Here is a 116702-nt window from a genome sequence, read left to right as displayed (position 1 = left end):
CCAAATACTCATGTACATTTCAATTAACGGAAAATAGGACACACATATACGCTGAGTGTACAAAACAGAGCACCTTCCTAATATTGAGTTTCACCCTATTTTTTCCCCTTCAGAACAGCCTCAATTTGTTATGCATGGACTCTACAAGGTGTCAAAAGCGTTCCAAAAGGATGTTGGCCCATGTTGACTCCAATGCTTCCCATAGTGCTGTCAAGTTGGCTGGATGTCCTTTGGGTGGTGGACCATTCTTGATACACATGGGAAACTGTTGTGTGAAAAACTCAGCAGCGTTGCAGTTCATGATGACACACTCAAACCAGTGCGCCTGGCACCTACTGCCATACCCCATTCAAAGGCTCTTTTGTCTTTCCCATTCACCCTCTGAATTGCACACGTTCACAATCCATGACTCAATTGTCTCAAATTATTCTTTAACTTGTCTCCTCCCCTTCATCTACACTGATTGAGGTGGATTTACCAGGCAACATCAATAAGGGATCATAGCTTTCAACTGGTCAGTCTATGTCATGGACAGTGTGTCTTGATTAGATAAATATGTAACCCCCCTGAGTCAATACATGTTAGAAACACCTATGGCAGCGATTGCAGCTGTGAGACTTTCTGGGTAAATCTCTTAGACCTTTGCACACCTGGATTGTGCAATATTTTCCCAGTATTCTTTCATACTTCTTCAAGCTCTGTCAAGTTGGTTGTTGATCATTGCTAGACAGCCATTTTCAAGTCTTGCCATTAGCTTTTCAAGCAGGTTTAAGTCATAACTGTAACTGTAACATCAGGAACATCTCCTTGGTAAGTAACTGCAGTGTAGATTTGGCCTTGTGTTTTAGGTTACTGTCCTGCTGAAAGATGAATTTGTCTCCCAGTGTCTGGTGGAAAGAAGACTGAACCAGGTTCTCCTCTAGGATTTTGCCTGTGGTTAGCTCCATTCTGTTTATTTTTATCCTGGAAAAACTCCCTAATCCTTGCCGATGACAAGTATACCCATAACATGATGCAGCCACCACCATGCTTGAAAATAAGGAGCATAGTACTCGGCCATGTGTTGCGTTGAATTTCCCCCAAACATAAAACTTATTCAGGACAAAAAGTTCATTCCTTTGTCACATTTTTTGCAGTATGAATTGTTTAGAGCATTTTCACTCTGTCATTTAGGGTAGTATTGTGGAGTAACTACAATGTTGTTGGTCTAGCTTCAGTTTTCTCCCATCACAGCCTTTAAACTTTGTTATTTTTTTTAAATGGCCTCATGGTGAAATCCCTGAGCAGTTTCCTTCCTCTGCTGGCAACTCCGTTAGGAAGGACACCTGTGTCTTGGGTGTATTGACACACCATCCAAAGCTTAATTAATAACTACCATGCTCAAAGGGATATTCTGTGTCTGCTTTTTACCCATCTACCAATCTGTGTCATTCATTGTGAGTCATTGGAAAAGCCCCATTGTCTTTGTGTTTGAATCTGTGCTTGAAATACACTACTCGACCGAGAGACCTTACACATAATTGTGTGTGTGGGGTAGTGATAAAAATGTACCAACAAATCAGAATTATATCCAGTTCAATCCCACTTTGTTAACTCAACAAAATGTGAAAAAATCCAGGGGGGGGGGGGGGTGAATGCTTATGATATGCACTGTATATACACGGCCATACTGACACTGAGGAAGTGTCTGTATATCTGCACTAAGTATCCATAGTCCTTTCTGTGAAAGGATCTCCCTTCTGGAAAAACATTTTTTGGGGTCAAACCCTGTAGTAGTGAAAATGTTTTGTTAAATATGAAGTCTGGTGCGTGCCACCTTGGTAATAATACCCATAACAATATTCAATAAAAAGGTACATTTATTTGCCAAAATCGAGCTGTCCTGTCCTCTCTGATGTTTGCTCAATCTTGTGGAAGTCATTATTATATAACAGACAGAGAAATAAAAACAGCAGACAGTCAAACACACTGGCCGTGTTTGAAGACTTTAAACATTGACCTTATTTTCTTCCTGAAACCAATTCTGATAGTGGCTATTTCGAAGATGGATCTACTGTCAATGACTATGATTCCCCTACTTAATTAACTTGGTTGAATGCAATGACTGTAAGTTGCTCTGGATAAGAGTGTCTGCTAAATGACTCAAATGTAAACCAACTGTTAGGTTCAGTGAATACTTTAACCCTTCCGTGAAGTATTCACTGATCTAACAGTTGGTTTATCGAAGCAAAGCTATGTAGTAGAGTCACCCGTCCAAATAATGTTAGATCATTAATTACTTTAAGTAGGGTATTTTAAAGGATTCAAACTGAGTCCTCTGCTCTCCGATCGACATTCTGAGAAGACTGGGAAAAGCCAAGATGCTGTATCCATGAAGACATGCTGCCCTCTGCTGCCCACAGAGAAGAGCTTACCTCAGCAGTTGTTCTACCTTGTCATACCCTAGTTAGCCACCAGGTGACAATGTTGGCTGTGTTCCTATAACACCAAGCCAGAGCAGTGCGGTCTGTAGAAGGGTCGAATGGAGATGCGGGATCATGAAGCAACATCATCACACACACACACATTGCACATAGATGTGACATGCCTGTCTCTCTCTAGTCCCTCCCTATGTGCTCTGGCTCCAAGGATATAAGTCATAGTTGTTACTTATATGACTTTAGTATAGCCTATGTGTAAGACGGAATAGTGTGTACATGTGTGAGTGTACGAGAGTGGTTGGCTTTTCTGTACAGTATACTATTTACTTGAGTGTGATAAAAAGTTACATTGGTTTCTTATAACTATAAGCATGTGTATATGAGGGAACTGTGTATAGCACACTTTGTGCGTAAGAGTATATGAGTAAGGGTTCCCAATTGTTGAGTTTTGCTCTACACTACAGTACTTGAGTGGGATGGAGAGTTGTGTTGTGCTTTGGATGAGTGTTTCTCGTGGAGAGAGATGCTGTGTGTGGGTGGATAGGTTAAAGAGAACTTTAATAACATTGTACACAATAGGGACACCCCCCCTCTCTCTCTCTCTCCCTCTATCTCTCCTCTCTCAGTATGATGGTTGGAACATCATAACCCTCCATTCAACATCATCTTCAACCTCATCTCCCAATTGTTTGTATATTCACTATTGTATCCGACAAATTCCGCCGTGAATTGTAATAACTTTCAATTCAAGAAGCCAATCCTTCCATGCAAAAACACGGAGTGGAGAGATCAGATGTGGTTTCAAATCTACAGGAAACATGGACATCTAAGCTCCTCCCCCAGCCTATGACGTCAATAGTGTCCCTCTCTCTCTCTTCACCCCTCCTCATCCTTTGCTCCCCCCTTTCTCCCCCAGCTACACAGCTGTACAGGAAATCAGTCATCCACCATCCACCACTGTCGCCACGGCAACACAGACGGGGAAATCAATTTTTATCAGCCTCTCTCCTTTTCTCTCTTTCGCTCTCTCTCCCCATGTCTCGATTACTTTCTCGCTCTCTTCTTTTCTCTGTCTTTTGTCTCACCAAATAATATGTAATTCTTACTAAAAATGCATATATTTTTTATATGATTACGCGGAGCAGGATGATTCCGAAATTCAGCACAAAGGCTGCTGGCAGATCATTAGAGACGTGTGTGTGTGTGTGTGTGTGTGTGTGTGTGTGTGTGTGTGTGTGTGTGTGTGTGTGTGTGTGTGTGTGTGTGTGTGTGTGTGTGTGTGTGTGTGTGTGTGTGTGTGTGTGTGTGTGTGTGTGCATGTCTGTGTGTTTAGGTGACTGTAGTGTCTCGAGTCCAACCGTGCTGACTGACCTCTCATTAATCCCATGGGGCATCAGGGCAGGACCGTTCTCCCCTGCCGTGTCCTGGACAACCGCTTGCTGCTGGAGCCAGATGGTCACGAAGCAGAATTGAAATCCCCCAACCCCCTCTCTACCCCCTCCCTGATGCCAACCAAACCAACCCCGCCCCATGGCCTGTTGCCCACACACTCACACTCTTCAACAGGAGACCCATTCAAGCATACATCCTCTTACTATCTCTTAGAATTCGGATAGCGTTTTTTCTGTCAAAGCTTCTTCTTATTTTGGTTTTTTATGTTTCAGGAATGTCTGTTTCTGCTACTTGTCTCCCCTCTCCCTCCTCTGCCATAAACACTAGCCTACCACCCCATACCAATGTATAATTGCAGTATCCTAATAACTATGAAAATAAAACAGAAGCCTGTAGTATATCTGGGAAGGAGGAACTGTTTCTGCTCCTCTTCTCCCCTCTCCCTCCTCTGTCACAAACATTAGTCTACCCTCACTATACCAATGTATAATTGTAGTAGCCATATCTGGGAGAGAGTGTCCTCTATCCGAGGGATTAGTAATCCAGTGCTTATTAAACTAGCTCATTAACTAAAACAGCCTCAGTGACACCGAAACAGGGTTCAGAGATGATCCCTTGAGCCGATAATAAGACACGATAATCAGATTACAAATCAACAAATCTCATGCTTTATCTTGTTGTATTCCGTGGAGGTTGTGGCCTATAACTTTGATGTCTCTCTCTGGCGGTTGTGTCCCTTATGACGCCCTATTTCTCTCTGTAGTGTACTACTTTTGGCATTTCTTAAAAAGTAGTGCACTACATAGAGAATAGGCATAGGATGCCATTTGGGACGCACCCTGGCTTTAAACAATCCCTCTTCCAGAGCAACCACTACTGAGTGAATTACACACCACCTCGCCAGGTCTGGGGTCAGTTCCATTTCAATTCAGTTGATTCTGAATCTGATTCCAGTTTCTGTCACTGAAAAGCATTGAGGAAATATTCAGTTTATTGACTGAATCAAAATGGAATCAACTCCAAACCTGCTAGCTAACAAAAAATACTCTCTGGTCTCCCCTAGTACTCCTGTCTTTTCTGTTGCCGAAACAGCAATATTTTAATAATGCATATGCAAATATGTAATAAGAATACACACATTTAGACTAAATAAAAAGGCGTCCGATAAATATATAAAAAGAATGGCCTACACTTTAATAAAAATCTCTCTCTCTTTCTGTGTGTCTCCCCCCCTCTCTCTCAAATCCAATAGGGTTTAATGGCATGAATGACAAGGTCAATGTTGCCAAAGTGAAGTGACACACACAACAACAATTATGAAGATTATGTTGTCGCTGTTGTTTTCATAATTTTATTTGTTATCACTTCACTTTGGCAACATTGACCTTGTCATTCACTCAGTAGTGGTGCCCCCCCCCCCCCCCCCCCCACCTCATTGCTTGCTCTAAACCTGTTAATTCATATGCATTGCGACCGTGATATATAGGCCTAAAGGCCAAGACAATAAGAAGACACAGTGGCAGAATAAATTCAACCACACCTTTTTTTTATCACAAAACCGGATAGCAACCTCTGTCCAGTGAAGTCCACAAAGCATTTTGCATGTACAGTAACAAACAGTTGCATGACCTACATGATGGTCATGCAAGTAAATTTTTCTGACATTTTCGGACCTATGTCTAAACTATTGATTTAGAACCACAGAGAGTTTTTTGTTAAAAAAAATAAATATATATTTTAATTTAACCTTTATTGAACTAGGATAGTCAGTTACAGTAAGAACAGATTCTTATTTACAATGACGGCCTACTCCAGCCAAACCCAGACGGTGCTGGGCCAATTGTGCACCGCCCTATGGGACTCCCAATCACGGCCGGATGTGATACAGCCTGGATCTGAACCAGGGACTGTAGTGACGCCTCTTGCACTGAGATGCAGTGCCTTAGACCACTGCGCCACATGATGTAAAGAAAACAGGAGCTGCCTCCACTATTCCAGCATCATTTCAACTTTAACATCTCAACATCATCAAATCACCTCTGCTTAGTCTAATACAGTGACAACTAAAAGATACCAAAAACGATTTAGTCCAATCAACGTAAGCTAAATATGATGTGGCTGTCCATGGTTCTGATTTCTGTATGCGTGTGTGTGCGTGCGTGCGTGCATGTGTGTGTGTAAGTAGAAAAACATGTTGACTCTCCCTACTTGTAGAGAAACGCCAATGCCATCCTCCTTGACGAAACAGTCTATCACTCTGTCATACAGTACACTCTTATTTTTTTGTTGTCCTAGGCTACCTGGCTAAAATGCTAGCTCGCTAGCCTAATTTCCAATCATGGGCAACGTGAGCTAGTTAACATTAGCCCTCTACATCTAGCTACATATTTAACTTCCATCCTCTCAGGCCAGGGGCACAACAATGTACAAATTAATGATTGGATCAGAATCGCCGTTATAATCATTGGCCTTAATGAAGAATTAAGTAAAACCACAAGTCCAAATCGCTATCTCCATCCATGGCTAATTTAGGAAAGGGCTAATTTTAGCTAGCTATCCAGTGGAGGAAAACAACACAACAAGATGAAACAATTCAAGTGTTTCTGTCAATGACGTATGCTCTCAATGGGATTTGATAGGAGTGACATCAAATCCAAGCTGGCTTCCCTTAACCACGACCATTCACAGTAGAGCTCGCTCAGTTTAGATCAACGCTGATTGGAAAATGTTTTACACTTTTTTTGTCAAGGGAGGCCAGATGCTCGCTGGCTTCCCTTGCCTTCAATGCTACGGGCAGCAACAATGTCATACTCGTTTGGACCAGACAGCATCAGAAAGATGGCCTACACGTAGAGAGACAGATGGGCGCTGTTATGCTCGCTCAGATGTTTTCTCTTGTGAGATACATTCAGCCTCTTGAATTGAAGGAGAATTATGAAACACAGAAGCCTGGCTTCCCTTGGCATCCATGAATACACGCCACTGGATTCACATCATTAAAACAAATGAATTACAGAAATATAACATTTACATAAGTATTCAAACCCCTAAGTCAATACTTTCTAGAAGCACATTTGGCAGCGATTACAGCTGTTTTTCTAGGTAAGTCTCCAAGAGCATTCCACACCTGGATTGTGCAACATTTGCCAATTATTATTTTCAAAATTCTTCAAGCTCTGTCAAATTGGTTGTTGATCATTGCTTGACAACCATTTTCAGGTCTTGCCATGGATTTTCAAGTAGATTTAAGTCAGAACTGTAACTAGGCCACTTATGAGCATTCACTGTCTTCTTGGTAAGCAACTCCAGTGTAGATTTGGCCTTGTGTTTTAGGTTGTTGTCCTGCTGAAAGGTGAATTCATCTCCCAGTGTCTGGTGTAAAGCAGACTGAAACAGGTTTTCCTCTAGGATTTTGCTTGTGCTTAGCTCCATTTAATTTAGTTTTTATCCTAAAAAACTCCCCAGTCCTTAACGATTACAAGCATCCCCATAACATGATGCAGCCACCACTATACTCTAAAAAATGGAGAGTGGTTGCATTGAATTTGCCTAGAACATAACACTTTGTATTCAGGACAAAAGGTTCATTGTTTTGCCACATTTTGTTGTGTTATTATTTTAGTACCTTGTTGCAAACAGGATGCATGTTTTTGATTATTTTTTCTTCTGTACAGGCTTCCTTCTCTTCACTCTATCAATTAGGTTAGGATTGCGGATTAACAAAAATGTTGTTGATCCATTCTCAGTTTTATCCGTTCACAGCCATTAAACTCTGTTTTAATTTGGCCTCAAGGTGAAATCCCTAAGCGGTTTCCTTCCTCTCCGGCGACTGAGTTAGGAAGGACACCTGTATCTTTGTAGTGAGTTACACCATCCAAAGTGTAATTAATGCTCAAAGAGATATTTCATGTCTCCTTTATTTTTACCAATAGGTGCCCTTCTATGGGAGAAATTGGAAAACCTTTCTGGTCTTTGTGGTTGAATCTGTGTTTTAAATGCGCTGCTCGACTGAGGGACCTTACAGATAATTATATGTGTGGGGTACAGAGATGAGGTAATCATTCAAAAAATAATATTAAACACTATTATTGCACACAAAGTCCCTGCAACTTATTATGTGACTTGTTAAGCAACTTTTTAATTGTGAACTTATTTAGATTTGCCATAACAAAAGATTTGTATTGTATTTATTATGGATGCCCATTAGCTGCTGCCAAGGCAGCTACTCTTCCTGGGGTTCAGGCAAAATTAAGGCAGTTATACATTTTACAAACATTACAATACATTCATAACAGATTTCACAACATATTAAGTGTGTACCTTCAGGCCTCTACTCTACTACCACATCTACCTCTGTATTTTGATCTGTTTTTAAATTTAATTTTACTGCTGGCATGAATTACTTGATGTGGAATAGAGTTCCATGTAGTCATGGCTCTATTTAGTACTGTGCGCCTCCCATAGTCTGTTCTGAACTTGGGGACTGTGAAGAGACCTCTGGTGGCATGTCTTGTGGGGTATGCATGGGTGTCTGAGCTGTGTGTCAGTAGTTCAAACAGACAGCTCGGTGCATTCAACATGTCAATACCTCTCACAAATACAAGTAGTGATGTAGTAGTCAATATCTCCTCCAGTTTGAGCCAGGAGAGATTGACATGCATATTATTAATGTTAGCTCTTAGTGTACATCCAAGGGCCAGCCGTGCTGCCCTGTTCTGAGCCAATTGCAATTTTCCTAAGTCCCTCTTTGTGGCACCTGACCACACGACTGAACAGTAGTACAGGTGCGACAAAAATAGGGCCTGTAGGACCTGCCTTGTTGATAGTGCTGTTAAGAATGCAGATCAGCACTTAATTATAGACAGACTACTCCCTATCCTAGCTAATGCTGTAACAATATGTTTTGATCATGACAGTTTACAATCCAGGGTTACTCCAAGTAGTTTAGTCTCCTCAACTTGCTCAATTTCCACATTATTCATTACAAGATTTAGTTGAGGTTAGAGAATGATTGGTCCCAAATAAAATGCTTTTAGTTTTTGAAATATTTAGGACTAACTTATTCCTTGCCACCCATTCTGAAACTAACTGCAGCTCTTTGTTAAGTGTTGCTGTCACTTCAGTCACTGTGGTAGCTGGCGTGTATAGTGCTTTACTCAAGGCCAGTATTGTTTGAAAGATTGGAAAAAGTAAGGGGCCTAGACAGCTGCCCTGGGGAATTCCTGATTCTTTGTTTTAGAGGCTTCCATTAGAGAACACCCTCTGTGTTCTGTTAGACAATTAACTCTTTATCCACAATATAGTAGGAGGTGTAAAGCCATAACACATACATTTTTCCAGCAACAGACGATGATCGATAATGTCAAAAGCCACACTGAAGTCTAACAAAACAGACCCCACAATCTTTTTATCATAAATTTTTCTCAGCTAATCATCAGTCATTTGTGTAAGTGCTGTGCTTGTTGAATGTCCTTCCCTATAGTCCTTCCCTATAAGCGTGCTGAAAGTCTGTTGTCAATTTGTTTATTGCAAAATAGCATTGTATCTGGTCGAACACAGAGGTCGAACACAGAGGTCGAACACAGAGACTATTCACTGGTCGAACACAGAGACTATTCCAAAAGTTTACTAAGGGCTAGAAACAGGTTGATTGGTCGGCTATTTGAGCCAGTAAAGGGGCTTGACTATTCTTAGGTAGGGGAATAACTTTTGCTCCCCTTCAGGCCTGAGGGCACACACTTTCTAGTAGGCTTAAATTGAAGATATGGCAAAAAGGAGTGGCAATATCATCTGCCTTTATCCTCAGTATTTTTCCATCCAAGTTGGGAGACCCCGGTGGCTTGTCATTGTTGATAGACAATAATAATTGTGTTCACCTCTTCCACACTTACTTTACGGAATTCAAAATTACAATGCTTGTCTTTCATAATTTGGTCAGATATACTTAAGTTTGCTAATCTTGCCATTGAAAAAAATCATTAAAGTAGTTGGCAATATCAGTGACTTTTGTGATGAATGACCCATCTGATTCAATGAATGATGGAGTAGAGTTTACCTTTTTACCTAACATTTCATTTTCAATGATTATTGTCATTATTAATGTTTAATAATAATATTTTTTTTTTAAAAGGTACATTTAATAAATTATATATTCAGACTGTAAAACAACAAAATGTGTAAAAAGTCAAGGGGTGTGAATAATTTCTGAAGGCACTGTATATATACAAGTAACTGCCAAAATAATGGAAACACTTGAGTTAATGAGGGATACAAAGAATATTGAAAGCAGGTGCTTCCACACAGGTGTGGTTCCTGAGTTAATTAGGCAATTAACATCCCATCATCCTTAGGGTCATGTACTGTATAAAAATTCTGGGCAGGCCATTATTTTGGACATTATTTTGGCTACCATGCTATGGACCCAGGATGACAATGCCCTCATCCACATGAAAATGATGTAATCCATATGCCATGGTTGTCTCAGTCACCAGATCTCAACCCAATTGGACAGTTATGGGAGATTCTGGAGCAGTGCCTGAGATGGCATGTTCAACTACCATCAAACAAAACACCAAATAATGGAATTTCTTGTGGAAGACTGGTGTCGTATCCCTCCAATAGAGTTCCAGACACTTGTAGAATCTATGTCAAGGTGCATTGAAGCTGTTCTGGCTCGTGGTGGCTCAACGCCCTATAAAGACACTTTATGTTAGTGTTTCCTTTAATTTGGCAGTTACCTTCGCTTTCTATTTCTCCTAGCCCACAGTGAGGACATCCTCACTGGCCAACCATGTTTTTTGATGCCGTCCGGTTTCAATTGCCAGGCTGTGATCCCTAATTCTGCATTTGGTCAAGGTTTTTATTTTTTGGGGATCTTTTAAATGGGTTACGTATTCAGCTAAAGTGAAGTCTCTTTCCAATGTTTGGCAGCATTCCATCATTCTCTGACCTTCAACTTCACGCCGCCAGTAGTTGATGTATGCGTTCATATTGTTCACCTCCAGCTGTACATTTTGTCCTTGGGGTCAGATCACTTGTGTTAATTTTAATCTTGTGTTTTGGGGCTAGTTTTGTTAAGGGGTCACTCTCTGGGCAGTCGCTTGTCCATAAATGCTCTGTGCTTGTATGACCATTCGTCAGATTGGGCTAGGTGCACCCAACATTCCCGTGCCCTTTTTTCAGTGGGCAGTAAAAGAGGAAGTCTTTCTAGTTCTGCTCTGCATGCATGGTTGGTTGAATTTCTGTTTACATGTAGGATGGTTTTGGCCCATGATGTGTAATTTGCAGTTTTTCTGTGGGTGTTTTGCCCCATGATGTGTATTTTGACTGTAATATGCGCCCCATATTTCACTGCCATAAAGTAGGATTGGTGCCTCTCGGGTGGCGCAGTGGTCTAAGCACTGCATCGCAGTGCATCGCACTGTGCCACCAGAGATTCTGGGTTCGAGTCCAGGCTCTGTTGTGACCGGGAGGCCCACGGGCGGCGCACAATTGCCCCAGTGTCGTCTGTGTTAGGGAGGGTTTGGCTGGCAGGGATATCCTTGTCTCATTGTGCGCTAGCGACTCCTGTGGTGGGCTGGGTGCAGTGCATGCTGACCAGGTCACCAGGTGTATGGTGTTTCCTCTGACACATTGGTGTGGCTAGCTTCTGGGTTGGATGGGCATTGTGTCAAGAAGCAGTGTGTCACGATCGTCTTGACAAGAGAGAGAGGACCAAAACGCAGCGTGTGAGAAATACATTCTCTTTTTATTAGAGAAGAGCAACGAACGAAACAAAACAACAAACTGACGACCGTGAAGCTATATAAACAAAATGGTGCTGACACTGACCACTACACACTGACATAGACAATTACCCACAAACAGCTAAAGTCTATGGCTGCCTTAAATATGGCTCCCAATCAGAGACAACAATAACCAGCTGTCTCAGATTGAGAACCAATTCAGGCAACCATAGACTTTCCTAGACACCTACACTGAACACTAACCCATCTACTCTACTTAACCCCCTAAACCATACAACACCCTATACAATACAAAAACACACAAAGACAACCCACCCCAACTCACGCCCTGACCAACTAAATAAATAAAAGAAAAAGGAACAATAGGTCAGGAACGTGACATAACCCCCCCCTTAAGGTGCGAACTCCGGGCGCACCAGCATAAAGTCTAGGGGAGGGTCTGGGTGGGCGTCTGTCCACGGTGGCGGCTCTGGCACTGGTCGTGGTCCCCACCCCACCATAGTCACTACCCGCTTTCGTAGCCTCCTCCAAATGGCCACCCTCCACATTAACCCCACTGGATTAAGGGGCAGCACCGGACTAAGGGGCAGCACCGGACTAAGGGGCAGCACCGGACTAAGGGGCAGCACCGGACTAAGGGGCAGCACCGGACTAAGGGGCAGCACCGGACTAAGGGGCAGCACCGGACTAAGGGGCAGCACCAGGATAAGGGGCAGCACCAGGATAAGGGGCAGCACCAGGATAAGGGGCAGCTCCGGACTGAGGGACGGCAGCTCCGGACTGAGGGACGGATCCTGGCTGGATGGCGGATCCTGGCTGGCTGGCTCTGGCGGATCCTGGCTGGCTGGCTCTGGTGGATCCTGGCTGGATGACGGCTCTGGCGGATCCTGGCTGGATGACGGCTCTGGCGGATCCTGGCTGGACGGCTCATGGCTGGCTGACGGATCTGGCTGCTCATGGCTGGCTGACGGATCTGGCTGCTCATGGCTGGCTGACGGATCTGGCTGCTCATGGCTGGCTGACGGATCTGGCTGCTCATGGCTGGCTGACGGATCTGGCTGGTCAAGGCTCGCTGACTGCTCTGGCTGATCCGGTCTGGCGGAAGGCTCTGGCTGATCCGGTCTGGCGGAAGGCTCTGGCTGATCCAGTCTGGCGGAAGGCTTTGGCTGCTCCTGTCTGGCGGAAGGCTCTAGCGGCTCCTGTCTGGCGGAAGGCTCTAGCGGCTCCTGTCTGGCGGACGGCTCTGTAGGCTCATGGCAGACGGGCGGCTTTGCAGGCTCATGGCAGACGGGCGGCTTTGAAGGCTCAATACAGACGGGCAGTTCATGCGGCGCTTGGCAGACGGATAGTTCAGACAGCGTTGGGCAGACGGGCAGTTCAGGCGCCGTTGGGCAGACGGGCAGTTCAGGCGCCGTTGGGCAGACGGGCAGTTCAGGCGCCGTTGGGCAGACGGGCAGTTCAGGCGCCGTTGGGCAGACGGCCGACTCTGACCTGCTGAGGCGCACAGTAGGCCTGGTGCGTGGTGCCGGAACTGGTGGTACCGGACTGGAGACACGCACCTCAAGGCTAGTGCGGGGAGGAGGAACAGGGCATACTGGACCCTGGAGACGCACATTAGGCCTAGTGCGTGGTGCCGGAACTGGTGGTACCGGGCTGGGGACACGCATCTCAGGGCTAGTGCGGGGAGGAGAAACAAGACGTACTGGACTCTGGAGACGCACAAAAGGCTTGGTGCGTGGTGCCGGAACTGGAGGACTGGTACGAGGGGCTGCCACAGGAGAGTTGGTACGTGGAACTGCTACAGGAGGTGCAGGACTAGGGAGGCGTACAGGAGGCCTGGTTCGTGGGACTGTCATTCCCAGACGGTTAGCACGCACCTCAGGACGAGCATGGAGAGCTGACTCAGGTAACATCACTTCCCGCACACGCTCTGTCGGGTGGATTTTGTGCCTCACGCACCAACACAGCAGCTCCCTCATTTCACTCTCCTCCAACCTCCCCAATAAATCCTTAACAGTCTCTGTATCATTCCCATTGCTCACCTCCAATATCAGCCCGACTGGCTCAGGTTCCTTCTTAGGGTCCTCACGGGTAGCACGGGAAGTTGACGCAGATCTCCTATCTGGACTCGCCACACTCCCCATGAGCCCCTCCCCAAGAAATTTTTGGCGTTTCCTCGAGGGCTTCCTACCGCGCCTTCGTGCTCCTTTCTCCAGCTCCATAATCCTGTAACCCTCCTCGCACTGCTCCAGCGAATCCCAGGCAGGCTCCGGCACTTTCTCTGGATCGCACGCCCACCTGTCTATCTCTTCCCAGGTTGTTCTCCACTCATCCTTTTCCCGGGTCCATTCCTCCACTAAGCGCTGTTCCATCCTTTCACACTGCTTGGTCCTGGTTTGGTGGGTAATTGTGTCACGGTCGTCAGTTTGTTGTTTTGTTTCGTTCGTTGCTCTTCTCAAATAAAAGAAGAATGTATTTCTCACACGCTGCGTTTTGGTCCTCTCTACAAAGTCAAGACGATCGTGACACAGTGTGGCTTGGTTGGGTTGTGTTTTGGAGGATGCATGGCTCTCGCCTCTCCTGAGTCTGTACGGGAGTTGCAGTGATGAGACAATACTAACTACTACCAATTGGATACCATGAAAAAATGGGTAAAAAAATAAATATATTATTTATTTAAAAAAATAAAGGAGGATTGGTTGGATTATGGAGTAAAACATTTGTAGCTATATTTTGATAGGAGGTTACGTATTGTTTTTTTTATTGAGTAGTATGCTCGTGCGGTGGAGTAGATCTTCGTGGGCTATACTCAGCCTTGTCTCAGGGTAGTAAGTTGGTGGTCTGTTGATATCCCTCTAGTGGTGTGGGGGCTGTGCTTTGGAAGAGCGGGTGGGGTTATATCCTGCCTGGTTGGCCCTGTCTGGGGGTATCGTCAGACTCTAGATCTCCTGTATCTATGCTGCAATTGTCTATGTACTGGGGGGTTATATCTGGTGTAATTCTTCTGTCTCTTGTCCTGTATGAATTTAAGCATGCTCCCTCTATTTCTCTCTCCCTCTCTCCCCTCCCGGAGCACCTGATCCCTAGGATCATGCCTCAGAACTACCTGGCCTGATAACTCCGGGCTGTCCCCAGTTCACCTAGTCATGCTGCTGCTACAGTTTCAACTGTTCTGCCTGCGGCTAGGGAACCCTAACCTGCTACACATGTGCATCAATAAGCACGAAAACAACACCGTCCACTTAATTTTGTAATATAAATTAATGGCTCAAATTACCTACAGTGCTTTAAAAATGTATTACAATTTAACAATATTTGAATAATAGATATACAAATATGTAATAGAAATGCACACATCTAGGCTAAATTAAATGAAGCCTATAAACATATAATAAGAATAGCCTACACTTGAATAAAAAAAACTCTCCCTTTCTCTCTCTGTGTCTGCTATGTGCAACTCTCCACACAGGATAACATCAGCATGAATGGAGCTGAGGAAATGGTGATTCACAGAAAATGTGGGATACACAAGGTCTGGGGAATGAAGAATAACTAAGTAAGTAAGCCTTGTCCGAGCCAGAACGGCGCATATTTTATTTAAAAAATGATAACAGTGTGTAAGATAATATCTCTAGGGGTTTGAGCACACACACACACACACACACACACACACACAAAGCATTTGCATAAACTGTGTGTGTATTTGTTTGTTAGTGCATGTGTCTGCTTGTCCACATGTATTTGTTAGGATGATTCTGCTCTGGGATGGTGGCTGGAACTTCTTTTTGCTTTAATCTTCTGTGGATTTAATATTCCAGTTGTCTAAAGATGAAAGCCTTTTGATTACAGGAGCTCAGCCCACACTGGTCTCTGTGTGTGTGTGTGTGTGTGTGTGTGTGTGTGTGTGTGTGTGTGTGTGTGTGTGTGTGTGTGTGTGTGTGTGTGTGTGTGTGTGTGTGTGTGTGTGTGTGTGTGTGTGTGTGTGTGTGTGTGTGTGTGTGTGTGTGTGTCAGACAGGTAACAGCACAGTGTCAGAGTAGGGAAGAAGAAGAAGGAAGATTAATATATTCCATAATACATGAACAATCTACATGCAAAGACGAAAAAGCCATGGGTGTCACTGTCAGCTGCACCTACGGTATGTGTTTGTTTACAGTCCGTGTTTACAAAAGACAGGCAAGCCTTTTCCTGTGGCCTCAGAGAAGCACTGTGTCTGATAGCCGACCAGAGAGAGAAAGAGAGAGGGGGAGGGGGAGGGAGGAGAGCTCCTGGTAGCTTCTTGTAGGCAGTGTGTAGTGTGGGGTTGGTGCTGGCTGAAGGGTGGAGACTGAGCAGCAGCGGGGAGGGCGTATGTCAGCTGGATCAGCAAGAGAGAGCAGCCAGAGCAGAGCAGGAGAGAGGGAGCCACAGCACAGCACAGTGAGGGAGTGTGTGTGTATGAGAGAGGGAGCCACAGCACAGCACAGTGAGAGAGTGTGTGTGTATGAGCGCGCCTGCCTGCCTTCCTGCTAGCCTGCCTGACTGTGTGTGTGTGTGTGTGTGTGAGAGAGGGAGAGTCAGTAAGCGTGTGGATACTACTCCACCAGACTGCATGTCTCTGGCGTCACTAGGGGAGCAGCACACACATTACAGAGGTAAGACACACATTTCCACCATTTTATAACCATTTCTTGTTGTCTTTCCCTTTGTTTGGTTGTAAAGATAATGGCTTATTAGGGAGGGTGTGCTTTAGAGGAGACGTTGGACTGTTTGTGTGCGTGTGTTGATTTACAGTCAGTGGTTGTGTCAGTGCTGTAGGGGAGAGAAAGATGCCTGTGTTCTGTTCCCTGGTCTCTACATCATGGAATCCCCTCCTCTTCCTCCTTCTAGATTAGGGAGGCTGAAGCCTCTATATCTCTTTCTCTCTCTCTGGGGTGTGTTTTTAATTTGCTCTCTTTGGATTTCGGATCTCTGTGTGTATGTGAGAGAGTGAGGGAGTGAGGGAATGAGGGAATGAGGGAATGGAATTCTTTCCTCTTTTCATATTCCTCCTTTTCTTGTCACATTGAAAAGGTCTGTTGTATGCGGGATAGAAATTAGGAGCATCTGGTTAGGGGGAAATTAGCATGAGTGGGGGGTGAGAGACGGGGAGAGAGGAGGTTGGGGGGAAGGGAGAGGACTGGACGAGAGATGCTGCGAGAGAGAGAAAGAGAGAGGGTGGGGGGGATGGCGGCAGCTGAGAATGGGAGAGGAATCCCTCAACCCTCTGGGTTCTCTGGTCATTCCTATTCAGAAGGCAGTGGCCATTCAGTACTATTGGGAAATATCAGCACACACTGATGAGCTACAGATGCAGATACAAACAGACATTCACGCACATTCAGATGTATAGATGCACGCGCACGCGCCCACACACACAAACAAAAAAAACACACACACACACACACAGTGCACGTTCACACTCTCACAGCCCCAGTCAGCCATGTTAAGTGTGCTTGCATTCTAAGGCTCTCACTTAATACATCTGTATCTCTGTATTTGCTAGCCCTGTGTGGTGAGCATTAGCATTTTCCTCCTGTTATTTTGTCAGCCATCAGCCCTGCTTACGTTACAGTGAAATGGCCTCACCGCCACCGCTAAGATAGGTGAGTGTTTTCAGTCCTCGTACTATAGAGGCACACTATACGTCGAGGGCCAGAATTTTGCTACCACTCCGTTCCCGGGGTGCTCAGCTCTTGTTGTGAACCAGGACAGAACCGACATATTGGAGAAGGGACGTGTGCGTGTGTGTGCGTGTGCGTGTGCATGTGTGTGTGGGGAGAGGGGGAGCCGAGCTGGCATGTTTTGCAGTGCTGGACCGGCTGCAAGGCCACATATTGTTTGATACACATTCATGTTGAGACTGAAACAATGGCACAGTAAATGTCAACAGACTCCATAGCTACCCACTATGAGAAAAGACAACAATGGACTGAGTGTGTGTAAGTGTGTATACGCAGAGTGCAAAGTATACAGTGAAGTTCGGGTATTTTTCAGGCGGCCGCCTATAGCCCTAATAGTAAAGACCTGTCATTTAACCTTAATAAAAGTGTGTTACCTTTTCATTTGGCATGAATACAACCAGTCGTGATGTTTTAATCTTCAAAATCACTTCAAAAACAAACAAACAAATCACTTCAAAAAGTAGGCTACCTGATAAATGGAAAGAGACATCGGTTACAAAACACCAGAAAGTGTAATGACATTCGATGATTGTCATTGGGTCTAGACTCTTGTAGCCTGAAGTAATTGATGTGTCTTGCTGACAAAAGGACGTTGTTGTAGAAAGAGAAGTTGGGACACTGGGCTTTCCCAGAATGATAAGTGCAGCCCAATGACTGTGCAGCCACATGGGGAAAAAATGGTTTAAACCATGACACAGAGGTGGGAGTGTTCATTTTATTTGGAATAAGCTTTTATAAACAACAAATTACCATTACTTAGAGACCCCCCAAAGTTGGACTTTGTTGCATTTAGTGGTTCTCATGTCTCATTCAGGGGGTCTGAGACCCACCTGGGCCCCCCGTAATTCACACTCTGTGTGCATGATAGAGAGATAGAGTGAAAGAATACAAATGTAGGGAGACAAAAGGCCTTGACTTCAACAAAAGACTAATCATTTCCCAGTTTGTTACTTTTTCTCTCTTTTCATTAAATACTCATTGTTTCCTTCCATTCCCAGTGGCTCCGTCTAAAAGACTACTGAGTCAGTGGCCTAGTTCTGGTTACAGTAACAAGATGAGATGGTACAGTATAGAGGCCAAGACGGAGTGTCACACTTTATATTACTGCACTCTTATTGTTTTGTCTGTGTCCCATAGGGTTCTTGTGCAGCAGAGGAATTGTCTAGTCTACTAAGTATTGCTCACCTAGATTAAAACTCTGGTGCAAAACACTCTTCAGGAGGAGTGTAAATGATTAACGACTCATGATTAACGACTCACGGTGTAATCATAACAACATACAGGAACTCAAGTCCTTCTGCTCACCCGACCTAGAATTCCTTACAATCAAATGCCGGCCATATTACCTCCCAAGAGAATTATCGTCAGTTATCGTCACAGCTGTGTACATTCCCCCTCAAGCAGACACCACGACGGCCCTCAAGGAACATCACTGTACTCTATGTAAACTGGAAACCATATATCCTGAGGCTGCATTTATTGTAGCTAGGGATTTTAACAAAGCAAATTTGAGAACAAGGCTACCTAAATTCTATCAGCATATTGATTGTAGTACTCGCGGGGGTAATACACTCGATCACTGCTACTCTAACTTCCGCGATGCATACAAAGCCCTCCCCCGCCCTCCCGGCGGCAAATCCGACCATGATGCCATCTTGCTCCTCCCGTCTTATAGGCAGAAACTCTAACAGGATGTACCAGTGACTAGAACCATTCAACGTTGGTCTGACCAATCGGGAATCCACGCTTCAAGATTGTTTTGATCACCCGGACTGGGATATGTTCTGGTCAGCCTCAGAGAACAACATTGATCTATACGCTGACTCGGTGAGTGAGTTTATTAGGAAGTGCATTGGAAATGTTGTACCTACTGTGACTATTAAAAATTACCATAACCAGAAACCGTGGATGGATGGTGGGATTCGCTCAAAACTGAAAGCGCGAACCACCGCATTTAACCATGGAAAGAGGTCTGGGAATATAGCTGAATATAAACCGTATAGTTATTCCCTCCGCAAGGCAATCAGACCAGCGAAATGCCGGTACAGGGACAAAGTGAAATCGCAATTCAACGGCTCAGACACAAGACGTATGTGGCAGGGTCTACAGGAAATCAAAGACTACAAAAAGAAATCCAGCCTTGTCACGGACACCGACTTCACGCTTCCAGACAAACTAAACACCATCTTTGCCCACTTTGAGGATAATACAGTGCCACCGTCGCAGCCCGCTAACAAAGACTGCGCCCCCCCCCCCCCCCCCCCCCCTTTTCCGTGGCTGACGTGAGTAAAACATTTAAACGTGTTAACCCTGCTGGCCCAGACGGCATCCCTAGCCGCGTCCTCAGAGCATGCGCAGACCAGCTGGCTGGTGTGTTTACGGACATATCAATCACTACCTATCCCAGTCTGCTGTCCCCACATGCTTCAAGATGGCCACCATTGAACCTGTACCATAGAAGGCAAAGGTAACTTAACTAAATGACTACCGCCCCGTAGCACTCACTTCTGTCATTATGAAGTGCTTTGAGAGACTAGTCAAGGATCAAATCACCTCAACCTTACCGGCCACCCTAGACCCACTTCAGTTTGCATACCTCCCCAACAGGTCCACAGATGATGCAATTGCCATCACACTGCACACTGCCCTATCCCATCTGGACAAGAGGAATACCTACAGAATGCTGTTCATTGACTACAGCTCAGCATTCAACACCATAGTGTTGGACTTTCTGATGGGCCGCCCCCCAGGTGGTGAAGGTAGGAAACAACATCTCCACTTCGCTGACCCTCAATACTGGGGCCCCACAAGGGTGCGTGCTCAGCCCCTTCCTGTATTCCCTGTTCAACCACAACTGCATAGCCATGCACGCCTCCAACTCAATCATCAAGTTTGCAGATGACACAAAAGTAGGTGGCTTGATTACCAACAACAACGAGACAGTCTACAGGGAGGAGGTGAGTGCACTCGGAGTGTGGTGTCAGGAAAATAACCTCTCACTCAACGTCAACAAAACAATGGAGATGATTGTGGACTTCAGGAAACAGCAGAGGGAGCACCCCCCTATCCACATTGAAGGGACAGCAGTGGAGAAGGTGGAAAGTTTTAAGTTCCTACACATCACAGACAAACTGAAATGATCCACCCACACAGACAGTGTGGTGAAGAAGGCGCAACAGTGCCTCTTCAACCTCAGGAGGCTGAAGAAATGTGGCTTGTCACCCAAAACCCTGCCAAACTTTTACAGATGCACAATTGAGAACATTCTGTCGGGCTGTATCACAGCCTGGTACGGCAACTGCACCGCCCTCAACCGCAAGGCTCTCCAGAGGGTGGTGGGGTCTGCACAAGGCATCACCGGGGGCAAATTACCTGCCCTCCATGACACCTACAGCACCCGATGTCACAGGAAGGCCAAAAAGATCATCAAGGACAACAACCACTCGAGCCACTGCCTGTTCACACCGCTACCATCCAGAAGGTGAGGTCAGTAAAGGTGCATCAAAGCTGGGACCGAGAGACTGAAAAACAGATTCTATCTCAAGGCCATCAGACTGCTAAATAGCAATCACTAACTCAGAGAGGCTGCTGCCTACACTGAGACCCAATCACTGGCCACTTTAATAAATGGTTCACTAGTCACTTTAAATAATGCCACTTTAATAATGTTTACATATCTTACATTACTCATATATGTATATACTGAATTTTATACCATCTATTGCACCTTGGCTATGCCGCTCAGCCATATATTTATATGTACATATTCTCATTCACTCCTTTAGATTTGTGTGTATTAGGTAGTTGTTGGGGAATTGTTAGATTTCTTGTTAGATATTACTGCACTGTCGGAACTAGAAACACAATCATTTCGCTACACTCACAATAACATCTGCTAGCCATGTGTATGTGTCCAATAAAATTTGATTTGATTTGAAATGTTTCCAAAAGGCTGGATTGTGTGGATGATTGTATAATATGTTTTACATTATAAACTGGGTGATTCGAACTCTGAATGCTGATTGGCTGACAGCCATGGTATATTAGACTTTATACCACGGGTATGACAAAACGTGTATTTTGACTGCTCTAATTATGTTGGTAACCAGTTTATAATAGCAATAAGGCACCTCGGGGGTTTGTGGTATATGGCCAATATACCACGGCTAAGGGCTGTATCCAGGGACTCCACGTTGCGTTGTGCGTAAGAACAGCCCTTAGTCATGGTATATTGTCCACACCCGCAGTATTGCCAACTGCAGCCTTCTTGGCCAGGTCTCCCTTGCAAAAGAGACCCTGTGTCTCAATGGGCTTTTCCTGATTAAATAAAGGTAAACAAAAATAATAATAACTGTAGCCACGCACACTGTACCTATGGGTTAGGGTTGGAGGTCTGCAGTCAATCAGACTTCCTGTCCAGGAAGTTAGATACTAATTATTAGTAAAGGATTTTTGCAGCCCCCTAATCTAAAGTGAGCGCTATTTATGCTTTATAAACACTTCATAAATGTTTTGAGTGACCAGTGTAATTTCTCACAAAAGGATGGCCATTCCAACAGTACCTGGTAAAAGAATAATCACACAACACAGTATATTTAAGGAAATAAACATGCATTTGTGAATAACTAGCTCACAAAAATGTACAAAAGTAGGAGTAGTGATAAATAAATGGTGAGCAAACTGTTACCGGGAATGTATACGGACAGCCCTTTTATAACCATTAAAGGACACAATTGACCTCATACTTACCATTGGCACAAGTGAAATTGTACAGTATATTGCACTTTTATAGTTGTATCTTGGTCAAAGACTATGTTTGAAAAGGAAGGCCATGCCAAAACACTTCATTTTTTTATTCTATTGAACATGCCATAACAATGAAGGCATTTCAGTTATATGGAGAGTGCCTTGGTCCTGCTGTTTTTTTTATGACACTTACCAAAGAGCACCTTCTATCTACAAAGATCTATATTGTATCCTAGCAGCGCTTCCCTTCCTTCTTCTTTCTCCAAGTTATCAAACAGCCAAGCCAATGGTATGTATGTGCCTTGCAGTCTTCTTGTCAGGCCTCGTAGTTTTAACAAGCTTTAGTACTAGTTTTATGATTCCCTCTGTGTAGTGCCTCCATATCTATCTAGACAGCATGGTTAGTTTATGTACTGGGACATTAAGAGCATACTCCAGTCCTGCACACTCTAAACAAGCCTGAATGTTTGTAAAATTGCCTGTGTCCCAAATGGAACCCTATTCCCTATTTAGTGCACTACTTTTGACCCGGGCCTATAAGTAGTGTGCTGTATAGGGAATAAGGTGCCATTTGGGACTCAGACATTATTGTTAACAGTCTAGCGGAGTGAGTCAGACAGTGTTATTGTTGGCTGGCTGATTGATGCCAGAGGAAACTATGTTTATTCCTCCTCAACCGGAGCAACGTAACATAGCACTACATTCCACTCACTAGTGTACATATTTTGCCATGAGGCTGAGAGAAAATGTTGCAGTTTTACAGCTAATTTCCTGTACTTCTACACATTGTTGGTTTATGACCCGTTCATATGCTATCTAGCAGGGGGGGTGACTTCCAGGGGGCCAACCAACACCCAAAATGTCTTTAGGCCCCCCAGCACCCAGGCTGCGGTGGTGTGTGATACGCCAGTGGTTATGTGCATTCGATGGCAACATTGGCCATGACAGATTTAAACTACTGAAACAGAGGCTTGCAGGTCATTTTGATGGTAAGAAACTACACATCTGTCTAATGGAAACTAGCTATCAGCAACATGCAGGGCTGGATTCATTTGGATAAAGGAATATGATCCTTATAGAGGAAAGGGGAAAACTACACCGTATTACCAGGCTGTATCATCAAACTTCCAAAAGAGAGCACTGATCCAACACATAGACTACGTCTAAAATGACCCTATTCCCTATATAGTGCACTACTTTCGACCAGAGCCATATGGGTCCTGGTCAAATGTAGTGCACTATGTAGGGAACAGGTGAAATTCTCACTCAAAACTCTCTGAGCCCTGATAATTGTGCAATGTGCATCATCCCCAACACTGCTCCCTGATAGAAGGCACATGGCCCCTGTAGAACCCTGTACCAGGCCTGCGTCCCAAATGGCACTCTAATCCCTACTTAGTGCACTACTTTTGACCAGGGCCCATAGCACCAGTGCCCATAGCAGCCTATTCCCAATAGGACGCTGGTCAAAAAGTAGTGCACTATGTAGGGAACAGGGTAAGCATTAACATAAAAATTTTACCATTCATGTGAAGCCCATCAGTCAGTGCCATCCAGAGACAAAGGAACGCATCTACACACTACACCACATTAATGAATTTAAAAATACTTCAGTCAGTCTATTAGTATAGAATCTATAATAAAGATTAGAATCAAAATGTGCACCTACTCACAGCTATCTGCATCTCTACCCTCCTTGGTCACTCTCACGCTTTCTCTAGCACCTGATCTAGAATTAGTCCTCTGTCTCTCTGTCCCTCCACCCTTACAATCCTATTCGCGAGGCAGGCCCCAGACCAGTTGATAATAATAACCTAAAATAACCACAGTATCTCCATGCCCTGGAGGCAGGGCCCTGCCTGCTGTCTCCTCGGATCCCAGGGAAGGCATCATTTCCTGGGTCACTGCCCTTTCCCCTCCCCCCTAAACCTTGGAGCCCCGGTTCTACCTCCTCCTCCCCTTCAGGCAGGCAGAGCAGAGTCAGGCTGGGCAGAGCAGTGCCTGCTGAGGCCAGGGGAGGGCACAGATGTCTGGGGTAATCTAATGGTGGTGGGGGGTGGTCGTCTGACTTTGATGGAGACACTATAGGACAGGATCTATTTATGCACTAATGTTCAGCTGGAGCGTCATAGAGACTAAAATGGCGTCTCAAATGGAACCCTATTCCCTATGTAGCGCAGTACTTTTGAACAGTGCCCATGGGGTTTTGGCCATGCACTATATAGGGAATAGGGTGTCATTGGAACACACCCATATCAGCATCATCACAACCCTGTTCCATGAGTGTACACGACCGGAGAGAAATCAGAAATGTGATGTCTGGGACTAATACTGGACAGCACAAGCACTACAGACTGTATACGGCACTCGTGGAGGTAGTAGAATTTATCACGTTGTTGTTATTATTGTTCTTAGTGAGCAAGACCACTCTGAATATTCCACATACTTCTCGCTTATAGTAATTATTCTGAAGCAACCACGCTATTTATCTTGTTACTGTTTGTGCATGTCGTCATCGTGGTTGAGTCATGCTCCCAGGCAGAGCAGAGTAGTAGGATCTGGACTGAGAAGGATGTACAAGGGGCATCATGACTAGTGATCCAGTTCCCTCCTCTGCTCCCGTGTGTCCCAGCCTCCTCTCTTCCCCTCCCATCCTTTCTAATGTCCCAGGCCTTCTGCTTCCTCCAACACAGACTGGTGTTTAGGGATGATTCAAAAAGCACCCAGCACGTGTCACCCTGCTTCATCCCTCCTACAGCACTATCTTATCAATCATTCACTCATCTGCCTCTCTCTTCATCTCTTTCCGTTTCCTCTGTAGGATCTAGTCCTGGGGTGTTTAATCACCCTGTAAGTCAGAGACATAATCACAATCAGTGGAGGGCCTGGTCACAAACACACACACACACACAGTTCCTCACCTCTGCCCCATGCTGCGAAGCCCAGGGTGTGAAATCAAGCAGGGGAGCTTCATTGAAACACAGATTTAAAGAGCGACTGCTTTTAAAAAAAGCAACTAATCCCTTTGAAAATGGCATATGTGGCATCGATATAATTCAGAAACAGTAATTCTAGTGTCAACATTTTTCTTAAAACTGCATTGTTGGTTAAGGGCTTGTAAGTAAGCGTTTCACTGTAAGGTATACACCTGTTGTATTCGGCGCTTGTGACAAATACAGTTTGATTTGATCATTGACTACAAAGTGTAAATAGGATCATTTTGGTCATAAAGTGTCGTCTAAAACGAAGTTTGGAACAGCTGTGCGTCTCGAAGGTTGGGCTTTGATTTGACGATGTCCATTTGCCCACTAACATGGGGTGAACAGCTGCGGTGATTGCTCTCTATCCAATAGCGTAGTGAGACAGACCTGCCTTGCAGCTCCGACTTTGTTTATATAAGACAACACATCGCACATTTTTTTAACTTGAGAAATACTGCACCAAACACCTTTATAGATAAAAATTGCACAACAAACACATCCTCAGCAAAAACTTCCAAATTAATTACAGATTTTTTTGGCTTATTCTGGCTCATTCTGGAGATTTTGACTTCTGGGAAGTTAAATAGGCTTCCACATCTACAGTGTCTCATGGGGGACAAACATCATTAACCAAACGCAGAATCGGTTAGGAAACATACCTCCAAGACTGAAATGTCATTTTTCTAACAAGCAACAGAAAAACACACGTGCCAATCGCCATGTTCAGTAGCTCTTCAATAAGTAATTTTATTAGAAGAGACTGGGAGACATGACACATGAGAGGAAAGAAGAGAGTAATTGAGAGAGTAAAGACAAAATAGACAGTGATAGAATTTTTTTTATTTTATTTTTTATTTTACCATTATTTTACCAGGTAAGTTGACTGAGAACACGTTCTCATTTGCAGCAACGACCTGGGGAGTAGTTACAGGGGAGAGGAGGGGGATGAATGAGCCAATTGTAAACTGGGGATTATTAGGTGACCATGATGGTTTGAGGGCCAGATTGGGAATTTAGCCAGGACACCGGGGTTAACACCCCTACTCTTACGATAAGTGCCATGGGATCTTTAATGACCCCAGAGAGTCAGGACACCCGTTTAACGTCCCATCCGAAAGACGGCACCCTACACAGGGCAGTGTCCCCAATCACTGCCCTGGGGCATTGGGATATTTTTTAGACCAGAGGAAGGAGTGCCTCCTACTGGCCCTCCAACACCACTTCCAGCAGCATCTGGTCTCCCATCCAGGGACTGACCAGGACCAACCCTGCTTAGCTTCAGAAGCAAGCCAGCAGTGGTATGCAGGGTGGTATGCTGCTGGCACATGGATGGTGGATGGATGGTGGATGACAGCATCTTCCAGCCCATTTGTTATGAGTGGAGTTTAACCACACTGGAAGGAAGTGACATGGACACATGTTGCTACATTCGGGGAAATACAGACCACATAAGCCTGGTTCTAACATGTGTCCTTTGTCCTGATCTTCTGATTGTGCCCACATTTTTAGACAGGTGTAAACGATTAAAAGACACATTGTGATCTGATTCTGATCAGATCTTTTCTGACCACATCTGGAAGGTAGTCAGGCCCGCATTGTGTCTGGATATCTTACAAGTGGTCACAATGCAGACACAGTGGACGAATATGAGACACACTTTAATACCATGTGTAAACATTTTTGAAAATGTGGGCACAATCAGAATGTGGACAAGATCAGGATAAAGGATGCATGTTAGTGGAAGGTACAAACAAGGTGTAGTTGCTTTAACATTGTGTGAGGAGATGATTTGCGGTGGTGGGATTCCCTTCCGCTGCAGATCTGTTCTTGTAGAGTAATTGGCCCATTTAACAGAGGCAGCAGAAAACCAACTCACAGATGCATGAAGAAGAATGGATCCACTGGGGGGAGAGAGAGAGAGAGAGAGAGAGAGAGAGAGAGAGAGAGAGCGAGAGAGAGAGAGAGAGAGAGAGAGAGAGAGAGAGAGAGAGAGAGAGAGAGAGAGAGAGAGAGCGAGAGAGAGAGAGAGAGAGAGAGAGAGAGAGAGAGAGAGAGAGAGAGAGAGAGAGAGAGAGAGCCCGAGCCCTTCAGTACTGTATATGGTGCAAGAAAGCTGTGACATTCTGACGCACGGTGACCAGACAAGAGAGGCTACACAGGCCTCCTTATAATTTAACTGCAATACAGCAGGCCTCCGATGGAAGGAAGAAGCATGCAGTCAGTGTCTGTACTTTACTATCTCTGTACTTTCTCTATGCTGTGCTGTTCTGAATGGCTGTACTCTGCTCTCTCTCTCACTCTCTCTACAGAGTAGGGCTGAACCAGAGTTCTGACAGAACTGCAGGCCAGGAGGACACCAGGACAGTGTGCGGCGGAGTGAGCAGACAAGGTAAGACGGAGAACACAGAAAAGAGCGGGCTGTATAGCGGGCTGCACATTGAGAAATGGGCGATCCCGGAATATTAGAACGTTCCCGTGAAGAATGAATGTGTCTGTGAGTCTTGTAATGTTACAGTGCGAAACTGAGGGAGATCCCATCTTACACATACTGTACTGAACTAACACTTTGTACTGTGCTTATATTTATTGTGTTCTCAACTTTGAACGTTTTAGAAAGTTGTGCCAATGATACGTACTTGACAGCTGTTCACAAAGTGGTCAGCGGAGAGAGATAAGGTCTGCGTCGCAAATGGTACCCTATTCCCTATATTGTGTACTACTTTTGACCAGGGCCCTTAAGGCAGTAGTGCTGCCCTATCGGGAGCATTATAGGGAATAGGGTGCCATTTGCCATATGGTGCCATTTGGGGCACACCCAAGGTGTAGGAGGGTTTAGTCAAAAATAGTGCACTATACACAATTTGGGACGCGCTTAAGGTCTTTGTCCATTTAGAATGTCCCACGTTATCACTGTATAATAGAATGTCATCGTTATCAGCATGTTGACACCATGTGTAACATTTCAGAGTGGTATTTTGGGCAGCAGATAGGACAGGGTTCAAGAGTGTTAACAGTCTAGACACCGATAGACAAGACTCCATCCATTCATCCTCCATCTAGTCCTATGAAAAGATTAGGTTCAGGGACATATGTATCAAGCTTCTCAGAATAGGAATGCTGATTTGGGATCAGTTTGGCCTTTTAGATCACAATGAATATGATTACATGAACAGGGGGTTCCTGATCCTAGTTTAATACTTCTACTCTAAGACTCTTGATACATACGGCACAAGATCATGAGTCCTCTGGTACAAATGATTACTTCAGAATCTGGCAGTTTTCTATTCAAACAATTCAATACTAAGTCAGCTATACAGCGCATTCAGAAAGTATTCAGCTCCTTGACTTTTTCAAAACTTTTTTCTCAAATTGATTAAATCATTTTTTCCCTCATTAATCTACACACAATACCCCATAATGACAAAGCAAAAATAGTTTTTTAGAAAATGTTGCACATTTATAAAAAAATACAAATCTGAAATACATCCCCTTTACATAAGTATTCAGACCCTTTACTCAGTACTTTGTTGAAGCACCTTTGGAAGCGATTACAGCCTCGAGTCTTCCTGGGTATGACGCTACAAGCTTGGCACACCTGTACTTGGGGAGTTTCTCCTATTCTTCTCTGCAGATCCTCTCAAGCTCTGTCAGCTTCGCTGCACAGCTATTTTCAAATCTCTCCAGAGATGTTCGATTGGGTTCAAGTTGCTGGGCCACTCAAGGACATTCAGAGACTCATCCCGAAGCCACTCCAACGTTGTCTTGGCTGTGTGCTTAGGGTCATTGTCCTGTTGGAAAGTAAACCTTTGATTGGTGGAGTGATGCAGAGATGGTTGTCCTTCTGGAAGATTATCCTATCTCCACAGAGGAACTCTGAAGCTCTGTCAGAGTGAGCATTAGGTTCTTGGTCACCTCCCTGACCAAGGCCCTTCTCCCACGATTGCTCAGTTTGGCTGGGCGGCCAGCTCTAGGAAGGGTTTTGGTGGTTCCAAACTTGATGGAATGATGGAGACCACTGTGTTCTTGGGAACCTTCAATACTGCAGAATTTTTTTAGTACCCTTCCCCAGCTCAGTGCCTCAACACAATCCTGTCTCTGAGTTCTACGGATAATTCCTTCGACCTCGTGGCTTGGTTTTTGCTCTGACATGCACTGTCAACTGTGGGACCTTATATAGACAGGTGTGTGTTTTTCCAAATCATGTCCAATCAATTGAATTTACCACAGGTGGACTCCAATCAAGTTGTAGAAACATCTCAAGTATGATCAATGGAAACAGGATGCACCTGAGCTCAATTTCGATTATCATAGCAAAGGGTCTGAATACTTATGTAAATAAGCTATTTCTGTTTTTATATTTCATAAATCTGCCCAAATTTCTAAAAACGTGTTTTCGCTTTGTCATTATGGGTTATTGTGTGTAGATTGATGAAGATTTTTATTTTATTTAATACATTTTTGAATAAGGCTGTAACGTAACAAAATGTGTAAAAAGTCAAGGGGTCTGAATACTTTCCGAATGCACGGTACACTAAACTATAGTGTAGTGGTCAGCCATTCCTAATTGAATTGTTTCCATAAGACCTACATTCCCTGATATACTGCAGAAACCTTCAACAAGTGACTCGGGTATCTATCAACTGGCGGATGATATTATGGCTTGTTTTGACATCTCCCATGAGCATTGAGCATTATGATATTGTGGTCGCATTATAGCATTATTCGAGAGTTGTTCAGAGTTTTGTCAATGAAGCCCTTGTCATGTAGTTTCTGCCCTATTTCAATGAGTGGGGTAACTTAAATTACATTCTCATGTTCACTTGGAAGACTAAGGCCGGGATTCGATCCAAGGCGAGTTGTAGGGAAGCGCATTGGTCTGTCTTAAATGCACCTTTTAAAGGCATTATTCCCGATGTTCACGAAGATCACATTCATAGTAAACGTTCCAAATGTTGGCTGAGGCATAAATTACCTTTAAAAGTCAAGAGCGACGCGCTTCTCTAAAACAAACCTTGGAGGACTTTATTTAATCTGTATTGCTGAAGCATTACGCGATAGTAGCATTTGTCGACTCAATTGGTAATTTCCAATTGAGCCGACAAATGCAGAGTTTACCATGACTGCCATTACATGACTGCCACCATGACTGCGATTACATTTCCATCATGCTGTAACTCAGAACTTTCACAATACGTGTTGAATAGAGCCCTTAATCAGTAACCTGCTGTTGGTCCAACATATGACGTGGCCCCTGGGGACCTCACCCTCACAGTGCTGGTCTTCCTGACTCCCATCAGGGGCCAACATGGAGAAGGGCAGGCATATGGCCTCCACAGAAGGGACCCAGATGAGAACAGATTATTATTATATAGTGTTCCAGCCAGGTTACAGATTATAACACCCTGCTCACAAATATGAATACATACAATGGACCTTACTCTGTGTTACCTCTCTGAAATAATTAGCATTGTAGTATTCACTAATTCTAGCATTTTAGTATAGTATAGTCCCAGTCGGTATTAGAAAAAACGTTGCAGCCCCGCCTGCCTGTGGGGAAAACAACCTGTGGAGACCTACAGTAGGTCACAGTAAAAGCTTAACCTTTTTCAAATGCAATTTTCTTCTTGTCTGCTTGTTTTCGTCAATTACAAAACTACATTTAAGAAAAGTACAACATGTCCAAAGATTACTTTTCAACATTGCATGCTCCCGAGCATTCTCACTATTTAATATTGTAGGGCTGCCCTCATGCTCCTTTTCATGAAAGTGCTAGCAGCCATGTGAGTGAGTGCTAGCTAGCTACAGTACCAACCGGAACATTAAGCTAGCCAAGACCAGCACATTAAGCTTGCCAAGACCAGCAACACAAACAAACGGACTATACTAAACAAGTTAAATGTCTTACCTGTGATTAAATGTTTTTCACACACGTAGCTACTTGGACACCGGTTCCCCACATTTCCCACTCTCCCACGCCGAGTAGCCTGAAGCCACTGGCCTCTTCTTCCAGGCTCTATTTCCTTATGTGGGAGCATTGCGAACCGTAGGTCGGGATTTTGGACCTGGTTACATGTACATTGAACAACACAGAAGCTTTCCGGCATGTTTGTTGAAGAAGTTGGCTCTTTTACAATGGGGGTCAATGGGAAAGAATGTGTGTTTCCCCCAATTTGTGGGCGTGGTCAAGGGGAATTCCTTCTTATGACGTGAACACGAGTCGGAGTATTAAATAATATCCAATTCTAGTATTCAATTAATATATTCAGTGTTCTAGTTTCAGTATTCTACTATTCACTATTCAATACTGCATTAAAATCAAATCAAATTCTATTTGTCACATGCACCAAATACAACAAGTGTAGACTTTTACCATGAAATGCTTACTTACAAGCCCTTAACCAACAATGCTGATTGCAAGAAAAAAGTAACACAATAAAATAACAATAACGAGGCTATGTACAGGGGGTACCGGTATCGTGTCAATGTGCAGGGGTACAGGTTAGTCGAAGTAATTGAGGTAATACGTACATGTAGGTATGGGTAAAGTGACTATGCATAGATAATAAACAGTGAGTAGCAGCAGCGTAAAAAGGGGGTCAATGCAAATAGTCCGGGTAGCCATTTGATTAACTGTTTAGCAGTCTAATGGCTTGGGAGTAGAAGCTGTTAAGGAGCCTTTTAAACCTACACTTAGAGCTCCAGTACCGCTTGCCGTGCGGTAGCAGAGAGAACAGTCTATGACTTGGGTGGCTGGAGTCTTTGACAATTCTTTGGCACCACCTGGTATAGAGATCCTGGATGGCAGGAATCTTGGCCCCAGTGATGTACTGGGCCATATGCCCTACCCTCTGTAGCGCCTTGCGGTCGGATGGCGAGCAGTTGCTGCAGCTGTATAACTTTTTGAGGATTTGGGGACCCATGCCAAATATTTTCAGTCTCCTGGGGGCGGAATAGGTGTTGTCGTGCCCTCTTCACAACGGGCCTGGTGTGTTTGGACCATGATAGTTTGTTAGTGATGTGGACGCCAAGAAAGCTCACGACCCGCTCCACTACAGATGAGAATGGGGGCGTGCTCAGCCCCCCTTTTCCTGTAGTCCACGATCAGCTCTTTTGTCTTGCTCACATTGAGGGAGAGGTTGTTGTCTTGGCACCACACTGCCAGGTCTCTGACCTCCTCCCTGTAGGCTGTCTCAACGTTGTCGGCGATCAGGCCTACCAACGTCATGTCATCAGAAAATGTAATGATAGTCACGGAGTCAATCAATCAATCAAATGTATTTGTAAAGCCCTTCTTACATCAGCTGATGTCACAAAGTGCTGAAACCCAGCCTAAAACCCCAAACAGCAAGCAATGCAGGTGAAGAAGCACGGTGGCTAGGAAAAACTCCCTCCCCAGTCGTGGGTGAACAGAGAGTACCGGAGGAGACTAAGCGCTCACCCCTGATGGACACCCGTGTTGAGGATCAGCATGGCAGATGTTATGTTACCCACCCTTACCACCTGGGTATAAATTAATATATTCAGTATTCAATCAATCAATATCTTTATTGTCCTAATTGGGAAATGCGTAGTGCAGTCAGGGTTACAACAATAAAAACAACAGTAATTAAAAACAGTGACAACCATCCAAATAATATACACATAAGATAAATAGTGAGATTGGATACAATTCTTAAAATCATAAAATAGGAGCAGTTTAAAGGAGGCAATCAGCAGTTGCTATAGTACATCCATTTTGGACTTATAAATGAATGATATGGACCCATTGATTCTTGAAGAATATAACTTATTGATCTCATGATCTTAGATCAACTGTCGTACCCCATCGGCACCCATACGTTTGTTTTACCCCAATGTTTGTAAACAAAGAAAACGCAAACAAATACTGTATTGCCTCAAAACATGATGTCATGGATGGTCACTCCTTAAATCCATAGATCTGTCTATGAATTTGACAGTGGTTACATTTCTACAGCCCCATCCCTCAGCCTTCTACAGAGACAGTAGCGGGGTGAACGCTTTGTCATTGTTTCAACTGCTGATTGCCGCTTTAAGTATTCTAGTATTCCGTATTCAATATTCCATTGTACTATTCAATTCATATATTTGCTTGTTCTAGTATTGTAGTATTTACTATTGTCATGGAAATTCTCACACAGGGACACACAAAGTCAATCTTAAATGAATCATCCTTTATTTGTCAGCGCGCTGGAGAGGTTCCATCCAACTCAATGCACCATAGTACCCATGTCAATCAGAAGCTCTGCTGGGGCAGTCCCAGCAGTTGTCTTATATACGGCTATACACAGACAAGTTATATTTGCATAAGTAATTCATCATTACCGTTTTGTTTCATTGATGTAACCGACCAACACTGGTTCATAACATGTGACAGACCAATACCTCACGAGGCTTTTTCTCTCTAAGCTGAGACCTTGAAACTGATATATCTTTTTCGTTTCTCAAAACAAGGTCTGGGCGTACTGCCAAATTGCAGCTACTGATAGTGAAGATGTGTTCAGTTAGCCACTTGCATGAACACAGAAATTGGTTTATAGAACAGCACATGAATAGAACACAGAAATTGGTTTATAGAACAGCACATGAATAGAACACAGAAATTAGTTATAAGAAAAACACAAACATTCAAATTTCCATCACACTATTCAAGAGGCACAGTTTCATGGTAGAACGGCCCACCCAACCAATCAATGTGACCCCTGCTGCAGTGGATGTTGCCCCGCCCTCCTTCTGTTGGCACCATTGAGATGTACTGTATCATAGCTTGGCACGCTCTAGTCTACTATATGAGTGGGTTCCATCGCCATTCTGAGTCTCCTTCCTCTCACACTGCTCTGCTGTGTGCGTGCGTGCGTGCGTGCGTGCGTGCGTGCGTGCGTGAGGAGTATGAGAACAACCAGAGCAACCATGGCTGCATCTGAAATGGCACCCTGTTTCCTATGTAATGCACTACTTTTGACCGGGCTCTGGTCAGACGCAGCCATGGTTGCTCTAGGGAACAGGCTGCCATTTCGGACACACTCCATGTCCTGAGAGCCTTACAGGCAGTGAAACACTATAGTATACATTATGCTGTTGATACAACTTAGCCTGTTTACTATAAATCCTCTTCATAATATCTGTTCCTTTGCCTCACTTTCTCCAATGCAGTTTTTTTTTTATTGCTCTACTGTCTATGCGTCACGGAAGCCCAATTCTCCATTCAACCACTGGCGAAATCCCCTCACAATGATCTCAAACTGTGTTTTTTAATACACAATTAAATTAAACACATACTACCGCTTGCTAATCAGGAAACTCTTGGGTATGTTGTGGTGGAATCTCATTACAATTGCTTTATGGGAACCTGGTAAAATGATGTTTGTAGGTAGCCACTGAATGGGTCTGAATTCACTGTCAGTATGCAGTAAAAATCGTATCCTGATGTCGATAGCAGATGGGAGTTGTATTCGTAACATTGTTAACTTAGCTAGCTAACGTACCCTTTGAGAAAATAAGTTCTATTAACAGTCTAACGTAAACTCAGTCACTTTTGTACATCGCCTTGGTCCGTACAATTGACCTTATTTTAGCGCCCCAAAAAACGTAATACTTCCAGATCAACTGTAATGTCAATACCATTGTATAGCACAATTTCTCCCCTTTCCAACAGAATTCATGCCGAGACCTCCACGCTGCCTGTTTCAGCATGATTGAAGAAGGCAATGAGATCCTTCGGGTCTTTTTAAAAATAGCGGGTGGGGAAGCGAAACTAATGCGTAGTAGTGAGAAGGAGAGGAGATGTGTGGTAAAACGCCTTTTTTTCACTCGATCTGTCCAACTTATCACCTTATCGCCTCTAAAATGTAAATAAAACACTATAAAGAGTTTATATAATGTGTCATTACATACCTATTTGAAGGTTTGTGTCGAATTTGAATCGGGTTTTTAGGGCGGTGCTAAAGTGATCTTCAGAAGTAAACAGCGGCTTTGAGAGTGACGATCGCTTACAGTGATGACGCAAAAAATGACTAGGTATCCCCCCCTTACCCCCGTCACTGTCCATATCTTGTTTTTAAACGATGAGAGAAGTGCTACACTTGGTGGAGAGAGATTGTAAGACAGAAATAGTTGCTTTATGCGTGCTGTACGTTACGACATGACACGATGTAACGGAGGGTCCGTTTTTTCAACTTTTCTCCAATACTATAGAGCCATTACCATGTCGATCAACGCTTGAATAGAAACGTAGTTCACACCCCAGATTTTGAAGTCAACACAGTCGCTACAGTCCCATTAGTTTTCTTTGCAGCCTCGTTTGAATGTCGTGGGTGCGCACATTTGTACGGAATGGGGTGAGTTTACGTTAGATAGCTAGCGTTAAAAAAAAAACGTTTGTTGGTCAATGAGACTGATAGAGGTAGTTAGCTAACCAGCTAAGCTAGCTAACAATGTAAAAAAAAAAGTATAATTTTGGATTTGAAAAATACTCCAACAGGAACCACAGTAGTAAGTACTTCTGGTGTTCAATTATTAAGCCCTTTAAACATTCATTTTTTAAAGAAAACGCTTTTTTTTTTTGCCATAGCCTCACTGGCTTCATGGGGTTTAAAAGTTAGCTTGTCAGAGGTGCCGGACTCAACAGTAGTTGATATGCCATGGAGCGCTGCAATTGGTTGCCCAAAATTGTTGGGCGGGGCTTAGCGAAGGGTCAATTCTGACGTCTTTATGCACCTTTGCCATTGACCCTTCGCTCAGCCCCACCCATAATTCTGAGAAACCAATCACAGCGCTCCAATGGATAGCAACTGTTGTCGAGTCCGACACCTCGGACAAGCTCTGTTTCAAACACATGAAAGCCAGTGAGGGCATCTAACTTCCTGCAATTTTACATATTTTGCCATGGGGCAAATAGAAACATTTGCAGTTTTAAAGCTAATTTCCTGCAATTCTACACATTTTGTCATGGGGCAGAGAGGAAAATGTAAATTTTTATAGCAAATTAAAGCTAAAATATAGGTTTGTTGTGTAACGGCTTTCCTCCTCCTCTTCATCCGAAGAGGAGGAGCAGGGATTCGACCAAAACGCAGCGTTGTGAAATGACATGATTTTTAATTAACAAAACAGAAAACACGAACGAACACTTGAATAGTTACAAAACAATAAACGACGTAGACAGACCTGAACGACGAACTCACATGAAACACGAAGAACGCATGAACAGGAAAAACTGACTACATAAAAGAACGAACGTACAAAACCGAAACAGTCCCATGTGGCGTAACATAACACAGACACAGGAGACAACCACCCACAACAAACAATGTGAAACAACCTACCTTAATATGACTCTCAATCAGAGGAAACGCCAAACACCTGCCTCTAATTGAGAGCCATACCAGGCAACCCATTAACCCAACATAGAAAACACATAACATAGACTACCCACCCAAAACTCACGCCCTGACCAATTAAACACATACCAAACAACAGAAAACAGGTCAGGAACGTGACAGAACCCCCCCCCTCAAGGTGCGAACTCCGGGCGCACCCCTACAACTCAAGGGGCGGGTCTGGGTGGGCATCTGTCCGCGGTGGCGGCTCCGGCGGTGGACGAGGACACCACTCCACCACTGTCTTTGTCCCTCTCCTTCGCGTCCTTTGAGTGGCGACCCTCGCCCCCGACCATGGTCCAGGAACCTTCACTAAGGCGCCTCCTACATAGAGGAGACAGCTCAGGACAGAGAGGTAGCTCAGGACAGAGAGGTAGCTCAGGACAGAGAGGTAGCTCAGGACAGAGAGGTAGCTCCGGACAGAGAGGTAGCTTAGGACAGAGGGACAACTCTGTACTAATGGCAGCTCCGGACTGAGTGGCAGCTCCGGACTGGGTGGCAGCTCCGGACTGAGTGGCAGCTCCGGACTGAGTGGCAGCTCCGGACTGAGTGGCAGCTCATGACTGTAGGGCAGCTCATGACTGGAGGGCAGCTCATGACTGGAGGGCAGCTCATGACTGGAGGGCAGCTCATGACTGGAGGGCAGCTCATGACTGGAGGGCAGCTCATGACTGGAGGGCAGCTCATGACTGTAGGGCAGCTCATGACTGTAGGGCAGCTCTGGCAGCTCCTGACTGGCTGGCGGTTCTGGCAGCTCCTGACTGGCTGGCGGATCTGGCAGCTCCTGACTGGCTGGCGGCTCTGGCAGCTCCTGACTGGCTGGCGGCTCTGGCAGCTCCTGACTGGCTGGCGGCTCTGGCAGCTCCTGACTGGCTGGCGGCTCTGGCAGCTCCTGGCTGACGGACGGCTCTAGCGGCTCCTGACTGACGGACGGCTCTAATGGCTCGGGACAGACGGGTGGCTCTAATGGCTCGTGGCAGACGGATGGCTCAGAAGGCGCTGGGCAGACGGATGGCTCAGAAGGCGCTGGGCAGACGGATGGCTCAGAAGGCGCTGGGCAGACGGATGGCTCAGAAGGCGCTGGGCAGACGGATGGCTCAGAAGGCGCTGGGCAGACAGATGGCTCAGAAGGCGCTGGGCAGACAGATGGCTCAGAAGGCGCTGGGCAGACAGATGGCTCAGAAGGCGCTGGGCAGACAGATGGCTCAGACGGCGCTGGGCAGACGGATGGCTCAGACGGCGCTGGGCAGACGGATGGCTCAGACGGAGCTGGGCAGACAGGCAGTGCAGAAGGCGTTGGGCAGACGGCCGACTCTGACCCGCTGAGGCGCACAGTAGGCCTGGTGCGTGGTGCCGGAACTGGTGGTACCGGACTGGAGACACGCACCTCAAGGCTAGTGCGGGGAGCAGGAACAGGGCACACTGGACTCTCGATGCGCACTATAGGCCTGGTGCGTGGTACCGGAACTGGAGGTACCGGGCTGAGGGCACGCACCTCAGGGCGAGTGCGGGGAGAAGGAACAGTGCGTACAGGGCTCTGGAGACGCACAGGAGGCTTGCTGCGTGGTGCCGAAACTGGAGGCACTGAGCTTGAGACACGCACCACAGGAAGAGTGCGTGGAGGAGGAACAGGACTCTGGAGACGCACTGGAAGCCTGGTGCGTGGTGTAGGCACTGGTGGTACTGAGCTGGGGCGGGAAGGTGGCGCCGGATATACCGGACCGTGTAGGCGTACTGGCTCCCTTGAACACTGAACCTGCCCAACCTTACCTGGTTGTATGCTCCCCGTCGCCTGACCAGTGCGGGGAGGTGGAATAACCCGCACCGGGCTATGTAGGCGAACCGGGGACACCATGCGTAAGGCTGGTGCCATGTAAGCCGGCCCGAGGAGACGTACTGGTGGCCAGATATGTAGGGCCGGCTTCATGACATTTGGCTCAATGCCCAATCTAGCCCTACCAGTGCGGGGAGGTGGAATAACCCGCACCGGGCTATGAACACGTACAGGAGACACCGTGCGCTCTACTGCGTAACACGGTGTCTGCCCGTACTCTCGCTCTCCACGGTAAGCCCGGGAAGTTGGCGCAGGTCTCCTACCTGACTTCGCCACACTACCCTTTAGCCCCCCCCCCAAGAAATTTTTGGGTTGTACTTGCGGGCTTCCAGCCTTGCTTCCGTGCTGCCTCCTCATATCGTCGCCTCTCCGCTTTAGATGCCTCCAGCTCCGCCTTGGGACGGCGACACTCCTCTGGCTCTGCCCAGGGTCCTTCTCCGTCCAGAATCTCTTCCCATGTCCAATCCTCCTTGACCCACTGCTGCTGTCGTTGCTGTCCGTTAACCCGCTGCTTGATCTGGGTTTGGTGGGTGGTTCTGTAACGGCATTCCTCCTCCTCTTCATACGAAGAGGAGGAGCAGGGATTCGACCAAAACGCAGCGTTGTGAAATGACATGATTTTTAATTAACAAAACAGAAAACACGAACGAACACTTGAATAGTTACAAAACAATAAACGACGTAGACAGACCTGAACGACGAACTCACATGAAACACGAAGAACGCATGAACAGGAAAAACTGACTACATAAAAGAACGAACGTACAAAACCGAAACAGTCCCATGTGGCGTAACATAACACAGACACAGGAGACAACCACCCACAACAAACAATGTGAAACAACCTACCTTAATATGACTCTCAATCAGAGGAAACGCCAAACACCTGCCTCTAATTGAGAGCCATACCAGGCAACCCATTAACCCAACATAGAAAACACATAACATAGACTACCCACCCAAAACTCACGCCCTGACCAATTAAACACATACCAAACAACAGAAAACAGGTCAGGAACGTGACATGTTGACTGTGATAAGGCCTTGGATTATGAGCTGTCTTGTAAGCTAAATGAACAAATGCAATAGGCAGTGCCGTGGAGCATTTAGCCACAGAAGCACAGTGACATATGCCTCAATACAGTCATATTCATGGATTATTGGGGTTGTGGCTTTCAGTTAGTTATTTTTGGCAACCCATCCCGTGAGAATGAATGTCATTCCAGTTCATCTGTTCTGTGTTATTTCATCACATCTCACTAACCCAGTGCACTGAAATCTATCTGATGATATTTCCATGTTTAGGTAAAAATATAAATAATGCCCCGTTTGGAACACTGACAAGTAAAGAGCATAGAAAAAATGTAATAGTAAAAAAAAAAAGTGTTTTTGCTCAATCTGATTGGGTGGGCCTGGCTACTCAGTGGGCCTGGACCAACCCATGCCTATGCCCCTGCAACATACCCATGAGTTTCATGATTAGCAAGGGTAGTATGTGTTTCATTTCATTGTGTATTAGAAAAACAGTTTGAGATCATTGTGAGGGAATGAATGTTACAGCCCCTGCTAAAACTATAGACTACCTCACATCCAGTACATACAGTATTTCCCTTGATGTGGCAGTAATTGTGAATAAACACCACGCAGCCGTCATACCGCTCAGGAAGGAGACACGTTCTGTCTCCTAGAGATGAATGCATTTTGGTGTGAAAAGTGCAAATCAATCCCAGTGAAGATGCTGGAGGAAACAGGTACAAAAGTATCTATATCCACAGTAAAAACAAGTCCTATATCAACATAACCTGAAAGGCCGCTCAGCAAAGAAGAAGCCACTGCTCCAAAACCGCCATAAAAAAAAGCCAGACTACGGTTTGCAACTGCACATGGGGACAAAGATCGTACTTTTTGGAGAAATGTCCTCTGGTCTGATGAAACAAAAATAGAACTGTTTGGCCGTAATGACCATCGTTTGGAGGAAAAAGGGAAGGCTTGCAAGCTGAAGAACACCATCCCAACTGTGAAGCACGGGGGTGGCAGCATCATGTTGTGGGGGTGCTTTTCTGCAGGAGGGACTGTGCATTTCCCAAAATAGATGGCATCATGAGGAGGAAAATGATGTGGATATATTGAAGGAACATCTCAAGACATCAGTCAGGAAGTTAAAGCTTGGTCGCAAATGGGTCTTCCAAATGGACAATGACCCCAAGCATACTTCCAAAGTTGTGGCAAATTGGCTTAAGGACAACAAAGTCAAGGTATTGGAGTGGCCATCACAAAGCCCTGACCTCAATCCTATAGAAAATTTGTGGGCAGAACTGAAAAAGCGTGTGCAAGCAAGGAGGCCTACAAACCTGACTCAGTTACACCAGCTCTGTCAGGAGGAATGGGCCAAAATTCCCCCAACTTATTGTGGGAAGCTTGCGGAAGGCTATCTGAAACGTTTGACCCAAGTTAAACAATTTAAAGCAATGCTACCAAATACCATTTGAGTGTATGTAAACTTCTGACCGACTGGGAATGTGATGAAAGAAATAAAAGCTGAAATAAATCATTCTCTCTAGTATTATTCTGACATTTCACATTCTTAAAATAAGTGGTAATCCTAACTGACCTTAAACAGGGAACTTTTACTAGGATTAAATGCCAGGAATTGTGAAAAACTGAGCTTAAATGTATTTGGCTAAGGTGTATGTAAACTTCCGACTTCAACTGTATATGTAGCTAACAGAATTGAGGGATATCTGAATTATCTTAACCTGTCAAAAGTGAATCCCTGCTCTGCAGTTTGTCTCCTCAGATTGAGGACAATGTACATTAAAGAGCAACTGCCCCTAAAACTACTTTTCAAACAGCCTATGTGGCCTTGGTATGAGTCAGAAACATTTACTCGACTGTCAAAATTGACTACAAAGTGTACATTTCATAATTTTGGTCATAAAGTCAGTCCTAATTAAAATGAGTTTTGTGAGACTTGTGGTTATGACTGAAGGTTGGGGTTGTTTCAATCATGCCCACCTACCCACTGCTGGCAGCACACAAGTAATCATCAATTCAGAATGCAGCTGTACAGGACCCGATCATAATGCCTATGGTAAATTTGGGTCAACTTTAGATATCCCTATGGGGCTAGTTAGGGACCATCAGTAAATTACACAATGTACATGTGATCATATTTTTGAATTCCAATAGCTCCAAATGTCAAAACGAAGACAAATCAGGAAGTTCAACCGCCCTTTAAAAGGCACAGATAAACCTAAGGTTACTTGCCTAACCCCGGTTCTCTCATATGAGTGAGATGTATCATATGTGGGGGTTCCCTAGACCCGCCTACTCTCAGAAGTACTAATCAAAAGTGTCTGTTGGAGACAGACAGGTAGAGTGGTGAATGAGGTGAGACCCTCACTTCTATAAAAGAAAGTGGATGTTTCAGGGATACGGTATTTTCAACCTACCGTTACCCCTGAAAAGTAGATGTTTGGGCTCCGCTCAGGCGTCTTTTTACGCCTGCTATGTTAGCTTAATAAAATGAGTCACTCTTCTGCCATCTGGTTATTCTCAAGCATGCTTCTCTTCCTCACACTCTTGCGAACAGGTGAATGCAGTGATACATCTCACTCATAATATCAGAGAGCCAGGGTTACGCAAGTTACCTTGAGTTCTCTTTCAAATAATTGTTTTAATGTATCACATGTGGTGATATGGCCAACTCCCATATCACAAGAAACATGCTCTCTGAAGCCAGGGAAGTCCCAACATCAGCAACCCTCAGAGGTCCTGAAACTAAGGGAGTACACACCAAGAAGGTGCAGCAAGCCCATCGGGAAAAACCATAAAACAAAGTGAGGGTAAACCTAATAAATTTCAGTATAATGAGACATGTCACAAAAACATTGCCCAAGAGGTCAACTCCTCTGTAGGAGACGGCCCTTCCCTTGCCATTATTAATCAATATAATGGTCCCAAGGATCAGGCAGGATACAGTCAAAAAAGTCCTCTTCAGAGGGTGGTTGCCCAATGAGCAAAGAGCATGACACGCTTGCCCTAGCTCTCTTACAATTCAAGTAGATGCGAACCGCACGTACTGGACAACAATTAGGCGACAGGCGAAAAGCCATAGGCTCCAAGGTGTGACAATGGATAAAAGTCATCCCTAACCAAAAATGGGGTTAGGTACATTAACCTGAAAACCCCCTGGGCAGACTGTGCGAACAGTGGCTGGTAGAACACAGTCCACCCATATGCTTATGGCAGTAGTAAAGCAAAAAAAGGAGGAATATGACATTTCCAAGCTTTTCAGCGGCTAATAGCTGCTGTGAAAAAGATTGTAAGCACAATAGTCACACCCCAGGACGAGCTAAAAGCTTAGAGACTGGGCGTAAGCGACATGCCCCACTTAGAGACTGCACCACAGTTATGGATAATCTGTATCACTGTCGGGGCATTGGCAGGCTGAACATGGCAAAGGGACCTTAACAAGATTAACCTTCTCTCCGTCCAAAAGGGCACAGGACCGTGGAAAAGTGATTGTAGGGAGGAACAATCTGTATAGTCACACAACATCTCCACGACAAAAATGCACCAACTGTAAAACCAGAGTGTGCAGAAGCAGCTGGCACTCTTTTCCAAGAGTCTCGTGTCTGTCTTTTAAAAAAAATTACGCCTGTGCCCCGAAAGCTAAAGCATCTGGGTGAGGATGGAGAATTGCTTTTTCTCTCTAGGATATAAGCCCTGCATTACAATAGCTGCCAGGACTGGTCGTGGGCAGGGTTGTAACTGCTGACCGGGAAATCACTTGTCATCGAGGGCTCGAAGAGGAGCAAGGAAAGCATGTGGTCACCATGTTATGGGATGGGGTCTCCACTATTGGATCGTCGCTTCTACCAGGCTACAGTAAGTCAATCTGGAAAGATACGGGAAGCAGGCTTTCTCGGGAAAGAGCAACCAGCGCCATGATGTATGACGTCAGGCAATATATCTGAAGGACAGTTACATAACTGGTATATCTTGGCCCTGTTCCATGGAGGAAGGTTGTCATGAGCAAAGATAGTTACTCAGCCACCCGTGTGATGGGGAGGTAGAGCAGGCAGCGGCCCAGTTGCGTGAACCAATCGCTGTAAAAACATGACGGGGAAAAGCCAAAGCTTTGTGGGCTCGGGAGTACCAGATAGCTGTCTGGGGCTCTGAAGCCTGTGAGGGTGCGGTCCACCCGTCTTTTCCCTGAGACCCAGAAACTAAAGTAAGGAATAACTATACTGACTGATTTCTAGGTCAATGGAGAGTGTTCTCCATAACAGAGCTAAGTCGTCTTCGCCAAGTGGAGAAAAGAAAACGCCCCTCAGAATCCCGAAGAGAGAGGGTAGGGCAGAGAGCTGTAGGCCTTGCTGCACTTCATACATCCCATAGGAGGGATAGAGGAGCCGATCCTTGCTCTGGCTGCAGCGTAAGACTGCTTCCCTATAGGTTTGGCCTGGTTCAGTGGCCTGAGTCTTGGCAGACTGCAGCGTCGCCAGGGACCTCAGTCCCCCAAGGCCAGCTTGTTGCCACCTCCCAGCTGTGAGGCTGGGGTGAGCTGCAGAAGCCAATGGGCTGCCACGGTTCCTGAGTCTGCGGGGCAAGCAGAAATTGAAGGCTTCAACTCCTTTTTGCACATGTCACACTTCTGTCACATAGAAGCCACAGTGAGTCTAAACAACTGGGGCATCCAGGAGGTCAATTTTCCCTTTTGTCTGTTAAGCTGGATAACCTCAGCTAAAGTGCCCTTTCTCCCACCACGGCTAGGCTCATGGTACAACCACAGCCATGGATGGCACTACAGGAGGAATGGAGGCTCAGGTCTGTAATCATTCAGATCTCTTCCAAAGCATCTGGGTCTAGGGTCTCCTAGTTCAGTTGCTTCCCCACCTCCTCCAGTAACTCAGTAATAAGCCAACAATAAAGAGGTCACGTTGAGGGCTTTGTACGTTTTCTGAAAAACGGAGGCAGTAAAGTCCTCCGCTTTCCTAGGGAGTGAAGCGCTGGTGTTGTTAGTAGCACAACGAAAGGGGCTGAGGTGTCGAGCCAGTGACAGCTCCACCATGGGAGCGTTGCCTAACCCGGATTCCTTTATATTGTGCATGTCCAGCTCCGGGGTACGCTTAGCAAGAATCCTGCGAGTTAGGGGTTTATTCCACAAGCTCTTATTTTCCCTGAGGCAAGCTGGTACTGCGGGAAGCAGTTTCTTTATCGGGCTGTATGGGACTGGAGTCGCTTCCCATCGTTCAGGTCACTTAAAGACCTGATCCCCTACAGAAGACGGCCACTCGATGTTGAGTCAGGCTGCGATCCACTTGCAGACATGAAGGAGCCCAAACTCCACTGGAGGAGGGGCAGCTCCACTGCTCTCGGGCCATCAGGTGTGTGGGCCTGAGAGGGCGGGAGAATGGGGTCGTCAGCGCAGGAGTTGTGGACTATCTCGAGGAACTCCATGAGATTAATTCCATTGTCATCCTCTTCATCCCCTAGCTTGCCTTCCACTGACACTAGTCAAGTCTATCCATGACCTTGCCCAACTGGGCTCGTTTACTGAGAGCTGAGCCTCAGCTGTCGCTGTTGGCTCGGAGGCAAGAAGGGCTATCGAGACAGATGCACGTTTCAGCTTCCTCTTCTGACCTGGAGCTGTATCCACAAAATGCCTCAGAGTAGAAAATTGGTCATAAGTGCTGAGAATAGAGACATTTTACCTCTACTATTATGGGAAAAAATGAAAGCTATGCATGAAGCCTCTTAAGTCATAAGAGTCCCACCTAGTCCCACCTAGCATATTCTAGCTAGCAGCTGCTTCCCCTTACGAAAAAAGATTGCAGTCAGAGTGCAGTTTAAATGTAGTACAATGCAGTATAAATGCAGTTAAAGTGCAGTCTAACTACAGTTATTCTGCAATTACTGCATCCAAAATACGTCCAAAATAATACATCCAAAATACCAGTCGATTGCAGTTACTGCACTTTTACTGCAGTTTCCAAACGGCAATCTTTTTTTGTGCAATGGTGAAGGTGTTAGCCTTCAGAGTTAGCCTTCAGAAAGAGTGCTCCCGTGACCGACGGTGCCGTGAGGGCAGAGAGTGTTGGTCTAGCTAACACAACGGGTGAACGAGACTAGGGAGCTAGCAAAGCTACTATGTTGCAGGTAAGGTATTCTAGTGAGGCCTCTCTAGCCAAGTTAGCCGTAGCCTTGCAGCATTGGCTAACCGAGTCTCAATAGCTAGCAGTGACACTGGCTACCAACAGAGACTGAGAAGAATAAATTGGAATTTCTACTCAAAAGCAAAAACTATCCGGTTAGTACTCAACTTCTCAACAGGATCTGAAGAATTACGCTCAGCGGCGATATCCTTCAACCCACATGAAAAAATACTACAGTTTACTGTAGAATGCTACAGTATTACTATGCAATTCTGTAGTAAACTGTAGTATACTGTAGAATTCAATACTACACACTTTAGTATCCCTCGATCATGTATAGTACTTACTAATGTTATATTATACTTGATCATACTTTTGTAAATACTACAGTATTATCCGCAAAAAAACACTAGTAAATACTACAGTAATGTCAGCAAAAACACTATAGTCTGTGGTAACTGGTTTGGGCTGGACCCTGTGGTTGAGGCAGATCAGGGACAGTGTGCGGCCATGCTGCGTCAGCAGTGGAAACTGCCCCCCTACAGGGCTGTCCCTTATGCATCCACATGGACAGGTGTGCCACAGTGAGATGGACAGGTGTGGCGCTGTGGTGTGCCACTGTGGGACATCAATATTGATGTTCCAACACCACGCAGAGATCTGAGATAAGTCTTTAACAACACACTGACTCATCTGATCCCACGGTGAGCCCTACCCTGCTGCGTCATGGGGCAGAGTGGTAGGAGACCCTGATGGGATTAAGCACTAGGGAAGGCCAGTCAGTGACACACACACACACACACACCATTACACACACAGCAACATGTAATTGGGGCACTTTTTGAATTTGACCTTCAAAGTATCCAGGATGTAACCTTTGGTGTAATAAGGTCACTGTCAGGGGATCAGCACTGTGTCAACTGATGAGTCGGATGATCATCACTGTGAATATTGTAAATAGAGATGATCAAGCTGTGTCTTTGTCATCAGATTCCTATTGATGTTCAATGGTGGCAATAATGTAGCCTGTTCATGTTTCATAAGTTCAGCTCCAAAACCTGCATGGATGCCTAAAAACTGACGCTGCGTCCCAAATGGCACCCTATTCCCTATATAGCGCATTACTCTTTACCATAGCCATATCGGCTTTGGTCAAAAGTAGTGCGCTATGTAGGTAATAACGTGCCATTGGGACACAGCCTGATAGAGGCAATCAGACTGCTACCTGAAACTACTACAGCAGGGGAGTAGTACTAATTTATTGTGTAGCAATGCTGACTGAGAGGACAACTTGTGTATCCTACACACACCATACACCAGAGACAGACTACTGTACATTGATTTATGATATGACCAACACAGTGAGCAGGGATGGCTGTTACTGAATTCTCTCACATGCACCACCAAGCAGACTGGAGGGTAAACCTGTTTTATGACCCTATGACACACACGCCATCCCTATGGTCAGCACATAATTGCAGTTCTTTGAAGCACATACCAAATAACATTAGTACTGGCTGCAAACCTAACAATGGACAAAGCAATGTCCCCTCGGTCTCTCTTTCTTCACACTATCTTTTTGTCCCACCCCCTCACTGTCATGTGCTGCCTAGCAACTGCCACCATAAATAATATGTCTGTGTGTGTCTGCGGTGTGTGTGTGTGTGTGTGGATGAATCTCTCCTTCAGTATACTATTTTGTATTGTCAGCGTGCCAACTAAGATCTTCTCCCTTGAATAGGATTTTATCTCTAGTGCCTGTATGTATTTGGATTCATTAGGAACCAAAACTCTCTTCTCTCTCCCCACCACGGACAGACAGACAGACTACACAAGGCCTAGCTCAGAAGCCCCATCATGGCGTCCAACAACACAGCAAGCATCGCCCAGGCCAGGAAACTGGTAGAGCAGCTGAAGATGGAGGCCAACATCGACAGGATAAAGGTGAGAAATTAGGCCTACATCACTGGCTAAAAGGATAAAGGACGTAACAGATATAGGAGAAATCTGTAGCATCCCTGCCCAAAAAGATATAGCAACCTTACCGATATAGGAGGCATCAGTTGCCCTTTACATTACAGCATGGAAGACAGTGTAACATTGTGATTGTATGGTAACAACAGGTTATAGTTTCCATTTTATTAGCACTTTAGTCTATGAGTTAATGTAAAAGTACCGACCAATCTATTGTGTGGAATCTAACTCAAACTGTGTGTGTGTGTGTGTGTGTGTGTGTGTGTGTGTGTGTGTGTGTGTGTGTGTGTGTGTGTGTGTGTGTGTGTGTGTGTGTGTGTGTGTGTCCTGCTCTCTTTCATTACAGGTGTCCAAAGCAGCAGCAGACTTAATGTCCTACTGCGAAGCCCATGCCAAAGAGGACCCTCTCCTGTCGCCGGTGCCCGCATCCGAAAACCCTTTTAGGGAGAAGAAGTTCTTCTGTGCCATCCTGTAAACAGGATGTGGTTTATTTGGTCTGCTCATCTTGGGACATGAACGAGGACGTTCAATACGTAGACATCTTCTAACAGGAGGGCTTGGTGAAGTACTAGTGCCCCTTTCTCTACAATGGCACCTAAAGAGTGCAATTAAAAACCACAGAGTAACACGTAACCATTTACAGCGGTTAAGGGGTGTGCAGCATGTTTGATGGGTCCATCTGTGTAGTCAGATTACAACAGAAGATAAGTGTGGTTATCCACCCAAAAACATGATGGACAACCAATCAACCAAGTCTTCAGGTTGTGTTGGTTTTTTTTTTAAATGAAGGAAAAAACAACAAAATATTGTGTGGTTCTTTTGGAACTTGAAATCCAAGTGTTATGTTCAATGGTTTGTGGTGGGTTGGGTAGTGTAGGTGTGCTGGCTAAGTGAGCTGCTTACCACGAGATATTACCACCTGTTTATCTGAATGTTTTTATTTTTGTTGTTTATTTCATGTGGATTTTGATTCTGAGGTTCATTGGTTTGGCTATGTCACTTAGATATCTTTGTATTACTGTACAGTACTAGTCAAAAGTTTGGACACACCTACTCATTCAAGGGTTTTTATTTATTTTTAATATTTTCTACATTGTAGAATAATAGTGAAGACATCAAAACTATGAAATAACACAAATGGAATCATGTAGTAACCAAAAAAAGTGTAAAACAAATCAAAATATATTTTATATTTGAGATTCTTCAAAGTAGCCACCCTTTGCCTTGATGACAGCTTTGCACATGCTTGGCATTCTCTCAACCAGCTTCACCTGGAATGCTTTTCAAACAGTCTTGGAGTTCTCAAATATGCTGAGCACTTGTTGGCTGCTTTTCCTTCCCCTAAGCAAGTCTCTTCTTCTTATTGGTGTTCTTTAGTAGTGGTTTCTTTGCAGCAATTCGACCATGAAGGCCTGATTCACGTAGTCTCCTCTGAACAGTTGATGTTGAGATGTGTCTGTTACTTAAACTCTGTGAAGTATGTATTAGGGCTCCAATTTCTGAGGCTGGTAACTCTAATGAACTTATCCTCTGCAGCAGAGGTAACTAGGTCTTCCTTTCCTGTGGCGGTCCTCATGAGAGCCAGTTTCATCATAGCGCTTGATGGTTTTTGCGACTGCACTTGAAGAAACTTTCAAAGTTCTTAAAATGTCCCGGATTGACTGACCTTCATGTCTTAAAGTAATGATGGACTGTCGTTTCTTTTTGCTTATTTGAGCTGTTCTTGCTATAATATGGACTTGGTCATTTACCAAATAGGGCTATCCCCCTACCTTGTTATAACACAACTGATTGGCCCAAATGCTTTAAGAAGGAAAGAAATTCCACAAATTAACTTTTAACAAGGCACACCTGTCAATCGAAATGCATTCCAGGTGACTACCTCAAGTTGGTTGAGAGAATGCCAAGAGTGTGCAAAGCTGTCATCAAGGCAAAGTGTGGCTACTTTGAAGAATCTCAAATATAAAATATATTTTGATTTGTTTAACCCTTTTATGTTACCACGTGATTCCATATGTGTTATTTCATAGTTTAGATGTCTTCACTATTATTTTACAATGTAGAAAATAGTAAAAATAAAGAAACTGGAATGAGTATGTGTGTCCAAAACTTTTGACTGGTACTGTAAGTGATTACTGAAACGGCTGTTTAAACTTCTTTTCTTTTTTTACATCAGTTGGTGAAAGCTTTTGAATGGAAAGTTTGAACATTCAATTCAGTGATATTCTTTACAGACATGTTTCTTTAAACGTCTGAGAATAGTTTTTTCTTCAGTATCTAAACATATATCTGGCAATGTGATACGGTATTTGTTTCCTTCAGATACAAGCTCTCTTTTTACTATTTGTATAAAAATGCTAGCAAGTAAACTGTGTTGTGCTGTGCATTCTGACTGTTTGTGTTGATATCATTAATAATTGCATGAAATTATCAAACAACAATTTTTTCTTTTGTTTTAATGTAGAGATTGTATGAACAAGGCAGCCTCCGTCTGGTAGTGCCAACTGTATTAAAATTATAATAACGATTCAACATGGACTCCATAAAGACATCTCTGTCATGGGAAAAACTAAAGTGATGTAACTGAGCTGCAAGCCGATGATGAATTTCACAATTGGTTAACATGAAATTAAGGTTAGGGTTAATGTTAGGCTTAGGGGTAAAGTTAGGGTTAGATTACATTTTTGAGTTTAGAATAGGGTCAGTTTTAGGTTTTGACTAGTTGGGCTGTTAATGGGATGTTGGTCAGAAATGTCCCTTAAGTTTAGTATTTTGGGGTTTGGGTCAGGGTTAGTGTTTCGGGTGGTGGATATGTACAGCACTTTGACCATGAAGCTACTAGTTGAAGTATTAGACAGCGATGACCATTTACATTCACCCCCGATCATGAGGGTTATTCATAAAACTATATCAAATGTATCAATCACCCTTTTGAGTTGAAAGGAGGAATCCAGTAGATATCCCAGACTGTTCAGAATCTATAATAGGTGATTGATAATTGCTGTACCATCGTTTTGGTTGAGTACCTGTTCCCTTCATCACAAAACAAGAGGTAGGCCTACACATATTATGAGGTACATTCATATTTATAATCTTGGCAATTGTCCATATGCCTAAATAAATGAATGAAGTTGCACATAAGAAGTGATTCTTTTTTTTTAGATTCACTGCAGTATTGCAGAAACCTGTTGTGTGTTACAAAATACTCAAACTGAGAAAGGCTGAAAAGGAGAATGATGATCGTCTTGGAGTGGAGATGGCTGTCCATGAATTCTAACACAATCGTTCACATTTGTCTAGTTCAACCAGTGTAACTAATCAAATCCAATCAAAATGTATTGGTCACATACACATATTTAGCAGATGTTATTGCGGATGTTATAACTATTGTGTGAAAGAATGGATGTGCATTCTCCAGAGTCACACCAGCAACAAATCAGAGCACACAAACAATTAATTCAAACTGACCAATAGCAAGTCATACACATTTACTACTGTAGTTACTCTAATAAGGTGTGACTGGAAAATGCACCTCTACTCTGTTACACTAGTAGTCCCTCAAAGGCTCTGTTTAGGCTGCGTTCAGACAGGCAGACCAATTATATTTTTTTCACTAATTGTGCAGCCTAAATGGCAGGGGACAAGACAAATGTAGGGAAACTCTTTTCACAGCACTTCGATACCGAAGTTACTGTTTCGTAACAGGTTCGGAGAACTTACGCATAAGGGTCGGAGAAGTAACGTAGCAGGTCAGGAGACTGAGGTTCAGGTTAGCGAAAACGCTCTCCTAACCTGCAACGAAAATCACTTTTTATCGAGGTGCAGTGAAAAGAGTGTCTCGACAAATGTTAGGTACATTTTCTATCTTGAATTATTCAACCATAAAAAACTACTCAGTAGGCAAAGTCTATGTAGACTAGGCATAAGTGCAGAGCAATAGCAATACATTGAAATGGATAGATGTATCTTAAAGCAGTAGTAGGATGAAGTTGCCTCTAGATCAGTTTTGCATGTCCCCCATTGGTGGTTAAAATTAGGATTGGGGGAAGGGAAAGCTGATCCTAGATCTGTACCTAGGTCAATTTCACCCCTAAAATGTGAAAAGTTACCATTTGTTGCACTTTAGTGCCCTCACGTGGATAACAGTTCCAACATAATTTTATACCTAATTATTTAGTATTGCATTTAATGCAAATTTAAAATAACTTACTTGTAGCCAAGGTAATAAACATAGTTCCATTTCTTATCTGAAACTGATTCAGTCACAAAAAAAGACTGTCAGAAGTGGGATTCGAACCCACGCCTCCAGGGGAGACTGCGACCTGAACGCAGCGCCTTAGACCGCTCGGCCATCCTGACACACTATATTAAGCTGTAAATCTTCATATTTAAAGATCAAAAACAAGAACAACCGTTTGATTTTAAATTCATGTGATGTAAACATTATATGCTTTTGTTTCGTTAAACTGGCATGATTTCGAAACGGCTAGATTTTTATCACACCAGGTGCTAACGCTTTTTCACTTTACCCCAATCTCTGCCGCAACGGACCAATTCAAAACCGATAACTTTTGGCAACGAGCAAAAGAAAACGGGAGGAAGCTCCAGCAGCGGTGGCAGAGATAATTAACCCCTTGTTTGTTTATAACTACCTAGCTCATTGTTCTATGTGGCTGTGGCGTAGCTAAGGGGCTCGTTTGAGTGGTAAGGCTAAAGCAACCTACTGTAACGTTAGACGACAGTCGGGGGAGGCGCATCTGCAACAGCCGAAAGTCGGACAGTCGGACTTTTTCAACAGCAAGACTCAGACCCATATGGCTGAGTTGGCATTGTTTATAAAAGTGTTTCTTTATAATGTCGAAATAAACATGTTTCCAACTCCCATACCAGACACACACGAACTGAAATCACATGTGTGTACATTGTAGCCTACAATCAATTGAGAGAGTGAAACACTGAAAGAGACCCTAATATCACATTAATTTGTACATATCCACTGTATACATAATTGCGGCAAAGTTAGTTCCTGTTTTTCAGTCATGTTGTTGGTCACTTCTTCTTCTCTGGTATTATGGCGATCAGCAAAGAAAAGTTAAAGATGCATGCTGCCACCTACTGTACGGGTTGCGGAAAAGGGAGAGAAAAAAACATCATAAGCAATACAAGAATAAAATACATCTAAAAACCCATCCCACTCCTTCAATCATAGTCCAAATCACATCCCGACACTGGCTCAGGCGCCTGTGAAGACATTTGTCGACAGGATTCCTTGTAATGCCTCTGCTGTAAAATCCCTGAGTCCCAAAAAACGTCCAGCCGCACTCAAAACAATGCCTTTTTTCTCAGATTTCCCCTTTGTTTGCGGTGTGCAATGCAATAAACGATACAAAGTCCACCTTTTTAACATGCAACGTGTCAGAATCCTGTTGGCGAGTAACATTTACTGGTCTCTCTAATCCACCTACAATGTTATCTTCAACGTTACTCCCTACTTCCACTCTTCTCATCGCCCCCGGATAGGAGACATGCTGGACAGCCCTCACTCTTGCCATCTCGGTCTCCTTCACCCTAACAAGGAACTTCATGCTTGCCACCACAACTAAAACAGGAAGCACCAGTGACTCGCTCAATACGGAAGTGGTCAGATGACGGGGATGCCAAGCTACAGGACTGTTTTCCTAGCACAGACTGGAATATGTTCCGGGATTCTTCCAATGGCATTGAGGAGTATACCACCTCAGTCACTGGCTTCATCAATAAGTACATTGAGGATGTCGTCCCAACAGTGACCGTACATACATATCCCAACCAGAAGCCATGGATTACAGGTAACATCTGCACCGAGCTAAAGGCTAGAGCTGCCGCTTTCAAGGAGTGGGACACTAATCTGGACGCTTATGAGAAATCCCGCTATGCCTTCAGATAAACCATCAAACACAGGACTAAGATTAAATCCTACTACACCGGCTCTGACGCTCGTTTTTGTTGCAGAGCTTGCAAACTATTACGGACTACAAAGGTAAACCCAGCTGTGAACTGCCCAGTGACGCGAGCCTACCAGACGGGCTAAATGCCTTTTATGCTCGCTTCGAAGCAAGCAACACTGAAGCATGTATGAGAGCACCAGACTGAGTGATCACGCTCTCCATAGCCGATGTGAGTAAGATCTTGAAACAGGTCAACATTCACAAGGCCACATGTGCGGACCAACTGGCAAGTGTCTTCACTGATATTTCAACCTCTCCATGACCAAGTCTGTAATATCTACATGTTTCAAGCAGACCACCATAGTCCCTGTGCCCAAGAATGCCAAGGTAACCTGCCTAAATAACTATCGCCCTGTAGCACTCACGTCTGTAGCCATGAAGTGCTTAAAAAGGCTGGTCATGGCTCACATCAACACCATCATCCCGGAAACCCTAGACCCACTTCGCATACCGCCCCAACATATCCACCTGGACAAAGGAACACCTATGTGAGAATGCTGTTCATTGAGTACAGCTCAGCGTTCAACACCATAGTGCCCACAAAGCTCATCACTAAGCACCCTGGAACTAAAGACCTCCGTCTGCAACTGGATCCTGGACCTCTTGATGGGCCGCTCCCAGGTGGTAAGGGTAGGCAACAACATATCTGCCATGCTGATCCTCAACATGGGGGCCCTTCAGGGGTGCGTGCTTAGTACCCTCCTGTATTCCTTGTTCACCCATGACTGCATGGCCAAGCATGACTCCAACTGCATCATGAAGTTTACTGATGACACAACGGTGGTAGGCCTGATCACCGACAACGATGAGACAGCCTACAGGGAGGAGATCAGAGACCTGGCAGTGTGGCGCCAGGACAACAACCTCTCCCTCAACGTGAGCAAGACAAAGGAGCTGATCGTGGACTACAGGAAAAGGAGGGCCTGTAGTGTAGCGGGTCGAGAGCTTCAAGTTCCTTGGTGTCCACATCACCAAAATACTATCATGGTTCAAACACACCAAGACAGTTGTGAAGAGGGCAGGACACCACCTATTCCCCCTCAGGCGACTGAAAATATATGGCATGGGTCCCCAGATCCTCAAAAAGTTCTACAGCAAGTTCTACAAGAAGTTCTGGCCTGAGATATGCCCTATCTTCATGCCTGCTTTAAACGATACGTTCGAAAGAGACATCATATCAGAGTCCTGGAAAACTGCTTCCATTAGCCTGACACTAAAAAACACCAAAGGCCCATTAAACTGCTCTTTGTTTAGACCTATTAGTTTGATAGGAGTTGATGTTAAAATAGTTGCTTAAACACGTGCCCGCAGGTTGGAGGTCCTACTTCCAGACCTCATTAAACCTGATAAGACTGGCTTTGTCAAATCCAGATTTGGAACGGACAATGTGAGAAGTGCTTTGAATATCATAAACCACCTTGGCAGAATGAAAGACCCTGCACTCATTGTCTCTCTCGATGCCAAAAAGGCATCAAATTCTTGTTTGCTGTATTTGAAAAAGTTAATCTGGGTGATCCTTTTATTAATTTAAAATCACTTTATTCTGACCCATCATGTAACGGCAGCCTTCCCTCTCTTCACTAGAAGAGGGGGTGAAACAGGGATCAGACCAACACGCAGCGTAGCCAGTGCTCAACATGTTTAATACGACAAATAAACAGTGAACACGATACAAAACAAAATAACAAATGTGGCAAACCGATACAGTCCTTTCTGGTGCAGACAAAACACAAAGACAGGAAACAACCACCCACAATCCCCAACACAAAACAAGCCACCTATATATGATTCTCAATCAGGGACAACGATTGACAGCTGTCTCTGATTGAGAACCATATTAGGCTGAACACAGAAACAGACGAACTAGACACACAACATAGAATTCCCACCCAGCTCACGTCCTGACCAACACTAAACAAGCAAAACACATAAGAACTCTGGTCAGGACGTTACAGTACCCCCCTCCTGAGGTGCGGACTCCGAACGCACCCCTAAAACTCAAGAGGAGGGCCTGGGTGGGCATTTGTCCGCGGTGGCGGCTCCGGCGCAGGACGAGGACACCACTCCACCACTGTCTTTGTCCCCCTCCTTAGCGTCCTTTGAGTGGCGACCCTCGCCCACGACCTCGGCCTAAGAATCCTCCCCAAGGCCCCCACATGATTTAGGAGGTAGCTCAGGACAGAGAGGTAGCTCAGGACAGAGAGGTAGCTCAGGACAGAGGGGCAGCTCTGGACTAATGGCAGCTCCGGACTAATGGCAGCTCCGGACTGAATGGCAGCTCCGGACTGAATGGCAGCTCCGGACTGAATGGCAGCTCCGGACTGAATGGCAGCTCCGGACTGAATGGCAGCTCCGGACTGTAGGGCAGCTCATGACTGTAGGGCAGCTCCGGACTGTAGGGCAGCTCATGACTGTAGGGCAGCTCATGACTGTAGGGCAGCTCATGACTGTAGGGCAGCTCATGACTGTAGGGCAGCTCATGACTGTAGCGCAGCTCATGACTGTAGGGCGGCTCATGACTGTAGGGCGGCTCATGACTGGCTGGCGGCTCATGACTGGCTGGCGGCTCATGACTGGCTGGCGGCTCTGGCAGCTCCTGACTGGCTGGCGGCTTTGGCAGCTCCTGACTGGCTGGCGGCTCTGGCAGCTCCTGACTGGCTGGCGGCTCTGGCAGCTCCTGACTGGCTGGCGGCTCTGGCAGCTCCTGACTGGCTGGTGGCTCTGGCGGCTCCTGACTGGCTGGCGGCTCTGGCGGCTCCTGACTGGCTGGCGGCTCTGGCGGCTCCTGACTGGCTGGCGGCTCTGGCGGCTCCTGACTGACGGACGGCTCTAGCGGCTCCTGACTGACGGGCGGCTCTAATGGCTCGGGACAGACGGGCGGCTCTGAAGGCTTGTGGCAGACGGATGGCTCAGATGGCGCTGGGCAGACGGATGGCTCAGATGGCGCTGGGCAGACGGATGGCTCAGACGGCGCTGGGCAGACGGATGGCTCAGACGGCGCTGGGCAGACGGACGGCTCAGATGGTGCTGGGCAGGCAGGCAGCTCAGACGGCGCTGGGCAGACGAGCAGTGCAGGCGGCGTTGGGCAGACGGCCGACTCTGACCTGCTGAGGCGCACAGTAGGCCTGGTGCGTGGTGCCGGAACTGGTGGTACCGGACTGGAGACACGCACCTCAAGGCTAGTGCAGGGAACAGGAACAGTGCGTACAGGGCTCTGGAGACGCACAGGAGGCTTGGTGCGTGGTGCCGGAACTGGAGGTACTGGGCTGGAGACACGCACCATAGGGAGAGTACATGGAGGAGGAACAGGCCTCTGGAGACGCACTGGAAGCCTGGTGCGTGGTGTAGGCACTGGTGGTACTGGGCTGGGGCCACGCACCATAAGGCGAGTGCGGGGTGCTGGAACTGGAGGAAATGGGCTGGGGCGGGAAGGTGGCGCCGGATATACCGGACCGTGCAGGCGTACTGGCTCCCTTGAGCACCGAGCCTGCCCAACCTTACCTGGTTGAATGCTCCCCGTAGCCCGTCCAGTGCGGGGAGGTGGAATAACCCGCACTGGGCTGTGTTGGCGAACCGGGGACACCATGCGTAAGGTTGGTGCCATGTACACCGGCCCGAGGAGACGTACTGGAGGCCAGATATGTAGAGCCGGCTTCATGGCACTTGGCTCAATGCTCAATCTAGCCCGGCCAGTGCGGGGAGGTGGAATAACCTGCACCGGGCTATGCACACGTACCGGAGACACCGTGCGCTCTTCCGCATAACACGGTGTCTGCCCGTACTCCCGCTCTCCACGGTAAGCATGGGAAGTGGGCGCAGGTCTCCTACCTGACTTCGCCACACTACCTTTTAGCCCCCTTCCCCCCCCAATAAATTTTTGGGATTTCTTCTCGGGCTTCCTGGCCAGCCGTGTTCCCTCATAACACCGGTTCCCCTTCTCAGCTACTTTCGCTCTCCTAGCTGCCTCCACCTGTTCCCATGGAAGGTGATCCTTACCAGCCAGGATCTCCTCCCATGTGTAGCAACCCTTTCCGTCCAATACGTCCTCCCAAGTCCATTTCTCCTGGTCCCGCTGCTGCTGCTGCTGCCGCTGCTGCCCGTTGCTACGCTGCTTGGTCCGAGATTGGTGGGTGGTTCTGTAACGGCAGCCTTCCCTCTCTTCACTAGAAGAGGGGGTGAAACAGGGATCAGACCAACACGCAGCGTAGCCAGTGCTCAACATGTTTAATACGACAAATAAACAGTGAACACGATACAAAACAAAATAACAAATGTGGCAAACCGATACAGTCCTTTCTGGTGCAGACAAAACACAAAGACAGGAAACAACCACCCACAATCCCCAACACAAAACAAGCCACCTGTATATGATTCTCAATCAGGGACAACGATTGACAGCTGTCTCTGATTGAGAACCATATTAGGCTGAACACAGAAACAAACGAACTAGACACACAACATAGAATTCCCACCCAGCTCACGTCCTGACCAACACTAAACAAGCAAAACACATAAGAACTCTGGTCAGGACGTTACACATCAGCAGCAGTTAACACAAATGGTAAATTATCAGAAAGATTTCCTATCGGTAGGGGCTGTCGTCAAGGCTGTCTTTTATCTCCCGCTCTGTTCTCGCTAGTCATATAACCACCGGCCGAGGCAATAAGGTCTAGTAATAACACCAGGGGCATATCTATGGGTGAAGAAGAGCATAGAATGTCATTGTTTGCTCATTATTTGCTTTTATGCGTCTAAACCTAAACATCTAGACCTCTATCACTGCAGCAATGGATATCATATCTGAATATGGTAACCTGTCAGGGTACGAAATTAACATGGATAAATCCATTGCTTAACCTTTGAATATAACCCTCTACAATCAACTTAGAAACGATATTGTAACGGCTTTCCTCCTCCTCTTCATCCGAAGAGGAGGAGCAGGGATTGAACCAAAATGCAGCGTTGGAATATGACATACTGATTTATTGAACAAGACGAAAAAACACGAAAACACTTTAACAAACTACAAAACAACAAACGACGTAGACGCACCTGAACATAAGAACTTACATATAACGAAGAACGCATGAAACAGGAACAGACTACATAAACCGAACAAACGAACAAACAAACCGAAAACAGTCCCGTGTGGCGCAACGTACACAGACACAGGAGACAACCACCCACAACAAACAATGTGAAAACCCCTACCTTAATATGACTCTCAATCAGAGGAAATGAAAACCACCTGCCTCTAATTGAGAGCCATATCAGGTCACCCTTAAACAAACATAGAAACACATAACATAGACTACCCACCCAAACTCACGCCCTGACCGTCAAACACATACAAAAACAACAGAAAACAGGTCAGGAACGTGACATAACCCCCCCCTCAAGGTGCGTACTCCGAACGCACCACCAAAAGTCTAGGGGAGGGTCTGGGTGGGCGTCTGACCACGGTGGTGGCTCAGGCTCTGGGCGAGGTCCCCACCCCACCATAGTCAATCCCAGCTTACGTCTCCCCCTCTGAATGACCACCCTCCTATTCCACCCACTTAATTTAAAGGGTACCGTCGATATAAGGGGCAGCACCGGGATAAGGTAGCTCAGGACAGAGAGATAGCTCAGGACAGAGAGGTAGGTCAGGATAGAGAGGTAGCTCAGGATAGAGGTGCAACTCCGGACTGAAGGGCAGCTCCGGACAGAGAGACAGCTCTGGACTGAGAGGCAGTTCTGGATAAATGGCCGCTCTGGGCTGAGGGGCAGATCATGACTGGCTGACGGCTCTGGACGCTCATGGCTAGCTGACGGCTCTGGACGCTCATGGCTAGCTGACGGCTCTGGACGCTCATGGCTGGCTGACGGCTCTGGACGCTCATGGCTGGCTGACGGCTCTGGACGCTCATGGCTGGCTGACGGCTCTGGACGCTCATGGCTGGCTGACGGCTCTGGACGCTCATGGCTGGCTGACGGCTCTGGACACTCATGGCTCGCTGACGGCTCTGGACACTCATGGCTCGCTGACGGCTCTGGCAGATCCTGTCTGGTTGGCGGCTCTGGCAGATCCTGTCTGGTTGGCGGCTCTGGCAGATCCTGTCTGGTTGGCGGCTCTGGCAGATCCTGTCTGGTTGGCGGCTCTGGCAGATCCTGTCTGGTTGGCGGCTCTGGCAGATCCTGTCTGGTTGGCGGCTCTGGCAGATCCTGACTGACGAATGGCTCTAGCGGCTCCTGACTGACTAACGGCTCTGACGGCTCGGGACAGACGGGCGGCTCTAATGGCTCGGGACAGACGGATGGCTCAGACGGCACTGGGGAGACGGATGGCTCAGATGGCGCTGGGGAGACGGATGGCTCAGATGGCGCTGGGGAGACGGATGGCTCAGATGGCGCTGGGGAGACGGATGGCTCAGATGGCACTGGGCAGACGGATGGCTCTGGCCGGATGAGGCGCACTGTAGGCCTGGTGCGTGGTGCCGGAACTGGAGGCACCGGGCTAAGGACACGCACCTTCAGGCTAGTGCGGGGAGCAGGGACAGGGCACACTGACCTCTCGAAGCGCACTATAGGCCTGGTGTGTGGTACCGGAACTGGTGGTACCGGGCTAAGGGCACGCACCTCAGGGCGAGTGCGGGGAGAAGGAACAGTGCGTACAGGGCTCTGGAGACGCACAGGTGGCTTAGTGAGTGGTGCCGGAACTGGAGGCACTGGGCTGGAGACATGCACCATAGGGAGAGTGCGTGGAGGAGGAACAGGGCTCTGGAAACGCACTGGAAGCCTGGTGCGTGGAGTAGGCACTGGTGGTACTGGGCTGGGGCGGGGAGGTGGCGCCGGAAATACCGGACCGTGCAGGCATACTGGCTCCCTTGAGCACTGAGCCTGCCCAACCTTACCTGGTTGTATGCTCCCCGTCGCCCGACCAGTGCGGGGAGGTGGAATAACCCGCACCGGGCTATGTAGGCGAACCGGGGACACCATGCGTAAGGCTGGTGCCATGTAAGCCGGCCCGAGGAGACGTACTGGTGGCCAGATATGTAGAGCCGGCTTCATGGCACTTGGCTCAATGCTCAATCTAGCCCTACCAGTGCGAGGAGGTGGAATAACCCGCACCGGGCTATGCACACGTACAGGAGACACCGTGCGCTCTACTGCGTAACACGGTGTCTGCCCGTACTCCCGCTCTCCACGGTTAGCCTGGGAAGTGGGCGCAGGTCTCCTACCTGCCCTAGACCCACTACCTCTTAGCCCCCCCCCAAGAATTTTTTGGGGTTTCTTCTCGGGCTTCCTTGCTAGCCGCGTACCTTCATATCTGCGGTTTTGAGCTTGATTCTCCGGCTTCCAGCCACGTCTCTTTGCTGCCTCCTCATACCACCGCTCCTGGGCTCTCGCTGCTTCCATCTCCTCACGAGCGCGGCGATATTCCCCAATATGAGCCCAGTGTCCTTTTCCCTCCAATATTTCATCCCATGTCCAGGATTCCTGTGTAGCAGGCCACTGCTCGAATTCACGCCGCTTGGTTCTGGTGTGGTGGGTGGTTCTGTAACGGCTTTCCTCCTCCTCTTCATCCGAAGAGGAGGAGCAGGGATTGAACCAAAATGCAGCGTTGGAATATGACATACTGATTTATTGAACAAGACGAAAAAACACGAAAACACTTTAACAAACTACAAAACAACAAACGACGTAGACGCACCTGAACATAAGAACTTACATATAATGAAGAACGCATGAAACAGGAACAGACTACATAAACCGAACAAACGAACAAACAAACCGAAAACAGTCCCGTGTGGCGCAACGTACACAGACACAGGAGACAACCACCCACAACAAACAATGTGAAAACCCCTACCTTAATATGACTCTCAATCAGAGGAAATGAAAACCACCTGCCTCTAATTGAGAGCCATATCAGGTCACCCTTAAACAAACATAGAAACACATAACATAGACTACCCACCCAAACTCACGCCCTGACCGTCAAACACATACAAAAACAACAGAAAACAGGTCAGGAACGTGACAGATATCTCTATTCCAAATTACTGAAACAGGCTTAAAATACTTCGGCATATATGTTACTCCAAATCTTAAAGACCTGTTCACTTCAAATGATATGCCTTTGCTCACAAAGATTAAACAGGACCTGATTAACTGGTTGTTACGTACATCGTTAAATGAAGACCAAGGTGCAGCGTGGTAGGCGTACATTTTCTTTTAATTTTAAATGTTCCACCAAAAACAATAAACAACTCAACGAACGTAAAGCTAGGAGTGCAACACACAAAGACAAGATCCCACAACAGAAGGTGGGAAAAAAGGCTGCCTAAGTATGATCCCCAATCAGAGACAACAATAGACAGCTGTCTCTGATTGGGAACCATACTCGGCCAACAAAGAAATATAAACATAGATTTCCCACCCTAGTCACACCCTGACCTACCAAATGGAGAATTTAAAGGATCTCTAAGGTCAGGGCGCGACACTGGTCTTCCCTACCAAACTCTCTTTTTGGCAGGATTAATGTCGTCAGGATGAATATCCTTCCTTGACTAAATGATCTATTCCAAAATATCCCCTGCCATCTATCTCAGTCCTTTTTTCAGAAAATAGATGCCAATATATCTAAATATATCTGGAACAATAAGAAACCTAGAACCAAATTGTCCAAACTAATTAAGTCTAAGGATTTAGGAGGGTTCGGATGGAATCAATAGCATGTCATCCAAGAGCATTAGCTTCCTTACCATTTATTAATAGCTTTGAAAAGATCTAGGCCTTATCTGACAATTTGACAGTACATAAAACACTCTTAGCTTGGCAAGATGCAAGGCGGTAATTCCAGACCATATATCACTCTGGTTACCAATTTCCCTTAATACAGATCCCCCCCACCACCCCCCACCCCACCTGACCCTCCAAATAAGGAGTATTGGACTTCTGGACTGGATGACGAAGGGTATTGCTGACCTTACGCCTTTACTTACTGAGGACACTCTTAAATCGTTCCAACAGATAAAAACTGAGTTTGACTTACCCAACAAAGTACCTACAATTTAGACACTTCATAGAAGGTCAGAAGAAAGTTGATAAACTACGTTTTCAAATGACTGAAGTTGAAAAAATATTTATGAATCCTACTGTTCGGATAGGTTTAATCTCCGACATGTATTCTATTTTATTGAACAGAAGTGCCTGATCCTATGATGCATTGAGACCTGTTTGGGAGAGAGACATTGGACATGCATTCGATGTGGAAGAATGGACTTCTATCTGCGAAAGGGTCTACCCCAAATGCACCTCCACAAGAATACAATTCATAGAATCTACTTTACACCTGTCCATCAGAATGTTTTCCAATGCATCACATTTATGTTTCAAATGTAAACAGAATACTTGCACCTTCATGCACGGTTTTTTGGTACTGTAGCAGAATCCAGTCTTATTGGAATTATATTAATTTACACATCCAGAAGATCTTAGGTAGATCATTAGCTTATCACTGAATTTATATTTGCTCTACTTTGACTGTAAAGTTGTGTTTGACCATGACTCTGAACGTCTGTTCAATACCCTTGTTCAAAAATGCTTATTGTTATAATGGTCCACACCTGAAGTACCTACTGCGAGAATGTGGCTTTCTCAAGCTTCTGCTATTCTACCCCTAGAGAAACTTACCTTTGACTTACACCGGTCTGATACATTTAGGAAAATCTGGTCTCAATTGTGGTCCTGTGTAGAAAACCTCACATAACTGCCCTATGTTGTAATTGTGATGTCTGTATATATTTTTTCTTTTATGACTGTCTTTTTGAATAATGTTTTGCTGTATCCTTTTTCCTTTTATTGTACCTAGTCTATGTGGTGCACTTTGTTTGGTTGTCTATGTAAACTCTGTCAAAAGAAAATAACATTTGAATAAAAAGATAATTACCCCCAAAAAGTTATATAGCTGCACCATCGAGAGCATCCTGTCCAGTTTCATCACTGCCTGGTATGGCAACTGTAAGGCATTCGACTGTAAGGCACTACAAGGGTAGTGCGTACAACCCAGTACATCACTGGGGCCAAGCTTCCTGCCACCCAGGACCTCTATACTAGGCGTGTCAGAGGAAGGCCCAAACAATTGCATGGCAAGCGGTACCAGAGTGCCAAGTCTAGGTCCCAAAGGCTCCTTAACAGCTTCTACCCCCCAAGCCATAAGACTGCTGAAGAATTAATCAAATGGCTACCCGGACTATTTGCATTGACCCCTCCCCGTTTTTATACTGCTGCTACTCACTGTTTATTATCTACCGTATGTATAGTCACTTTACCCCTACCTACATGTACATATTACCTCAATTACCTCGACTAACCTGTAGCCCTGCACATTGACTCGGTACCGGTACCCCCTGTATATAGCCTCGTTATTGTTATTTTATTGTCTTACTTTTTAAAATTTGAGTTTATTTAAATTTGAGTTTATTTAACTCTTATTTTCTTAAAACTGCATTGTTGGTTAAGGGCTTGTAAGCAAGCGTTTCGCGGTAACGTCTACACCTGTTGTATTCAGCGCTTGTGACAAATAACATTTGATTTGATTTGCATCATTTCGCCTCAACTGGCATACGATGCTCCTCCCATCTACACACACTTGACACATGTCCAAATAGTTTACATTTATCACACTGGTTTTGGCACAAAGGCTCTTACAGGGTATCTCACATAACCCAAATGTACGTGCGAAGGGAGAGACTCTTCAGAGAACAAATAATCAACCATATGGGTCAGTCGGCGTGCACCAACCACTGCCTTTACTTCTTCAGTTACCTCCCTTGCACTCACTTCTAGCGTCACTTCAGTGAGAACCCTCTTGATAGGCGCATAGCCTCTTAAAACCACACACAACACATTTCAATCCGATATATTTTCCAGGTGCAAAGCACGCTCCTTCTGCTCCTCGGACACACCAAAAACAAAATAAGCCCATTTCTTGTTATCCTCACAAACACAAACTCATCCAACGCATATATGATTTTCATCAAGACGTCAAACAGATCTCCCAGATAACGGTCCAAAACCCTCACTCCAACCCAGAAATTGTCAGAACTAAGTTTGGATTTATTACGACCACTTTAGTTCTCCTATTTCCTTTTTTTGTTTGCCACTGTAATCCATTCCTTCTCACTCGTATCTACTCGATGCACCATACGTTTCAAACAGAACATCTGCTTCCGCCATCTTCCTTCTTGGTACTCGATGATGGCGACCATATTCAGACACACCTGTCTTTGGTCATGCATGGGTCAAACAAAAACACTCAAATGATTGGGTGCGTTTGAGCGGTTCACTTTTGTAAAGTCGTGGGCCATCATTGGTCACCGCCTTTCAAAGTGTGTTACATTCTGGGGCAAAAAAATTGTCAGACTTGCGCCTACATGTTGACTGTATGAACTTTATAAAAAATCATGTGATCATGTTGCCATTGTGTATAATGTTGAAATATACATGTCTAATATACAAGTCTAATATACAAGAGCGGTGGGCCAGTAACCAAAATGTTGCTGGATCGAATCCCCGAGCTGACAAGGTACACGTCTGTCGTTCTGCCCCTGAGCAAGGCAAGAAACTCACTGTTCCCCGCGTGCCGAAGACGTGGATGTCGATTAAGGCAGCCCCCTGCACCTCTCTGATTCAGAGGGGTTGGGTTAAATGCGGAAGACACATTTCAGTTGAATGCATTCAGTTGGACAACTGACTAGGTATCCCCCTTTCCCATATCATATGTGTACATTATACAATCAATTAGTGAGAGAGAGCCTCAGAGAGAGCCTCAGAGAGAGCCTCAGATAACACATTTATGACCTCTGATCACATGATTTATGTAAAGTTCATGCAGTTGACATGTAAGGGCAAGTCTGACCATTTTTATCCCCATAATGCAATATACTTTGAAAAGGTGGTGACGACTTGACAAACATGATGCGCTTGAATGTGCCAAGGGTTTACACTAGATTCCACAGCCACATAGTCCAAATTGTGTCAAAAAAATTGCCTTTTGGTCCTTATTTAAGTTTCGGGTTAGGCATAAAGTCAGCAGTGTGGGTAAGGTTATGATTAAGATTAGGGTTAGCTTTAAATCAGATTTTAAGAAGATACATTTTAGAAATGGGTGGTGTTGAAAAGGGTCAAAAACGCAATGTACTGTATCATGGGTATATTGTGATTGACTGACTGACTGATCTACAAATCATGTTAAGATGTTTATGACGCAACGTGATTTGTAGATCAGATCATTCACCTTGTTTTATTAGGGCTCTAAAACAATACTAGTTGGGCCCCCCCATGGATTTAAAATGACCCCTCAGGCTACTGATGGAAAATCGCCAATCCAAATAAACGTTCTACCACAGTGACCATGTTATTTTTGCGAAGACTATTTGATTCAGATTTCAGATAAGATGCATTCAGTTTTTCAGAACTCAATTCACTTGCACATAAGAAGATTGTGTTAACCGGTGCTGGCACATGCGCAGATGAAATACACCACTGGAACGCCGATTAAGCTGTTTACATGTCCTAATAACTCAAAAGATTGTTCAGAAAACAAGATTTTATAATCAGCGTATGATTACTTAGATTATGACCTTACGCCAGTTAAAATAAGCAGAGTAAGGTGTTTACATGACTAATGCCATACTTAGCCTTCAAGGAGTGCACTCCTAGTATGTTTACATGCACACTAATACTTCTATAATAAACAGATTATGGCAGATTACGCTTCCCAAAAATAATATGGTCGCTATGGTGGAACATTTATGTTGATTAGCGATTTCTGCATTTATTAGAGTACCATCAGGTAGCATGATTTCAGATGTGTCGTTCAACTTGCAAATGTAAATGTCAACTTGCATGTAAACGTTTTAATCACATTATTAAATTAATCTGACTCAATAATCATGTAACTGTACTCAATGACAAAGTGTAAACATGTTTCAGAAAATGTTGCAAATTTATTGAAAATGAAATACAGACTCCCCAGTCCTTGATCATGACAAGCATACCCATAACATGATGCAGCCACCACAATGCTTAAAAATCGGAAGAGTGCTACTCAGTGATGTGTTGTGTTGGATTTTCCCAAACCATAACGCGTTGTATTCAGGATATAAAGTTAATTTCTTTGCCATATTTTTTGCAGTTTTACTTTAGTGCTTTATTGCAAACATGATGCATGTTTTGGAATATTTTTTATTCTGTACAGACTTCCTTCATTTCACTTTGTCATTTAGGTTAGTATTGTGGAGTAACTACAATGTTGTTGATCCATCCTCAGTTTTCTCCTATTACAGCCATTAAACTCTGTAACTGTTTTAAAGTCACCATCGGCCTCATAGTGAAATCCCTGATACTTTCCTTCCTCTCTGGCAACTGAGTTAGGAAGGACGCTGGTATCTTTGTAGTGACTGGGTGAATTGATACACCATCCAAAGTGTAATTAATAACTTCACCATGATCAAAGGGATATTCAATGTCTACCAATAGGTGCCCTTCTTTGCAAGGCATTGGAAAACCGCCCTTGCCTTGGTTGTTGAATCTGTGTTTGAAATTCACTGCTCAACAGAGGGACATTACAGATAATTGTATTTGTGGGGTATTGAGATGAGGAAGTCATTCAAAAATCATGTTAAACACTATTATTGCACACAGAGTGACTTATTATGTGACTTGTTAAGCAGATGTGTACTCCTGAACTTATTTAGGCTTGCCATAACAAAGGGGTTGAATACTTATTGACTTAAGACATTTCAGCTTTTCACTTTTAATGATTTTGTAAACATTTCGAAAAACTGAATTCCTTTGACATTATAGGGTATTCTGGTAGGCCAGTGACACAAAATCTCAATTTAATCCATTTTAAATTCAGGCTGTAACACAACAACATTTGGAAAAAGTCAAGGGGTGTGAATACTTTCTGAAGGCACTATAGCTGTGAATATATAACACTATTGAATGGTAAAACAATATCTACATTTCACACTATTTTCAGATTGACTGTAGTCCACCCCCCAATTTTTCCTGAGTCGAACCTAACAAATTGGCCAGATTGGCACTCCCTCAAATGACTTCCCATTACCTGTACCTACTGGACAATTGCATACGACACCTGGTGTGCTTGTGTGAGAAAAGCTCCTAAACCTCACCCCACCAACTCCAGAGAAAATTCAGAGTGTTCTGTCCATTGTGGAGGAATAAATGCAAAAGGCGATATGAGGATTCAGTTAAAAAGTATTCAGTAACCCATTATTCACTCAATACATCAAATAGGTTCTTATTTCTGACACATGAAGCTAAATTAACATTAACCACTGATTTCAATGTGACAGGTCTGGACAGTGAACACAGGCTAATTATTCTCAAACAATGATGTGTATAAACGTATAGCCTTCTGTATGTTTACTTATGTACTCAACCATATGTGTTTCTCTCTGCTGTAGGAGGTAGCTGTCTACTGTATGCATGGCCATGGCAGGACAGGAACCATGCTGGCAAAGACCAGGACAATCTCAGGCATCGATGTCATCAATGAGATCAGAAGGGCTCAGATTACTGTACACGTGGACCCTTGAGGAGACACCCCTAAAACTAGTGAACTATTAATACAAGTAGGGTGTCCTGAGTTGTAAAGGAGGTGTACGCCACAGGAGGTTGGTGGCACCTCAATTTGGGAGGTGGTAAAGGCTGAAGCTGAATAAGTGGAGCGGTATCAAACACATAAAACACATGGTTTCCATGTGTTTGATGCCATTCCATTCTCTCCATTACAATCACTATTATGAGCCGTTCTCCCCTCAGCAGCCTCATGTGATGCACGGTACATCAGTAATGTACACCATGACTGCTGTTGTACATTTTCCAAAAAGATTAATAAAATCAGAATTTATTTTAAAAATCCATGTATGTAAAAAAGCATCTACCTACCGAAGTTTTCATTTCAAGTAAACATATAACAGAAAACATGAAAATGTGCATTCGACAGTCTAAATGTAAAGATCAATTAGGAGAAAAGAGAAATCACAAAGATAGTCCACATTTTTCTACAGAATATAGATTTATAATATCAATTCTAATATCTTCTGATTGGTTTCTACTGTAGCTTATAAAAGGTTGAGCCTTGATCGATGAGGTGAGGCCATCTTCTCAGGATCCTCATCTCACAAGGCTTTGACTTTGATGGAGGCGTTTGATCCGAGGGAGAAGAGACGTTGGCGCTCCTTAAATGTGAGATTCTCAGGTGTTGCATCACCTTTGTAGTTGTTCTCTTCCTGCCCTCTGCAACCAATCAATAACCCACACATATGGATGTAATTGAGAAGATCAATACCTATAGGTTAACTACACTGTATATCATGGTCTGTTATACATCATGATGCATTACTTTCAGAACAAATTATGTAATTTAACTTTTGGTTTAGCCAGGGACATTGTTGGGGAAAAAACTGTTTTTGTGGGATACAAATGTACATTCAAATGAAGTTGAAACTTACTCTTTCGAGCACTTCTCATCAAAGTTTACGTTGAGTTCATTCGACTCTTGAACATTTTCTCCTGTTGGCGTGTCTCTATCGTCTTCCTCTTCATCATCATCATCATTGTTTCCATTCTGTTGGAACTCCTGGAGTCTCTGTTGAAATTGCCACTCCAGGTTGAGCCTACGGAGCCTGTCGGTCTCCTCAGGTGTGAGCTGGGCATTAGCCTGCAGATCCTGGATCTCCTGTTCCAACAGGTCGACCACCTAGATCAAGGAACAGACGGCAAAAAAATACACATTTCCATGTAAGAACAGCCAGCAACAAGCAAATTTTGATTTTGATGGACAATACGTTACGTTTTTCTCTATTTGCATGGAAGTTCATTTTGTGAGGTCAGCAACACATCAAAAACACAAAATACACAAAATCAATACAATACAGCACTGTACAGTATGATATAGTAGACACACTTCGAATAAAGATGTTAATTATTATTATGTTACCTGTAGTCTCTGCTGCTTCTGCTGCTTCTCCCGTGCATCCCTCTTCCATGGGTCTGGAGACAGACTTTTGTTGCCTTCTGATGACGGCTCTTTAGTCATGCTGAAGTATTGGTCCTGATTTCGACATTCGGCATTAATTGTGTATTTTATACTGGAAGTGTACACTATTTGTTTGTATATTCCTTATTCATACATGCATTTGAGTTTTCACTGTCATGTGTATTAAGACAGTTGAATTTTGACGACAAAATATGTGTATGATATATAAATATAAATATAAATAAATATATAAATATATAAATACACTGCTCAAAAAAATAAAGGGAACACTTAAACAACACAATGTAACTCCAAGTCAATCACACTTCTGTGAAATCAAACTGCCCACTTAGGAAGCAACACTGATTGACAATAAATTTCACATGCTGTTGTGCAAATGGAATAGACAAAAGGTGGAAATTATAGGCAATTAGCAAGACACCCCCAATAAAGGAGTGGTTCTGCAGGTGGTGACCACAGACCACTTCTCAGTTCCTATGCTTCCTGGCTGATGTTTTGGTCACTTTTGAATGCTGGCGGTGCTTTCACTCTAGTGGTAGCATGAGACGGAGTCTACAACCCACACAAGTGGCTCAGGTAGTGCAGCTCATCCAGGATGGCACATCAATGCGAGCTGTGGCAAGAAGGTTTGCTGTGTCTGTCAGCGTAGTGTCCAGAGCATGGAGGCGCTACCAGGAGACATGCCAGTACATCAGGAGACGTGGAGGAGGCCGTAGGAGGGCAACAACCCAGCAGCAGGACCGCTACCTCCGCCTTTGTGCAAGGAGGAGCACTGCCAGAGCCCTGCAAAATGACCTCCAGCAGGCCACAAATGTGCATGTGTCAGCATATGGTCTCACAAGGGGTCTGAGGATCTCATCTCGGTACCTAATGGCAGTCAGGCTACCTCTGGCGAGCACATGGAGGGCTGTGTGGCCCCACAAAGAAATGCCACCCCACACCATGACTGACCCACCGCCAAACCGGTCATGCTGGAGGATGTTGCAGGCAGCAGAACGTTCTCCACGGCATCTCCAGACTCTGTCACATCTGTCACATGTGCTCATGTGCTCAGTGTGAACCTGCTTTCATCTGTGAAGAGCACAGGGCGCCAGTGGCGAATTTGCCAATCTTGGTGTTCTCTGGCAAATGCCAAACGTCCTGCACGGTGTTGGGCTATAAGCACAACCCCCACCTGTGGACGTCGGGCCCTCATACCACCCTCATGGAGTCTGTTTCTGACCGTTTGAGCAGACACATGCACATTTGTGGCCTGCTGGAGGTCATTTTGCAGGGCTCTGGCAGTGCTCCTCCTTGCACAAAGGCGGAAGTAGCGGTCCTGCTGCTGGGTTGTTGCCCTCCTACGGCCTCCTCCACGTCTCCTGATGTACTGGCCTGTCTCCTGGTAGCGCCTCCATGCTCTGGACACTACGCTGACAGACACAGCAAACCTTCTTGCCACAGCTCGCATTGATGTGCCATCCTGGATGAGCTGCACTACCTGAGCCACTTGTGTGGGTTGTAGACTCCGTCTCATGCTACCACTAGAGTGAAAGCACCGCCAGCATTCAAAAGTGACCAAAACATCAGCCAGGAAGCATAGGAACTGAGAAGTGGTCTGTGGTCATCACCTGCAGAACCACTCCTTTATTGGGGGTGTCTTGCTAATTGCCTATAATTTCCACCTTTTGTCTATTCCATTTGCACAACAGCATGTGAAATGTATTGTCAATCAGTGTTGCTTCCTAAGTGGACAGTTTGATTTCACAAAAGTGTGATTGACTTGGAGTTACATTGTGTTGTTTAAGTGTTCCCTTTATTTTTTTGAGCAGTGTATAAATATGATGTACAGTACCTGATGTCCTGGGGTGGTCCCTGGTTGTGGTTTGGCTGGAGGTCTCTGGAGGGATGTGTCTTTTGACTGGGTTGGGAACAGTTGGGACATCGCTGGTTGCACCCTCCTCAAGGCTTGTTGTTGGATATTCTGTGAGGATGAGAGTGAGGGCTGAGGTTGCCTCATGGACACAGAGGATGGAGGAGGACATGTAGCTTGGCGATGCTGGGCTGGCAGTTGATAATGAGACCCCTGTTTTTGATTGCTGAGGAGGGCTTGCCCCTGGCCTTTACCCTCAGGGTTCTGGTTCAACTTCGCGGGCAGTAAAGTCGGAGTTTGTTGGAAGGTAGTCATTGGAGTGCGCGCCTGGGTGTTGGAAAGCCGTGTAGCAGGGATGTCTATGTGTATTGGCTGGATGGCAGACGAAGGGTTGTGTGACGTAGGAGTTCTCCAGTAGCCATACCCTGTGTTGTGGCGGCTCGGTTGGGTCTTAGTGGAGAGGCTGACAGTATGGTTGTAATGTATGTCGTGGGTCGAGATGCTAGGCTTCATAGGAAAAGAGGAGTAGTAGCTTTCCTGCTGGTTCTGGTTCCATGCATTGTGTATATTGTCCACTAGGGGGCGATCATTCTCCATGCACAGGTTCTCCTGTGAAAGGGCCTGCCGCTACGGAAGGAAATATTCAATTATTTTTCATTTGGCATTTAAGTTGATTAAGTGTAAGTGTAACAATTGCATATATGAAATGGTCCATACTTGAAATAATTGGTTTAAGATATTGGGGGTTGTACTGCTTTATAAAGGATAATAGCTGCACATACCATCAAGGTCCTCTTGTTGGAGATCTGTCCATCTAGATTAAACGAGACTCTGGGCCCCTGAGGTGGGAGTTCAAAGGCTACTGTCTTCTTGTCCTGAGACCTAGGGGCTGGTAGAGTCAGGTATTCCCTGTGGTACATCTGATGGGGGAACATTAAGGTGACTGTGTGTTTTTATACCATTACAGATACAATGTAGACAAACCCACTAAGCCATGGATTACAAGTATTGACCCACTGTTTAAGCATCTTTGGGTCCTTGAAAGCGCTATATAAAACCCATGTATTATTATTAAGTTACTTACATCAGAGCACAGCAGGTTGCTGGTGGAGACTGCAGTGATTTTACTGTCTGTTGGTATGACTGGATCAACTGGTTCTGCTTCTTCTTGGCCTAGAACAAGCGAGGAAAGAAAGAAAATGACAGAACTGCCATGAAACATCTCTAAAAAGGGCTTTTCACACTACTCCCAAATGAAAAAATACTATAGCGTATTATGGTATACACACTCTTAAAGTCTGCACAGGCACTGCAGTGAATACCGTAGTATGTATTGTGGTATACTGTAGTATTTACAGTTAACTATAGTATAAAAATGTGGTATATACTATAGTAATTCATTTAGTGTTTTTGCAGACTGTAGTATATTGTAGTATTTACTGTAGTGTTTTTGCGGACATTACTGTAGTATTTACTATACTGTTTTAGTTTTATTATCTTTGACATGGAAGTGGAGTATTTTCCCCTAAGGAAACCTACTGGAGAAATACTAAAATAGCACATTTTCCATAACCTGTAGGTAGGACTGGGTTCTGAACAGAAAGTCCAGAGCTTCTACTATTTTCTTTAACCTTTAGCAAACAAATTATATGATCTATACTTGACATGTAGGTTTCTCACTTATGGATGGCACAAACTGGAATATTAGGGAGGGAAATGGGCAGGGTATATGTAAATTAAATACTTTAGCATTTACTATAGTTTAAAAAACTGTTGTGTTTTGCGGACTGTAGTGTTTCTGTAGACATTACTGCAGTATTTACCACAGTGTTTTTTTGCTGATAATACTGTAGTATTTACTATAGTATTCTACAGTACACTGTAAAAAAAAATATCCTGTAATTGTCACAGTAAATTACTTTTTTACTCAACAGTAACATACTGTATAAACTGAATACAGTAGATGATCGTAAATACATTGCATTGTGGGAAAAAAGTGAACTTACTGTATTTGTGAATATTCAAAATAGAATGCCACATTAAAAGCACAAGGGCAACATAATCAAAGCACATTCCCTAAAGCAAGAGAGAAAATGTTTTAGAAAATTATTCTTAGACATTTCATATTTTATTGGTACCTGTTTTTTATTTTATAATCATTGCGTTGTTTGTGGCCGTGCTGTTTTATATTACAGGAAAAATATATAATCAGAAAGGCATATCATACAACAACAACAAAAAATCCATTGTGAAAAGTAAGCCAAGCACAAACACAGACCCCTTGACTTTTCCCATATTTTGTTACATTACAGCCTTAATCAAAAATGGATTACATTTTTTTTTTTATCTCATCAATACCCCATAATGACAAAGCGAAAACAGGCTTTTAGAAATGTATGCTAAATTATTCAAAATAAATAACAGAAATACCTTATTTACATAAGTATTCAGACCCTTTGCTATGAGACTCAAAATTTAGCTCAGGTGCATCCTGTTCCATTGATCATCCTTGACATGTTTACAACTTGATTAGAGTCCACCTGTGGTAAATTCAATTGATTGGACATGATTTGGAAAGGCACACACCTGTCTATATAAAGGTCCACAGCATGTCAGAGCCAAAAACTAAGCCAAGAGGTCGACGGAATTGTCCGTAGAGCCCCTGATGCACAGATTTGTGGAAGGGTACAAAAAAATGTCTGCAGCATTGAAGGTCCCCAAAAACACAGTGGCCTCCATCATTCTTAAAAGTTTGGAACCACCAAGAGTCTTCCTAGAGCAATCGGGGGCAAAGGGCTTGGGATCACTGATCAGACATGACAGGAAAGGTGAAAGCTGTGGGATGGAACCCTTGCCTGCACCTATCTAGTCTTTAAAGATCAGTGATTACTTCAAGGGTGGAAGGAAGAAAGGATGCAAATAAGTGCCCTGTTTGAATACTTTCAAAATGCATCCTTTCCTTCTCTTCCTTGAAGTAATGAAGTGGATTGGTGGAAGCGGTGTGGTGGAACCCTTATTTTCACCTATCCAATCTAGCCAGATCAGTGATTTTTTGACTGAGCGGAAGGGATGGAGGAAGAGTGCATTTTAGAAGTATTTTAACCTTGAGCCGAAAAGTATTCAAACAAGACTCTGGCCCTGTTTGAATTCTTCAGAAATGCTTCCTCCCGTCTTACTTTCCTCAAAGTAATCACGGATCTGAATTGGTTGGATTGGTGAACTTTGCTTGACCCTATCCACCTATAGATCTGTGCTTACCTCAGAAGGATGCATTTTTCTACAGCACGGCAGATAGCCTAGTGGTCAAAGCGTTGGAATAGTAACCGAAAGGTTGCAAGATCGAATCCCCGAGCTGACAATAATCTGTTGTTCTGCCGCTGAACAAGGCAATTAACCTGCTGTCATTGAAAATAAGAATTTGTTCTTAACTGACTTGCCTAGTTAAATCAAGGTCAAATAAAATGTGGGTTTTCACTCCACCTTGTACTTGATGGATGAATTAAAGTCACTATTTAGTAAGGAACTCCACTCACCTGTTGTCGAGGTCTTAATTGAAAGGAAACTCCAAAAACCCACAGACACTTGGCCCTTTGTGGAATGAGTTTGACAACCCTGCTTTTAATTACTCAAAGGAGGCCCTGTGCTTATAGAGCCAGGCTCAAAGTGTCCTAACACATTTCAGCCACCAGAGGACTGTCTGGAACTCAATTGATCACTGCAGATTCTCATCATTTGTGTGTGTGTGCTATAGCAGGGGTAAATGCCACTGTGCAGGACTGTGGATTATATAATGGCTGCAGTATGTTGAGTTGGATTCCAATATAAATTGCACATCACTTTGCAAGTCAGCATAATGTGACTTGCATCTAGGGTTGCAAAATACTAGCCGAACTGAGCCAAGCCAAATCAAGCTGTACTGAACTGGCTCGGTTATACCTACTATAGTTGCTGGGACTGTGCTGAGAAATACCATGTGAAACGAAAATATCAGAGCCAGCACAGTTTGACTGGCTTGGATCGACGCAATAGTGTGAAAAGGGTGTTAGTCAACTTTTCAAAAATAACACTATTGTTAGACTCACTGATCATGTTGGGGTTGGAGCGGTATAGCTGTCTGTTCTTCAGCAGGGTCTGTTCTCTCTGTCTCCTGTTCCCTCCATAGGAGTTATTACCCCATAGTCCTGAGGGCCCAGGGCTCTGCTCCATGCCATCATACAGGATCAGGGCCTTGCCGTTCGGCTTGGCATGGCTGCTGCTGGTGGGGCCACTACCATCCAAAGCTGGGAGAATCATAGAAAGGTTGGTTAGATCTAGAACATCTAGGTGTAGGTCTACTATTAATTGAGAAAGACTATTCTTACCATTCATTTTGGAAAACAACCACTAACAGGAAGCCATGAAATGAAATGATCTGAATTTGGTTTTGGTCTTAGATCATTAGACCTCTGTTGAGGGACTGTTCAGGGGAAAATGATAACAATGCAGAGAGAATATTGCCTTTGCTCTGCTCGTACCTGTAGTTGATACTGAAGGTGGTTCATCTAGCAGGGCAGCCAGACCATGGCATGTTGCCCCCTGCTTGGCAACCTGTAAAGTCACAACTGGCCCAGTGTGCATCATTATGCCTGCTGCCCTACAATCAAGACAAGACCACATCAATCACTGTCAATTCATCATGTTTTCAAAGCATAATCCTTTATTTGTTTTTCAGCGTATTTGAAATGGCCATTGAACAGATGTAACTATTGCAGATTGTTCCAACAGAAACTGTTTTCAGAATAGTTATCTGTCGGACCTTCATAAATAAAAATGTCATACTAAAAAAAGGACCTGAAAGTTAGCCTTGCTGACACGCGACCCACGTGACTAGACAGCGCGCTGTGACTCACTGGTCTAGTATCTCGGGGTTTTAAAAGGGGAGGTTGGCTCAACATTTGAGGGACTTTTAGCGACTTTTTGATTGGTTCTCCAATGCACGCTTTTTGCATGAGCTTCCTCGTCAATTTGCTACTCGCCCACTAGAGAGGTAAACAAGCCAAGCTAAAGTTAGACTAGCTGGCTAGCTAGCCTAGCTAACTAAAAGTGGGGGGAGAAAAACTCAGTGATGCTTTCTGAAAAGAAGAGAGAGAGACGACACTGCCACATAGTAAAGGCCAATTTAGGAATTGAATTAAAATAGGAGCAACTTGAAGCATTTCGAGTCTTTATGTGAGGGGAGGATGTATTAGCTTTCTTGCCAACATGCTTTGGGGAAAACCTAATTTACCAGCTAGTTAGGTAGTTCTAGTCTTCAGGAAGCAAGGAAAACAGCCTCCAATTCTGACAGTTGTGTCCCTGCTAAGGGCTTTGGTGGACTTTTGTGATTTTGTTTAAAAAAAAAAAATGTTTTTACATATATATTATTTTTTTAATCTGATTTCTCAGGGGGTGCTGCAGCACCCTCATCACCCCTACTTCCCGCAGCTATGCCTAGAACTGTACTTCGATGGTATAGAATGACTGTGACGGATACATGTAACGTCGGAATGGAAATTACAGTGATGGAAAGCTTTGTATTTGTACAAACGTAATGAGTAAGAAGTGTTTGTTTGCATGAAATGTTTGCATGATGATATAGGACATTGAGTAACCTTAATAAAGTGATAGTACAGCATCATAAATGACTGGGTGACAGGCAGCATAAGGGATGAAAGAGGCACTATAAAAAGTACTTTTACTGGATTCAACTATGGCATCTCACACATAACATTTTCTTATGCAAAAACTACTAGCATAGTAATCACATGTGCTTCAATATCTTTATATTGTTAACCGACTGAATAAGGATGGAAATTTAATCACAGTCAGCAGTCCAACAACAGTATCTATCTGTAGGGGTCAGGGCTCAAAATGAAAACCTGCCTTTCGGGAGAGTTTCACCAAGCTTGGAGAACTGCATTCTTTTGTGAAAGAAGATGAGATCACTATATGAGCACATAATGTTCAAAAGTGGTATCAGGCTACGTTATTTGAGTGACAGAGAGAGAATTAAACATGAGGAGCCATGTTGAGAAGGTATCACTTACTAGATTATGGCCCATGTCGACTGTCTGCTTTACTAGGGGCCATCGCCACTCATAGATAGTGTCTTCAAAGTGAAACACAACGTAAAACAAAAAGCTCTAGGTATTTGAATGTGTTCATTTTGCATAATTTCCCAATGCAAACAAATGATACTGCATATGAGAGAGAGAGAGAGAGAGAGAGCAGTGGGAATGTCTATGGAATGGAAACAAGGCGTTCCTCAAGTAGGTGTTCCTCAAGTACTGCAAGTAGCTGAGGTGGTTTAACTTAACAGAAGCCCATGTAGGTGTCTGTGGCGATGCCTGCCCACTTGCCCTTCAGCATAGGCATCACGACCCCTTGCACGGCGTGTAAATTTGAACACCCCTCCCTCTTTTTTCCCCGCTCTCTCTCTTCTCCCCCCTTTCCTGCTGTAGGACGCAGAGAAGATGAAGAAGGTAGTACCTGCAAGAGGGTGTTGTGATGACAACAGAAAAGCTCAGAGACCCAAGCAAGCCGTCCACCACTGGCATACAAGGTTTGCCACAAATGCACTGGCTAGCTAGGCTACCTACAGTAGACCTTTTCATTCCAATTAATCTATCAACATAGTGATGACATATACTGTGTGGAAACGTTTTAATTACAGGTGCACACCTGCTGGAGTTCGACAGGTCATTCACCCTCCTTAGGGTCTCAAGTTGGAAAACTCATAGCACAGAATCAGAACCAGAATCATGCTACTATAAGACTGAACAAGAATTGTTCCACTGCACCAGGATAGAGAGAGGGATGAAATACACCTTCAATTGAGATCTTCACTGAGTCCACACCTTCACATTTCACATAGTCATTCCATGTTTGCTTCATGCATTATATCATCCTGTAAAATAAAGTTAACTTTGTACATGCTTTCGGTTTTCTTTATCTCTACATTAGTTAATATTGCATTAGAGAGACATTTTAGGTTGACTTGATAAAAGATGATAAATCTCTTTTGGTTTTGTTGGTCATACTTGCTGCAATCTGATCTTTTTGGGCCCGACTGTGATCTGTTAATTTTAAGGGTACTTCATGTTCATGCATTGCTAAAATTCGGGGCCAGGGAGGAAGCTTGCCAGAAGTGAACATGGGTAGTACAGCAGTAGTAGAATTCACATAATTGGGGGGGGGGGGGGGGGGTAGCAAGCAACTCAGTTAAGTACAAATTCTTATTTACAATGACAGCCTAGGAACAGTGGGTTAACTGCCTTGTTCAGGGGCAGAACAACAGATGTTTACCTTGTCAGCTCGGGGACTCAAACTAGCAACCTTTCGGTTACTGGCCCAACGCTCTAACCACTAGCTAGGCTACCTTCCGCCCTACTATGTAAACAGAAGACATCCAAGAAGGAAAATAAATCACTAATGTTCAGCCTATAATTAGCCAACTAGTTAATTTATAACTAAAATATGCATTTGATTAGCTAGCTGATTTCGAGTTGATAGCAAGAAAGCTAAAGTTATAAGCTGGCTAGATTGGGCTGAACGATGCTAGCTAACAGTAGCTATGCTAGCTAACGTTAGTTGCTACTTGCTAGCCACAAGATCGTAACATTCAACAGGTTGCAGTTGTCTAATATGTCACTTGTTTTAGTGTAGAAGGGTTGTTATAACGTTTTGAAAATGTGTGTGATGAGGTTTGTGCTAGCTAGTAGTGATGGGTCATTCGCGAACGAGGTGCTCACTCTTGTAGGTGAACGTTGGGAGCCGGCTCGCATATCAGAAGAGCCAAATCTATTTATGAAAAAAAGAAATGTATTCAAATGCACTAATAAGTCATTTTTTTATTTAATTATAAGTAACAGCCTACATGTGCAATTTATAGACTATAATGATTACATTCACCTTTTCATGTTTATTAAAATACTTTTTATTCAAATCCATATGGTTTGGTTTCAATACTTCAAAACCAAATGGTAGGTCCAGTTAGTCACAAAAATAGATGGGTGTTGGTTCAATTGTGATTTTAATGAATGGAGCGAATTTGGAGCAGCAGTTTTTTTTCCTATGAGCAATGAGCAGTTTTAGTGGAAAGGAAATCATGAGCGGGATTTCCAACTGCTTAACTCTGATCTGAACATAGAACGTTAGAATGTTATCTACCTTTCCTGTGAGAGGCCCACGAGACTGTGTCCATCCACACACAGCAACTGGTCCCCAGCAGTTAACCTGCAATCCTGTCCAACACAACAGCATAGAAACACATGTGGAACATAAGATTTTTAATGAGATACCAATGCTGTTCATTCAAATTATTCGAAATGTTATTGCATACTGCATCCAGTCAACAGGCATTATTTGAATTGTACTTTAGTTTTCTAACCATTTCTGCTGGTCCTCCTTTGACGATAGACTTGACGTAAATCCCAAGGTTGTCTTGTCCTGCTCTCTGTAGATGGGGCAAAAGATGGATTATTGTCACTGATTGTTGGGTGAATGAATGAATGGATGGATGGATGGATGGATGGATGGATGGATGGATGGATGGATGGATGGATGGATGGATGGATGGATGGATGGATGGATGGATGGATGGATGGATGGATGGATGGATGGATGGATGGAAAATGGATGAATAAATGGATGGATGAATTTGTACCTTGGCCGCCACGATGCTGACCCCCATTCCACTGTTCATGGGTTTCGTCAGTGTAATAGTCACAACCTCAGGTTCTCTATGCAGTGGCTAAATGAAAGAAACAGAGAAGAGATCGCAATAAGAAAGAGGTATTCGAGAGGTATATGAAAAGAGTATGACTAAAAATATGGATATGTTTAAAAATAAGTGTACCGGGTTTGCGTCCTGTGCAGAGAAATTGTTTGCTCTGTTGAAGAAGATGGTCCAGGTGCCACCAGAGTGGGGGTGAGAGATCAGAGAGCAGAGGCCTATAGGAAGAGAGAGCACAGCCTATTTAGATAACTATTCACAGACACAACACACAACGCATGTTGTACAGTGAGTGCATTGTTTTGTGGCATGTGTATCATGCTTACAATAAAGCCTTTTACCATCCCGGATAATGCCTCTACAAGGCAGATGTTGTATACCAGTTTAGACAAAAGTCCTTCTCTGTTTAATACTGAAACGAATTAGTCAGTTCAGCAAACCTCTTTTTAAAAAGCATGTATCTACAGTACCTTTGCGGCAGATAGGTTCCAGGAACTCTCTGAAGCCCTGCGGGATGCCATTGACTGTGTCACATGAGTAGCCTTCCTCAGGGAGCAGGAAGGGCAGGTGGAGGTCTGGCCCCTCCTCCAGCTGGAGGTCCTGCCCTTCACTGCGCAACAACTCATCAGCACTGGCCTCTGCAGCTGCCACCACCCTGTCAATCACACCCTGAAAGGGCAGAGGAAGAAGACATGAAGGATATTTGAAAAACCTGTGTTTTTGGTTAGACTTTATAAGCCATTATAAATGCTGTATCATTTATTTGATGTTGATTGATTTTATTTGAGAAAAATACATATAAAAAACATCTACATATAAAAAATATATATACCCACAGTATAAATTACAATGCATATAATGTTTATAAATGCCCATAAATGTTTACGAAAAATTAATTACAAATTGAAGGACTTGGCTAGTACTCACAGGGGGAATGCGGGGCTCGTTGGTATCGTAGAGGTAGCTTGTCATCAGTGTTCGAAGCTGCAAGGAGTTTAACTTGAAGCAGGTATTCTGGATGTTCTCTGAATCGTGCATGGAACACTTGTTCATGGTCAACAGCATTGTTACCTAGAAAATATCCATCAATCAAATCACCTCTTTACTACCTTGAACCTGATAAGATACACATTTTTTTTTATTTTTTTTTAAATAATTTTTACCCCCTTTTTCTCCCCAATTTCGTGGTATCCAATTGTTAGTAATTACTATCTTGTCTCATCGCTACGACTCCCGTACGGGCTCGGGAGAGACGAAGGTCGAAAGCCATGCGTCCTCCGAAACACAACCCAACCAAGCCGCACTGCTTCTTAACACAGCGCGCATCCAACCCGGAAGCCAGCCGCACCAATGTGTCGGAGGAAACACTGTGCACCTGGCGACCTTGGTCAGCGCGCACTGCGCCCGGCCCGCCACAGGAGTCGCTGGTGCGCGATGGGACAAGGATATCCCTACCGGCCAAACCCTCCCTAACCCAGACGACGCTAGGCCAGTTGTGCGTCGCCCCACGGACCTCCCGGTCGCGGCCGGCTGCGACAGAGCCTGGGCGCGATCCCAGAGTCTCTGGTGGCACAGCTAGCGCTAAGATACACATTTTTATAAATGGCATGGGTTAAGTGGTTGGGTAAACACAGGTCTTGAAAATGAGATTCTAGAAAAGGTACATTTCCTGAAGAAAATCTGTGTGCTTGCTTCAGCTGTTTCGTTTGTGACGGCACGTCTCTAATGTTGGCTTTATGGTAAATCATACACTGTAGTTGACCGGGGAAACATGGGAAAGTTATGCTGCTTTGAAAGTTGCTAAACTTGTAAACACACAAGTAGGAGAAAATGCCCTTGAAAGATTATAAGGAGATTTTCACACTTGCTAGAGAGCTCTTCTTTGTTTACACCCATTCAGCATTGTTCACATCTCTTTAAGAATTCACAAGTAAGCACATGTGAGTCAGCTTGGCATTGTCCTCCAGAAATTAGTCTTTCTTCTCCCACTGAGCTTTGTCGATAGCACCAGCTGAATTCAGGGCAGCAATGTTGTTGAGAGTTGTAGCAACACTGTAGCAATTTTCCATAGCTATATCTTTCCAAAAATCTGCGGTAGCAAAAAATGTACATTGTACTGACCAGGGAGGCAGGCCCCCATTCTGTTATAGACAGAAGCCTGTGACATGACAGACCAATTAGGACTCATCTTGATATTTGGTATTTATTAGGATTCCCATTATCCGCTGCAAAAGTATAAGATACTTTTCCTGGGGTCCACATGAAACATGACATAATACATAGTACAGGACATTATTAGTCAAGGACTGAAATACATACAGTACATTTAAAAAGTCACACATAGTATACAGGGGCGGCAGGTAGCCTAGTGGTTAGAGCGTTGGACCAGTAACCGAAATGTTGCTGGATTAAATCCCTGAGCTGACAATGTAAAAATCTGTCGCTCTGCCCATGAACAAGGGAGTTAACCCACTGTTCTCTGGTTGTCATTGTAAATAATAATTTGTTCTTAACTGACTTGCCTAGTTAAATAAAGGTTAAATAAATAAATACAAAATATATATATACACATTAGTACATACACACAATATCTAGTACAGTGCAAAAAACAAGACAAGATACAGTTGAAGTTGTAAGTTTACATACACTTTGGCAAATACATTTAAACTCAGTTTTTTACAATTCCTGACATTTAATTCTAGTAAAAATTCCCCTGTCCTAGGTCAGTTAGGATCACCACTTTATTTTAAGAATGTGAAATGTCAGAATGATAGTAGAGAGAAGGATTTATTTCAGCTTGTATTTCTTTCATCACATTCCCAGTGGGTCAGAAGTTAACATACACTCTCATTAGTATTTGGTAGCATTGCCTTTAAATTGTTTAACTTGGGTCAAATGTTTCGGGTAGCTTTCCACAAATTTCCCACAATAAGTTGGGTGAATTTTGTCCCATTCCTCCTGACAGAGCTCTTGTAACTGAGTCAGGTTTGCAGGACTCCTTGCTCGCACACGCTTTTTCAGTTCTGCCCACTAATTTTCTATAGGATTGACGTCAAGGCTTTGTGATGGCCACTCCAATACCTTGACTTTGTTGTCCTTAAGCCATTTTGCCAAAACTTTGGAAGTATGCTTGGGGTCATTGTCCATTTGGAAGACCCATTTGCGACCAAGCTTTAACTTCCTGACTGATGGCTTGAGATGTTGCTTCAACATATTCACATCATTTTCCATCTTCATGATGCCATCTATTTTGTGAAATGCACCAGTCCCTCCTGCAGCAAAGCACCCCCACAACATGATGCTGCTACCCCGTCACGGTTGGGATGGTGTTCTTCGGCTTGCAAGCATCCCCTTTTTTTCGATGGTCATTATGGCCAAACAGTTCTATTTTTGTTTCATCAGACCAGAGGAGATTTCTCCAAAAAGTATGATCTTTGTCCTCATGTGCAGTTGCAAACCGTAGTCTGGCTTTTTATGGCGGTTTTGGAGCAGTGGCTTCTTCCTTGCTGAACGGCCTTTCAGGTTATGTTGATATAGGACTCTTTTTATTGTGGATATAGATACTTTTGTACCTGTTTCCTCCAGCATCTTCACAGGGTATTTTGCTGTTGTTCTGGGATTGATTTGCACTTTTCACACCAAAGTACGTTCATCTCTAGGACACAGAATGCTTTTCCTTCCTGAGCGGTATGACGGCTGCGTGGTCCCATGGTGTTTATACTTGCGTACTATTGTTTGTACAGATGAACGTGGTACCTTCAGGCGTTTGGAAATTGCTCCCAAGGATGAACCAGACTTGTGGAAGTCCAAACAAAAAAAACTGAGGTCTTGGCTGATTTCCTTTGATTTTCCCATGATGTCAAGCAAAGAGGCACTGAGTTTAAAGGTTGGCCTTGAAATACATCCACACTCAAATTATGTCAATTAGCCTATCAGAAGCTTCTAAAGCCATGACATCATTTTCTGGAATTTTCCAAGCTGTTTAAAGGCACAGTCAACTTAATGTATGTAAACTTCTGACCCACTGGAATTGTGATACATTATAAGTGAAATAATCTGTCTGTAAACAATTGTTGCAAAAATTACTTGTATCATGCACAAAGTAGATGTCCTAACCGACTTGCCAAAACTACAGTTTGTTAACAAGAAATTTGTGGAGTGGTTGAAAAATGAGTTTTAATGAGTGTACGTAAACTTCCGTCTTCAAATGTATATAAAATGTCTGTCTCTTCACAGTCCCCTTTGTGTTATCTGTTTTTTTAAACTGGTTTTATTGCTAGCTTGAGTTACCTGGGGTAGCAGAGAGTTCCATGTAGTCATGGCTATATTTAATACTGTGCGTTTCCCATTCTCGGTTCAGGACCTGGGGACTGTGAAGAGACCTCTGGGTGCATGTCTTGTGTTGTACTGATGTGTGTCCGAACTGCTTGCCAACTGCTTGAACAGACAGTTCGGTAACTTCAAAAAGAAAAGGAAAGCTGCACACTCTAGGAGCTCAGATGCAGTAATTTAATAACCAATGTTTCAACAGACAAGCTGCCTTCATCAGAGTTCGGGGTTCGGTAACATTCAACACATCAATACCTCTCCTCAACTTTGAGCCAGGAGAGACTGAAATGCATGTTACTGACACGTTCCCTCTGTGTACATCTAAGTGTGATACGTGCTGCTTTGTTCTGGACCAACTGTCCTTCTTTGCCGCACATGACCACACAGCTGGGCAGTAGTCCAGGTGCGACAAAACTAGAGCCTGTAGGACCTGTCTGGTCAACTAAGATGTCAAGAAGGCAGAGCAACACCCTATCATGGACAGACCTCTTCCCATTTCAGCAAACATTGATTCTATATGTTTTGACCATGAAAGCTCTCTATCTTGGGTTACACCCAGCAGTTTTATCCCTTCAACTTGCTCATTAGCCATATTATTCAATAATAGATCTAAACAAGGTTTAGCATCGAGCGAGTGATATATCTGAAAAATTATGCTTGTAGTTTTTTAAAATATTTAACACCAGCCTAATGCTAGTCACCCATTCTAAAACTGACTGGATCTCTATGTTAAATGTCTCAGTTATTTATTTTACTGTTGCAGCCGACGTGTATACTGTTGAGTCGTCAGTGTACAAAGACACACAGACTTTATTCAAGGTCAGTGAAAGGTCATTTGTAAAAACAGAAAACAATAATGGCCCTAGCCAGCTGCCCTGCGGTACACCACATTCAACTGACTTTGCATGAGAGAGGCTTCCATTAATGAAAACCCTCTGTGTTCTATTAGATACAGTAGGTAATTCGCAATCAATAATAAGGCAGAGGATGCAAATCCATAACACTTAAGATTTTTAGCAATAGGTTATGATCAATGACATCAAAAGCTGTACTGAAGTCTAACAAAACAGCTCCCACAATCTTCTTTCAGCCAATCATCAGTCATTTGTGTCAGTGCCAAGCATGTTGAGTGCCCTTCCCTATAAGCATGCTGAAAGTCTGTTTTCTGTAAAATAACTTTGTCTTAGTTACATTTTTGCTTGAGAAATTGTTCTTTGCTGAGAAGGTATTTTTGTTGCTTTTTGACCATCTTAATTTAAAACTGTCACGCCCTGACCATGGAGAGCCCTTGGTTCTCTATGGTATAGTAGGTCAGGGTGTGACTAGGGGGTGTTCTAGGTTTATTATTTCTATGTTGGTGCTCTTGGTATGGTTCCCAATTAGAAGCAGCTGAGGTTTGTTGTCTCTAATTGGGGATCATACTTAAGGGTTCCCTGTTTCCACCTGCTGTGTGGGATATTGTTTTGAGTTAGTGCATGTAGCACCTCTGATGTTACGGTTCGTTGTTTGTTTATTTTTGTTTGGAAGTTTCGCTTAAATAAATATGTGGAACTTTAATCACGCTGCACCTTGGTCCGTCTCTCCACACAACCGTGACAGAATATGCCACCAACAAAGGACCAAGCAGCGTGAACATGAGGTGAGGAAGTTTTGGACTTGGGAGGACATGAGAGGATGTGAGACCCATCCTTGGCGGCAGACGGAAGGTTATGATGGAGGACGGCGACGACGCCGGGGTTCGCGGCCACAGAAAGCCCAAGGACAACCCCAAGATTTTTTGGGGGGGGCACATGGAGCTGGCGGCTGAGCAGAGGGAAGAGCCAGAGACCACCTGGGAGGAGATAGAGAGGTGGTCGGTCGACCCAAGGAGAGTACCAGTGCCCGCCTGGGATTCGTTGGAACAGTGTGAGGAGGGATACCGGAGAATGGAGTTGGCTAGGAGTAAGCGGCAATGCAGGCGTTTGGAGGAACGTGTCACCAGTCCTGTGCCACCTGTGCCGGCTCCACGCATCAGGCCTCCCATGCACCTCCCCAGTCCGGTACGTCCTGTGCCTGCTCCCCGCACTTGCCCTGAAGTGCGTGTCACCAGTCCGGTGCCACCTGTGCCGGCTCCACGCACCAGGCTTCCAGTGCGCCTCCCCAGTCCGGTACGTCCTGTGCCTGCTCCCCGCACTCGCCCTGAAGTGTGTGTCACCAGTCTGGTGCCACCTGTGCCGGCTCCACGCACCAGGCCTCCAGTGCAACTTCCCAGTCCGGTACGTCCTGTACCTGCTCCACGCATTGGGCCTCCAGTGCGCATTCACAGTCCGTAGCTTCCGGCGACGGTTCACAGTCCGTAGCTTCCGGCGATGGTTCACAGTCCGGAGCTTCCGGCGACGGTTCACAGTCCGGAGCTGTCGGCGACGTTTCACAGTCCGGAGCTTCCGCCGACGTTTCACAGTCCGGAACCTTCTGCGACGGTCCACAGTCCGGAACCTCCTGCGACGGTCCACAGTCCGGAACCTCCTGCGACGGTCCACAGTCCGGAACCTCCTGCGACGGTCCACAGTCCGGAACCTCCAGCGACGGTCAAAGGTCCGGAGAGGCCAGGCACGGCGTCCAGTTCCGCTCCATGGCAGGAGTCTTCCTCTGCGCAGGAGCCCTCCTTGGCGCCGATGCCCAGTCCAGGCACGGCGTTCAGCCCGGCGCCATGGCCGGATCCGGGGTCTGGGCAGGGGCTACGACCTGCACCGGAGCCGCCACCGACACGAATCACCCTCCCCAGTTGGTTTCAGGTTTTGCGGCCAGAGTCCGCACCTTTGGGGGGGGTACTGTCACGCCCTGACCATGGAGAGCCCTTGGTTCTCTATGGTATAGTAGGTCAGGGCGTGACTAAGGGGTGTTCTAGGTTTATTATTTCTATGATGGTGCTCTTGGTATGGATCCCAATTAGAGGCAGCTGAGGTTCGTTGTCTCTAATTGGGGATCATACTTAAGGGTTCCCTGTTTCCACCTGCTGTGTGGGATATTGTTTTGAGTTAGTGCATGTAGCACCTCTGATGTTACGGATCGTTGTTTGTTTATTTTTGTTTGGAAGTTTCGCTTAAATAAATATGTGGAACTTTAATCACGCCTTGGTCCGTCTCTCCACACAACCGTGACAAAAACAAACAGTACTTAATTGTTACCCAGAAATGATTTGATATTGAGATACAAAGGGCTGCATTGGACCTTTAAACAGCCCTACTGTGACGTAGGAACTAGCTTTAAAATGCCCACCATGAGGAATTTAGACACATTTGACTAAGCTGGTCAAATAAACTAAAATAAAGTCACCTACCTGTATGATGCGGCTGAGGTGGCAGTCTGCGGCCAGCTCCAGACCTTGCCTCTCTGCCCAATCCTCCACCAGGCTAAGCCTCTGGCGGAGGGTGGCTCCCCAATAGTGGGACCTAAGGCCCAGGGAGCAGGCCTCTCCCTGGGGGCTGGGGCTCAGCAGCCTGTTGAATCAAATCAAACATTATTTAAAGTGCATTTAAAATGACACACTTTACAGTAAAATCATGAAAAACAAGGAGATTAAAACATGACAAAGCAATAAAGGAGATTAATAAAAGAACATGAAACGCAAAAGATGTGTAAAATAATGGTGATTAAAGGCCAGGCTAAAAGGGTGGGTTTTCAAAACGTGATTTAAAGTCCTCAACTACTGTATGTCGTCCTCTCTCACCTGTTGAAGAGCCAGGCGCTGATGGAGTGGAAGAGTTGGGAGAACAGCTGGATGGTGAGGGCAGCGTTGATTCGACAGCGACGCAGCAGAGACATGGCACCCATCAAGGTTTGCAGTACGCCCTCTGGTGGAGGGAGGATAGAGTGACTAAAAGTTTTAAAACAAACTTTTTTTTAAACATTGAAAATAAGCACACTGGTGTTGATTTTCATGCTAATATGATGGTTCTATGTCTACTGGATCAAAACTAACATATGGAAGCTGCGGGATAAAACAAAGAAAGTTAGAGGTTATAACTAGATTGTGTTGTGGTTAACATTCATGGTGTACCTATTTCTGCAGGTGATTGACTCCCCTCAGGATAAATAAGGAATTCTGGCAAGTGTCTGCTCAGATCAGCCAGCAGACACTGAGTCAAACACCTTGAGGAACAAAAGACAGAAAGACAGACAGACAGGGAGCAGGGGGTTTTATCAATACTGTACAACATCAGGACTGATGAGGGAAGATCCCTTATGTGCTCAGTTTAATGTCTTCACAGTAGAACAGCAGCTACAATCCGTATTTACTGAAGTCAGAGTAAATGACCTAGATTAGAAGAGATAAGAAGTGCTATATGTAATGTCTTACTTGAAAGCTTTGTGCACCAGGTGTGCCAGGTTCTCCTGAGCCTGCAGTGTGATGGGGCTTAGATCTCTGTCCTGCTTCAGGAAGTTCAGGAGCTCTGAGGCATTGGCCATCCAGAAGGCTACAGCACCAGCTATGGACTTCTGCTTCTGGAAGGGAGAGAAAGACCAAGATGGAATAAATATGGACATATTATAAGCCTTATTATGAGATTATAAAGTCTCATGCATGCTTGTAACAAGTTATCAAGCATTATAAACTGGGTGGTTCGAGCCCTGAATGCTGATTAGCTAACAGCCGTGGTATATTTATTTTATTTATTAGGATCCCCATTAGCCGATGACAATAGCGACAGCTAATCCTACTGGGGTCTGACACATAATGAAAAATAATTACAGACAAAAGACTTTACAATTTACATACATTTTTAAAAAATGAACATGTAGTGTGTGTGTGAATCTATCAGTTACACATACGTGTCAGTAAATACACACAACGAGTAGGTCACATGTCAGAGGTGTTGTCCTGCGAGGTGCTGATTTATTTGTTTTTTGAAACCAGGTTTGTTGTTCACTTGCCCTATAAAAGATGGAAGGGAGTTCCATGCACTCATGGCTCTGTTTAATACTGTATGTTTCCTTGAATATGTTCTGGACCTGGGGATTGTGAAAAGACTCCTGGTGGCATATCTGGTGGGGTAGGTGTGTGTGTCAGTGCTGTGTGTGTCACGATCGTCTAATGAAATAACGGACCAAGGCGCAGCGTACGTAGAGTTCCACATTTTTAATCAAATGAAACTCACAAAAACAACAAAGAAGAATAAACGATACGTGAAGCTCAAGCAGTGCTCACAGGCAACTACACAGAAACAAGATCCCACAAAACACAGTGGGGAAATGGCTGCCTAAATATGATCCCCAATCAGAGACAACGATAAACAGCTGCCTCTGATTGGGAACCATACCAGGCCAACATAGAAATAACTGCACTAGATCACTGTCACGCCCTGGCCTTAGTATTCTTTGTTTTCTTTATGTTTTTTAGTTAGGTCAGGGTGTGACATGGGGAATGTATGTGTTTTGTAGTGTATATGGGGTGTTGTATGTGTATGGGGCAGAGTAGAGTATAGTTGTCTAGATATGTCTTTGGCTGCCTAGATTGGTTCTCAATCAGAGACAGCTGTCATTCATTGTCTCTGATTGGGAGCCATATTTAAGGCAGCCATAGGCAGTAGGCTTTTGTGGGTAGTTGTCTATGTTGTACGTTTGTAGCTTGGGTTTGCACTTACGTCTTTAGCTTCACGATCGTTTGTTGTTTTGTTTCGTTTTGTAATTGTGTTCGTTACGTGTTTTTTCCTTCTCTAAAATAAAAGAGATGTATTTTGCACACGCTGCGCCTTGGTCCACTCTCTCTCACGAAGACGATCGTGACAGAACTACCCACCAACCATGGATCAAGCAGCGTGAGAGGAACCAGCAACAGCGGAAAAGAAACCAGGACTCGTGGACATGGGAGGAAATATTGGACGGAAAGGGACCCTGGGCTCAACCAGGAGAATATCGCCGCCCCAAAGCTGAGCTGGAGGCAGCGAAAGCAGAGAGGCGGCATTTCGAGGAGCTAGCTCGGAAGCAGGAGAAGGATCTGGGCTACACTACGTGGGAGGAGATCGACAGGTGGGCGATCAACCCAGGGCGAGTGCCGGAGCCCGCCTGGGATTCTCTGGCGCAGTGCAAGGAGGGATACCGGCGAATGGAGGCAGCACGACGACACGGTAGGAAGCCTGTGAGTAAACCCCAAAAATGTCTTGGGGGGGGGGGGCTAAGAGGGAGAGTGGTGAAGACAGGTAGGAGACCTGCGCCCACTCCCTGTACTTACCGTGGAGAGCGAGAGTACGGGCAGACACCGTGTTACGCAGTAGAGCGCATGGTGTCTCCTGTACGCGTGCATAGCCCGGTTCGGTACATTCCAGCTCCACGTATCGGCTGGGCTAGATTGAGCATTGAGCCGGATGTCATGAAGCCGGCCCAACGCATCTGGCCACCAGTGCGTCTCCTCGGGCCGGCTTACATGGCACCAGCCTTACGCATGGTGTCCCCGGTTCGCCTACATAGCCCGGTGCGGGTTATTCCACCTCCCCGCACTGGTCAGGCGACGGGGAGCATACAACCAGGTAAGGTTGGGCAGGCTCAGTGCTCAAGGGATCCAGTACGCCTGCACGGTCCGGTATTTCCGGCGCCACCTTCCCGCCCCAGCCTAGTACCACCAGTGCCTACACCACGCACCAGGCTTCCAGTGTGTCTCCAGAGCCCTGTTCCTCCTCCACGCACTCGCCCTATGGTGCGTGTCTCCAGTCCAGTGCCTCCAGTTCCGGCACCACGCATCAAGCCTCCTGTGCGTCTCCAGAGCCCTGTACGCACTGTTCCTTCTCCCCGTCCTCGCCCTGATGTGCGTGCCCTCAGCCCGGTACCACCAGTGCCGGTACCACGCACCAGGCCTATAGTACGCCTTGAGAGTCCAGTGTGCCCTGTTGTTGTTCCCCGCACTAGCCTGAAGGTGCGTGTCTTTAGCCCGGTACCTCCAGTTCCGGCACCACGCACCAGGCCTACAGTGCGTCTCAGCCGGCCAGAGTCTGCCGTCTGCCCAGCGACGCCTGAACTGCCCGTCTGCCCAACGGCGCCTGAACTGTCCGTCTGCCCAACGCCGTCTGAACTGTCCGTCTGCCAAGCGCCGCATGAAATGCCCGTCTGTATTGAGCCTTCAAAGCCGCCCGTCGGTACTGAGCCTTCAAAGCCGCCCGTCTGCCATGAGCCTGCAAAGCCGCCCGTCTGCCATGAGCCTACAGAGCCGTCCGCCAGACAGGAGCCGCTAGAGCCTTCCGCCAGACAGGAGCCGCTAGAGCCTTCCGCCAGACAGGAGCCGCTAGAGCCTTCCGCCAGACAGGATCAGCCAGAGCCTTCCGCCAGACAGGATCAGCCAGAGCCTTCCGCCAGACAGGATCAGCCAGAGCCTTCCGCCAGACAGGATCAGCCAGAGCCTTCCGCCAGCCTTGACCAGCCAGAGCCGTCAGCGAGCCATGACCAGCCAGAGCCGTCAGCGAGCCATGACCAGCCAGAGCCGTCAGCGAGCCATGACCAGCCAGAGCCGTCATCCAGCCATGACCAGCCAGAGCCGTCATCCAGCCATGACCAGCCAGAGCCGTCATCCAGCCATGACCAGCCAGAGCCGTCATCCAGCCATGACCAGCCAGCCAGCCGGGATCCGCCAGAGCCAGCCAGCCAGGATCCGCCAGAGCCAGCCAGCCAGGATCCGTCAGAGCCAGCCAGCCAGGATCCGTCAGAGCCAGCCAGCCAGGATCCGTCAGAGCCAGCCAGCCAGGATCCGCCAGAGCCAACCAGCCAGGATCCGCCAGAGCCAGCCAGCCAGGATCCGCCAGAGCCAGCCAGCCAGGATCCGCCAGCCAGTCCGGAGCTGCCCCTCAGTCCGGAGCTGCCCCTCAGTCTGGAGCTGCCCCTCATTCCGGTGCTGCCCCTTAGTCCGGTGCTGCCCCTTAGTCAGGTGGGGTTAATTTGGAGGGTGGCCATTTGGAGGAAGCTACCAAAGCGGGTATTGACAATGGTGGAGTGGGGGCCACGTCCCGCACCCGAGCCGCCGCCATGATGGGGCCCACCCCGGACCCTCCCCTTTCTATTTCAGGTTGTGCGGTCGGAGTCCGCACCTTTGGGGGGGGGGTACTGTCACGCCCTGGCCTTAGTATTCTTTGTTTTCTTTATGTTTTTTAGTTAGGTCAGGGTGTGACATGGGGAATGTATGTGTTTTGTAGTGTATATGGGGTGTTGTATGTGTATGGGGCAGAGTAGAGTATAGTTGTCTAGTTATGTCTATGGCTGCCTAGATTGGTTCTCAATCAGAGACAGCTGTCATTCATTGTCTCTGATTGGGAGCCATATTTAAGGCAGCCATAGGCAGTAGGCTTTTGTGGGTAGTTGTCTATGTTGTACGTTTGTAGCTTGGGTTTGCACTTACGTCTTTAGCTTCACGATCGTTTGTTGTTTTGTTTCGTTTTGTAATTGTGTTCGTTACGTGTTTTTTCCTTCTCTAAAATAAAAGAGATGTATTTTGCACACGCTGCGCCTTGGTCCACTCTCTCTCACGAAGACGATCGTGACAATCACTCACCCTAGTCACACCCCGAACTAACCAAAATAGAGAATAAAAAGGCTCTCTATGGTCAGGGCGTGACAGTGTGTAAGTTGACTAGCAAACAATTTGGAATTTCCAATATAATAATGTTTCTTTGAAAAACAAGAAGTGACGCAACTCTTAGCTAAGAGAGACTGCCATGCATAGTTTTGCTGCATATTGCTGTGGTAGCCATGCTGGTTAAGTGTGCCTTGAATTCTAAATAAATAGCAGACAGTGTCACCAGTGTGGTTTACGTGTGGTCCACGGTGTGGTTCACGCATGTGTGGTTCACGGTGGGAACCACACATGCAGAGATCATCCTATTCTGCATCTCACAAATACATGGCGGTTGGAACCAAAAAAAATCTAATTTGGATTCATCAGACCAAAGGACAGATTTCCATCGGTCTAATGTATAATGCTCGTGTTTCTTGGCCCAAGCAAGTCTCTTCTTATTATTGGTGTCCTTTAGTAGTGGTTTCTTTGCACCAATTCAACCATGAAGGCCTGATTCATGCAGTCTCTTCTGAACAGTTCATGTTGAGATGTGTCTGTTACTTGAACTCTGTGAAGCATTTATTTTGGCTGAAATTTCTGAGTATGAGCTATTTCTACAATATGAGCTATTTAGCCAATCACTAGCAGATGATCTTAGATCCTTTTCTGAGATCAACATAGGCTCAACTGAAAAGATTTCCACAGTATCTCATGTAGTTAAACCGCTCAAATATAGTTCCTACTGATTCTGAGAAGGCATTTGATAGGGTAGAGTGGCCTGAATTTTGTAAATGGATAGGGGCCTCTATTCTAATTCTAAAGCAACAGTACTTACGAATAGAATTATGTCTTCTTTTTTTTGTCTTTCTAGAGGCTCAAGGCAGGGTTGCTCGCTCTCCCCTCTCCCGTTTACCATAGTTTTAGAGCCTCTTGCAACAATGATGAGAACAGATCCAGAAATTAGGGGCGTACATGGAGGAGGAAAAGAACACAAGCTGCTTATGTATGCAAACAATATTCTACTGCTGGTCTCTGATCCTCTTCAGTCTCTACCACGATTACTTACTTGTATTGAATCATATTCTAGTTGTCAGGCTACAAAATAAATTGGAATAAATTGGAAGCAATGTCAATTAATGCCATATGTTACTCTGGAACCGTTACCACATGTAATATCAAATGGGTTCCTACTGGGATGAAATATGTGGGTATTAAGACTACATTTTGAGCCACCAGTAGTCAAGATTAAGACAAATTTAGAAAAATGTGAAAAGATCAACGTGATTAAAATGGTTGTGGTCCACAACCAGCTATCAACTAAATCCAGGAAAGAACCCAAATGCTGAGTAACTGGAATTACCCAAACATAAAACAGCCATTTTTTAGTCAATATTTAGTCACCTGCAGAGTAAAGACTGTAAAAACCTCAGAACAATATGTCAAATTGACCTTAAGTGTGAAATTGAGGATGATACCTGGTTGAAGATCTTGTCCAGCCAAGGAGGAACATAAGGGAAGCCAGGAGGAAACTTACTCAGTATAAGATACTACATAGATTTTATTGTACCCAACAAGGCTTCATAAAATGGGGCTGACCAACAATTCTCTGTGTTGGAAATGCCAAAAAGACACTGGGAAATTCTTACACACAATTTTTATTTTACCTTTATTTAACAAGGCAAGTCAGTTAAGAACAAATTCTTATTTACAATGACGGCCTACCACAGCCAAGCCCGGACAACTGTGCACCGCCCTATGGGACTCCCAATCACGGCAGGATGTGATGCAGCCTGGATTCAAACCAGGGACACCTCTTGCACTGAAATGTAGTGCCTTAGACCGCTGCGCCACTTCGGTAGTCCATAAGGGTGTGTACATTAGTGCTACCTTTCTGGAAGGATGTTTTGGAATATCCAGTGGTGGAAAAACTACCCAGTTGTCATACTTAAGTAAAAGTAAAGATACTTTAATAGAAAATGACTCAAGTAAAAGTGAAAGTCACCTAGTAAAATACTACTTGAGTAAAAGTCTATTAGTATTTTGTTTGAAATATACTTTAGTATCAAAAGTAAATGTAATTTCTAAAATATGAATATCAAAAATCATCTCAACTTCCGTATATCAAGCAAGCCAGATGGCATCCTTTTCTGGTTTTTAAAACCTACGGATAGCCAGGGGTGCACTTCAGCATCCAGACATAATTTACAAACGAAGCATTGTGTTTAGTGAGTCCGCCAGATCAGAGGCAGTAGTGATGACCAGGGCTGTTCCCTTGATAAGTGTGTGAATTTGACCATTTTCCTGTACTGCTAAGAATTCAAAATGTAATGAGTACTTTTGGGTGTCAGGGAAAATGTATGTACTTTATACCACTGGAAATATCTGGAGGAATGGTTGGGGTTAACAATTCCAGTTTCACCGAAAATATGTCTCTTGGGCGATAGAACAGAGTTACCTAATGTAACAAATGAGGAATTTGCACTGATCACTGTTGGTATGGTTACAGCAGCTAGAGTAATCCTTAGAATTTGGAAGGGTCATGCCACTCCTACTCTGAAACAATGGATAGAATCAATTTTAGAAGTAGCATCTTATGAACAAATGCTTGCTAGGATCACTGGTAGAAATGACAATTCTAGAAGCTGGACGCGTTTTATTTGTCATGTTGTTTCTTACACTGAGAGGTGATGACTTATGCTTGTGAACCCATTTAGTTCATTATTGTAGCTTGTGAGATACTATTTGACTGTGTATGGGGTTTGTGATATATGGCAAATATACCACGGCTAAGGGCTGTGTCCAGGCACTCCAAGTTTTGTTGTGCATAAGAACAGCCCATAGCCATGGTACAGTATATTGGCATATACCACACCCACTCGAACCTTATTGCTTAAGTATACCTTCAGACTAAAGTGTTACCAAAACCACAATGAGCCCATGAAGCAGTAGAGGCATGCTCTTTCCAGTTGAGCTGTATAATTCACAGAGTCAAACGTGTGATGGTGCACGCATGGTCTCACTTGCCTGGAAGACCACCTCAGTCATGGCTACCATCTTGCTGACAGTAGCGGTGACTCTGTGTGCGTGCTCTGAGGGGCGATGACTCTGTGATGTCTCCTGACTGTGGCTGTAATGGCGGTGGAGGACGAAGCGTCCGGTCATGTACAGGACGTAGGCAGGGGAGAGCTTGAAGTGGACAGTGGAACTGTTGGTGTAGTTGATGACTGCAGAGAGGAAGGGGTCCTCAGCTGTTATGACAGAGGGACACCAGTAGAGGACAGCAGATTAATACAGGATGATAATGCCACTGACAACAAACTGATTGTGTTATTGCTATGTTATTACTATGTGCTATTACAATGTGCTACTACAGTGCTATTACAATGGTCAAATTGAATTACTTACAATTTTCCCTGAATTTAATACCAACTGGAAGTGCAAGTTGGTCCATGTTGTCCTGATCTCTGTTAAGACAAGATGTAATAATTTCAGTTGTCCAGCCTATAGTCACTTCAATGATATCTCAAAACTGGAATCATGAAAAAACAACAGCCACAGTAGCCATTTTATTAAGTTACAAGAGATGCCAGAAACGTGTGAATTTTTGTCACACACAGAAGACAAGGTCATGTCAATAAATGTAAATGTTTACATTACTTGGTCTGGTTTACCTTTCATTCCTTGTTCCATAGTCTTGTTGCTGGTTATGCTTCCGGACCATAGGCTTTATAATGCCTCCCCACGTGGTATTCTTCTTGCATTCCATTGTGTCAGTGTTAGAAACAATATCCTTGTTGGTCGATGACTTCTCCACAGGTACAGAAGCTGATATCTGCCTGCAGTGGAGAGAAGACTGTACCTATAACTTGAGACTTAACATTGAACATGAATTTTTGTGAACCAGAGTGGGGGTGCTTGGAGTTTAAAAAAAATAACTTTTTATTGTCATGCTTCTCTGTTTGCTAATGAATTCATTGGTGTTAAGGGAAGACCTACCCATTCTCTTTCCTCATAGTCGACCCATTGGGCTTTGCCGAGTGGTTAACAGCATCATCTCCCGTCTTCTTCTTCTCCTTCTTCTTCTCTTTCCTCGACAGTGTCCTCTTGAAGTTCTGGATCATGCCTCCCTTCTTTTTCTCTGGGCTGTTGTCCTGTATGGATAAAGGCCACATAATCACACAGAGAGACACAACACCACAGTGTTAATCAAAGCATTCACTCTTGCCAGCTAAATTGCTTTCCTTGCCTTGACATTCAAGCTAAGTCGGGCATGAAAAGTAATTTCTAACTGAGCAAATTCTGCTCAATTATAAATACAGTAAGCAGTCAGTCACATGTACAATAATGTCCTTATCCTTCTTGAGTACGAAGCGGCCCTCCCTGTTGTCTGTGTTCCAGTTCAGCTGCACATCCAGAGGCTTTTCACTCAGGTCCAGCTGCCGTTCTTCTGCCATGGTTAACAGGGCGAAGAGTGGGAGAGTAACATGAACAAATTTACCAGATAATACACTCAATCTATTCCAAATATAGAATTGTTCACAAATGCCCTGCCCCCAAGTGTACTCTTTAATTCATGTATCCATCCATCCAGCCATCCGTCTGTCTGTCTGTGTCTGTCCGTCCATCCATTCATTCATCCATCCATCCATCCATCCATCCATCCATCCATCCATCCATCCATCCATCCATCCATCCATCCATCCATCCATCCATCCATCCATCCATCCATCTTACCCTTGTTAGCATGGACCTCAAACAGGAAATAGGGAGTATTCAACATCTTCATGTCCGGTCTGAACTTCTCTGACAGTGTTTCAATAACCTCTCCAGTGGTGGTGGTGCTGCTGACACGCAGGCACTTGGTGGCAACGTTCCCTGCAACATGGTCCTCAAAGTAGAACCGCATCACTCCATGGAACTCTAAGTTCTAGAGGGGAAAGAGTGGATGAACGAAGTCGAACAGTGGTAACGTAGCTAACTTAGCTAACTAGCTAGCAATCTTCATTTGTTTATCTAAACCAAAATCTACATAGCTAGCTTTCATAATCCGCTGGCTGGAAATTCCAAAGCAAATCATTGTAATTAGCCAGCTGCTATCTGGCGATGAGATTTGTAACTTGAAGTGTAAATCGGAGAAAAGCTGAGGTATTAGTAAGGGATAATGTGGGTGACTAATTGGTGTCTGTTGGTGGTGGGTATTGTGTGTGAAGGTTGTTAGTATGCATGATCTATTGACATGAGGGGGATGGCTGGATATAGTACCTTGTTTGGGACAAAGTAGTAAAATGTTAGATAATCACTGTCTAATGTGTGTCCTACAGACTAATTCTGCTGCGGACACATCATGCTATCCTGGAGCATGATGAGAATGTGGGATGCAAAAAAGCCAGGACAGCCAAAGGTATTTTTGAAAGCAAAACCCCCTCTTGAGAAAACAACATCACCAATCCACAAGCCAAGTGCTCCTCATACTTTTCACACCCTTGCATCCTTGCAGTCAATTCTTTGTCATGGGGGATAGGGGCTGTTAGTACACTCTTTGAGCCTATTCAGTGTGTAGTTGGCAGTGCTTGTCTTCTCAACAGCACAACTGTAGGTGCTCATACACAACAATACACGACTAGACTGTCAGTCGAACTCAATGCCCCATGATTTACTCTGAGCGTAACAAAACGCATACCAGTCTACTGTACCCTTTTCTATTTACAGATGAACGTGGTTCTTGTATGGTTAAACTCCTTGACTGTGGTAAAAACTGAATATCTTCCTTACATGGCTCCTTATGACAGCTGGCAATCTCAGGCATACAGTGAAGTCTTACACATCCTCATGATCAGTCTTCATCTATTTCCAGGAGACCTGCAGTACAAACAGTACTTTAACCCAACACCTAGCGACCTCGTCAAAAGGTTGAGATCTCTTGGCGTACCGGTAAAAGTTTTGTTTTAGGGAAGTCAGTTAAGGACATATTCTTATGTACAATGATGTCCTACACCGGTTAAAGTGTTGGCTTGACAGTTGCTGGGTGGAGCAAGGGCGGCCATCGGGGAGGCGTGTGTCCATTAAGTACTTGGTATAGAAAGGCGTGGGGACTCACCCTTAAGGAAGGGGGTAATGTAGTGACAAAAACCCAATACCTAGCAACCTCGTCAAGAGGCTTGGACATCTTGGGGTAAGGGTTAAGGTGTTGACTTGACAGTTGCTGGGCCTGGGTTTGAGTCCCAGTCGGGAATACCCCCTTGAATCTCTACATTATGTATATGTAAGGACCGACTCAGGAGATGAGAAACAGGTACGGGGAGTCAAACATTTAATAGGGAACAGACATAGAACAAGACAGAAACAGCATCAGCACATAGGTAACAGGGACATATTACAATCAATGCAGCAGCGGGGAACAGAGCTGGGGAACTGACAAATATAGGGCAGGTAATAAAGAGGTGATTGAGTGAGTCCAGGTGAGTCCAATATCACTGAAGCGCGTGACGAAGGAAGGCAGGTGTGCGTAAATGATGGTGGCAGGACTGTGCAATGCAGGGCAGGGGGGGAAAGAGGGAGCAGGCGTGACATTCCCCCCCCCCTCTCTAGGGGCGCCACCCGGCGTCCCACCTGGGCGAGCCGGCCGAGACATGGGCGCTGGGCAAGCCGGCTGGAGGTAAACTCCCCACGAACAAGCAGGGGCGTGGGAGCCTGGCGAGCCGGCTGAGGCATAGGAGCCTGGCGATCCGGCTGAGGCCTAAACGCCTGTCGATCCCGCTGCGGCATGGAAGCCCGATGATCCGGCGGAGCATGACGTGGGATGGGAACCTGCCGAGCCAACCGAGGCAAGGAAACCTCTCGAGCCAGCTAGGACGTGGAAACCCAACGAGCTGGCTTAGGCACCCCCGGTTCCATCGTCGGCGGAATCCAAGCCCGACGTCACCAACAAAACAAGAAAACTCATTGGCCGGCTGGGCGAACAAGACCTGACGATCCGGGTGAAGCCCGACGTGGGATGGGCGCCTTCCGAGCCAACCGGGGAAAGGAAACCTCTCGAGCCAGCTAGGGCGTCGAAGCCCAACAAGCTGGTTAGGCACCCCCGGTTACATCGGCAGCGACCCAGGACCGACGTCACCACCAACCGGAACGCCAGTACTCCCCGATGCTTCGTGTGATGGCTGCTGCATTCTGTAATGACCGACGCTGGACAGGAGTTGAGAAGCAGGTACGGGGAGTCAAACATTTAATAGGGAACAGATATAGAACAAGGCAGAAACAGCATCAGCACACAGGTAACAGGGACATATTACAATCAATGCAGCAACGGGGAACAGAGCTGGGGAACTGACAAATATAGAGGAGGTAATAAACAGCTGATTGATTGTGTCCAGGTATCGCTGAAGCGCGTGACGAGGGAAGGCAGGTTTGCGTAAATGATGGTGGCAGGAGTGCGCAACACAGGGCAGCCTGGCGCCCTCAAGCGCCAGGGGGGAAGAGCGGGAGCAGGAGTGACAGTATGGGGGGGAGCAGTGAGGTGTTCGGAATCACTTTGATACAAGGGGAGATTGTTTTTATTGTAACTTTCACATCTCTTGGGAGTCAACAACTTCTTTGTATGCAACATGCAGTGCATTCGGAGAGTTACCGGATTTCCGGTCACAACTTGCAGACTTGTTTACGTGCAGCTGTGCGTTTTGTTGCTAACCTTACTTTGCTACCTGACAACTTTACGGTTTTTACTTTTAATTACCGTTTATATTTTTAGTTTTTCCCTCACTCAACTTTTTCACTCCGGACGCTTAATCTGGACGTGGTTTGTCAGGACCTCCACCAGCCGAAGCTAAGTAGTAACATTAACATGATGCCTTCTAATTGCAGTCGCTGTACTCATAATATACAGGAGAACGATCGCCTTACGGCGAGGATAGCTGTGCTGCAAGCTCAGCTTCAGACACAATCGTTAGGCAAGGGTCATTTCAGTGTAGGAAAGGATGAAACAGCGTCTGTGCCACCAGTGAGTACAGATAGTAGTATAAATCCCCTCGCACGGTCCCCGCAGCCAGACAACTTTCTCATGGCTTCTGGAGGGAAATGCTGTAGGAATGCTCAACCGGTGTCGCTCATTCAGCCGACAGAAACTTTCAGCCGGTTCTCCCCATTAAGCAGCGAGTCAGAGGCCGAGGCTTCTCTGGTCTCTACTCCTCCCGTTACGGGGTCTGAGACGCCGAAGCCTCCCACCATTAGCTCTGACAAATTGAAAACCTTAGTCATTGGCGACTCCATTACCCGCAGTATTAGCCTTAAAAAGAATCATCCAGCGATCATACACTGTTTACCAGGGGGAAGGGCTAATTAAGGCTAATCTGAAGATGGTGCTGGCTAAAGCTAAAACTGGCGAGTATAGGGATATTGTTATCCACCAACGATTTTAGGATGAAACAGTCAGAGGTCACCAAGTGCAACATAGCTTCAGCGTGTAAATCAGCTAGAAAGATGTGTCGGCATCGAGTAATTGTCTCTGGCCCCCTCCCAGTTAGGGGGAGTGATGAGCTCTACAGCAGTCTCACGACTCAATCACTGGTTGAAAACTGTTTTCTGCCCCTCCCAAAAGATAGAATTTGTAGATAATTGGCCCTCTTTCTGGGACTCACCCACAAACAGGACCAGGCCTGGCCTGTTAGCCAACCTGCCAGCTTAGTGGAGTCTGCCGCTAGCACAGTCAGTGTAGTCAGCTCAGCTATCCCCATTGAGACCGTGTCTTCGGGATCAGTGTCCCTTCCACGGGACGGTTGAGCTAACGTAGGCTAATGCGATTAGCATGAGGTTGTAAGTAACAAGAATATTTCCCAGAACATAGACATATCTGATATTGGCAGAAAGCTTACATTTTTGTTAATCTAACTGTACTGTCCAATTTACAGTAGCTATTATAGTGAACGAATACCATGCTATTGTTTGAGGAGAGTGCACAATTTTGAACATGAAAAGTTAATCATAAACAAATTAGGCACATTTGGGGAGTCTTGATACAACATTTTGAACAGAAATCCAATGGTTCATTGGATCAGTCTAAACCTTTGCATATACACTGATGCCATCTATTGGCCAACATCTAAATTGCACCTGGGCTGGAATAATACATTTTGGCCTTTCTGTTGCATTTCAAAGATGATGGTACAAAAAAAATACAAAAGAACGGGGTTTTTTTTCTTTGTATTAATTTTTTACCAGATCTATTGTGTTATATTCTACTACATTCCTTTTACATTTCCATAAACTTCAAAGTATTTCCTTTCAAATGGTACCAAGAATATGCATATCCTTGCTTCAGGGCCTGAGCTACAGGCAGTTAGATTTGAGTATGTAATTTTAGGCGAAAATTGAGAAAAAAAGGGACTAATCCTTAAGTGTGCCTTGAATTCTAAATAAATCACAGACAGTGTCATCAGCAAAGCACTCCCACACCATCACACCTCCTCCTCCATACTTCACGGTGGGAACCACACATGCGGAGATCATCCGTTCACCTACTCTGCGTCTGACAAAGACACGGCGGTTAGAACCAATATTCTCAAATTTGGACTCATCAGACCAAAGGACAGATTTCCATTGGTCTAATGTCCATTGCTCGTATTTCTTGGCCCAAGCAAGTCTCTTCTTATTATTGGTGTCCTTTAATAGTGGTTTATTTTCAGCAATTTGACCAAGATTTATTTGGGCTGCTATCTGAGGTGCAGTTAACTCTAATTAACTTATCCTCTGCAGCAGAGGTAACTCTGGATCTTCCTTTTCTTTGGTGGTCCTCATGAGAACCAGTTTCATCATAGCGCTTGATAGTATTTGCGACTGCAATTTTCCAGATTGATTGACCTTCATGTCTTAAAGTAATGATGGACTATATTTGCTTATTTGAGCTGTTCTTGACATAATATGGACTTGGTCTTTTACCAAATAAGGCTATCTTCTGTATACCACCCCTAGTCACAACACAACTGATTGGCTCAAACATATTAAGATGGAAAGAAATTCCCCAAATTAACTTTTAACAAGGCACACCTGTTAATTGAAATGCATTCCAGGTGAAGAGTGTGTAAAGCTGTCATCAAGGCAAAGGCATGGCTAATTTGAAAAATCTCAAATATATTTTGATTTGTTTAACCCTTTTTTGGTTACTACATGATTCCATATGTGTTATTTCATAGTTTTGATGTCTTCACTATTATTCTACAATGTAGAAAATTGCTAAAATAACAAAAACTCCTTCAATGAGTAGGTGTGTCCAAACTTTTGACTGGTACTGTACATTATCACCATTTTAATGTGTGTCACAGTTCTCAAAATAAATATTAATTATTGAAGTAATTGGTACTCACATGCAACACATAAGCAATAGGCTGGCAGTAGGAAGTATATGAAATGTAAATGGTTTAAGTTGTGTGATTTTATTCAAACCAGTTGACTTTTATTGCTTATACACCACACTCAGTTTATCTTCTCAAAAAGCTAAGGTGGCATGCCAGAGACAGGTTAGTTTATACATGTGAACCAATCCATACAGTTTTAAATGCAGTACTGTTTTGAAAAGTTGAGACTTACAATAAACAGAGGGGGGCTGTAACAATGGTGAGGTGTGAGTCTCAGGCTAGACATATTGGCAGTCAGGCTCTTTAGACGCATGGCACTTGGATTGAAACCAGGTGCTATGATCGTATGAGATGGAAATAGAGATATTTGGCCACGCACACCAGAGGTGGGTTTTGCGTCGAAATAAGGATGCATGTGAGGAAAGAACCTCATACCTACTGAAAAATATGGTTCTAGATATTTGATGTTTGTTTCCACTGGTCCTGGTGCCCTTGTTAAAATCAACAGCATCATGAACTCTACCAAGTACTTGAACATTTTAGCTAAAAACCTGGTTGCCTCTGCCTGAAATGTGGCATCTTGTGGATCTTCCAGAAACACACTGACACCAAGCACACCACAAAGGAATGGTTAATTGAACACAAAATCAACATTTTGCAATGGCCATCTCAGTCTCCGGACGCCATTAAAAACCTGTGGTTTGAATTGAAGAGGGCAGTCCATAAGGGCAGATGAAGGATATAAAGGATCTGTAAAGATTCTATATGGAGGACTGGTCTAAAATCCCTCCCAATGTGTTCTCCAATCTCACAACACATTATAGAAAAAGGCTCAGTGCCGTTAACCTCTCAGGGTGAGGTTTTTGAAACGTATTGAAAACATCAGTGTCAATAATTTTGATCGCTACCTTTTTGAGAGAAAAAAATATTACTTATTAAACTAAATCTCTTTATCTGATCAATGGTATTAGTATAAAATAATATAATTTCCCAATTTTTTTGAGCGTGTAATATAGCTCCATATTTGAATTATTTTGTCATTTTTTCTCATCTTTATCAAGGGAGTCAATCATTTCCCACTCCACTGTAGATTTGATTGATTACATTTCTGAAGTCCACTCACCTTGCATGGCAGACTGATCTCAAACAGGTCCAGTCGGGTGTTGTTCCAATGTTGGATGATGTCAGCTAATCTCTGCCACTCTTCCTTCCCCGCCATGTCCAGTCAACCGAGTAAATACTAAAGTAACAGTCTTATATCTTCACAATGATCCTTGTTTTTGGCCACAATCTTCAGCCAGTGCACTATTCTGCATAACCTATAGCGATGACAGGAGTGCTCTGAGTGCCTATACATAGTAATGTTAATGTCTTCAGCGGTCCCTGGGATCCCACCCCTGTTAGTGACAGGTCATCACACCCTTATGTGTGGCAGTGACCGCAATAGACTGGCCTCTTAATTAAATTATCCTACTGTATCTGCAACCCAGATGACTTGATTCCATAATAATACATATTGCATTTCCTGTGTAAAGTCTTATACCATAACAACATCAACAATAACAGCAACATCATCAAGTCTATGGGCCCATAACTGTTGTTTTTACTGTAAAGGTGGGCGGTGTCCTAGTTAATTTCCTAGTCAACTAGTTTGGGTAATCTGGTATGGGGTGTAGGCCTATAAAAAGTGGGAATACCCCTACACCCCTGTGGTTTTTGGTATGCCCCTGTACAAGGCTGATCATCAAGGTGTGTGTGGTGCAGATACTGTACTCAAACGGCTGACATCTGGTGGAGTGTACAGAGTTAAATCATTGAGATTGATCATGAAGATAGTTGCATGATTTATAGGCTATGGGTGTTCCCTGAACCCTAGAACTCTGCCCCAGCTTGCTACAGTACGTACGAGTGCATTCCACCCTCCTTTAGTGGGGTCCAGGAAGTGATCACGCTTGAGTGGATTCCACTTCTCATGCATATCTGTGATTTCCACTAGAATGTATGTTTACAGGTCATCAATCCAGCCCATTCAACCAGATCATTAATGTAGGGCAGCTTTTGTTACTGCTCTTGACGCTTACAGGACAACTCACAATGGAACAAAGACCCTAATATACATGAACAACCAATTAAATGTTCTTTAAAAAAAAAATGCTATTGTCGTCTGGATGTTGAAAATGCTATTGTATTCCATGATTCCATCAGTAGTATTTTTCAGAAAGTTTTACAGTACAAAATTACTTTCAATATGTTTATTGTCATCATAAAATAGTGTGCATTAAACAAACAATTCTTATGGTTTGAAACATATTTCACGATGTTATAAACAGTGTTTGAAAGACAAAAGTGTTTATTTTTTGCTCTTCTCTTCCTCCTACTGTACATGTTGCTTCTCTTCCTCCCAAGCCTCACTGAGTAACAGATAGCAATATGTAAGTCTATAAATAAGTGTAATACTGTGTGAAATGTACACAAATATATTAAATAGATTACATGATGTAGTCTTTTCTGTTGGAGTCTTTTTCCTTTCAAGTCTTTTCCTTTTGTGTTATGTTTGTATCTCCTCCTGGTAACACAAAATGGGCATATTAAGCGACTAAGGCATAAACATAAACTAACACAACCATTTAAGTTCTCCACGTTTTCTATGGTCTCAGGCAAATTGATGTCTCTCATCTCTGGTAATATCATGACCAGTCCATTGTACAGCACAGACATGACACCTACAGATACACATGGTGCAGTATTATCAAGCAGTGTAGCCGACAGTTCTGAGATGCAGAAATATGAGCTGAATATACACTGAGTATACAAAACATTAAAAACACCTGCTCTTTCCATGACATAGACTGACCAGGTGAATGCGGTTTCGACACCTTTTAGTGTTCATGCGACTCAAAATTAGGAAGGTGTTCCTAATGTCTGGTATACTCAGTGTAAACTGCCATGAGATGTCACAGTAAAATTGCCATGAAATATCAATAATTAGAAAACGTTACTGAATATGAGTCTCGATATAGAGTACACTACATCATATCAATATGAAGGAAACAAAAACATTCGTTTTTTGAACATATGTTTACACAATGTATGCAGTATATTACCTTATTATTGTATGTTACTGCGTGTATTACTACCAGTATGTAATCCAGGTTGTGAAAACAGAATTAAGCAGCATTAATGAGTTTCATTTTATTATTAGCTGAGAGGTGTTGGATACAGCTTAGAGTTAGCAAAGTTCAGTCTCGATTCCAATGGCAAAAGATAGCCTGACCAATGATCGCTATGGTTTTCATCAGCCACACATAGTCTGTAGGAAGATGAAAAGAAAAGGTTGAATAGATTTTTATTTATTTAACCATGTAAGTTGACTGAGAACACATTCTCATTTACAGCAACAACCTGGGGAATAGTTACAGGGGAGAAATGAGACAATTGTAAGCTGGGGATGATTAGGTGACCGTGATGGTATGAGGGACAGCTTGGAAATTTAGCCAGGACACCAGGGTTAACACTCCTACTCTTACAATAAGTGCCATGGGATCTTTAATGACCTCAGAGAGTCAGGACACCCATTTAACATCCCATCCAAAAGACAGCACCCTACACAGAGCAGTGTCCCCAATCACTGCCCTGGGGTATTGGGATATTCTTTAGACTAGAGGAAAGAGTGCCTCCTACTGGCCCTCCAACACCACTTCCAGCAGCATCTGGCCTCCCATCCAGGGACTGACCAAGACCAACCCTACTTAGCTTCAGAAGCAAGCCAGCAGTGGGATGCAGGGTGGTAAACTACATCATAAATTTATAATGGCCAAATGAAGCAGAATGGTCATCCCAGCATTTTTATGATGGGATTACAACAGACAATCTCAAAATTAAAAACGATCATCCATAAAAGGGGAAAAAGCAGCTCTCATTTCAACATGAATCTCTTCTTATCAGCTTTCCCATGTCAGTTATCATCGGGAATGGGTAACTGAGTTAAATTGGTTAACCTCACTATTCAGTTTGAATTGACACCACCAAGAGCAAAGTGTAACCCCAGCCCCTTTCTCCATTCTGCTACTGTACCCATACATCTACATTATGAGCTGTTCTAAATAAAATTGAAAAATACGGAAAAATAATTCTCCAATTAAACAAATAAAAAGACTTACACCTACTCACCTACTGAAACAAAGGGGACTATGAGGCAGGCGACTCCTCATATGAAGTTAGAGACAGCCATGAGGGGTCTCCGTCCCACCCTGTCCACCAGCAGTTGAAGATGAGACCAGTGGGCAGATCCACTGCTGCAGAGATAAATACATTCAGGAAGATATTGTATCCTGTGATCCCCAGGCGTAGAACCAGCCCTTGAAAATCAACAGTGCTCTTGAACCTTAGAGAGAGAGCAGGGGAATAAAAGAGAAAACAATTAATTCAAAATCCATTAGTGTATCATATCTACACTGTGTACAAAACATTAGGAACACCTTCTCTTTTCGTGACAGACTGACCAGGTGAAAGCTATGATCCCTTATTGATGTCACCTGTTATATCCTGTTATATCCACTTCAATCAGTTTAGATTAAGGGGAGGAGACAGATTAAAGAAGGATTTTTAACCTTGGTTTACAATGGTCGCGCCCCTGCGGAAATCTAATTAACGTAATGAGAAAAAAAAACATCAAAATCCATCTGTTTAAGCTAGAGATATGTTTTTTTGCTTTTTCGCAATCCACCGCACCCGCCGATATCGCCCTTCCGCATCTGCGGTGAAAGGTGGCAGAGCTAGAGCGGTGTTTGTCAGACCATGAGACATCCTGAAAATCGGTCTTCTCAGGAAAACATCCGTAGCATCTGAACGGTTTGGACTACAGCTCCATTTTGGGGGTATTGTGTGAAGATTGATGAGGGAGATTTTTTTTTTTAGAATCAATTTTAGAATAAGGCTGTAAAGTGACAAAATGTGGAAATAGTCAGGGGTTCTGAATAGTTCGGGAATGTACTTTATGTGCTGGTGGTGCGTAGCCTAAGCTTTAGGGCCTAACTGTAGTGCACCAAGCAGAACTAAAATTGACAAACGCTTTTGAGAACTTCGGAAGAAAAAGTTAACGTCGATCCACTAAGGCAAAAAGGACAATGTCGGAGTTTAATTCAATAGGAGAAAATATACGAAATGGAGAGTTGAAAATAAATAGAAGGGAGGGCCAGAACAGTATTCTAATGTTTTGGAAAGAGTGGTAAAAGAAGGATTATAGCAGTGCCGGCTATGTTGTGTGATGATTGTGAGGTGCTATACAAATTCGACAGTCATGTCGTGGAAATGACCACCAGGGACGCCTGAAGTCAATATTAAATGAATAAGCTGGAGAGGTTCCAACAAACTTAAATATTTACACTAGTGTTCTATTCATACAGCACATTCATTAATAGGACTCTCTCCTTTCATATCTGCACATACACAGATTCCCTATGTAACATTATAAATCAAAGTCCACTGGTGAGACATGTTATCCTCTAGTGAGACATGTTATCTTCTAGTGAGACATGTTATCCTCTGTTGAGACATGTTATCCTCTAGTGAGACATGTTATCCTCTAGTGAGACATGTTATCTTCTAGTGAGACATGTTATCTTCTAGTGAGACATGTTATCCTCTGTTGAGACATGTTATCTTCTAGTGAGACATGTTATCCTCTGTTGAGACATGTTATCCTCTAGTGAGACGTGTTATCCTCTAGTGAGACATGTTATCCTCTCTTGAGATGTGTAATCCTCTAGTGAGATGTGTTATCCTCTCGTGAGATGTGTTATCCTCTGTTGAGACATGTTATCCTCTAGTGAGATATGTTATCCTCTGTTGAGACATGTTATCCTCTAGTGAGACATGTTATCCTCTAGTGAGATATGTTATCCTCTGTTGAGACATGTTATCCTCTAGTGAGATGTGTTATCCTCTGTTGAGACATGTTATCCTCTAGTGAGATATGTTATCCTCTGTTGAGACATGTTATCCTCTAGTGAGACAAGTTATCCTCTAGTGAGACATGTTATCCTCTAGTGAGACATGTTATCCTCTAGTGAGACATGTTATCCTCTAGTGAGACAAGTTATCCTCTCTTGAGATGTGTTATCCTCTAGTGAGATGTGTTATCCTCTCGTGAGATGTGTTATCCTCTGTTGAGACATGTTATCCTCTAGTGAGATATGTTATCCTCTGTTGAGATATGTTGTCCTCTAGTGAGACATGTTATCCTCTAGTGAGACATGTTATCCTCTAGTGAGACATGTTATCCTCTAGTGAGACATAAAGCTGCTACATTTATCAAATTAAATTAAATCCAATTTTATTTGTCACATGAGCCGAATACAACAGGTGTAGACCTTACAGTGAAATGCTTACCTAAAAGCCCTTAACCAACAATGCAGTTTTAAGAAAACTACTTACAAAAAATAAGAAATAAAAGTAACAAATAATTAAAGAGCAACAGTAAAATAACAATAGCGAGGCTATATACAGGGGGTACCGGTACAGAGTCAATGTGCGGGGGCACCGGTGTTGAGGTAATTGAGGTAATCAGTAACATTAAAGCTGATAGTATTTCAACCACATCAAATATCCATCCAAGTCAACTAAAATCTTATCAAAAGCATGTTGGGTCGTTTTAACAGCTGTTAATTTCAGTTTAAAAAAAAAATGTTATTGCATTTTCTCCTCAGTCCCTAAATGTCTTTGCTGCATGAGAGAAGCAGAGATGAAAGAGGAAAGAGAAAACAAACATGACCAATGTCAACTAGGTTGAAGCGTTCATACTATTGATTATTCTGGTAAGCAAGTTTTTTTTTTGTCTTCTAGGACAACAAGTAATGACAGAAGAGAAGCTGCATCTAATTATAGACAAGTTGACTAACAAATAGCCTACCAAAATGTCAGAAATGATCATCAGAAACATAGGCCTATCTAAAAAGGCCTGTCAGGAAATTGTTCCTCCATCTCTGACTGTACAGCACATTTTCTATATTAGAGGATCAGGTGCGGGCATCAGATTTTCACTTTATCACATATAGTCTGGCAGTTGTGTATAGGTTATTAGCAATGGCGGGCAGGTGAACAAACAGCTGACCCATGCACCAGTAGTGTCCACATCACTAAGGACTTAACATAGTCCACACACACACACCCGCACAGTCGTGAAGAGGGCATGACAGCGTCTCTTCCCCCTCAGGAGGCTGAGAAGATTTGGCACGGGCCCTGGAATCCTCAAAAAGTTCTACAGCTGCACCATCAAGAGCATCTTGACTGGCTGCGTCACCGTTTAGTATGGCAAATGCAACGCCCTCGACCGCAAAGCACCAAAGACTCCAGCCACCCAAGCCATAGACTGTTCACTCTGCTACCGTCCAGCAACCGCTGCCGGAGCATTGGCTCTCGGACCAACAGGCTCCGAGACAGCTTCTACCCCCAAGTCAAAATACTGCTAAATAGCCATAAGACTACTAAATAGTTAATTAAATGGTTACCCGGATTATCTGCATGGACCCTATCTTGCACTGACTATATGTAAACTCACAGGACTAAATGCAGTACTTTAAGAAAGTATTCACATACTTAGAAAGTATTCACATATTTCCACATTTTGTTGTGTTACAACCTGAATTTAAAATGGGTTAAATTTAGATTTTGTGTCACTGGCCGACACATAAACACCCCATAATGTCAAAGTGGAATTATGTTTAGAAATTCTTACAAATTAAATAAAAAATGAAAATATGAAATGTCATGAGTCAATAAGTATTCAACCCCTTTTTCATGGCAAGCCTAAATAAGTTCAGGAGTAAGAATTTGCTTAACAAGTCACATAATACACTACATGACCAAAAGTATGTGGACATGTGCTTGTTGAACGTCTCATTCCAAAATCATGGTCATTAATATGGAGTTGGTCCCCTCATTTCTGCTATAACAGCCTCCACTCTTCTGGGAAGGCTTTCCACTAGATCTTGGAACATTGCTGCGGGGACAAGAGTATTAGTGAGGTCGGGCACTGATTTTTAGCAATTAGGCCTGGCTCGCAGTCGGCGTTCCAATTCATCCCAAAGGTGCAGGCAAGTCAAGTTCTTCCACATAATCTCGACAAACCATTTCTTTATGGACCTCACTTTGTGCACGGGGGCATTGTCATGCTGAAACAGTAAAGGGCCTTCCCCAAACTGTTGCCACAAAGTTGGAAGCACAGAACCATATAGAATGTCATTGTATGCTGTAGCATTAAGATTTCCCTTCATTGCAACTAAGGTGCCTAGCCCGAACCATGAAAAACAGCCCCAGATCCTTATTCCTCCTCTACCAAACTTTACAGTTGACATTATGCATTGGGGCAGGTAGCGTTCTCCTTGCATCCGCCAAACCCAGAATAGTCCATCAGACTGCCAGATGGTGAAGCGTGATTCATCACTCCAGAGAACGCATTTCCACTGCTCCGGAGTCCAATTGCGGCGAGCTTTACACCACTCCAGCCGACGCTTGGCATTGCGCATGTTGATCTTAAGCTTGTGTGCGGCTGCTCGGCCATAGAAACCCATTTCATGAAGCTCCCGACGAACACTTATTGTACTGACGTTGCTTCCGGAGGCAGTTCGGAACTCAGTAGTGAGTGTTGCCACCGAGGACAGGCGATTTTTACGCACTATGCACTTCTGTGGTCAGTCACATTCTGTGAGCTTGTGTGGTCTACCACTTCGCGGCTGAGCCGTTGTTGCTAATAGACATTTCCACTTCACAATAATAGCACTTACAGTTGACCGCGGAAGCTCTAGCAGGGCAGACATTTGACAAACGGAGTTGTTGGAAAGGTGGCATCCTGTGACGGTGCCACGTTGAAAGTCACTGAGCTCTTCAGTAAGGCCATTATACTGCCAATGTTTGTCTATGGAGATTGCATTTATGTGTGTTCAATTTTATACACCTGTCAGCAACGAGTGTGGCTGAAATAGCCGAATCCACTAATTTGAAGGGGTGTCCACATACTTTTGTATTGCTTTCCAGTATATTGTGGCTCTAACAGAGAAGGCCGATTGACCGAATTCACTGTGTTGAAAAGGGACAATGCAATCCCCTCTAGTTACTGCCCTTGTTGTCCTGGAGGTGCTTTCCTTGAGCATGATATGGGGTGGAGGGGCAAGACCATGCAGGATCTTAAAGACAAGGCTTTCATCTACATACTGCTTAAAACAATCCAGACTGAACAAAGTATGTTTGTGAATGAAGTGACAATGGTGGTAATTGTTTGGTTTGTTATCAAAAATCGTAAGTGTTTGTTCGTAGAGTGATTCAATTGGTTTCAGAATAGTAGCTCCTGCTTGTGACCAGCAAGTGAGGCAATATCTCAGATGTGAGCAGATTATAGCATGCATAGTAATTGTCTCTGGCCCCCTCCCAGTTAGGGGGAGTGATGAGCTCTACAGCGGAGTCTGACAACTCAATCGCTGGTTGAAAACTGTTTTCTGCCCCTCCCAAAAGATAGAGTTTGTAGATAATTGGCCCTCTTTATGGGACTCACCCACAAACAGGACCAAGCCTGGCCTGTTGAGGAGTGACGGACTCCATCCTAGCTGGAGGGGTGCTCCCATCTTATCTACGAACATAGACAGGGCTCTAACTCCCCTAGCTCCACAATGATATAGGGTGCAGGCCAGACAGCAGGCTGTTAGCCAGCCTGCCACTAGCACAGTCAGTGTAGTCAGCTCAGCTATCCCCATTGAGACCGTGTCTGTGCCTCGATCTAGGTTGGGCAAAACTAAACATGGCGGTGTTCGCCTTAGCAATCTCACTGGAATAAAGACCTCCTCCATTCCAGTCATTATTGAAAGAGATTGTGATATCTTACATCTCAAAATAGGGCTACTTAATGTCAGATCCCTCACTTCCAAAGCAGTTATAGTCAATGAACTAATCACTGATCATAATCTTGATGTGATTGGCCTGACTGAAACATGGCTTAAGCTTGATGAATTTACTGTGTTAAATGAGGCCTGGTTACACTAGTGACCATATCCCCCGCGCATCCCGCAAAGGCGGAGGTGTTGCTAACATTCACGATAGCAAATTTCAATTTACAAAAAAAAAGAGACTGCGTTTTCGTCTTTTGAGCTTCGTCATGAAATCTATGCAGCCTACTCAATAATTTTTTATAGCTACTGTTTACAGGCCTCCCGGGCCATATACAGTGTTCCTCACTGAGTTCCCTGAATTCCTATCAGACATTGTAGTCATAGCAGATAATATTCAAATTTTTGGTGACTTTAATATTCACATGGAAGAGTTCACAGACCCACTCCAAAGGCTTTCGGAGCCATCATCGACTCAGTGGGTTTTGTCCAACATGTCTCCGGACCTACTCACTGCCACAGTCATACTCTGGACCTAGTTTTGTCCCATGGAATACATGTTGTGGATCTTAATGTTTTTCCTCATAATCCTGGACTATCGGACCACCATTTTATTACATTTGCAATCGCAACAAATAATCTGCTCAGACCCCAACCAAGGATCATCAAAAGCCGTCCTATAAATTCTCGGACAACCCAAAGATTCCTAGATATCCTTCCAGACTCCCTCCACCTACCCAAGGACGTCAGAGTACAAAAATCAGTTGACCACCAAACTGAGGAACTCAGTTTAACCTTGCGCAATACCCTAGATGCAGTCGCACCCCTAAAAACAAAAAACCTTTGTCATAAGAAAATAGTTCCCTGGTATACAGAAAATACCCGAGCTCTGAAGCGAGCTTCCAGAAAATTGGAACAGAAATGGCGCTACACCAAACTGGAAGTCTTCCGACTAGCTTGGAAAGACAGTACCGTGCAGTATCGAAGAGCCCTCACTGCTGCTCGATCATCCTATTTTTCCAACTTAATTGAGGAAAATAAGAAAAATCCAACATTGTCGCAAAGTTAACTGAAAAACAGCATTCCCCAAGAGAGGATGGCTTTCACTTCAGCAGTGATAAATTCATGAACTTCTTTGACGAAAAGATCATGATCATTAGAAAGCAAATTACGGACTCCTCTTTAAATCTGCGTATTCCTCCAAAGCTGCACAACACCTGCAGAACACTGCCAGGACATATGATCAAGGGAGACACTCAAGTTTTTTAATATTATATCTCTTGACACATTGATGAAAATAATCATGGCCTCTAAACCTTCAAGCTGCATACTGGACCCTATTCCAACTAATCTACTTAAAGAGCTGCTTCCTGTGCTTGGCCCTCCTATGTTGAACATAATAAACGGCTCTCTATTCACCGGATGTGTACCAAACTCACTAAAAGTGGCATTAATAAAGCCTCTTGAAAAAGCCAAAACTTGACCCAGAAAACATAAAAAACTATTGGCCGATATCAAATCTCCCATTCTTCTCAAACATTTCTGAAAAAGCTGTTGCGCAGCAACTCACTGCCTTCCTGAAGACAAACAATGTATATGAAACGCTTCAGTCTGGTTTTAGACCCCATCATAGCACAGAGATTGCACTTGTGAAGGTGGTAGATGACCTTTTAATAGCATCAGACCGAGGCTCTGCATCTGTCCTCGTGCTCCTAGACCTTAGAGCTGCTTTTGATACCATCAATCACCACATTCTTTTGGAGAGATTGGAAACCCAAATTGGCCTACACGGACAAGTTCTTGCCTGGTTTAGATCTTATCTGTCAGAAATATATCAGTTTGTCTCTGTAGATGGTTTGTCCTCTGACAAATCAACTGTACATTTCGGTGTTCCTCAAGGCTCCGTTTTAGGACCACTATTGTTTTCACTATATATTTTACCTCTTGGTGATGTCATTCGGAAACATATGTTAAGTTTCACTGCTATGCGGATGACACACAGCTGTACATTTCTATGAAACATGGTGAAGCCCCAAAATTGCCCTCCCTGGAAGCCTGTGTTTCAGACATAAGGAAGTGGATGGCGGCAAATGTTCTACTTTTAAACTCGGACAAAACAGAGATGCTAGTTCTAGCTCCCAAGAAACAAAGAGATCTTCTGTTGAATCTAACACTTAATCTTGATGGTTGTACAGTCGTCTCAAATAAAACTGTGAAGGACCTCGGCGTTACTCTGGACCCTGATCTCTCTTTTGACGAACATATCAAGACTGTTTCAAGGACAGCTTTTTTCTATCTATGTGACATTGTAAAAATCTGAAACTTTCTGTCCAAAAATGATGCAGAAAAATGTATCCACGCTTTTGTCACTTCTAGGTTAGACTACTGCAATGCTCTAATTTCCGGCTACCCGGATAAAGCACTAAATAAACTTCAGTTAGTGCTAAACACGGCTGCTAGAATCTTGAAGAGAACCAACAAATTTGATCATATTACTCCAGTGCTAGCCTCTGGCTTCCTGTTAAGGCAAGGGCTGATTTCAAGGTTTTACTGCTAACCTACAAAGCCTTACATGTTCTTGCTCCTACCTATCTTTCCGATTTGGTCCTGCCGTACATACCTACACGTACGCTACGGTCACAAGACGCAGGCCTCCTTACTGTCCCTAGAATTTCTAAGCAAACAGCTGGAGGCAGGGCTTTCTTCTATAGAGATCCATTTTTTATGGAATGGTCTGCCTATCCATGTGAGAGACGCAGACTCGGTCTCGACCTTTAAGTCTTTATTGAAGACTCATCTCTTCAGTAGGTCCTATGATTGAGTGTAGTCTGGCCCAGGAGTGTGAAGGTGAACGGAAAGTCCCTGGAGCAACGAACCGCCCTTGCTGTCTCTGCCTGGCCGGTTCCCCTCTCTCCACTGGGATTCTCTGCCTCAAACCCTATTACAGGGGCTGAGTCAGTGGCTTACTGGTGCTCTTCCATGCCGTCCCTAGGAGGGGTGCGCCACTTGAATTGGTTGAGTCACTGACGTGATCTTCCTGTCTGGGTTGGCGCCCCCCCTTGGGTTCGTGCCGTGGGGGAGATCTTCATGGGCAATACTTGGCCTTGTCTCGGGATAGTAAGTTGGTGGTTGAAGATATCCCTCTAGTGGTGTGGGGGCTGTGCTTTGGCAAAGTGGGTGGGGTTAAATCCTGCCTGTTTGGCCCTGTCCGGGGGTATCGTCGGATGGGGCCACAGTGTCTCCCGACCCCCCCTGTCTCTGCCTCCAGTATTTATGCGTCGGGGGGCTAGGGTCAGTCTGTTATATCTGGAGTATTTATCCTGTCTTATCCGGTGTCCTGTGTGAATTTAAGTACACTCTCTCTCTCTCTCTTTCTCTCTCTCGCAGTGCATGCTGGGTGTTTTTGGAGGTTGAGTGTTTGGTGTGGAAAGCTCTATCCTAACTAACTTTCTTGATTCTTTTCTTTACATGTTATTTTCTATGGTGGAGGGTTAATGCAATATTTGTTTTTAGCGGTATCCAAAGTTTTTTTTCAAAGTTAGGGTGGAAGAGGACAGAGTACCTTTCCTGGGGTTTGGAAGGTGTGGTGTGCGCAATGGCTTCTCAGCCTAGCGCGGAGGAGAC

The 116702-nt window shown here is 44.6% G+C and overlaps 2 protein-coding genes and 1 non-coding gene across 4 annotated transcripts; 1 reads left to right on the top strand and 2 right to left on the bottom strand.

The window, feature by feature from the left end:
• The first annotated feature begins 16023 nt into the window (after positions 1 to 16023).
• LOC120059955 (guanine nucleotide-binding protein G(I)/G(S)/G(O) subunit gamma-2) lies at positions 16024 to 48453 on the top strand. Of its 2 annotated transcripts, none has more exons than XM_039009032.1 (4): positions 16024 to 16191; positions 27296 to 27375; positions 47196 to 47317; positions 47694 to 48453. In XM_039009032.1, exons 3-4 carry the CDS (start codon positions 47231 to 47233, stop codon positions 47820 to 47822), a joined length of 216 nt encoding a protein of 71 aa, XP_038864960.1. In that variant the 5' UTR covers positions 16024 to 16191; positions 27296 to 27375; positions 47196 to 47230; the 3' UTR covers positions 47823 to 48453. The 2 variants fall into 2 exon arrangements, with proteins under 2 accessions (XP_038864960.1, XP_038864959.1); XM_039009031.1 differs by having other exon boundaries at positions 47192 to 47317.
• Positions 48454 to 51623: 3170 nt separating this feature from the next.
• Positions 51624 to 51706, bottom strand: trnal-cag. Its single transcript has one exon. It is a non-coding gene; the product is annotated as a tRNA-Leu (tRNA).
• A 16825-nt stretch (positions 51707 to 68531) lies between these two features.
• Positions 68532 to 104428, bottom strand: LOC120060078 (afadin-like; the record flags this gene model as incomplete). Its single annotated transcript, XM_039009142.1, has 24 exons — positions 68532 to 68649; positions 68865 to 69112; positions 69353 to 69466; positions 71247 to 71375; positions 72047 to 72184; positions 72349 to 72437; positions 75347 to 75544; positions 75779 to 75897; positions 79452 to 79525; positions 79672 to 79737; positions 79948 to 80034; positions 80107 to 80234; positions 80487 to 80685; positions 80944 to 81087; positions 87665 to 87824; positions 88055 to 88178; positions 88385 to 88476; positions 88685 to 88830; positions 95885 to 96108; positions 96266 to 96324; positions 96857 to 97028; positions 97200 to 97304; positions 97595 to 97787; positions 104327 to 104428. Coding segments are annotated over 24 exons (3228 nt in total), but the record flags the coding sequence as incomplete, so codon positions are not given.
• Between the last annotated feature and the right edge of the window lie 12274 nt (positions 104429 to 116702).

This window comes from Salvelinus namaycush, chromosome 15 (genome assembly GCF_016432855.1).
Source record: "Salvelinus namaycush isolate Seneca chromosome 15, SaNama_1.0, whole genome shotgun sequence".
Taxonomy (NCBI): domain Eukaryota; kingdom Metazoa; phylum Chordata; class Actinopteri; order Salmoniformes; family Salmonidae; genus Salvelinus; species Salvelinus namaycush.
This window is presented reverse-complemented; position numbering and strand designations above follow the sequence as displayed.

Coding starts and splice junctions, on each gene's coding strand:
- LOC120059955 (XM_039009032.1), top strand. CDS start 47,231: ATGGCGTCCAACAACACAGCAAGCATCGCCCAGGCCAGGAAACTGGTA. Junction 47,318..47,693: donor CCAACATCGACAGGATAAAG/GTGAGAAATTAG, acceptor CTTTCATTACAG/GTGTCCAAAGCAGCAGCAGA.